Consider the following 144,179-nt stretch of genomic DNA (forward strand, 5'->3'; position numbering starts at 1 on the left):
GAGGTGAAGGAAAGCACCAGTTGGTGATGATCCCCATGTGAAAATGGTTCTGTAACTAAAAACCTCTTGTTACCCTGCCTCAGTTTTCCAGAACAGTCTACACTGCGAGGCCTTCAGGGGAGCAGCTGGAGAGCCAAACAGAAATGCTCTGTTTCAGGTTTAGCTCCAGCTTCATTTTTTTATATGACTACATTGATTTCATTCATGTATTCACTCACTGATTGCTGATGGATAAACGGGTAGCTGAACTGAATCAAAGACTTAGCCAGTATTTGCAACTTCATCCATCTGCACAGAGAGATTACTCTGTTCTTCCCTCATTAATGGTCCCACAGCTGTTTGGGTGTTTGTGTTTGTGTGTATTTGAACAGCCACCTCTGGTGAGCAGAAGCCAAGGCCACAAAACACTAAACAGCTTCACAGGGTTGCAGATAATTACCATGACAACATCCACAGCTTGAGAGGAGAAACAAGATGGACTGGCTGGAGTAGAAACACTGCAATGTCACAGAAATCTATCAAATGAGGCAGTTCTTCCCACAGGATATGGGCTATTAGTGTGGTCAATATTTGTTTAATGAGGAACAGTTGTAACAATTAAGCATTAATTGCCACACCATAGTTGTCTACATTGATGCCCACATTGTTGAGTAGATTGTGAGTGGACTTCACCTGCTGTTTAGTGTCAGAGTTGATTCCTGTCAAAACGCAGCTACCCATTATTTAAAACAAGCAGCGGTGAATTAGTATGTATATGAGGATTCGTATCCTGTCAGCATCAGAAAAGTGTGTAGATGCTTGTCTATAGTGCTAACTTGATGTTGCACTGTTGTTCTGAGCAAAGCAAACCATAGACATCACTTCAGCAAACACTCCTGAAATAAAAGACGTGTTTGTCTACTGTTCCCCTGCAGTAGAAATCCTTGTCGAATACACTATGGTATGCTAAATATTTGATGGCCATATACAGGTGTATGCAGCAAAGGGCTATTTGCAGCAAGCAAGGCTGGCTTTGATTCAAATTCTGCAAAGTGCATTTGTGCTATATATTAGGTGCAATAGATCAGGAATTTTATTAGTGTTATTCTTAAAAATGTTACTAAGCATGTGTATGCCTACAGTTCATATGCTAAATCTAAAAATACTGAAAAAGTCCTGCTGAATCCTTGCTTTTTAACTCTCACAGACCGGCTCAGGGAACGTGACAAGAGATGGGTCCACGTAAAGGTTGTACTAAAATTATACAAACAATTTATTATAACCAAAGGTCACACAAATAAACATTGGGCAGTCGAAATCAGCAAAATTAGCCCTGAGACTAGAACAAAAATCAGACTTCAACGTTATACTTTGTTAGCATGCAGGTCGCACCAACATCAGCCATAACAAAAAAAAAAAAAATTCTGCAAGATGGCTGAGATGTTACGTACAGCTCTCATTTTGGATTTGTGATATTCCAATTTCCTTTGGCATATCTGGCACTCGACTTTTTGGTAATCATCTTTTCAAATTTGGAAGATATTCCAGACACTTTTCCAACATCTTGCTCGCTCAGTTGTAACTTGTAAGCCTGTCACATGGTCAAGTCTCATTGTCCCAGTGTCAGTGCTGGTAACGTTAGATGAGAGCTGTGATGCAAAAAACTATCACTAAGATTAAATGTCCTTGTTTGAGAATAACTAATGATAATTAATGTTGATGCATAATGAATAATTTGGATTACTATTTCTAACTTAATGGGCTAGTGGGGATTTTTGTGATAAACCATATATATTATAATAATGATTTAAAAAGCGCAGCATTCGAATACTGAATTGGACGTTGATTACCATGGCAACAGTAGAAGTTTCAAAGTTTCAAGGCATTCGGGTCAGCCCTGCTTAGAATGCAGATTTGGTTTTTGCAGGACCACAGGAAAGTGAGGAGCACAGAAAAGTGAAGCCTATGGTGAGTGTGAAGTGAAGCCGGCTACCAAATACACACAAAACTGTTTTTGTAGGCCCATGTTTTCCGCCACACTATCTCCTAGTGAGATAAACCACTTCAGCCCACAAGGGGGAAGCGAGGCTCCAACAAACTCAAATGTGGCTATACTCACCCAAAGGATATGCATAATAAATCTTAAATGAGTTTGCAAACCAATCTAGTTAGGGACAAATACTGCTTCATTCCAACATGCACCAAAACTAACTCCAAAAAACGGAGTAACCAGTCTAAACAACAGTACAAAAAAAACCTTATGTGATACTCCAAATATCTTAACTACAATGCTAATCTACCAAAGGGACTTTAATACACACTTCCTAAAAGCACCAAAACCCAATTTAGCATTAACAAACCATAATGGTCACAAACTAAAATGGTCAGTAGCACCAACTATCCAATTTACGACTGAACAGGCCTCCATTTGTCACACTAAGGCTAGATGTACCCTTACCGAGTGGGTCTGGTGATCCCAGACAAGACCCAATTTGTCACAGACTGGCTCAGGGAATGTGGCAAGAAGGGAGTCCAAGTAAAGGTTATACTAAAAAAAAAACAATTTTATCATGACCAAAGGTAACACAGATAAACAATGGGGTTTGGAAATCAGCAAGAGTAGCCATGAAAGCAGCGTATGGTTGAGTGGCATGTGTGCTGTGGAGGTGTTGTATGTGCAGAAGCAAAAGATCATGTCTAAGTGGATGTCAGCAGTTGGAGGGGTGTCACATTATATACACTGAGAAGTAGTTCCCAGTCTAAAATTATGTACTTTATTATAAACTGATGGTGCTGATATAACGTATCTGTGCAGCCAAATTAACTCACTTGTCAGTTCCATAGGTCAGTTTGTACTAACAGTGCTGCCCTTTTGTTTTAACACAGAGCCAAGCAGCACACTGGAAACAAATGCCACCCTGCTGCGATAGACTATTGAAAATGGCATTTAGAGAGAGACTCTTGATACAGCATCCATTTCTTCATGTTATTATGGTTGTATCGCTACAGGGCCAGATGTTCTACTCAACAGAGCTGAAGCAATACTAAGAATAAACCCAATAACCTTAGTGCTTCATGGTATTACAGTACACAGACATATTAGGAGGGCAGCATTTGAAATCATGCAGCGTGGCTCACATTACATGCGATGATCAATAGAAGCATTTCTTATCTGTAATCACAGCCAGAATTTGACCTAGCCATGACACATGAATATTATGCAGATCAGTCCATATCAGTATCACCTGAAGGTCAATCACTCTCAAAGGCTATGCCTCTTTTTGTAAAGGCTTAAAAACAACCCTTGTGGTCTCTTTATGAAATTAAATATTTTGATTATGTATTATGTTGTATGGCTGTAGCTTTGAAGGTTCATCTTAACTTCAGTATACAAAGTCAATGACATACAACCATGTGGTTTTACACATTAACAGAAAATTAATCTACCTTTTTGATTGTGTAGATAAATAACAGTGTTTAGTTGAATTTTGAAAACTGAAAAAAGTGGCAGTTAGAATAAAGTTATTTGGAATAACCCTCGAAGGGTTACTCCATTAATGTGGTATATTATTTCCTTTGGGGCTGCAACAATTAGTCAAATAGAGGAAACTTAATCTGCAACTATTTTGTTTTTAAAGTCAAAATGTCAATCATTTGTCAGATGTGAGAATTTTTGCTGCTTTTCTCGGTCTTAGATTGTAGTAAATTAAATATTTTGGTGTTTGGACTGTTACCCGGACAAAACAAGACATTTGATGACATTACCTTGTGCTGTAGTATATTATGATAGGTATTTTTCAATGTTTTTTCATGGTTCATAGACCAAAAAATTAATTGAATAATTGAGAAAATAATTACACAGATGATCAGTAATGAAAATAATCGGTAGCTCTAGCCCCAATTTCCACCAGGTAAGGGGAGTCACAAGAGATAGATTTTTAAAAAGACTAGTCAAAACTGAACCAGCAAGAGGCCTGAGATATCCTGAGTTTTAATCCTAGTATGGGTCAAGCTCCAAAAGCTCTGGATCCCACAATTTCCGCTATGCAACTGGATATTGTTTGCGTCCTACAGGCTCACTACATTCAAACCCAACACCTACAAATGTAACAGAGACTTTCTGTTCAAATTTGATGATATCATCAGGGTTGCTTTTTCTGACTGACGAAATCTCCTTCCAGAGCCGCAGACAGACATTACACATCAATCATGTTTATAATCGGAGGATCCATTAAATTGTTTTGTCTGATTAAATTGTTTGTTTTTTCTGCAGCTCCCTATGTGGAGGCTTTATATTACACCCCTTATTAATGTAAGAGCAGTAGACCTTAGCCAGCAAACATGAACATGCTTCCACTGGTGACTGTATGGAGGAGCTTACAACTGTACACATCACGCTCACAGACTTTACAACTGCTGCTTTCTCCAGATTCTATCAGGTTTAAGTCTAATGCAGACTGGATTAGCCTTTGTCCTTCATATGACCTAACCACAAACACTCCATTATGGCTTGAGGCCATAAAACCCAGAGGGACCAAAGTTCAGTACATAAAGCACCTCTGATCCAGTGCAATTCCCTTAACTGAACTTTTCCAGCATAGCTCTGATTACCGGGGTATGTCAGAAAGCCATTAGGGTCAAGTAGCCGTTCTATACAGTGAGCTTTTTGTGTGTTTCACATTCTGTCTAGTTTGCAATGTCAATCACCATGGCTTTCTCTAGAAAAACCTGAAAGTGAACTAAGGGAAAATGGAGGTAAAATGGATTATTATTCTATGATATAACATGTACTAAATAGCAGGGTAAGCTTAAGAGCACGGTTTAATAATGCAGGTTAGCAAAATTAAAAAACAAAGCGAGCAGCAGTGGTTTTCCATGACCTTTGCTGTTGCTGGCCTGCCGTTTAGCTATCCACAGGGGATTGTGGGTGAAGCAGCAAGAGATGGTGGGAGGTGTCTTTCAGGCTTGCACCATTCTGCACAGGAAAAGGCAGACATATATAGACAAAGACAAAGACAAGGAGACCTATAGAAGTTAGGACACAGACGGAGAGACAGAGAAAGACTGAAAAAGACACAGGCAGAATGCTGGCTTATAGAAAAAGCAGCTTTTTGGTTTATGCAAATCACACCTAAATACGTATCATATTCACCTAAAAATATCATTGTTCTATCCACTGCACCAATACCAAACTCAGATTTGAGGAGCCTGTTATTTAAAAAGATTCATAAAGGTCATATCTCTTACAAACAAATAATCATCAGCAGGAAAATAGGACTAAATATAGCATAGTGAGGCTATGTGACCCCAACAACCTAATTCTTTCTCTGCCAAGTTATAGAACCCACTTCTTTGTCCCTCCACCTGTCACACCCCAGCACCTCAGGGGTCACCCTCAAAAATAAAGCACCATAGCCAAAGGATAAGGCAAATACCTCAGGAACTCAGCACCACATCACTCCATCAATCATCATTCTCCTCATCCACGGCATGCCTTCCGGCCAACTCAGTGCCCTGCCCCCTGACCTGTGCCATAAACAGGTGTAATGACGCTCTGTAGGAGCACAACTGTGAACATGGCCCACCAAGGCTGAGAGCATGATGACAGCTTAGCGACCAATCAATGCCTTAAATAAATCTTGGTCTGCACTACAAAAACTGACCACAACCTTGGGTTTGACGACTTGAATCGATGGTGGACGTTACCAAGAGGGCTGAGTTTTACAGCAGGCCAGAGGGACCATGTGAGCTGATAAGACTGCTGTAATTATTCTTCTGATCTTGGGAGAGTGACAGGAAAAGACAAAGCATGCTGTAAAAATCACAGCTTCGTGGGGTCACAAGTATTGTTTTATCAAAATGTTCCTATTTTCTTTGCTTTTCCCTTTTGTCCCAGTTTGGAATGACTAATTCCCCCTGCACTGCAGTGTCCTTGTCCTACTATTAAATCCAACTGTTAGGCCTGGGTGAGGTGTATACTGCCAAGTGTCTTCTGTGATACATATGGACACACATTTGATTACTCAATGGGGTCCCATCCGAAAAATACTGCCAACTGTGTTTGAAAGGGTGCCTGGCCAAGCTAGAAACTACTCTGCTGTGAATTTAACCTCTACCAGAGTGGGTGAGAGGTTTCACCCCTGTGCCACTGAGGCCTCTTAAAATATTATTTAAAAATATATTTTTTTAATTTACTGTATACAACATCCTTTAAAAAGGATGTTATACAAAAACATCTCCCTTAAGTCTTCCAGATGATGTACAGCTGGGATATTCTTCGACTTGCCCATTTGGTCCACTGCTATATGTCAATCTCCATCAGAGACGCATAAATAGAGAGAAGATGGATATGATCATCCTTCTAGTCCTCAACTGCATACATGATCACACACTCAATATGTATTTTTCACGGTCTACTTCACAGATTAGAGAGCTTTGTGCTGATATGTGTGTGTTAGCTCTGAACACCAAGAACTGGATTCATAAATAGAGGCAAACATGGCTGCATTAGGAACAAGTTACATATTTTGTAAACCCTTGAATATTCTTGTTCTCCTGCTTACAAGCTATGTGTTAAAAATGAAAAAAAAACAAAAAAACATTGCAGTGTATTTTAGGGTGGTATCTTCAGAGGGGTTCTGTGTAATATTCAAATGTGACTTTCCAGAAATAGCTTGTCGTCAGCTCCATCCAGTTTAAGCTCTCATTGATGAATAATTCAGAGAAATATTTACAGGTGAAAATGAGCTCATCCACATACTCCTCCAGTGCCCCATCAGAGGTGACAAATAGGCTAAAAAAAAATACCACACCATACATAGTCATATAACTAACAACTATACTTGACATCAAACACAAGCACTCATACACTACATGCGCTACATCACACATGCTGGTGATACACAGAGAGAGAGGGCCACTTCAGTCCCCCGTTTACAGACACACAGGCTGTGCGTTACCATACTTAGAATATACATAGGCTAGCCTATAGCCTATGTTATGACCTAGATGGGAGAAAGGGGGGCAGGGAGAAGACTTAAACACTTTTCTCTGTCTGCTGTCTCAGTAGAAGTGCAAGGCCCTCCCTCTCTGACACATTTAGTCACTTAATAGGGCCTTGTTGGTGTGTTTGTGTGTGAGAGAAAGAGAGAGAGAGAGAGAGAGAGACACGTTAATCCTACCTCCCCTGCCCACAGCACTATGACCACCCCAGCAACCACACAAGGCTCAGGCAGAGAGCATGCTCATTGAAGTCAATTGCCCAACACGTGAGCCTGTGATATGGCAAAATGCAGGGCTTCATGGGAAATTGCCCCGCTGCATTCAAGTTTTAATAAAGTGGGCTGAGCGGGACAGGTTTTTGGGTAGAGAAGATGAGAATTGTCATACCATGTAAAGGCACAGTCTTCTGGAACAACTTCTGCTTTGCAAGGTTAAATTGACCAGTTTGATCTTAAGTGGACTGACTAACTGGGCTAGTCTGATCTGGTCTAATCTGGGCCAGATTGTTCTGGGTCTGTCTGTTGACTGTCCCCTGCTCAGCTCTGCCAGTCTGTATCCAGAGGGCCTGTTATTTTGGGAGCTCAGTGGAGAAGAGATGACAACATCATGGACTGCCTAAGCTGCTTACATTTCCTCAAGCACTCCCAGTGCACCCTGGGATCTATTCCCTTGTTTTGCTACTGTCACTGTTGCTCCATACGCATCGACTGCGTGTGAACAGGCATTTTATTGCATTTGCACATGCAAAGCATTCAAATCTAATCTACACAGGCGCACATACAATATGAAAAACATGTCCTATTTGGGCAACGGTTATATGAAGTGGCGTCAGCATGTGACTACCTGATGAATGTGTGCAGATCAAGCAGAAAGCAAAACGTGGACAAATCAGTGAAGCTTGAAGATGAGATAATCCCACAAGACCATAGAGAGGGGTGGGATGGGGTGACACAGCGGTGAAGTGCTGGAAGCATGAGTGTCTGTGTGTGCCTGTGTGTTTGTGTGTGTGTGAGAAGGGGGGTTACAGGTAACAGAGACAAGTCTCTGATTAATGAGAGCCCAAATTTATCTGTTCTTCTTTTCTAAGTACATAGGCAGGGAGTGGATATCCAGCATTGAAATAGAATTGCAGACTTTTTATAATTGGAAAAAAAGCTAATTAATCACATAGCTTTTTGTGTTTCTCTTCATGCATTATTTGGATGTTCAACTTCTACTGCATTTTAACATTAATTTTAATGGGTTATGCTATTTTTTTTGTTCATCCATGTTGGCCACAGTAATACTGACTCTAACCGCCTAGTTCTTCAACATGTTGCAAATAATGCTGTAGCTGCTTTTGTTCATGTAAAACAGATCACCTCATGTTCACTTAAGGGTTCTTTCCCTGCTCTTGTGCCAAATGTGCCTCCTAAATTATCACTCAGGAAAACACTACTAATAAATGACAAGTAGACTAATGTATAGTTTCATAACTTCCTGGTAGAATCAACGGCCACTGATGGTTCACAATAATAATCATCCATAATCTCCAATCATTAGGATGCCTCCTACCTCATTTCTCTTAATTCCAGGATTTATAGGTACAGTGTGTGTAAAGCAAGCCATTGGAAAGGAATACATAAAAATGTGATGTTTGAAATTGAGGTCAAGAACAATGCCATGATGCCAGAACTGGACAATGCCATTGGAAACACTATTTCAAAAGGGAAAGAAATGTTGACACAAGAGAAACACTACCCAACTATATACAGTATGTAGTGAACGTAAAAGCTTTCCATAACCTGGGCATAGGCTGAGTCACTACTGTGTTATATGAAATGACAAACATTAGCAAATTGAATGTTATTTACATGAAATGTTCCTGATTACCTTCAACGTACTGCTACTGTAGACATTTTTCATTAGTTTCTACAATACATGATATGCTACGCAGAGTGGAGGTAAGAGGTCGACAGGGTTCATGGCGTGAACTGTCAGCACAATCCTGTTTGATGATGTGAGCTGATACTTTAACAGCAGGCCTAATGTGTGCGCGCCAAGCGCAGTCGTACAACCAGCCCCAAGGAAAGAGGCACAGACAAGAAAACTAAAACTTCTGGCCCAGGTTATCACAAGCTCTTTGGCCAGCTGAGCAACATAAAATTTGACAACATGAAATCTAAGTGTCACTGAGGGAGCACGAGGAGGAGCTGAGCGCTGTGTTTTTCTGAGTCCGATTTTAAGAGAGTAAGTTGGAGTGGAAGTGACAGAAGGGAAATTGGACAGCCAGAAAGATTTCAACCTTTTCTAAAATGGGAGTACTAATATGATGATAGAAGTAGCTTGGAGTGATGAAAAAGAAGTAGGTGGCGTCAGGAGAAAGGAACGGCGAGGACAAAAAGTCTAGACGAGTTTTCTGCGGGTTATAGACATGGACTTGTTACTGAAGCATTCTTTCTCTGTCAATGGACCATCATTGGAATACACTTGAATGAGGAACTAACCTCTTACTTCCGATGCACATTTGCCAATAGTGCAAGTCTTGCTGTAGTTCTGTGCAGCTCCCAAGTGCTTTGTAAATGTGTGTAACCCTCAATCACCGTGCTAATGCTGTAAAAGAGGATGTATTCTTTTTTTTCTTTTTTTTTATCTTGCCCGGCTACACAAGGGTTAAATTTGAGGGGAGACAGACAGTGAGATCAGTCGCAGGTTATCTGTCCAGACATTCATCAGCGTGCCAACCGCTGCTGGCTCAGACAGGGTCCTACAGCACAGCACATTTCAAAGTAGGAGAGACAGAGAGAAGCAAGAGAAAAACCCTCCAGCCAGAGGAGTCACATGAAGTATCCTTGCAAGACCACATGCATGGGCCTCTGCCACGCAAACTGTGGTCATACACACATTAGCAGTCACGCAGTTCGCACAGCGGTGTTAAGTGAATGGGTGCTACTCGCATGGGAAAATTTCTTCATTACTGTAGAAAAAAATGCTGCCTGCCTTTTTGTTTTATTTCGGTTTTCCGACATGTTCTTTTATAGCTTTGTCTGTTTAAAGTTTACTATCTTAGAAGGGCAGGTCAACTTAGATTTAGTGATCACTTTTAGCACATTCAATCCCGGATACATTTCATTCAAGATGAAGGTGCAAGTGGAATATTTTGTGCAATCGCTGAAATGATAATTATTTTGAATGACTTCAAACATATCCCACTGAACTGTTTTGACTGACATCTTTAGTAGTGATCCGCGAGATGATGGTGTGCCTCCAGAATATGAAAATGAGAATGGGCACAGGCTTTGACTTCATTCACGCTACAATATTCATGCTCATACACATGCAAACCTCTGCATGCAAATGTACATGTATACCCTCGCGAACAAATGTGCATACAATACGCATGCAGACGTAGACAGAGTTTCCTCATATGACTATAGACTCAATCGTACATGCACACGCTCACACTTTGTTTCTAGTAATGTCTTCGGAATAAACTAAAATTACCTGACTGCTCTCCCTCCATGTCGTGTATTAGATGACATGAGGGGGGAAAGGGCCCTTCAGCAGCCCAACACTGCCCAGACACACCAGATGGGAAAGCCATTAGGTCTATACTAGCTCACACAAGCCCTGCCTCTGACAGTTTGCTTTCACACAGTCTGAAGTATGAGTTTTAATACTGATCCTTCAAAATAAAAGCTGGGACCTCACTTTCCACTGCTGTTATAGCCTGACTCAACACATGCGGACAGCAGGGATAAGCCGCCTGTTGGCTGACAAATTTCTTTCTGCTCTTCCTTCCATTTCTTGTCATATTTAACATCACTGACACAGTTAATGGCAAGCACTCAAGCTAACAATTTGTATGCTGATAACAAAAACTGACAAAAATGGCAGATAGACCATGTGCAAAGTGACGTAACCTAATACATTGTGATAACTGTTTCAGGAATTTCAAACTACCAAGCATTTTTTACACCTATCATTAGTAGAATAATAGTGGTTTATGCCAGACCTTTGGCAGTATAAAAATAGTCTTTAATTACCAGCATGTGACTGGTGCCTCAAAACGTTTCTTCAGCCAAAACCCTTTCACATTTGAGAATCAATCACTAATTCCGAGCAGGCTTTGAAATGTTTGTTGTTTCAAGGTATGTATGTAGTTTCTCTTTTTTGAAAAACTGTGGCTGTGGTCGGCCTGAATTCAGCTGAGTAGATTCCAAATTTGACAATTTTAGGGTAGAAAACACTAGAAAAATTCCACAGAAACTTGTTAAATAGCTTTTGCTCCATAATTCACTTTTCCTTTGTGGATCTGTATGCTCAGTATGTACAATCACTGTTTTCCCAAATTATGAGTAAATAAACTGCTTTAGTGTCGCTTTACTGGCCTACGCAAACCCCACCATTGTTAAGCCATATTTTGGCAAATTTATTAGTCTTTGCAACATACTGAGCATACAGATGGATAATGAAGAAGTGGATTATGCTGCAAGGGTGTTATGAGAGGTTCTACGAACATTTAATGATCTTTTGATAATTTTTGCACTTTGAGACTTGCTGCCATTGGAATGCATTCTAATAGACATGAATCCAAGCTTGCAAGTTGCTGTTCTTGAAGAGGTACACTACTCATTTTTTAAAGGCAATTTTCAAGAGCATGAGTGTTCAATAGTCAAAAGAAAGACTTTGAGTGGAGTATCACTTATACTTATGTATACATAGACTTTTTCTTACTTGTAATTGTATAATTCTAAGGAATAAGACTCCAATATGCAACAGCATAGCTCTTTTCTCCTTAAACTTCAGTGCTTCTCAACTGAAACTGTGTTGTTTAAAAACCTCCATAAGAACTTTCAGAGCACCCACACAACTGCCTGTTAACAAGCCGAAACTGGCACAATTCAGTGACGTGACAGCCTCAGCACTGCCTGTTAGAAAATCTGCCACCATCGGGTCATTTTTCTTCCATTTTTCCGCTTTCATCTCCCCTTCAGTCAGCAGGCAGGGTGCCGTGACACAACTTCTCATTAGTAAGCAGCAGTGGGCAGGCGGAGATCGCTTTGCAAAGACAAACAACTTAATTAGTGGCGGCACAGCTCTAGTAAGTTCAGCTCAAAATAGTTTGGAAAAGCGGATGAGAAACATAACATCACCAGCACTGTAATTATGTCTAGGCTACATTTGGATTTCACATTTAAAGGGGAGGGCACAATTATTGTGGCTGAGGTGTACTGAAGATTTTTACTGTGTTTTTGGTATTCTCCTGGATGTGGTGTCAACAAGCCAAGAAGTGATGCAACTGTTTTTATTGTAATAACAGGATGTTCATAAGCTTTCAAAAATACGACATTTATCTGAGCATGTACGCCGATCAGCCACAAGATTAAAACCGGTAACTGGTTGTAATGTGGTGGCTGATCGGCTGATACACACAGACAACCCTCATCTGTAGGTTGCTTCTGCGAACAATGATCTGCTTTACAATGTGAATCTGAGGAACTCAGTAGATGTATGCACCTGCAATGACAACTCATATCTGCCTCTGTGTGTGTGTGTGTGTGTGTCTTTGTCTGTGTCTGTGTCTGTGTCTGTGTCTGTTTTTGCGTCTGTGAGCGAGTGAGAGTGGGTGTACTTTATTATATGTGTTCACGCTCAGACAGTAAGAAGCGAATAGAGCAACGCACTGTGCTTCCTGTACACTACCAGCTTTTTTTTATCTGTTTCAAAAACACAGAGATGACTGAGTAAAAACACTTATTTTCCCCTACACACCTGCACACACATGCAGACATATACCCAGCCTGCCAGGGTTTTCAGTTTTATTCAAAGCAGGATGCGCAGCGCAGGAGCACAATCATCAAATCCGCGATGAGCTGGGGATATATTAACCTGTTTTTATCATTCCACTGTCTCTGCACTGTGCGTTGTAGATCGCTAGAGTCAGATTTACACAGGGAGAATTTTCTCCTTCATTCATTCAATTTGTGCTCACGATCTGCCGGTAATTAGAGCCTGATTATTAAGGTAGTGGCTAGTTACCCAATCAGGGACTGGGACTTCCTTCTAACACACACTTCACTGGGGAAAAAATATTTATTACTCATAAATTGCATGACAGTTGATGCAATAGGAGCCAAGAAATAAACATTTAAAACAATGTAATGGACTTGCATAATAATTCACAAGACAAAATCCATATACTGTACTATTGTAACTACAGAAATGCATAGCACTCATAATGTGAGTTTTTAAGTTAAATTCACATTAATGTCCATTTCAGCTACAGCCTGAGTTTAGACATCCCTTAAAATCAAGCATTGTCATTTTTAAATGAAGTACACGATGAACTTTAAATACTGACAAAATTCCATAAGCTTTCATCTGCTTTTAAAGTAATGTGGTGCTATTAAGTTTAATGTAAACCTGCTGAGCCAGTAGCCTGTCGCAGCGATTAGCGTGTTGGTTTGGATTCCAGCACGGGTCAGGTCACTTGCAGCAGCAGGTTTAGTGGTTATCGCAGAGTAGGCAGCTTGGTTAGCCCGCAGGGCAGACGGAACCCAGCTACTTCCAAATGTATGCTAGTGTGTGTGTGTGTGTGTGTGTGTGTGTGTGTGTGTGTGTGTGTATGGGTGCGTGTGTGTCGTATGGGTGCGTGTGTGTCTGTATACACTGTATGGGTGGGTGGGTATTACTGTGCTGCCGTGGCCAAGACAGGATGGAGACCCAGAGCCAATGCAAGAGACCGGTAGACCAACTCACATTGAGGCTAAGCAGCCATCTGTCCCTCAGAGCTTTTCAGCATAGAGTGCTAAGCACCTGACCACCCACACAAACACATAGACACCACACATACTATACACAATTCCCCAACACATTTAACTCAAGGATAATGTGTAGAGTAGTATGTTGTAAGCATCATGCTTAAGCACTTCCTGAATCCCCAGAATTGGTCCCTGCACTGTTTCCTACTTAGCATTCCTCGGAATACTCGAATGGATGAATGAATGAAAAAAATTAATGGATAAATTTGATGCTCATATTTTTGTATTTTTGTATTTTCTACTTGGCAATCCACTAAGCATCTGCTTTGCTGATGTATTACAGCCATGTTCATCTACACCAAAACAGTATGGTTTGCATTGTCGGTTTATGGATAGAAGATGGAACTGTTTTTTCTCTTTCTTCTCTTCAAGATGAAACAAGAAGGCAAAGAAACTACGAAATGAATAAAGTTGAACAACCCGACAGACAAAAATAATATTTTCAATTCTTCTTCACTTTCCTGTGTCTCACAGATAAGGAGCCATGCAAGTGCTTTTTTTTTTTTTTTTAAATGGGTGTGATGACTGATTTTAGAGCAAGTGTGAGAACTGCCTCCACACACTGTTAACAACACATTCTGTTCATCCCACCAAAAATGCCCACAGGCTCCACATACAGTTTCTTAGCAAAAACACTAACGTACACAATAAAACTGTTGCAGCAATATGGATGTTTCGAAGTAAAGACATATAGATTTGTATTTTTTGGAAGAGTTTTTAACTCAGCCCTAGGTGTCAAGAACCATTTTGAATGATCAGACGTGTAGCTTTTACAGGTATGTGCATGTTTTCGGTGGTGTTATGAGCATGAAGGCATAAACTATGTTATAATTATCTGGAAATGTGTGAGTGTCTACAAATCTTTCCCTTTCCTAAATTATTCATGCTCATGTAACCTTTAAATGTAACACATTCATGCAGCGTGAATGTATCGCATTTAAAGTGGATGAAACCAGATGTGGGTAGATTTGTACACAAAGACTACTGGGCAGCAGAGCAGACAGCACAGCATCCCTCCTCGGTTCTTTCTGCCAAGGGTCATTCCATACCAACTCACCTAGGACCTCCCAGTTCATGTCATGGATTTTCTTGAAAACAGTTTAGTGAAAACTTCTGTCCCAAGTCATGTAATGGGGACTTGCAAAATCCTATAGTTCTACTCCAAATACTTTTTTAGTTATGTATTTTTGAAGTTTGGTCCTCGGAGCTAAATTTCATCATTTCTGTGATTCTTTGTAATATTATTCTCAGCCTCACCAGTCGCTTATTTTTTACCGGATTGGGTTGAAATTTGTACTTTTTGTAAATTTGTACTTCGCTCAAATACACACACATTATTTCAAAATTTCAAACTTTTCTGTACTAACTTCTTTCATCATCAACTTCAATAGTTCCTTGTCTGTTCCCAACTCAGCCAAACTTGAAAGATCAACTTTTCCATTAGTGTAGGCTGTCTTATGACAGTTGGCTTCTTCTTCTAGGCTTTTTCCAATAGAGCAGGGCTCCATGATCTCACTGTCACATTAAACTGCTTAATAATGAAATGAATTATGATGGCACTCTTTTATATAATTCTGTTATATATGATATGTAGAGTAGAGCTATAGCGCTTTGCAACATGCCACGAATTTAACTGAGGTATTTACATTAGGGCTGTAGTCAACTGAAGAAAATCTTGGTCGACTAAAATCGTACCTACTCTTCTACCGCAGTGAAAAAAAAAAAATGTTATCTGCATGTTATCTCTAGATTAACTAAATAGGCTACATTGCATTGAGTGCAATCTACCTGATGGCCTTAATAGCCTCAATGAATTATAAATAAACATAAAAAGCTAGCATTTGCAGCATATTCAATCATTTTAACCTAATTATTTTGTACTGAAATGATGACAGCCTCAGAGCTGACCAGCGGGCACCTGCCCATATTCATATGAGTACTGAAAACAGAGCAACAGTATACCAACCTGTGATCCCAGCACAAGAACTATTGCAGTATTTACACTCAAAGCATCAAGTGTTGATATGCCATGCTGGTTGTTGTGCTGTGATATGCCAACTGCTATTGCCAAGTTGACGCTCAACTTTTTGGTCATCTGTTTTAACAAAATGCAGCCACACCGACAACGACTTTGACTTGGTGTCAGTTAGTTTGGAGCCAACTCTGAGTAAACGTTCATAAATTTTAAATAAGTTAAACAGAGCAGTCTACTTGTGAAAACGGCGGTGAGAAGTTTTGGGAGAAGAGAGAGGCAGCATACAAGGGGCAAACACTCGTACATTGGGGCACCTGCAGAGGAGCAGATCTTGTGAGGCCTAACTGGTTCTTCAATGGCTCCGTCTTTTGCAGAGATAGAACCACATATTATTGATTAAGCTAACAATTATTTTTCCAAATAACTGATAATTCAATCTAAAAAATGTATATAAGTAAAGAAAAAGCGCATCAATTTCCCAAAGTCCAGGGTGACAAATTCTGTCATTTGTTAAGTGAGAACCAGCAAAAGTCTGGCATTTTTGCCTGATTTAATTTATAATGTTAAATTCATATGTGCAAGGCACTATCACAATACACCAACATGAAAGGGAAAAAAATAAATCAAATCTGGGCTATGAACAAACACCAGATGCCTTCCATTCTGATCTACAGAGTACAACCAAATACAGAGAGAGCCCTGCAAAATCCTGAGATAACACTGGCAAACAAGACTGAAAACAAATGAACACAAACACTCACTCACACATATAGACAATTATACACACAGACCATCATGTGAAAACAAGAGCCATCTCAGCCTCTGCTGGTTGGGGTTTGCGGCATATTTCCTTCCTTGTCAGATTTTTTCTAAAGGTTGCTGTGATGCGAAGGTCTTTGTGTAATGAATAGTGCAACAAAGATTTAAAAAAGAAAAAGAGCTATAAGAACGCGTCTGTTGTGTAAAGCCAGGGAAAACAAGTGACCGCATGACTGCATTTACACCAAATGCAGGGACATGGCATAAAGATCAGAAAGACAAGGACTGGCTTCTCACAAGTGTAGAGTATTAGGCAGTACTTTATTTAGACCTGGTGTACTGAAACTCATCTGCTCTTTTGAAATGACGTAGACTACTTTCTGAATCAAACTGGAATCAGAAATGAAATGCCTATGATTACTATCGAAGGTATTAGTCAAGGAACCACAGTAAGGGAAAGAAAGAAAGAAGCAATTCAACATTGTCCCTGTCGTAATCTTCCATTGTAACCTTTAAGCAAAGCTGAAGCATTTAGTCGTTATTGCATGTAACCTTTTCATGTCGCCTACAGCACTGTTCGTCTTCTTTATGGGTGCCAGTTCTGCTGTTATGGATTACCGTTAGATCACTGACTGCCATCTCTCTCTCTCTCTCACTCCCTCTAACACTCCCTCTCTTTGTCCCTTTGCTTCTCTCTCCATCTCTTTATCTTCCTCTCTCTGTACTGCAGTGTAGGCAGAGACTTGTCTCCTCTAATTACACTGAAAATGATGTGATCATTCACCATAGAGAATCTCTGATGACATCTGACACAACAAAAAAGAAAAGTTTGTGAGGCAGGAATCGGAATCACACTGCAGTCCAGCTAAAGGTCTCCTGACACGGAGGTTGACTTAAGGTTTGTGGAATTACAACACTTCTGTATGTTTTCAGCCATTTTCAACCACTCCTAAAATATCAAGTATTATGCAAACACAGCTTGTAAAGATGTGGTTCTGTGAGGCAGAACCAGGTATCAGAGATGTGTGGAGACGAATGCTTATGTTAACACTTAGCATAGCTAATATTAGGATGTTTATTGTTCTGATTCTGTATTAAGGCTTTTATACTTGTGCAATTTTAGTGCGATATTTACTTATTTTTTTTCATCCTGGTTCATGTTGGATCAACCAATCAGTCTGCATGACGCTCAGATTTGAGAGGCGTAATCTCTGGCTAGCCATAACACCCTTCTCTGCATAAATCTGCAGAGAAGTTTGTGTATTTTTGCAGAAGCATAATTCTAGTCTTAGTCCGGTCAAATCAGAAAATCTAAAAATGAGGAAATGCAAGCTGCAGCTAAACAAGATCTCTGCTGTTCGCTGGAGGACACATTTTACGTCATTTGGTGGACGATAGAAAGAGATTTTGGCAGCAAGTTCTGGAGACAAAGACCATGGGTATTTTTAAGTCCTTCCTGCATCAAAACCATAGGATTAAAGTTGAAAATCTCAGTCCCTTTATGTTACAGTTTTGTTCTCTGGTCAAGGATCCTCCCTTATTTCTACATCATTTACGTAATAAACTGATGTTTAGTTTCATAACATAGACAACTGGCCAAACAAGACATGTCATCAAATGGAAATACTGTATCTAGTGCTGTATCCATGTAGATGCTATATCTGGTTGACAGTATTGTATATGAACATGTAATTGCTTTCTATAAACCTAAAACGTAAAGGATGAAATACTCATTTCATACTGATAACAGCATCAATAGATCAGAATGCAGTGCTGCTACAAGACATTTCTTTTTTTTCTTTCTCTTCTTTTCCTTTTGCTTGTAGGATGCCATCACTATGACTATTGCGTTTGGTTTCTCCACACACATATTGTATATACAGTGGCTGAAATCTTGTTTCCAGCCAGTCTAGGGAAAGTATAAAATGTGAGAAAAGTGAACGGAAATGGGTTAAAAAAAAAATTGCACCACTTGATCAGATAAAATGCAGTATTTTTTTGAACAGCATACTGTCTACAGTCTACTTAAAGTTGTAAGATCTTGTAAGCAACTATTTTTGTGCTGAGTGCTTCGCGTCATACATAGCAGGTTTCAAATATACACCAGCGTGCACCAAAACATACAAACACCAAACCACAAATAAGTTTGTGTAATGTTCCCACCACATGTTCACAATGCCCACCCCTAACACACACACACACACCTCCAACCCTCCTACCAACACCACCCAGAGGAACGCTCATTTACTGCTGCCTTCCCACCCTTTATTTTCTAATCAAGTGCGTTTTCTCCGTACGAGCTCTCTCTCTCAGGCCCAGAGCGTATGTTTGTGTGTGTGCATGTGTGACAGCGTTTGCAGCGCTGTAGCCACCAGCGCATCAATAGCGCGTGTTAGGAAGGCACCTTGGTATCCGCCCCCCCATGAATGACGACTCCCACGCTTATTGGGGCTTTGTTGCCGTGGCAGCGTCTCATTATGTAAATGATGTCTCCCTGATGAGAAGGAGGCAGGCACAGCCGTGATGTTCACTGCTCCAGACTGTGTAAAATTGTCTTCAGGGACCAGTGAAGGATCGCTGCTATATTTAGCAGTCATCTTAACAATGTCTTTGTTCCCCATTCTTTCTCACATCCTTGAAACAGAAGGCCCATTCACATTTAGTACTTGCTTCATCATTTTCACACAGTGAGTACTAATATATCACTGAAATTAACACACAAATGCATACAAAAGCAAACACCCACATTTCATTTGAAAGTTTGCAATTTACGAATTCAGGGTTTCATTAACGTGATTTTAACCGTCCACCATTTTATCTGAAATGCCTTTATCTTCTCCTCCCTGTTTGATATTTCAGTCCGAATGTATTACCTTTCCATTCTCTCTTCTCATCAAAGTGGAATAAATGAGCTTTCTCTGTGGAATGGTACTAATGGCTTTCTGCTATACATCATCTTTCATATTCAGGCACAAGAGAGGCCAATACTAAGTGGCCCCGGTCATTCCAGACATTAAATATGGCCCACAGACATGAATCTATACAGTACGTATATCACTTTAAATTAAGTGCAGTTATTTCTCTTGTGCCCTTCTCAGTATCTATGTGTTAGTCATAAAAGTCTTTCAGCTGTCTGAAAATGTTAGTGATTGTGTCCATCCTCATTAGAGACCTTATCCACACCATTATTTAGGTTTTGTTAACCCCTCCTCCCGTCAGTCAAGACACCTGGAAGCTCGAACAAAAATGTTATTGCCAATCAATCAAGTCAATCAAGACCTTATCTAATGTCGCTGCAAAATGTTTACTGCAAGTGTCTTTCAGTTGGATATTCCTGCAAATGTTCCCGCCTCACGGTTGTATGCTTCCAACAACCAGTCAAGCTGTAGTTTACGTCCATGTCTGTCCAGACTCATGTAATATATATGTAGTGAAGACTCTGAGGACATTTAATAAAGGAATTAAGTATATTTTATCAGAAATAGTGGATGAATTCTTGAGTCATGGCCAAAAACGTGTTTCGTGAGGTCACACTGACCTTGACCTTTGACCACCAAAATCTATTCAGTTCATCCTTGAGTTCAAGTGAACGTTTGTGCCAAATTTGAATGAATTCCCTCAAGGCGTTTATGAGATACTGCATTTACGAGTATGGGACGGACGGACATATAGACGGACGGATGTATGGACGGAAAGACGGTAAATTTAATACCTCCAGCCAAAGCTGTCGCTGATTTGGAGGCATAAAAAGTATGAACACCACACTACCCCCTCCATTTGCACTGAAGGATTCAGTTGCAATTAATCAGTGAGAAGCAAATTCGTTCAACACACACACACATTTCTAATACAAAATAGTTGCATATGAGTGTAATTTACAGGTGAGGCTGCAATGGCTACCAAAGTGCAGGTGTCCAAAAAGTGCTGCTACTGGGTCCAAGAGATTCCAGTTTTTATATAACACTATATGTCTGAAACTGAACATGCTTTAAGAAAATACTGTTTGCATCATAGCTTTCCTTTAATGATTTCCTATAATATTTTGTACTGTGTCCCATTGTGTTTTATATAATACCCATGGAGACAGGATTTGGACAGATTCTCTTTTTATCTGCAACACATACAAAATAGTAATATTCAGATGCAGTTTTCAGCCAAGACCAGCAATTTAGAGACACGGTGCACCAGCACAATGTCATTAAAATAAATGCAAAACAACCATATCTTTAAACCCCAACCTGCTCTGCTCACTCCTCACTGTCAGCATGGATTATCATTAACTGAAACGGCTGGCTGCCACGTGTTCATGTTGCCACACACTTCACTCACACACAACGCTGTGCATTAAGGAACAGTTCCCAGGGTTTTAGAGAAGCACAGCTGGGGACACACAATGGTTTAGGCTTCATAAAGCCATTGCTCAGCCTGATGGACTGGTGGATATTTCCCCAATCCACAAGTCCATAAGGTCAGCTCAAGACTCCCCTGCTGCTTTCCACACCAATGTTTCTTCTCATAGGCACTGAGTGCTGCTGAAGTGGAAAACTGATGCAGCCTGAAGTGAGGCCCTGTTTGTAACTTGCTTGTGAAATGAGCTGCAGGATTGGAGAAGAGCAAGAAGCTGGTAATCATGTTAACTATTCTCTGCATGTGTACAGAGGAGATGGTGGTCTGCTGTTCTGGTGTCTTCCTGTTGAATCCTCACCACTGAGACTACAGCCTTGCTCATAGTTAGGAAACTGAGAATCAATAATCTGCATTCTGCTCAAACCAAAAGAAGCAATCATTTGCCCTAGCCATCAGGGCTACAGGGGCCTGCTGGCCAGTTAGACACTGCCTCCCAGGCTTGCTCTATTCCAGCCTGTAGCTCCTGTTTATTACCAATGGTCCAGCCTTATCGCCTCCCTTTCTTACCTCGCATTAATCCCCTTTATAATTTTCACCAACTTTAATTAGTTCATGTCCAGAGCAACTATTAATCCTGGGCATGATTTAAAACGTAGAATCCAGCAGGCCATAAAATCTTTGAACACTACATGATTTTGAGACCCTGACTCCACTGTCACTCTGACCAGAAACCACCCCTCTCTTCAATCTTTAGCACACTAATTCTACTAGAGGCTATTCCAATCTCTCTACACCCTGTGCAGGTTGTCTTGGATGATGACAGCAACTCGTGGCTTCTATGGTAACCTTGGGACAGTGTAATTGCTTCTGTGACCTCTTTGTGCCCTCAAAACCTACAACAGCTTTCAAGAGTGTCATACACGGTCTGTTATAGTGGTATTTACAATAAAATCTATTTTTAAAAAAACTTTAAAAAAAAATAACTATTAAGACTGAAAACTACAGTGCACTGACCCCGAAGTATAAAGTCTTGGTTTCACTTTTATGTGTTTGCAGTATGTTGTGCAAAAATATAGAATTCTGGTCTGAGGCAAACATGATGAAATTTCCTTGAAGGACTTGCTACAGTTGGAAGCACACGTGCCTCCGCAAAAATATACGCTTGAAGTTTTTAAAACCTTATTCTGAGATAAATGAAGAAGACATCTGTGATATTCAGCTCCGGCAGAAGTACCGGTGACACATACTGTACACAATCTGCAAGTGAGCTCAGGGTGGTGCGAAGGCTTACAGACAAATGAGTCACTGCTGCCACATGCTCAGCTGAACAGATGAGCTCCTTCCTTCATCTTCATCAACAGCATTTGATCTGCGGCGAGCCCATTAGCACCCAGAGTTGGATTGTCACACGCCTGGCGAAGGTGTATATGGGGATGGATTGATTCTGTTTGCCATTTCTTCATAATGAGTGTAAAAGAAAAAGAAGCTATACCATGCCATTAAGGTCTGCTCTCTTCAGAGCAGCAGTAGACAGCAGACCAGATAAAGATACATCAGCTGAACCATTTTCTGCTGATGTCATCTTTGTTCAATTTAGCAGATAATAAGCCATTGGAAAAAATTTATGATGTCCTCCACAATCCTCGTCCTATTAAGGCTGTGCACTAAGAAGAAGACTGCTATCCTTGACTTGGCTGCTTGTAGGTCCCATATAGCTGATGTCTTATGTCTTATGTGCCATTGTTTTAAATATGCAGTGAAAACTACGGCCATCCCACTCTGAAATATTTCAGTTTTCTGGCCCTGTGGAGAGACATCATTTATTGTTATCAGGGCAGTCTGACACACATAACCACAATTACGGGGGATTATCTTTAGATGGGATTAACTACTGTAGCATTGAGTGCATTTCTGAAAGTAAAATTGCAGTAATCCAAAATCCACAGGTAGTAGATAATCCCACACCTATTCGTCAGAGTTCTGATCCGTACCATTATTTTGATGAAAGAATTCGGGTATGGAAATTAGATTATTATCATGAGCCATGTTCAGCATCAGCGGACCAACAGACAAAACTGAAGCAGGCCATAGAAAGAAAATGAGAAAGAAAGTGATTTTATTACAGCACTAATTCATTATTTGGCTCCAGTAATGTCCAGTTAATTGTTTAACACTATACTTCAAACCAACTCGATGGGAAAATAAAAAATACTGTTCATCTTGTAAAAATGAAATACTCTGGCTTGTCCCTAGCTGCTAAAATGTAACCCATACACAAACAATTGGTGGTTTGTGAGATTCAAGTAACACAGAAATACATCTGCTACTGTGTCTGTGTATTCCAGTGTTTGGGAAACAGCAGTGAGCTTCAGCAGAGAGCCAGATATTTTAACATTCATGGCCATTTTGTTAATTAGGATTAAAACCCTTTAGTCCCTCCGAGTGACAATATATAGAGAGGAAGCCAAATGACGCGACCAACTTAATGTCTACCAAGAGTATTACCACATCAAGAAATGACAAGGAAAAAAAAGATGACTGAGAAGAACACAGGAAAACAGAAAGACTGAGAGGATGAATACAAAAAAAAGCTACGCAGGAATACCAGTGACATGTTTTCACTTGGTGCTGTAGCCTCACAAATTACAAGTGGAGGCAGGCATGTTGCAATAGGAGCTCAGAGGACAGCTCGCAAAGCCATTCACCTTAGAAGACATGCAGCTCTGTGGATTACCAGCAGCAAGCTGACTAATGCACCAGAACAGCCAGGTATTTAGAGATTTTAGGGGCAGAACACTTCTGGCAGTGATTACGTAAGAGAGAGCGTGATTCCATTTCAAAGTCAAAAGAAATTAATAGGATGAAAAATGTGTTTTGCCTGGACTTGTTGCAGATATATTTCACCACTAATTGATAAATAACTAACCACTTCAAACTTGGGAACAACCAACTCCAATTCCAGGGTTGGCATACGTAAAAGAACACAACATTGTTCTCAAAAAAACAAATCGCACAGATCACCACAGACTGGAAACCAGAAGTCAGTCACAGGGCAACCTGTGTCACTCAGAAACCCAAGCTGACAGAGGAATTGAGGAGACGGGCTCTCATCATTACCAAAGAGCCGTCAGCGCGCAAGTCAGCAATGGAGAGTGGCAGATCCGAGGTGAGCCAGTTTCCTCCAGGCACTGTGGCCAGATCTGCGTCAGTACCGGGAAAGCATCTGACAGGGAACAACTCCACCATCCTGACACCACAAATACTTACAGCTGAACGTGTCCTCACAAAATGCACTGTTTACATTTGCCAAACTGTTTTTGCTGTTTTGGATATATTGTAGGAATTATAGAAATTAAACTTTTTTTTTTTTTTTTAACTCTCTTTTACTTTTCCGAGAAAAGAACCTGTTTTGACTGAGAGAGAATAGGTCAAATTTTAATTTGTGCTTCCATCTTTAAAGGATGGTTACTTGAACACGTCAACAAAGCCGCTCTGACAAGTGTGCCGTCTGAAAAGGTCAGTTTAGATTGTACAGTCTCTAAGAAGGATAGAAATGAAAAGAGCCTGAACTGAATTTTGTATTAGTATCTCAGAGAAAAAAAAATGATTTTAAGCTGACCCTGTCATCAGCAGAAAATCCTGTGAGCTTGCTGGGTTCAAGATTTATTTGGAATCATTTTCCAAACCCTGGGATTAGAATTTGAGGACCCCCAAATGAAAATCTCCCGCACCACCAGCTGAGCTTGCACACACCAATTTGACTGAATGTGAAGCCGTACACAAACTGAGGCATGCAGAGCTGATAGACAGCTGATCACAGCAAAAAAAACAGAGACGTAGTAACTCTGCACTTGTGCGTGTATCTTTCAAACAGTGACAGATGATTGACTTCATCTAATATGATGTCATAATGATTAAACAATGGCCAGATCCTCCCTTGACTACACTAATTCAAAGGGGCTTCTCAGAGAGCCAGCCATTAGATTGAAATATTTCAATGACACTGTAGACAGCGTTTGGTTTTGCCAATGAGATTAGAGCAGGTGTCGGCGTTGAGGAGCGCAGAGCTGCCTGCATTGTAATTAATGAGGCAGCGCCAAACTCCTCTCTGGGTATCCATTGATTCAGTTCTGTGGCTGGCCCCGCGCTGAATTAACCTGCCTGCGAATATGCACGACTTATGCTTTCTGCTCCACTCGGGCCTTCGGTTTGAGGGCGGACACGGATCCGCTGGCTGACGCTCACAGCCCAAGAGGGGAGTCTGTCAAGGCACGGCACTGAGATGTAGTCTGAGGAGAGTGACAGAAGTGCAGTCCAAGTTCTTTGCCCAACTGCACGTGGGATTTATAATCAAGTAAAATGTCCAGGAAACAGTGATCATAAAACTATACATGTTGGCTTTCTTGAACCGAAAATGTAAAATGTGATGGAGGCTATTAGATTGGATTGTGTAACTGTCATGAGGCCAAATGGACATGTCTGCAAAACTGATGGACAATACATCAATGCAGCACTGTTGATGGGTATAAACAGTTCATCAAGTTCATCTAGCAGAGTTCTCAGGCTCTGGAAAGTTGTAAAGTTAAGAGTGTGTGTACGTCATGCTTTGACACATCACTGTGTCTGGACAGCTACTGTTCACAAGGACAGGAGGAAACTAACACAACGTGATTCACTGGTGTTGATACTGGAGCTCCAATACACACCACCTCCTTCAACCCCACCACGTCTCTGTCTCTCTCTCTTGCCACAAAGCCACTGAGCCACAAAACAGATTACTGTAACAAAACTCATACTTGCCGGCCACAGGAAAATACCGTAACATGAATTGACAAAAAGTGACTTTGTCACTGAGCTGCACAGTTTCACTGGCAGGTCAGTTTTTGATATGATTACACCTAGGACAACCACAGAGAAAATATATTAATTCAATATAATTTTATTTGGAGGGAAGTGACTCCTGAGGGGGGTTTCCTTCCATCCATCCAATTTCTATTCTGCTTCTCACTATCAGCTTTTTCTAATGAACACTACATTGTTGTGTCAAACTGTGTTTTCAGTGGTTTCTAAACCTATAATGCAATTTCCAAAATATACTGTAGTTATGGATTATGTTGAATCAATAATAGGCTTTAGTTGGCTGAACTTGATATGGGGTAACTGAAACTGAAAGCCTAACTAACAAGTAGACATAAAGCTAATGTAATAATGTTTACATACATTCCTATGTAATTTTTGCAGCCTGGTAAATTGGGAGACATAACTGAGACACTCTGGAAAGAGAGTCCAAAAAAGTATTTTCAAAATGATGAGGGTAGATGAGAGGAAATGGGGATATGACTTCCATTCTGAAAAAGCAGGGCAGTCAGGAGCTTCCTTGGCCAGCATCTTGCAGAAAAAAAAAAAAAGCTGTGGAGATGGCAGTAGGTTGCAGCTTTAATGGACTGTTTCCCTGAAATAATTTGTGGGACAGGTGGTTGCCAACGTTGGCAGGGCCAGTACTGATATTCCCTGTGCAATTCCCTGCTCTTGTGCCATTCAAGTCTCTGGTGGAGGACAGCTGGCACGTAGTGAACCTCTCAGTGGTGCAGATACTGAACTGCAGTTTTTTGTTTTTTGTTTCCCCCCCCCCCCTAAAATTGGAAGGCAGCAGAGCCATGCCATCTTTTGGCTTTGGGCTGTGCATCGATAAAACTAGGCCGCGCTTTGTTGAGCGTTCTTGGTTAAGGTGAAGATGTTTTTTGTCTCATCCGAGAGTTTCTGAGATGGTGCTGCCCTAGAGCTTAAATGAGTCAGCCATTCACACATGCCATTGATTTCCAGAGGGAGATGAGAGGGAGAGCTGCTGCGCAGGTTAATCTAGAAATCAATTCTTTTGAGCATATCTTGCTCAGTGCATTGTCAGCAAAACAGGCCGGGCTAGTACCTCTATCCTGGGGTGTTTGGTCTTATTTTAGCTTCCTAAGTTAGTTGTTATTGGTGGTGTTTTTGTTGTTTGTTTGTTTTTTTTTAATTATTTGTCATTCACCATGTACAAAAACATTAATCACACACAAAGAAGAGATGCTCTTTGGCAACTAACTCTTCAGTCCCTGGGCAGGTAGACTTTAAAATAAATTAACTTTCAAATGGTCAGGACGGACGAGACAAAAATAACTGTTATGATCTAAAATTGAAAAGTTTGATGGAGAAGTTCATGCATCATTGTTAACGTAAAAAAGGAAAATAACTAAAATAAAACATAGGCCTATTGTTTAATCTTAGCCTAAAATTAAGTTAAAAAAATGTGACTAAAACAAACTCATATACACTACATAGTTGATATTAATATTATTATTATTATTATTAATGACTAATTATTGTAGGTTTTGTATTTTTTTTCCGAGACTGTTGGTTTGAAATTTTTTTTTTTTACTTTTACTTCATATGTATTTTCACTGATTGTGAGCTCCCAGTGCAGTCACCTACGATAAGGTCAAATATTCTTATCTCCCTGGTTCATTATCCGTTAGTAACTGGCCTCGGAGCTGCTTGCAATTCTGGGCGACAGTGACTTGCATGACCCAGTCGTAAATGAGACACATGTAAGGAACAACTAAAGAGAAGTTTCTGCACACACGGGCTATGCTCTATGTTTAGTGGAGGGGACTACGGTGCCCTCGTCACTGCCTGTACCACAGCAGGCCGCCTCATCACCTGTAGCGGCGCTGCCAAATTTAAGCCAGTTATCCGCACTGATTTGTCTTGCGCACCTTGAACAGAGCCGGAACCCCACAACGAGGAGATCCAATCGACCCGCCATACTGTAAATAAAGAGGACGGCTGCAGGGGGCAAAGGGGCCAGAGTTTAAATGCAGGTGGTTGTCATCTCACAGTCAGGAAGCTCGTGTTTGTACACTGACCGTAAAAGATATCTTTAGGCAATAGAGAGTCACGAGTCCTGATTCCAATAAACCCCCCGCGGAGGCAACAGAATAAGGTTTTCGAGGGTGAAATCGTTGCCTGTAGGCGTGGAAACAAATTTTCAGACGCAATAAAACTGCATCATTGTCAAACACTACATGATTTTTTTATTTTTCTATTCATTTTTTTTATATATATATAAATTTTTAATAGAAAAACCGAGCACCAAAACAAAAGTGCAGTAATGTGTGTGCCGGTGCGTAAAGTATCGTGCACATCCCCGTTGCAGATGGAGCGGCTACAGTGATTAGTACCGCCAGGTTTCTCTGGCAACCCTGTCTCCGCTCTGTCTCCATGGCGATGGATAGGCAGTTTACTTCCTTTTTTTTTTTTTTTTTTTTTTTTGAGCGAGAGAGAGAGAGAGAGATAAAGGGCCCGAATTTTACGCCATAGGGGGTCACGAGCTCCGGGTACAAGACCGTAAAGGCTCCGCGCGTCACGACTGTACAGATGTGGCGTGAACGTGCGGGCTCAGTATGCGGATGAGGTGCGAGCGAGAAACACAAAGGGGCATTTCAACAGGAAGCCAGTGAGGCATTAGGATATCGCTGCCGTCGTTCCAGCCTTATTATCTTTACTTTTCACTTAAAAATCATTTGTGTGCTAAATCTGTGTGACAGCAGCCCACGGGTCTGCAACGGGATTCTCCGTCGCTTTGTCTCGTTGTCTCCGCTTTTGACGATCACCAAGTCAATGCAAGTGAAGCATGTGATCTCAAACCCACAGATCGTGCAGCACATAGGCCTACAGTGGCAACTGCTCCGATCTCAGACAGCAATATCCACATGCACCGCGCTGGGAACGGCCCGCCGTCCAGGGGCTGCTATTGTTTCCGGTCCTAACCTCAAGGGGTGATTCGGGCACCATGCGGGGACTGAATGGGTGCGCGGTCGCGCTAAAACCTGTGGTTTTTTAGGGGTACAGCAGTTTGCACAAGGTAAGGCTCGCCTCTTACCCTTGGAAGCATCCTTGTCTTCTTTAGGCTTCGCCACTTTTCCGCTCATAGATCCCAGTTTGGATGTGTAATTCCCGATTTAGATAAGAATCGAAATCCCTTTAATTGCCGAATGTCCTCAATGAAATCCGTACCGCAGGTTCCAGGTGCTGAGATAAGGGCTCTGTGAAGAGAGAAACACTCATCAAAATTGCATTTTCCTTTCATAACACAACAGCAGCGTTTTGGTGCGAGAGCGGGGCTACATAACGAGACAATGGACCGTGGGAGCTACTCGGGGTGCAAGGTGTCTATCAGCTGGAGATCAGTGAAAACATCCAACTATTGATGCTCTGTAAAAAAAAAAAAAAAAAAAACACTGACATCCCACGCGACAAAGAGCCCATACGACTCCAATAAACACCAAGACTCAGCCTATAGTGCCTGTCTGTCTTTGCACAGCCTCCCCAGTGTTTTAAAACCACGCTTGAACCTACCTTATCTCCTCCACGCTTTCTGCTACATCAATGCACATTGATGGAAGGAAACGCTCCCACCACGAATCCTGTTACGTTGCATACAAAAATCACGACCTGCTCTACTGTGACAAAAGAGAGGAGCGAAAAGCTGCGAAATGGAGCGAAGGGTTTTCTCTTCCAGTCCCCCCCCCCCCCCCCCTCCGAGGTTCTCAGTCAACGTTGAGAAGAAAAAAAAAATAAAAAGTGAAAACAGAGAAACGTCCTATCTACAAACAGACCCCGGGAGAAATGCCATCCAGTGTAGCCTCTGCGACCAGGTTTTTCTCGTCTGTACTGACGATCTCTGCTCCCCTGAACGCTCGGCGGGCAGAATCAACAGGACGCGCGACGTGAGAGCGCTCCCCCCGGCTGCGGCGCCGACTCACACCGCGGACGTTCGTCGCTCGACCTCGGTGCCGCTGGCGAGACGAAGACGCGCCGCTCCATCCACAAATGCAGTCCGCGCGCGCGATCTGCGTTTTTTTTTGCCGATGCGGGTGGGGAATTAAAGCGGGGGGCTGTGCCGCATGGTGCACACCATCTTGCCGCTGCTCTCATTCACTTCCCTTCCCCCGGAGCCACGCGTTACCCCATCCACGTACAGTCCCCCCCCCCCCTACATGATCTGAGGTTTTATCTTTTGTATTAGAAAAAGAAATATTTCACTTAAGCCGGTCATAATCTCAATATGTCCAGCCTGTAGCAATCATGCGCTGCCCAGTAAGTTCATCAGGTACTTGCTGCGTAGGGCACGCATAAAACTACCAGTGTTACGTAAAACGAGACAATTCAAAGCAGAGCAACTGGCGGAATTTGAGAACTCGGTTCAGCTTGGATGTTTCCCCCCAAGTCTCTGTTCTTTTTGGCTTAGTGCGCACTTGGTGCTGACAAGTTGTCGGGCAACGACAGTGTGGGAAAGTAGATGGGGTTTAAATTGCAACATCCATCTAACAATGAGTTCCCCTCATTTTTCACGCCGCCACGTTTAAAGAGAGAACGAGACAGTAGAAACTGAAGTGCTGAATTTAGTTATCCCCATCATTTTTGTTTTTAGATCATTTCGTTTATGAAAAAAAAAAAAAAGCCAGGACCATATGTTTCTAAAACATTAAGAGAGGGTCAAGTCAGTGTGTTATGGAGAGCAGCACATCAGATCCTCCTGCAACAGCCAGTTATCTTCCTTTGTCTCCGGCCCACTCTTTAAAGCGTGGGTTCAGCCAAATTACAAGAATAAAACATCTACTTACTCTTCACTTTCTTACTCACCCATGTAAAATGTTTTGGTTTTGTTTGCCTGGGTTTTTCATTACTGCTGTCACGCCAGTACAAGGAGGAGGCGAATTGAATTCTTATTTGTGAGCAGTGAAGTTCAACAGAAATATGCTGTTTTGTTTTGTTTTTTTTGCAGAAACCAAGCGCCGGCTACTCTGAAATATTCCCCGTCCACACTGTGAACAGTTTTCATCAGAAACTACTTCCCACCAAAGAAATAGTCTGTGTGAAATTTCGCAACACTTTCTGCAGATTATCTAGAGCAACGCAGTGCCAAAGCAAAGTTTTGTAATAAACGAAACAGGCAAGATGTGTCCCATCATGAGGCCTCACCCTGGAGAAATGCCATCCATCATGACAGTTTTATTAGTGTTACCGCTGACATTGACATCTCTATTGACTAATAAAGAAAGCTATGCTTTGCAGTGCACTGGTGTCCCGAAATGTGCTTGATTTTAAAGCCTTAAGCATGTGTGGTCCTTACCTTTAACTTCTGTAAAGGTGAAGCCTAAAAGTCACACCTCCTCCTTCGTTCGGACTCACATTAAACCATCCGCTTCGAAATGGCGACTGAGCCACGCTGAAATTCAAAAAAATCCAATCCAAATCCAAATTGTTTTCTCGCCTCTTAATCCACTTTTAAGGTCACTGGTGCTTTTATAATGATGAGGATTATTTTTATCAGCTTTCGCTCAGAAGTCCCAGTCCAATCCTAGTCCGATCTTTGCAGGGCTCTATGTCACATCTCTTGGCCTTGCAGGTCTGTTAGTCCTCAGTGGCAGCAGAGGAAAAAGATCTGCGGGGTTGAGGGTTACAAGATCTATACGGTTGCTATTTTTAGAAGAAACTGGACCCCTTTCAAACTTTCTTCACATGCTCAAATCTTCATGAGACGTTTAAGGAACACTGTGACCTGTTTAGCCTGTTTCAACGAGTGGCTCTGCCTCAAATGGTCAAATCATTGAATTTTTAAATCAGCATTTACTCTGTGTTAAGTCCTATTATTTCTTTCTCTAGTTATTAAGACAAATAGAGCTTCAGTTGAGCTAAATCAAAATGCCAACAGGCTTTTAAATATATAACCAATAGGAGTGAGGACAATTAATAAAACATGTTTTATTGTGATGATTTGTGACTCTTTCTGTCATGAGCCACGCTGTGCACAGTGCGCTCCATTATTAACACTGCTGACTGAATGCATAAAATTTTCTAATTAAATCTTTACTAAGAATCCGGGATTTTAAAATGAACAACCTTAAAAGCACACACAGACTGGTTTACTACCTGTTAAAAGTCAGCAACATTGTATATGATATTTTACAGAATGTGTGTATATACATATATATATATATATATATGGTTCCAAACTCTTACAGTTTAGAACTATTCCTGTTAGTTTTTCTGCTTGTCCCAGTGGTAATTTCCATTATTCTTACATAAAGACAGTTAAGTCATTGTCCATGTGCCTTTTCATCGCTATAAAATATTTAATTAAAGCCCATCTACTACTTTCAGTCCCCTTCCTTTAGAGTTCTTAGCTCATTGTTGGGAGGAAACGTATTGATTCACTCCTATTTCTTAAATCATGAGGACTGACAGCTCATTAGCATTCACTGGAACTGGGAGGGTGCGTGGTTATTATTTATGATGGTGGCTTTCTTAGCACCAGACCAGAATCGAGAAGACTGGGAATCAATCGGAGCTGACCACTCAGTAGCTGAGGGGTCAAGGAGGTGACACTGGGAGGAGGGGGGCTGGTTGTTAATGACTGGATGTTTTCGTTAGAGATGCGGTCACTCATTTAGCATACCAAAACTAGCATTATCACACATACACAAACACACACAACACTTGCAAATCATAAACACGACACATGCATTAAATGAGCACTGAGCCTTATCGCAAGGAAAATTTGATTTAAAAATTAGTGACGTCTCTTTACCATTACGTATGAAAACCTTTTGTTGAATGGTCTCAAAGGGTAAAAGGGTTTTTACAGTATGTTTAGTGAAACCTTGTCGAAAACATTTACCTAGGTTTAACCCATCTACATTTTCCTAATCTTAAATCAGTTATCCTAAATTTAACCATAACATTTTTATATATAAACCAAACTTTTACCCCAAAAACTGCGCCAGCTTAACTAAGCATGGGGGCAGCGGTTTTGTTATGTTTTTTCACAGATTGATATTTGTGGTATTATTACCACAACGTTTCACGGTATACAGTGTGTACATACCATAATTAATAGCGATGAAAATATGTACCACACATCCGTCAGTGGTGTATATACTGTTGAAATCATGCACCGACTGAGTAAAGCTTCCAGAGTTGATGAAGAAGCAGTAAGGGAATGGATGGTTGTGTGGTGCAGTCAGGATGTATTTTAAATTACACACACATGTCCGAAAATGTAATAACGCTTTTTAAAGTAGCATTTAAGTGTTTTGAAGTAACTGAGATGTTTAGTGGAGTAATATCTATAGTAATATATGACCCTTCATAAGGTCCTCCTTACCATACCTAGTTACAGTTGTACATGGAGTGTGGAGATGGGGTAGTGTTCTGACTCAACACCCGGGCATGTCCATGTACTTTGGGAATGAGGTATAAGGAGCGAGGGTTAGAGAGAGTGTAAATGTCAGTGGGTTGTGTTCCCACTGTGTCCATGGCCTGTGGCCCCCTTCGACCTTTCCGACAGGGCATAAAACTGCACAGTGCTGCATTCGCCTCCAGCCTGTTTAAAGATCCCATATTGCAAGACTTACAATTATATCTGCACCGTTTATGTGTGTCGATTGAAAACACTTCTGTAACGGTGCTACACAAAAACGCTCTGATTGGCTAAGGACAGATCAACTCACAAGGCGGCCTGGGATCAGATATGGCGGAAGGCTACGGTAAACATGGCTGCGGGATTTGTAAAACTTTACCATTTTGAGCTTGAATCAGATTCAGATCATTCGGGAACAAAGGACCAGGAATAAAGTTGTAGAAGAGGGCAGCAGGACTGTTCAGAGTGGTAAGCTGCGTGGGTTTTTATTTTAGTATGTAACGTTTTAAATAACAACAGTTTGTCAGCTAGATGAGTGGACAGCTAGCATGGCCACCTAGGCTGCCTCCAGTAGTCAGAAATTGCAAAAATATTTGAAATCATGGAGATCAAGCCTCAACAGTGAATTGTTTCCAATTAGATTAAATTCGTTTTTTTCCCCTGCTTCTGCCCTGCAGCCTGGTTGGTACAGCACGAACAAACCCCTGACTCACACGCTCACCTCCGATGTCACATCACAGGCCAGTGCCGCAGAATAACCCTGAAACACTGTTGTTTGTCTGCTGATTGCAGGATTCCTGCCAGAAAATGCACCATCACCTTAAGCTCACGCTACCCCACACATGTGTAGCCACCTCAGCAAACGGATCTGTTCTAGTTCTTGTGGTTTGTCATGTATAACTGTTTCCCATGGTAAATTTAAGGCAAACACATAAACCTAGCAAGCTCAGCTGTTGCAGCTCCAAGATTTGTAAACCATTAACTGATAAGTACCTCTTGATTAGAACTGAATATCATATTGTGTTATTTGCCAGTGTCCTGCGCTAGGTAGCGTGATGTTTTATTAATGTTTTATGAAATATTTATTAATATGTTGTTTAGAGAGGCAAGTTAGGTAATGATTTTATGATTCCCATTCCGAGCCACTTGTTCATGTACATAAAGCTGATCATTCTTTTACTGCACAAATCCATTTAAGCATAAAGATTTACACTGGTTTACATGGAAATGTATTCTTAAAGATACACACCAGTTATTATTGTTGCATGCATGAGCAACCTAACATCTGCAAATTTCCTCCCAACTCACTGTTCATGCGTTGAAAATCAACGGGACCATTGAGTGGTAATGTGTCTGAGATTTTGCTAAAAGAAAACTGTTAAGATCCCAGCATTCATAAAGCTTCATGACGCTTTTCCTGCCGTCCGGGGCTGCAGTATACTACAGTATGCCGCTGTAGATTGTTCGCAAGAGGCAGTTGAAAGCGTGGGAGGATTGTAGTTACATTTGTGCTCTTAGGTGGGTTAATTATTATTTCCATGAGTGTTATTTAAGCTAATAAGATGATGGAGACGTGGTATTCCAAGGAAAAACAAATCACTCAAGGCAGCACAGTGGCATTTGGTGAAGAGAGTGCATGTTCACTCTTTGTTTGCATGGGTATCCTCTGGGCACAGTGGTCTCTCCCAACATTTGTAAATCATGCAGTTTCCGCAAATTTTAGGCTCTAAACTGCCCAGATATGTATGGAAGACTAAGCATGGCGTACTTCAAAATGATTAATTATATTTGGATGTGTTTTAGGTATTTTTACTAAGGAGTGTCAGTCAACCACTTATTTCTCTTAGGTTCATCATAGATTGATCATTTTTGCTAGTATTCCATGAAGAGTACGAAGATCAGTGTGAGCAAAGAGAATGAATTGGAAGAATGGAAAAATGATGTTGAATGAATGAATAAATGATCATAGAACTGCAAAGGTTGCAAGAAGCTCCTGTTTTGATCTATGTCAGTTTTACTCACTACACATTTCTTTAATCAGATACTTCTTTCAAAAGAAATTATAGAGCCTATAATTTAGATGTTTCTCATGAGCTTTTGAGAGTTACAGCCCAGTTCTTTTGTTTAAAGTGTGTATGCATCATGGCAGTCAGATCGAAATCAATTTCCAATCACACTGATATCAGCCGCTCACCCCATCTGCTCACCGAGCTGATTTATAAATCCAGTGCATAGGATGACGGAGCAACACTGGACCAAAAGCGAAGGAGCTGCTTGATATGTGACTCGGCTGGACTGAAAATCACCCAAGGTGATATTTGCGGAGGAGCCAGTATGGGTGCTACAAGGGTTCAGTCGCAAAGATCATTCTCTGGGACCAGCAGTGAGGTGTAGGGGGGTGATTAATGCTCCAGTATTGTGCAGCAGGGTTAAGTCATCTGCCTCTGATTGTAGGTGTGAGCTTGACTCGAGCTCTGAGTGTGGCTGATAAGGCAATTAGGCAATCAGTTACAGGGACAATGAAGAACGTGGATACAAGCTGGAGGTCAAGGAGTGTTTGTAGGATTTGTGTCTGTATCTTGTGCAGTACAGATGGAATTTATTACAAACAATCCTCTGTTTCGCGCTCAAAATGTGCCAGAAGTTACATTAATCATTGCATCTTGCGACATTCACTCTCATCAGAGAATTGCGGGTCTACTGATTGTAGATTAACTGGGTAAATAGCAGGCTTACTTGGTTAATATGGGCATGAAAACGGTAAAAAAGAGATTTGATTTGCTTGAACATATTTGGGGAATTGTTGCTGTAGGGAGAAAAAGATGCAGTGTAATGCAAGAGAGGTCCGTGTCATATGTGCTAGGCCACAAGCACAGCAATATAACTATATATTCACGTGTTGTCATCCTAAATGAATACAAAGAATAGTGGCAGAGCAGCAATTTCAGGATAACAAAAGCCAAGGACTGGAAGGCCATACAAGTGGTTTTGCATTTGTGTGTTTATGTGTGTGTCCATAGGCTCACACATAAAAGTGATTGATTTCATCTAACACTACTCAAAGGACTGTTGCACCTGCTCATTTATCCCTGAGCGCCACAGAGCTCAGGCACTCTGACCTCAGTTTCAAAGGTCAGAATGGGGTCAGGAAGTTATTTCAAAACTATAGAGGTCAGGGTCGAAAGGTGTGACACACTGTCGTATTTCTGTCACATCTTCCTATAACACGCCGCATAATTGACTTGGCTGCTCCCAAGATTGCATTTTTGTATCGCTCATGTCACAGAGTAAGGGTATATTTCAGCTGCGGGACAGATGATCTACATGCATTTGGTGCAGCTGACACTGTCATTTACCACTGGTGATGAAGGCTTCATCAGTCCAATGGAAGGTGAGTTGTTAGCACCTGAAGAAGGTTTTACTATGTGAAGAGTGCAAAGTTGGAATTGATTTATTATTATGGAAAATTCATTTGACCCATTTCCACCTCATTGGCTCTGTCCAATGTAGCTCTTTGCAAACCCATTTTTGACATTCAGCAAGAAAACAGTGAGCTTCACGGGCACTTTCTGACCAGGAGGGATGGGAGCTCCACTTTTCATTAACGGTGGCTGAACAACCCTGAGCCGGCAGCGTCTGTCAGCTCGGCTGCATCACGGCTCACAGAACCAGGAGTGGATTTGAGCTCTCATTTCTTAGGAACTCACAATAGCGCTGTATTTCTGGGTCACTCTTGGCAAGCGTAAGCACAGCTAAGTACATCTACTCATGCAAACCGAGGCACCAGATTGTTTTTCTTAATTCATCTTCATTTGTCCCAAACCTGTGTGTGTAGTGACTTTAAAGAAAACAGTTTTGTTTTTTTGAAAAATAAACATGCACCCATAAATGATGCATTCACAAATTTAGCTAAACCTATGAACTAATTAGACAAGCATTACTGGGTCACTGACCCACTTAGCTTTACCTAGTTTAATAAGTTTAATATGGAATCCATACCCAAGAGGGGAAATACTGTATTAGTGCATTTTCCTTGCATTTTGAACTTGAATTGACTTGAAATTAGAGACTTTTGTTAATCCATGAAGCAATTTCTCCCTATATTCCAGTAAAGGAGTTCTGAGGTCTTCCACCTTATAAAGAAAGTGATCATAATCAAGTCATTATGATAAATCTACAAAATATGAAATTTTACATGCCAAAAATCTTTATATAATGTTTGGATCTGCTGCAACTACTGCCATTTCCACTATTTCCACCATAACTGCAAGTGCATCATTGGTTTAAAGATCCTTTCTTTTTCACGTTTTACTGGCAGGACTTCATTTGACTTAAGACATTTCATTTAAGACTACTGGACTGTGACTGGTGTTGTGAGCCCGTAAATCCAAACACTACCTCTCCATCTTCAGCAAAATATCAAGCCAATTGTTAAAATGTCAAGAGTGTTTGGCTTGGTAGGGATGCATGTGGGCAAGCAGGGGAATGAGTGTGAAACGTCAGGCTTTCAAATTACAAAAATGACTGTACTAATTAACGGAGCGTGCCTCTCTCAAATATCACATTAATGTCAATGGCTTTATCCAGGGGAGGGGTTGGTGGAGGGGGCTAGTGCTTTGAGGCCTGCAGTGCTTCTTTTTACAGCTCACATCATAGGAGCTCCCCGTGGATATTACTGTACAAGCTCACAGGACTGAAGGGTAGTGAGAAACGCCCAGTAACATAAGTCTGGTTTCAGTCTTTGAGTGTCAAACATCCTATTTCAATTATTTACAAGTGCATTATAACTGCCTGCCCAATGACTAATTTATTACTAAAAATAACCATAAAAGCCCATAATAATGACAGTGTCAACTGTAGCATCAGTACAAACACTAGAAACAGCGGGAAACTCCTGTCCTGGTTGGTTTTGTCACCACGGTGAGGTTGCCAGGCAACCTCCAGCAGATTATCCCTGATAAAACCTCATATTTTCACTTTTTACACTTGGGTTTATGTACTGGTTTATTAGTGATCTTTAGTGGTTGTGGTTGGTGGATTGTTTTACCCGTCAATAATGCCAGGCTAGATGTTTCCCCCCAGTCTTTATGTTGAGCTAAGTTCACAGGCTCCTGGCTTTCGCTTCATCGATAACAGACAGACATGAGATTGGCATTGATTGATATTGATCTTCGCATCTAAATTTCGGAAAGAAAGCAAACAAACATATTTCCGAAAATAGCGAACGATTCATTGGAACATACTGTGTTCTCTGTGAGTTTGCGGCGATTTCACTTGCACATCCTCATTATTTCTTTTTCCAAAGTTTTGTTTTTCCACACTGAGTGAACATAATTACACCATCGCATCTTAATCTCTATTTACTACCATTGGTGAGTAAAAGGCTGTTGTTTTCCTGTGTCTGACATTAAAGAGTTTTTTGTTTTTTTTCTCAGTAGGATTTCACATAAAATAACCAGTTCCTTTGTCTCTACCTGATGAGATATTGTGTTCACCTTAGAAACTCAAATAACATGAGATGAATCAAGTGTGTAATGCTGCTTGTTCAGCCTTTTGCCTTCAGTAATCTATCAGCCCCTCCTCTTTGTCAGACTGGCAGCAGGTTGATTATCCAAAACTGGCTCAGAGGAAGAAAGGTGATCACAAACAAACCTAGATGGCTGAGTGCATGTATGGTATGTCACCAAGGTTATATACACATAGCTTAGCTTTATCCTCTTTGCTTGCATCTGTACATAAATATGCCCACACATGAGAATATTAACATTTACATGTTACAGCCTAGAGAAGCCGTGAGCTCTCTTAAATCCCACCATAAAAACTGGAAGGCATGGCTGATCTAATTAAACAGAAGTCCTTCCCCGTTGCCCCAAGATCTTTTCATCATCAACATTGCATCATTCAAATGTCAGAGTGTACAAACTCACCAACATTTTCCTTTTGTAGACATAATGTTTCCCATTCTGTTGTCACTTAAAATCCAAAGAATAATCCAGCCAGGGATAATGCAGACCACAGACAACAAAGTAGCCGTCTTTGTAGTGAGTGCCAGGGAGCTGCTGCCAAAACACGTTGAGAGTCTGATGAGTATAGATGTTGGGTCCCTCTGGGAAAAAGTTTAGCTGCTAAGGTTACAGACAGCCCAGACACAACACGCCCTGACAGCCACAGTCAGCGTCTGGATGGAAAATCTGCTTTTTTATGCCTGCCATTTTTTCAGCCTATCATAATTCAAATTACAGACCTTTTACAGCATTGAAAAACATTAAGATGTTGTAACTAACTACAAGAAGTTAGATTTAGTGGTTTACTGGTGCTATTTTGCAAATTAAAAGGTCTGCTCATCTACTTGAAAATTATCGTAAGTTTGATTTTTTTAATTGTGGTAATGAGGAAATGCTTTTGTTTAGATCCAGATCGTTGATTGTGCCTTTAAATATCACAAGAATTCAGTTTCTACTCTGTTTTTGTCATTCATATCATACTGCCCTTGTTTGAGATTTACAAACATTCTGGTTCACACTGACAGGGGAAGGTTTTACCACGGCAATGCATAAGCCCTCTGCAAGTGACACCGTGTATCTGGTAAAAGACTGAGCACTGGACTGCCTGATCTCCCCCAGAGCCCAGGAGATACTATGCCGTAACAATCAATAGTACTGAGCAAGCATCGGAGTTTTTATTATCAGCGAGGCCCTGACTCGATCCCCCACTGTAGTGACTAATCTAATTGGAGCCGACACAGGCTCCCCAGCTGTGTGGCGCTGCCAAAGGAAGAGAGAAGACAGAGATGTCAGGGAGATCTTCATAAATCAATAGTCAGTCACAGACAATTTTACTTCCCTCTATCCATCCATGCATCCACACTTTCCATCTAACACAGTTTTGTTAGCGGTCTCAGCTCACAACTCACCACCTCAGCACTAATAGAAGGAGCCATTGTGAGTATTTTCTCCCGTACATACTGTAGTAAGCCCACTATCCACTCCACTATTAAACTAGGCGTAGAGACTGTGTGGAAAGTATGCCATTGTGGTTACCATGCCCAGAGCCTCCCCACGAGGCTGAGCGACAGACTTACATCTACAAATATGACTTAAAGACGGCAGTGCAGAGTGTACCTGCTGTAATGTTCTGGATTAAAGTTGGAATACCTCAAATACACTCTGTTGCATCAGGCATCAGAAGTCTTTTTTGGTCACCAGACAAATCGTAATATCGTGAGTGAACATACTATAATTGCTTTACTGTGATATTCATCCTGGCTGGAAAAGATCGAAAAGCTCTTGTATTGAACAGACAGTGTTGATAATTCAAGTATGAATTATTCAGCCTTTGAACGATTCAATGAAATATAAATGCCTCCGGTCAATAGTTGCCAAGACTTGAGAAGACTTTGGACTCCCTCTGGGGGGATTTCAGAGCCAGTGACGGGATGCATCTTATATGCCAGACCACAAAATGACACCAGAGTTAAATCTTCGTCTGGCACGCTGAATCAGCACAAGCTTCGCATCACCCTTGGCCACTGCATCATCGACTTGGGTATTGATGGATTGTTTTGAACAATTTTGAAAGGGTGTGGGGACATGAGATTAAAAAAACATCATACATTTGCAAAAGCAACCACAAGTTGAAAATCTCTTCAGTTCCAATGACATGCATGCCGGACGTTTTTTTTTTTCCTTTCGTAATGATTCAAAACACTGGATGTAAGACACACTGTATGTTATATCTACAGATGAAGCATACCCTGTCATAAACAAACAAAAAAATGAAACTAAACATGTTTAAAAACAAATTGTAACTTAATTCCTTTCTTTAGTCTCAGCTCAAGGTTTGAATCCATGAAATGAATATATTGCCCAATCCGTTGTATCTATTTCAGTCCCCTACCATTAGAGATGAACCAAAATCAATTTATTGAATGGAATAAAATATTATTAAGGTATATATGGCAAAGTAAAAAACCTTGGGTTTGTCTCAAAACTTTGCAGATAGCCAAAGAGAAGGACCTGCCTTCTCTTAGAGATTATTATGACGCAGCACAGATGAAAGCAATGATATGCTGGTGCAACCCATCGGATACTGGTCAATGAAGGGAAAATACCTTCGATCCCCATACAGGAAATCTTAGGTGATTACAACCTACAAAGTTACATGAATATTATTGATAACCCGTGGGTGAAATGGAATATTAAAGTATGGAAAACTATAGATATTACAATTTCTAAATGGTGGGCATATGACTCAGACTTCACACCAAATAAATTGGATACCAGATTTAAGGAGTGGACAGCTAAATCAATAACCATTCTATGTAGTATTTTGAAAGACGGAACACTGCTCAGTTTTGAAACGCTTAAAGAGACACACTTATTAGAAAAACAAGACTCTCATCGGTATCTGTAGATGCGACATTATGTTAATATGGAGGTGAAAAATGTAACCGAGGCAAGTCCGTGTCTGATAGAACTATTTCAAAAAGCATATAAGCCAGATTGTGTTAGTAGAATGCATGCAAGTATAAGGGTCTCTCGAATGTTAAAACACTTTCAACTTCATACATTAAAACAAAGTGGGAGAAGAAAGGAGGGATAATTATATCTGAGGAAGAATGGACAACAATGGGCATCAATGGAAGTGTACCAGCTCACAGAACTGTAGGCAGTTTGCTTGGAAAAACCTGATAAGGCATTTTATTTTATTTTTATTATATTTTTTATTATATTTTTTTTATTATATTTTATATTTTATTTATTTTTTATGCTATGCTACTACTACCTGTTTGCCCTGTTAAGAAAAGAAAAAAAAAAAATAAATAATATTTATATATTTTCTTCATTATCAATTTAAGAGGATTCAAGACAGGATTCAAGACATTTTAGATTTTTTTTTTTAAGTGCTCAATAAGAAAGAATAAAAATATGTTTTGTTTTGTATTCAACCTCAAATGAAAAAGAAAAAAAGTAATAAATATTTAAAAACTTTTGGGTGAATGGTAAAAAAAAACAATAAAAAAGAATGGTGCATGCAGAGATGATATTTTTTTGTTGTTTAAATGAAAAAAATTATTTACAAAAAAAGAGAAATAGAATATAATTTGTCAAACACAAATTGACAAAACAAATCACACTGGAAAAAATGGGTTGACTACGTAACGCCCCATAGGCCTAATCTTATTTTCACCAATCAATGATTATGTTGTAAAGATCATTCTCTGCTTGTTCATCGTTTTTCCCTTTGTTCGTTTGGTTTTTTTTTTTGCATTGTAGATGACATCTGTCCTATTAACCAGATGTGATTACTGGTTGCTTGCTAATGTGTTATCCAGTTTAGTTTACTGAATGCAAAACATACTTAAAAAATTAGTTTAAAAAAAAAAACTTGAATGAACTTTATCCCAATCACACACAACATACTGTGCATATCCCCTCATAAACAGTTTGTTACTTCAGCTGCTTCTAGTGGATAGTTGATGGGGGTTTTTTTTTTCATATATGGTCATTTTTTTTAAGCTTAGATTTGGTTTTACAGTTCTGTAGGTAATTCAAGCTTTCACAGACGGTCACAGGGTTCTTCTCTACTGCAATGATAAATAATGGAATACATGATCCTATTAACAGTCTCTTATTACTGTCTTATTGTGTTATGTTGAATGTCTGAGGTGTATGTGCCCCATCTTGTGGTGAAAAGTCCAAAGTGCATCTCATCAACTAACTCATGCGCTTTGTAGGGACCTAGGTAAAGAAGAGGAAACAACAAGTCGGATTTTTCATGAAAATTATGGCCCCACTGACTCTAAAAGTTGATTTAGGTTTATGTCATTCCACGATTACATGATAGGAACAATTCAAGCCCATTTCAAAGTGTCAAGATAGCTGCACAGATTACAATAATTTACTGAGAAGAAAACCACAGCTTAAAAAGACAACTGTAATGTCCACCGCCAAAGAGGACATATTCAGAAACAAACAAAACCAAAAAATTACATGTACTTTTTACACAGAGTGTGGATTTAAAGAAAGAAAAATAGAGAAATATATAGAAATATCACATTTTGTGCAGTGCCTATAGTTACCTAAATGTGTTGAACTTGCCTCTTGTAGAGATATTAAAATACAAATCATAAAAAATACATCAAAAAACAGATAAATAAATAATCATGGCTACTTTTATAATGAAGTAAATAGCTTCTGGGGCAGAGCACTGGGCAAACTATTCTGAGTGTGACACTCAGTTGGGACCAGGGGTGAAAGTAAGGGCATAAGTTGTCTTAGTAACAGACGGGCTTTTAGTAAGCCCTCTTTTGCTAGCCCCGTTCATGGAACAGAAAACCAGGATTTCCCTAAATTTGGGTTTAACTGGTCTGGTTAACTAGTTAATCATCAGTTCTGATATTCTGTACTGTTTGTTAAAATACAAATAAACATACCAGTGTCTCTTTTTGTGTGTGGATTTTGACACAGTGGCTTTTTCAGATGGAGCCAGGATGTTTTTTTCCTGAACAAACACGCAGCTAAGTGTGTGTTCATGTGCAAACAGAGTTTTGTACTTTGGAGTGATGGTCCAGTGTGTTTCTGTCGAGAACATTACAGCAGTTTGGAATGGAGCTGGTTTCTCTGTCTTTGCTGTCTTTCTTGCTTTGGGGCTTTCAGCTGGACCCTGGAGGTATTATGAGATTATTTATCGTGCTCATAAATAATTTCTCTCCAACTTGAGGTTTATTTTAGTTGCGCAGTCTTACTTACAAAGTGTTGTAAGTGCATGTGACACGTGGAGGATCGTCCTTTTTTATTTAGTTTATTGATATACAAAAAAATATCTCTAAACTTTATATACTTGCTGTTGTGACCTATGAGACGAAGACAGTTACTCAAACATGGACTCTGCGATTATATTTTCCTTTAACTCACTCTAGCCCCAGCTCCAGCCTCAGGCCCGGTGTTTCTCTCAGGTCAGGCAGCCGACAGCGTTCTTCGGAGGCACAAACGCCATAACACAGGGTTGTTTGAGGAGCTGCTGGAAGGCAACTTGGAGAGAGAGTGTATTAAGGAAGTCTGTGACTTGGAAGAGGCCAGGGAGTTCTTTGAGAATGATGAAGAGACAGTACGTGTCTGTTCATTTTTTTTGTTATTATTTAACACATACTGTTATTTTTATCGGCTTCATTCATCAGAGACTTTACTCTGTATTTAGATGGAGTTCTGGGCAGGATATGTAGGTAAGACGGTGTTTAATGATTGCTTTCTATCAACACAGAAAATGACAGAAATGTTGTCTCTACTTCTCTACTTAATATGTGTGTCTTTGCCATAGTTTTGTGTCTGACCATTTAGAATATGACCATGTGTGCTTGCTTCCAGAGGACTCATCTTGAAATACAGACCTGTATTTGTCAATACAAAGATGTTTCTCTTTCTCCTATCGTGTAAACCTTTTTCTGCGAAAACTGCTGTATAAGAATACTATGCAAAATGAAGACAATAGATGACTGTGTGCTGAGGAACTGTGTCTGGATCCCTCAGATGGCAATCAGTGTAAGCCAAATCCCTGTCAGAACCAGGGGTCATGTGAAGACCATCGTGGCTCCTACACCTGCAAATGTCCGTCTGGCTTCACTGGGAGGAACTGTGAGATTGGTAAGTCACAGTCCTGTGGCTGGATTTAAAAATGTGATCAAAAGAAATTAGATATTTATGCTACATGATACAATTTCTTGATAATATGAGATCAGATCCAATCGGATCTCAGTCTCAAAGGATAAAGATTCTATTTTTTCTTCCCGTTTCTAAATTAAATCAGTCGCTTGCATCCAGCTTCAGTCTGGTTTTAGGTTCCAGAATTAGATTTGTCTGTTTGGAAATTCTATAAACAGCAGCCAAAGCGCCCTCTCTGTGCGTGGTGACTGCATTTACCTGAATCACACTTATCTGACAATGCAGCAGATGCCTTACAGAACAAAAGAGGTTTGCAAACAGAAGGTTTTATGTGGCAATGACATGTCATTGTGCAGGTATATAAGTCATAAGAAGATGACTTTGAATCGTTTCTGTCTTTTCTGCTCAGTTATAGAAAAAAGATGTGACATGAACAATGGAGACTGTATGCACTTCTGTGAGTCACTGGGAACCTTTGGAGCAAAATGTTCCTGTGCGACAGGATACAGGCTGATGGAGGACGGGGTCAACTGTGAATCAGAAGGTATTAACATTTTCTTAATGAATGCTATGCTAAATATTGTAATAATGACTCTTAATAATACAACATGACTCCCCTTTTTCTCACATTATCAGCTGAATTCCCGTGTGGCAGAACTGCTCTGACAGCAATAAGTACAGTATCCAGAAGGTCTCTGCTCGGCCATGAGAATGCAAGCCTGCAGAACACAACCTCACTGACCAACGTTACCACCACTAACTCCCCTCCCTCAACTCCTGCCAGTATCGAAGCGTCTGTTCCAGCCACAACTCATTCTGCAGAAAACGTGTCTCGAAAGAAACTGCCCCTGTGGGTGTACAGTGACGCTGAGGTCCCCATTGAGGAACCGCTTCGTCCCCGTAAACGCATCGTAGGGGGCGCGGTGGTCATTCCGGGAGAGATCCCATGGCAGGTATGGTATGGAAGCAGAAGTATTAATGTATGCTAGGCTCTGTTACAGGGGAAACATGGGGGAAAAGAAACAGCAGTTGTATTATGTTCAAGCTTGGTAGCTATTCACAGCTCTTTTCTCCCCCTTGTATTCAGGTGGCCTTGATACTACGTACCGGTGGTCAGTTATTCTGTGGGGGCTCCATTCTAAGCGAAAGGTGGGTTATCACTGCTGCTCACTGCCTGGTGCAGGTACAAGGCTCCTTCTTCGTCAGAGTGGGTAAGAGTCACTGCCACTGGCTAATTTAACCTCTGCTGAACCATGATGAAGTAGCTCTGTGTAAAATAGATCTTAAACAATTAGTTAATTCATTAGTCAACTATTTATAATGAACCTTCTTTTTCTTTTTTTTTAACAATTTTATAGCATTTTATAGACCAAATGATGATGATCAATTTATCAATAAAAAACAACTAGCGGATGAATCGACAATAAAACGTAATCATTATTGGAGCCCGTGTCTTAAGTTTTGTGTGTTAAAGTCCTTGAACTAGTTCTTGATTTTGTGTCATTAATTACACTTCCAAGGGGAAACGTATTTTGCCATCTGGTTTGGGACATCCGCTGCATGTGTTTTATTGTAGAATAAATCTATACAGGGAATCAGTTATTTCTGTATCTAATACCTGCAGGAGAGCATAACATCTACATCAACGAGGGCACAGAGCAGGATCATGACGTGTTGGAGCAGCACCTACACCCACGCTACAACACCAGTATAAGCCTGTACAACCATGATATTGCCCTGGTGTACCTCAAAACCCCCATCACCTTCTCCACAACAGTGCGACCCATCTGCATAGGGCCCAGGACATTCACTGAGGCCCTACTGAAGGGCTCCTCCCCGGCTACAGTCAGCGGCTGGGGCCGTACACGCTTCCTTGGATCCACGGCTAACACGCTGCAGAAGGTCGAGGTTCCCCTCGTAGATCGGACAGAGTGTAAGCAAAGCACCAGTGCCAGGATCACTCCTGTCATGTTTTGTGCTGGATATGATACCGAGGCCAAAGATGCCTGTCAGGGGGACAGTGGAGGCCCTCACGCAAACCGCATTCATGACACATGGTTCCTGACTGGCATTGTAAGCTGGGGGGAAGAATGCGCAAAGGATGGGAAATATGGTGTGTACAGCCGGGTGTCCCTTTACTACCACTGGATAAACCATGTTATGGGATTAACTAAACACAGGCTGGCTTTCGACATGGAAGATCCTGACCCTTAAATTTAAAGATTATAAATTTAAAAATACAACAGGTTTACTAATGTGTTGTATGTAAAATAAAAACAGTGACATTTAAAAGACACTCAACACTGACTTGGCTGAGCAGTGCAGCTTCTGGATGCCATTGTACTGAAAGTGTGTGTGTGTGTTTATACAACCAAGTTGGATATCTACCAGACAGATGTGTGAAAAAAAAAAAAATACAATTGAATCAATTGACATTGATTGAATGACTAATTCCACCGTGCCAATTAACTACAGAAGCAGTCTAAATTATGAAGACTGCGCAGGTTAAAAATTATATATGAGTAGGACTAAAAAGTTAATGTCATGATTTTGTATTTCTTTTATACTGTATTAAACTAACAATATTAAATGGAAAACTCCAACTTCATGTCATATCTACAAAAACACTGCGTATAGTTACAGCAAAACACAACACTCCCATCTGCTGGTAAATAAATGTTTTACAAATAGAAGTATTCAATAACAGAGAAAGAAAAGGGATCTTTGAAATCCAGACTTCAAAGTATATGTGACTAAAAACTAAAAAAAAAGAGAAAAGTCTGCACAATTTTATAATAGAAGGTGGATACAGAAATAATAGATTAATTCAGGGTTTGCAACAAAGAGTAGCCTTAGATTTCAGCCAAACTTTTCATCATGATAAAACGCACAAGTATTGAATTATTTCAGTAACCAAAACAAAACAATTATTTCAATAGTTAATTTTTAATTGATTATTTAATACAGAACTGAAGCTGTACAAAAAGAAGCCAGTGTAGAACAGTGACTGTCAACAATACAAACCTGCTCATTGTGCAGTTGCCATGCATTTTCATTGTAAGGAAAACATTCAGCAACAAGTTTAGGCTACTTGGCTCATCAGGATACGTAATATTTCAAGCATTTCGAACAATTTTTTTGTTTTGTTTTGTTTTCCAACCTGAAAATATGTGCAAAATGTGCAGCATTTTGGACTGAAGTAAAAGAAAATCATCAAATTTTGTCATATAAGCTAAAAGGCAAAAATAAAGGGGGTGTTTTTGTGCAGTCAAGCATAGCTCCTGTAAATGCATGGAGACGTAATTTCATTTGCGGCTGCACAGATACCTCACAATATGAAGGAACGACATGACAGCAAAATAAATAAATTAACAACATAGGAAATGTGTAGTGCGAAGCGGCCCCTGCTGCTTTCCAGACTCATTTCCATTTCAAACACAGCGTATCAAAGGCAGCCCTCCGACTGGGCCCTCGATTTGATGTGGTAAATTCATATAAGTCTGCAATCAATATTTAATTAAGCGTTCGACACAGAGGGTGTATTTCATGTTGGCTGTATGATCCCTTTTAATGTAGAACCCGAGATTAACTGAGCTGTAATGGTGAGGAGGAAACAATCTGCCTCCGCGATGCAGGGGCACACAGAGCATAATCTGTCCCTGTCTCTCTCTCTCTCTCTCTCTCTGCTTCTCCTAATCTGCCTCGCTCCCTTCTCTACGCAGTGACTGACATTCGGCTCCCAAAAGATCCTCAGGAGAATGACAGTGTTTTGTGTACTGTGGTACGCACCTCGGATTTGTTTACGCGCACACACCGAGGAATACATTGCCATCAATCTCCATCATGTCCACCTGTGTCTTACATTACGATCACTGACATGTCAACTGCTGCCCGCGTGCAGGGGGTATGTCTCCGCTGCCTCCCTATCACATCATTCAAGCATAAAAGAAAGGAAATAACAGCATGAATAAGGGGAAATACACAGTAAGAGAGGTGAAGCAGCAAGCAAAGAACACATTCAGTAGACCATAGGGGGCTCTTTTTTGTCTCTGTTGTCCATCCACCTCATTAAAGTGCCTGTTGGATATGTGAGGTCAGGTTAAAGCAAGAAGAGTATTTGATTTTGCAAACAGTACATACAAGAGACAGGAATAAAAAAGGCATTATGGCATGGCACATTTTGGTATTTTAACTTCCAAGAATGTAAAGAAGAGTTTTGCCTTATGGAATGAAATATAAGAAAAATACACTGAAGTAGTTCAATGGAAAATGTCTGCTAACTACACAAAGATGAAACACTGAGGTACAATAAATGTTAGAAATGATACAGTATATGTACAAAAGTCTCTGCTTTAAGAAATGTTTCAGGTAAATCCCGGGTAAGCATCCATCCTGCACACACTGAGACAAACAGGAACGCACACACACATACACACACACTTGGAAAACTGTAATCTCAAGTTTTAGCTGGAATGAAGAAGGGTTGAAAAATGTCCACGGTTTGAGAAATAACCCACTCCTGCAGCAGCAACCTCACATTTTGACTGTATGTGTTTTGCAGATGGAGCGCCAGAAGGACAACATACTCATCACCAATCAGAAGAGAGAAAGACCCATCAGGCTCAAGGGATTGGCTATTGATTGTCCAAGAGGGCTGAACAGTTCCCGTGCTTTTGCAGTGGTGCCACTGCAAACCTTCACTATCAGAAAACACTGGCCCAGGAGATTGTCAATCAAAACCTGGAGGAAAATCACGTCTGTAGATTCCCACTTTTTTTTTTCTTTCTTTTTAATGAGTAAACTGTGCTGAAGAAAGCAGATGACACCAGGGAGTGAGGAGTGGGTGGCTGATAGTGCATCACTTATGAGACAGCTATGGCTCAGTCTGTTCCTTCTGTCTGTTCATCATCCACGGGTAAATATTAGACTCACGTTCTGTGCTTTCTTCTCTACGGGGAGCTGAGCTTTCTCGCCTTCAGGTTCCCTGGATCTACAAGAAAATATAGAGACTTTTAAAAAAGAAAATCAAAGTCAAGAAGTACTACAGCTCAACATTACGGTATATTGTTATCTCAGAAGCCCATGTCTTTTCTTTACCCCCTAGTCTGGAGGAGTGTCCTCGGCTGCTGTCTCCTATAATCAGCTGCAGGCTGGCAGCTGCTACGAAGCCCTCTTGTCGCCGACTCAAATTTTTCACCAGCCTGGAGGATGGGAGGATGAAAAGTGAGGAAAGGGTAGAGAGTGGGATAAACAAGGGGAGAAATTAGATAAATACGCTTTGGTACCAGGTTGGAATAGATTAATTAAAAACACAAGAGGAACACACTTTACATTTGCTTTTACATTTTTGGCAATAAGCTTAGTGAGGGGTTTGGTATGCGACAATTGTCATACTTTGTCTTTCCTACTATCTGAACTTGAACCCTTTCACATATAGGACAGTTTGGGTAAACACTCATCACCATGGCAAACTATCTTACCTCAAATTGTGTGTGTTGATAGGCTGAAAACTCACCAGCGTCCATTGCTGTCTTCACACTGCAGTTGGATGACGTCTCCACATTTGATGGTGATGATGTCTGGTCCATTTTGAAGACAATCGGCCAAAGCCCTGTATCTGCCTGGAGACTAACACAGAAGGAAAACTGTCAAGCACAAAGCAAGTAAAGATTCATTTATATAGTGCAGACTTATTTATAAAGCTGTTTTGAAAGAAAAAGTTACAAAGTGCATAATAAGAAGGCACAATTAAGCACAAAATATCAAAGAGGAACAATGTTGTGGCACAAGAGCCACAAGAATTAAAGAATTAAAACAAAACAAAAAAGAATAAAAACATCAGTTCAGAAAAAGTGAGGGGATTTAAGTGTCTTCTGAAATGTCCTCAGCTGAGGCAAGAGTAAAGAATGACTATAATCTATGTGCAGAGGTTTCATAGTATGTATGGAAAACTTCAGACAGAAATCAAATGTGACGCCTAAATTCTTTTGAAAATTGTATGATACATAACAGCCTCTAAATCAAACGTGAAGAGAGATTGTTTTGGAAATTGCTGTTTCCAAGGTGAAGAGAGGACTTTTAAGTCCATGACTCTAAAGTGCTCAGAAAAACGGTAATTTCAAAATCTACACTTCCATGACAACTCCATCTGCTGAGGAAGATCGTTTGATCTGATCCAAATCTCCAGAACAGCTGCTAAACGGATCTTGGGATGACACTGATTTGTCAGCTGTCAGTCTTAGTGCATAGTTAGATACGAAACGTTCAAATTCTGCTTCTGGCTTCGCGGCCACTAATTTATCCTCTGTCAAGAGCTTTTATTGCAGGGCTAAAGTATAGTTACTGTATGGCAGTTTTCAATAAAAGTCGATTGTCCTGTACAGGGAATATTCAGTAATTCTATGTCATTTTTACTTGATTAATTGGACATAGATAGAAAGATCTAAAAACGCTGGAAGGGTCTTACTGTTTATCATTGGATGTATTTTACTGTATGTAATTTAACTGTATTCAGTCTCACCAGTTGCACCATAACCCTCTCCTCTGTGTCAGATGGGTGGAAAGCGTCCCGACCTCCAGGCCACTCCTCCAGACCCTCGCAGATGTCTACCGAGTGATGAGCTCCCGGCCAACCTGGGACACAGACATTACTCTGGCCGTTAACAGGTACTGACGAACGCATTCTTCAGAACACTACACCTTAAAGGCACCATGTAGATACTTAGTAACTATGTCGACATTATATTGACCCCTTTGTCACTTACTGGGAAATTAACAAGAAGGTAGAATCAAAAGCTAATCTCAGTAGCTGGACCTTTTCCCCCCACATTCCTCGCTGTAAAGGGTTCTTCAGGTCAAAGTACATCTGAACTGCTGAGGGGGGAGAAGTCAAATATCTACATCAGTTCAGGATTACGAAGAAAAGCAGCAACAGTGTGCAAAGCATATATGATTTGCATCAATTCCCATAACATTTTCTGTGATTTAGTTACTAAGTATCTACTTGATTATGGCATAAATGTGTGTTGAAGAGATTTACTCACTCCTGCGGTTCTGCTTGTGTTTAGGGGAGTGAGGCTGGGGGTCTGGACTGCTCCTCCCCGACTCTGTGTCCTCTGAGCTCACTGATGCCCTCTGCTGCTTGCTACACAAACAAACAAACAAAAAACACGTCACCAAAAACTGTGCAGAGTCAGCAGATGCACTCAGGATAGATGTTATCCTCAGCCACACAATCTAGGGTCAGCTCTCACTTCCTGAATCGGATCCATGTCTACAAGAGGAGGGAACAGTACAGCTGGCCCCAGATCAGTGCCAAGGAACAACTCTGTCCTGTTGTTTCCCAGATACCGATGACCATGGTACGAGCCATTCAGGGACCAGCCAGACAGCGGGACAGAACACAGAGCAGCCGTGTGCAAGCTTCTCTGTAAAAGGTGGAAACTAAGACTCATAGACCACTGACTGACACATTGTTCACACAATGTTCGCATGTGTCAACAAAAGGGAAGATCTGGTCTCCATTTATCAAGATCCAACTTTTGGTCATTCTGTTACTACATCCTGAGTAATAATCTTTCTTGAAAGCAAATTCTACAGTAGCTTGATCAGATCTCAAAAAACGAGCCCCATATTAAAAAGCAGCTTTCATGAGGAAATTATGAAAATTCATGAAATGAAGCCAAAACTCTTTGGTTTTTGTTTGCCCTTTGCAATACATGCAAAATAGCAAATTTGAGATGGAGAGCTAAGAGAGGTTGCCTGATACCATGTTGGAAATACCATGGAAGAGCTGCTGAGACACAGGCCTCTCAATGTGACAAGAGAGTGTGGGGGTCAGTTATGAACCAGAATGAGGTTTTAAAAAGGGTTGCAGGTGCAGATTAATATGCAAATTTTTGGTCCCCAAGCTGAACCAGGTGGGTCATGCCAGGGCGAGGCGAGCCAGGCCGAGTTTACCACTGAGCGTTAGGGCAGGTCAGTGGCGCTGGGGGCGGTGGCGGGGGCGTGGCCGGGGCCGTTGCCGGGGGCTTCGGGGACGGGGGCTTCGGGAACGAAGGCAGAGAAACACATCAGCCGACAGCGAGACAAAGTCCAGCCCCGGCAGACAGCCCCTGGGAACACCTCTGGACGGCCGCATGCCCCTGCAGGTGGGGGATGGGAGGAACGGGGATAGGCAACCAGACAGCAGTGGACAGAGTGGGGCCTGCCCCTATCCTCACACAGTACTACACACACACACACACACACACACACACACACACACACACACACACACACAAACACACACACACACACACACACACACACACACACACACACAGCTTTCTCCCACGGCAACGTGAGCTGATATCATCACATTCACTCAAGCTGTGATCAAACATGAAAACTCAGGAAATGCAGATAGTAGTGCTGTAACTGAATGTGTGCGTTTTGCATATGCCTGTTTTGTTTGTATGTTTGTGCGACTATAGCCTAAAGTCATGCGGTTAGCACACTACTATCAATACTGTATCTACAACTCTAGGCACTGACCTCTCAGAGAGTGGTGGAGAAAGCTGCATGCGTTCAACCATTTGGCCATGTTGACATGCTTCATCTGTGAGAAGAAGAAGAACGAGGTATTGTAAGGGGATATAAAGATCGGTTATATTTTCTGGTCAGCATTCGTTTGATTCTAAGTTGAAGATTAACCTCAATTTTGAGCATGTACTGTGTGTCCTGTTTTTGAGAACAGTATATGGTGAAGAGAATCTAAGCACAAAGGTCCATTCACAAGTTTAAGAGCATTTGACCACATCTCAAGTTCCCTGAGGGAAGTGAAAAGCAGAAAAGCAGTTCAAAGTTCTTGTTACTAAGTGGACCTTTGTGCTTAGACTCCTTATTAATTTTATGTTTTTACAGACCTCTAAGCAGCTTCTGCTGGTTAGTTAAGATTCTGCGCAGCTCATTGAGCCATGCCATCTTCACTTCCACTGTAGGAGCCTGAGAGACAACAGAAACATTGCAACAGGCTAAACAAGATGGTCAGTGAATCACAACATTCTGTTAATACTTCTATCATATCCACAATGTTACAATATCTTCTGTTAGGCCTGTATTTGCTGTTATAACGATACTGTTTGGTCTGAAAAATGTCAGCTTGTTCTTTAATGCTGATCACAATTTCCCAGATCCCTTGGTGATATTATGATATAAAATGTCTTGTTCTGTTCAACCAAGAGTTCAAAACCTAAAAGTAATCAGCTTAGTGCGAAGAAGACTATGAAAACCAGCAAAAATTTACATTTTAGAGGGTGGAACCTTCTTTCTTTGCCATTTCTGCTTAAAAAATTAGGTAAAAGAATAAACGATATTCAAAGTTGTTGTCAATTAATTTTCTGATGATTGACTCGTTAATTTATCAACTAATTGTTGCGGCTCTAGTTGACAGGGTTTAAAACTACAAGTACAAGTACAGAAGGTGCAGCATTGTTAGTCAGCTACTGGCATTCAACTTTTTTAGACTCCTTACCTGAACCACGTACACTTCCTCCCTGCCACTGTACCAGATCTCGAACTTTTTCACATCTCCCTTGACGTTCTCTGTGATCCCCACAGCAGTCATCTGCCAAGAGACATACACTGCTTACACTGACACACACACATTAAGCATTAAGACAGCAGCTCAAACAGCACGTCATACATCAGACTTACATCATGTAACACATCTGTCCTGTCAGAACGTTCACACTCACAGACACACCTCCGTTGTGTGACTGCTTCCTCCCCACATCTTCAATAATAAATCAAGAGCAGCAGCAGCAGCTGGTCGTGTGACACCAGCTGTGAGACCCTCCTCACATCAACACAAACAACAAAAGAAGTCTTGCAGGAATACGCCAGGTTCCGTGGCCAGCTTGGCAACTTACACGTGTCAAAAGATAACAACACTGACACCAATATCAACTATTTGTTGCCAGTAGATCATTCACTTCATTACCTAGTGCTAAAACCTAAGTATAGATCATGTTACTCATAGTGACAGAGAACAAGGGATTGTATATGATTAACTTTAACAATATATTAAAGCATATGTTGTTTTAAGTTCTTACTATTGCGGTAACTCATTTTTATGGAAGCATGTCAGGTAGGGAAACATCTTCAGTATTTATCGATAGCATTGTGTTTTTTAAGTCTACATAGGCTGTGTTTAAAATTACTTCCTTGTAAATTCATTCATTTTCACTACATAATAAATACCCAATAGTTTACTCTACACTGAGCAGTAAATTGGGTTTTTGGACACTTAAATAATGATCCTTTTGACAGGGGTAGTGTTGCATAACTGTAATCTACACATCTATCAAATGCAGAGCATTCCACTTTAAAGCATTTAACCAGAGTACTGTTTAGTGAATGCCATGGACACTACGTAGTGCATGCATTTTACACTAGGCATTCTGATACTCAAATAAAATGGAAGAAAGTAAACACAGATTGCTTAGTAGCAAATAAAGATTGGTTTCAGTAACTGCAAAAATTTCCCATTGTTAACCACATTCTTATGTAGCCAAAACAAGTCTGAGATCATTTAGATGATAGACTTTTACACACAAAAGTAGTCTGTAGACAATCACTGCTATATTTACAGTTACTTAGAATTTTCTTTGGAGCTGCCACAAGATGTCATTTTCTCACACTTGAGACACCGCTAGTCACTCCCTGTCACTCACCCAAATGTGCATTACTGTATGCTTATGTAGCAGCTCGGAGTACTAGAATAAGTGATCCACTCGGAGCATGTGTTTAATTTTGATCTTCATGGTCATAACGTATTTTACTCGTGGGCCAAAAAAACTGGCGTATTCCTCTAAAACGCACACAAACAAAGACACAGGCCAACCTTTAGACAGTGCTTGAAGCTGTACGAGGGGGTCTTGTCGCAGCCGTCTCCATGCTCCTCCCTCCGCTTGCAGAGGAGCAGAGCTCTCTCGTACAAGAAGAGGTGTCTCTGCATTGGCTTGAAGCGAGTCAGCTCCTTCATGCGTGTGGGACCTTTCTTATGGCTGATCCACACACTGAACGAGCCCTGCATCAACACACGGCCCAGCTCGCAAATGTCACCCTGCATATAATGGAAGGAGGTATTTATGTGCAAGCCTTCTTTGTAAATATATTCTCTGTAAGATGTTATGTTATAGCACATTTATCCCAGATTTATTAAAGTTAATGAATACAGATTTGGTTCACCTCATATCCTGTGATGGCTATCTGATGCATGGAGTCATTGACTGATTTGAGCAGGTCCAGCATGGCCGTGAGTGCCCCCTGCAGTTCAGAAGTCCCCTCACAATCTGTACTATATTTTAGCAGCTCCTGAGAACACACACATTCATACAAAAGACACAAAAGAACAGCCATGTAGGAAAGGACACACAAATTCATGCAACAATGCACATAAATACACTGGATAAAAAAGTGCACTCTAGTGGTAAGAACCTATAATGAACTTGGCTGACCTGACAGAAGAATGAAGTATTAGAGAAATACTGCAACGCTGTATTTTGCTTTAAAATGTCTCTGGCCACTGGGCCCATTTGCTGTTGTTTATTTCTATCTCTTGTTTCAATATATCTGTCTACAAGATCTGCTGCTGACTGACTTCCAAGCATCAGGCCCACTATCAGTGAGTAAATCATATCACCTCATGTCAAAAAATCTGAACTATGCATTTAAAGCCAGTCTCGCAGAAAATATAAACTAGCCTTCACATACATAGCGTAGGTGATCAACTCTGTGTATTGGTGTGACAGAACGTCGCTCTCTGTCTAACCTTAAGCAGCAGCTGGTATTTCGTGAGGCGTTGGATCGGTTTCAACAGGTAGGAATCCAGGCCCAGTTTGTGCTCCAGCCTTTTTTGACATTCCTTGGCAAGGAAGAGAGGTTAAACCAAAATGAATTTAATGTTTGATGATTGATCACAGCTTTTTTAACTGTAATTTGAAAGCCTGTTTGTTCCGACTCAGTGGTTTTAATCCATTAAGAACTGCAGAACTACAAACCAATATTCAAATATTTACAGTACTTGAAATATTGTAAACATATCTCGGATGACACCAAACAAATCAAACAAATTCAACTGCTGATGGAAAGTGAAATCATGGCAAAACTGACCTGAAAGAAGGCACAGTCTGAGAATTGTCTCCACAGCGCCTCAGAGCGTGGCTTATTCTGACAGTAGCATTCATACATTTGGAAACTCTCTTTCTGGAGGAGACAGAAAAGAGAGATTTGTTTGAAAAACAGGAAAATGAGTGATATACAAATGATCAAAATATACAGAAGCTACACAACATTTATCATCTCACCCGCTCCAGAAAACAAGCTCCCACACCCTCAGGAGCCTCCAGGCATCCTTCAAGGTCCTGAAGGAAGACCCTGGATTCCCAGAAAGGTCAAAGGCCAAGAATTACATTTCAAAAGCTACAAATCAACCTCATCGCATAAAGCTGTATATATTTGGGGTTTTGCTACAGAACCCACTGTGGCTATCACTTAATTACTTTCAGTAACAGACAGCTATTGACAGCTCGAATGGTGACAGAAGGGGTGGACACAACACAAAAAACTCCAATGTGCATATTGTACATGTTGAAAACGGATACTGTCTAAGCTGTCAACAGACAGGTTTTTTTCTAGATGTATGAGGAGACTTATAAGCATTGGTGGTAACCTTTTTTTAAATCCCGTTCAAGGACAATAACAACTTTGCTGTTGCTTATTTTATTATTTTGCTTATTTTTCTTATTTTGAAATGTTAATTTAGTTCTTAACTTGTACTTTTCTTGCACATCATCAACAACAGTAGAAGTATCAATAAAATTCGACATAACTATCTATTTCTGTGTGAAAGTGTGCGATGGTCAATCTTTTGCATGCATTATCTTACATGCTCCTCTTTGTATGTAAAAATACGTCTACAGTATGCGTGATGTGAGTCATTAATCGCTTGCCTGCTGTGAAAATTGTAGATCTCAGGCATGTTTCCAAAGAGGATGTCTCTCTTGCTGCGCAGGATTGGTGGCAGAAGCCCCGACAGAGCGGGCTTGTCCATCTCAGCCCTGTAACCCTACATTATTAAATCACAGCAACACATTTAACGAAGTATATTGTTTATGTATATTTAATAAATGATGTAATAGGAGGTATAATTTAACCAAAAAACATCAACGTACAACACACAGAGTACATAAACAAGGCAAGATTTATGTTTATTTTTGCGTTACATAGTAAAAAGAAAAAAAGTGTGTTTTTGCACCAGCAGCACCGACAGCAGCTCCTCCACATAGATTCTTTCGGTCTCTATGAGTTCCCTCATCACATGGCTGTGACACAAACACACACATACAAAGAAGTAGACAGAGAGAGAGAGAGCCAGAGGGCATCATTACCAGTAAAAAAAGAGAATCACAGAGTAAAGAACATAAAGAGCAGTACTGCGGACAGTCAGATGGGTGGACGGATGCCTCCTCCTCACCGCTTCAAGAGATCTGGGCTTTCCTCTCCATCCAGACTGTATGACACACAGCTCCGGCTCTCCTGGTAGTCATGAATCACCTCTATCTGAACACACCACAGATGGACAACACTGACTCTTCCATTTGGATTTAGAGAAAATATTATTATACTGAACAAATTATTGGACCAAATGGGAAAAGTTAGACAAGATAGTTATGAGATAAACATTTCCACATTTTGGGGGTTCGGCGAATCTGTGATAGTGGAAGGAAATAAACACATAAAGCAAAAAACAAAATCAATTTTTTTGGTTTTTCCTTACTTTTCTAGGGTTGGGGCTCTTTCGGGATCCTCTCTTCCCAGGCAGAGAGAGGTCGAATGTGAACTTTAAACCATCGACTGTGAAAACCAGATTATAAACAGCAGCAGCTTATCAAAGAATATGAGTGTAATTCACATACAGTATATTTCCATATGGTCTGATGAGGCATAGTGAGGAGATAGGGAATTTAAGCACCCATACTAAATCAATCACAATTATTTTTTTTACGACCATGTGCACAGTGTGCACACGATAGCCTCAAAGGGATTTTCTTGCCCTGCCTATGACCTTTTTTTAAAATTCCACAGTAATTTAAAAAAACATAAATCGGTGATAATGGATATTTGAGGTAATCAATGATAATAGGCCGCCTCCTCTAAAGGTTCAGCCTGGAACCAGTATGTACAGATCTAAAGCAGCGTTTAGCACAGCTGTCACTGTCCTTTTGATCCCAGCAGCCAAATCCTTCCATGATAGTCCAAGCTCAGACTGTTGTGTCTTTGCATGTGCCAGGTTACAGTCATCAGTGGTATGCATACATGTTTGTGCATGCACATGTGCCTGTGCATGCATGTACCCAATCAGATAAATTAAAGCTAACCACTTTTTCCTTCATCTCTTCTTTTAAATAGCTGGTGTTCAGAGTATTGCGGCAGCCTCAGAGGGGTTAATAATCACTCTCTCTGATTGTTATTACTCTCATTACTATGGCTTCCTACCATGGAGAACAAAGCTTTAAAGACATGAATGACATAGAAAAAAGCATATGTATCCTTTCACTTTCATACACTCACTGGATGGAGCCACATGATGTCACACAGTAGATTCAAATAAAAGTCACCAGATTACACATACAGTATTAATTGGGTATACTGTATATGGCTAGCTTTGTGCAACCTCCCATGAAACACAGAGGGAGATGAAAGGTTCTTTAATGTATATGAGCCACATATGGCTCTGTAGCAGCTATCCTGACTAATAGAGCAGTCAGGTATATCCCAGAGGACTGATTATACCATCTACCCTTGTTCCAGCTTGTTTGTAGAGGTGGCCTGCTAACCCCAGAGCCCGTACAGGAACACCTTAGGCCTGCTCTGTGGGACCCTGTGATGTGTTAATTTCAGCATGGTGCCTAAAGGAAAGATGCAAGGGAGAGAGGGATTGGTGCCACTTGGATGAGACCCCATACTGGGCCTGGGAAACAGGGGAAGGTGGGTAGGGAGTTAATTTGTGAAAAGGCCACTGTATATGCTGCAAACCAGGGCAGCTAACTAAAGACAAAAGCTGTTTAATAAGCTGATGAACAAAGTGACAAAATAGCCTTTTCAACAATGATTCTTTCTTTTGGATAAGATTATGTATGCTTGCGTTTCTGTACTGTACCATGCTTGGGGGAGAAGAGCGGGGACTTGGAGCGGGGTGGGTTTTCAGACCTGGGGGCCACCAGTTGGACCGGTCGGACATGTTTATCGGCCAGCTTCCTCAGACAAGCCTGTCGGTTCTGGATCATCTGCTGCACTGCCGCATGCTTCTCAAATGTTTTCCCAATCTGGGCCTAACACAGAGACAAAAAGCCATGGGGAGAGAGAAAGGATGTAGTCGTAGGACATTGGGTTTTGATGTTAAGTCCAGTAATATTACTGATGTCGTGGAGCAAACAAAAACGGACATGATGGCAACAAGGTCATACTATATACTTGATATTTGTAGTTCTATTACCATAAAGAATCATAGTTGTGGCATCTGACCTGCAGATGAGGTGTGATGACAGCCTCATATTCAATGGCCAAGATGTCAGGTCCTGAGCTCAGCAAGGATGGCGCCCCCTCCAGAAACTTCCCAATATCCCTTAAGGCAACCAGGGCCCCCTCCTTAGACTGGAACTTTTCTACCAGCTGATTGGCCAGCAGATACGCTCCATCATCACACCAAGTTTGGGCCTGTGGGTAGAGAGCACATGTGTATCACTATAAATATGTATGCGTGTCCAGATGTGTGTGTAATTAGATGCACATGTCTCAGTACCTGTCCAAGACAAAGCAGCAGCTGGTGTTTGTGCAGAAGACGAGAGTGTTTGGTCTTGAGAGCAGCATTGAGTGTATCACAGTAGTGGCGCAGCTCGTTGCAGCGCTGCATAATGAGAGCCATGGCGTAGTGGTGACTGGCTGATAGCTGGTGTCCATGAAGGATGATGATCTGAGCACGAGCCACCACCTCCTGATAGAGCCAACAAAGAAACACAAAAAGGACGGCGTGAGTTTCATTACAAACGCAGTTAATAAGTGCCATTATTTACAGACCTTGACAGCCTGATTGAGAAACACTGACCTGTGCGTTAGATTCCAGACCGTCCAGCCTTTTGAGTGCCTGTTCTGTTTCAGCCAGCGTGTCTACAGATATAGACAGCTCCCTCTCCTGAGCCATCAGATGATCTAGACACAGCTCCAGCTAAACAGAAAAAAAACACTATCAGATACACACAGACTAACAAGAAAACCTGGTGGCTCATAGAGGCTAAGGTGGTCATTACAACCCACATTAAAACTTGAACCTGGGGATTTCACAAGCCAAAAGACAGTATATCTCACGAAGTGCCCAAAATTAAAAGATGTTATCCTCTGGCCAGTATGGAAATAGGGGCGTGCATGCAGAAATAAACACATAAAACATTTATACATGTGCGCATGACAAGTACATGGAATTCTTACCTCCTGAAAGCTTTGTTCATATCTGACCAACTGCAGGTACTGATGGAGTTTCAGATGATGCTTCTCAAAGAAGCCATCAAAGGCCAACTCCATGTCTCTGAGCTGGGCGAGAAGCCTAATAACAGAGGGTATTAGTATTTGAGGTTTACAATTAATTAACAAGAATATAAATTTAAGAATTTTTTTTTCAACCAAAGAAGGTGGCCACTTCTGTGGTATATTGTAATTGTACTTTAAAATACCTTTTTTTTTTTAGCAACTAATCTCAGTAATGTGAGATAAAAGGCTGCTTGAAGATGTCTTACCTCTGTACTGTCTCCCAGTCCAGCTTCACATCCCACTGGGATTCATCTTCCTTCCCAGAGGTCTCCAGGCTGGAGAGAAGATGACGACCCTCCTTTGACACTGACCTGATTGCATCCTGTCAAACAGAGGACTAATTTACATCATAAATGAACACTGTTCAAAACAGTACATCATAAAACACTACTAGATCTTTTTTTCAAAAAAACAGAAGATTAACATCATTGTGGTACTTTTAATAAATGCATCAAATATGAAAACATTTGGAACCTTACCTTGAGTTTCCTGTACTTGTCAGTTTGAGATTCAAGAAGATACTCAATGGCCTTCCCCTTTACGGGCAGCTCTGTCTCTGCCAGCTCGGTACCAAAGCCCTGTAGCATCTGTGCAATGTCTTTGACTGTTACAGCAAAACTTTCAATAGCCTGTAGTGGAAGTACAAAACAAAGAAATGCCGTAATACTGGTGCTTCTACGTCTAATATATGTAACCGTGGTGAAGAGACCATTTGTGGGGTGAAACAAGGGGAAAAAACCTGCAGCTTAATGTCTTTAGGATACAGAGCTTAGTTAATGTTCATATATGCAGAATTTCTAGCAGCAGCTTTATCAAACTGGTAAAAATATTTTTTTAAAAATTACTGGCTCAGTCATGGGGGTGAGCCTCAGAAAATAAAAGAAAGTAACAGGGAGATGATGAAGGATGATGAAGTTTAATTTCTGGTCCCAATAAGTTTCAGAATTGATTTGTAGCGTACCGTTCGTAAAACAATCCAGTCACTATGACAATAGTCCAAAGTGCCTCCAAACTCTGACGTCAGCTGGTTCTCACTAATATAGCGCAGCAGGTCTGTGACAGAGCTCAGCATCACCACCTAAAGTTGCAGACAAAATCTGAGAGCTCACAAGGAATACGTTGTATTTAGCAGCAAATGTATTTGTGAGTGGTATGATTAATCTTGTCTTAAATTCTACGTATACAGTTTCCCTGGTGCTTATAAGATGCAGTGATTTTCTTTTTAAAGCCAAAACTGTTTAGCAAGTTTCTTTAATATACTGGAGGATAAATTAACCTATTAGCTTATCTAAATTCTATTATTTCATTAATTTCATTTCTTTATCTATAAAGGGAATGAATATCTTTATCACATTTCTGTAAATGTGCCAGTGTTAGCCAGTTCTTCGGCAAGGTGTTCTAAAATGTTACATGAAATAAATGGTCCTTAGAGCCATATGACATGTAAAAGAGGTTGTTCGTTACACCTAAGTTATGACTGGAAATGGCACAACAAATATCAGAATTTCATTGTTGATACTCAAAAAATAAAGTACTAAGATCGCCACAAACATTAGAAATATTTTAACACATTGCCCAGTATTTTTATAGTTGTGTCAATAGTTAAAACTTAATTCTACATGTGTTCTTGGCTGTGTACACTACAGAACATTTTACTCGTGGAGATCAGGATTGTGACAAGAACGAGGCGCACCATGTTGTGATGTGGGAAATGTTTGGTAACTGAGGAGGAGCTGCCTTACTGGCATCTTGAGCATGAAGTCCTCTTGGCTGAAGCGAAAGCCAATGTCCGTAACAGTGCGGTGGAAGAAGCTGGTGGGTCGGAGCACCAAGACCAGGTGGAGGTTCCCAGGAAAGGAAGCCTTGAAGAGGGCAAAGATGTTGACTGTCGCATTAATGATGTTGCATATGGAGGATGATTCGGTTTAAAACAAAAATTTTGGATTTAATCTCACTGTGGTGCAGCAAACACATAGCTTCTCCAACATCTGCACATTCACACAGCAGTGCAACACAGACCTAACTGCTGTATGCATACTGGCACAGGAGGAGATGAGAGCTGAGAAAAAGGCATTAACAAGCTGTCATCCTCCGCATCTGACGGGAGAGACTTCAGGTCTCCCCTTCACTGTCACTCAAGCCTAATGGATTCAAGGCTCTCTACACCGTTTACATACATCATATACTGCATTTCATCGTCAGGTCGCTTGAGGTCATTGCGTGGAATTCCTGCTCAGTTTTTGCATTAGACTCAAGACACACAGGCTGCATTACAACAGCCTGTCGAGATGTGATTTGATTGCAGCTGTAAGTACGCACTGTGGCAGCAGACAATAAGGACCTAGATAAATAAAGTAAGTACATTTATTTTTTTACATTGTATTCATTCCCAAGGGGACTAGCACGCTTACATCATGCAGGTATAATTAATGCAAAAGGTTGCTCTGCAGCAAGATTCGTAAGGTATATACCACATTGCCTCCTGCAGTATGTATTCAACCATTACTTCTGATACCAGCAATGCATTCGCATGTGACGCAACTTCTGACATTCACTGCCCTGGCTGGAGCGCAGAGGTCGAGTAATCAAGCTTCTAGTTTCGCGGATAAACATGCATTGGGAAGCCACCCGTCAGCCTGATTAGGTTTCGTTCGGGCTTCGGGCACAGCCAGCTGCATGACTAAGCACCGCAGTGCTGAACTCGCCGGCAGCAACGGCCGGTTCCACTGCCGCATTCCCCCTGCCCGCCCCCAAAAAAACTTCACCCTCAACTCCTTAGACGGCGAGCGGAACTAATCAGCGGCTCGTTACCGGACTCCTCCGGATCTTCGGCACTCTCCGCCGGTAGAAGCAATCGGCCATGGTGTTGGAAGTCATAGCGGCTCAGTGTTAGGTTTTCCCGCCTGTCCACCGAACATCGGTGCCGAGGCTAGGGTGCGCCGCTGCCCACCGGCTGCCCGACCACGGCCGCAGCTCTGCTGCTGCCTGCTGCTGCTGCCGCCGCCGCCGCCGCCTGCTGCCTCTCGGACGGAGGGTGGCAGCGCTGACTGCAATGTTTCCCTCCCTCCCTCCCTCCCGCCTTCCTCCTCATCCGTCCTGCTCTCCTCAGCACCGCGCGTCACCACACGGTTTTTGCTTACTCATACATTTGCAGCAACGTGCAACGGGGCGTTCAGTGCAAACAGAGTGTTTAGGCCACTCTTTAAACTATGCACCATTTGGATGTATCCAAAGTATCCGTCCAGCCGAAACCGCTTTAGAATGATCCAGAAACAGTAATCCCTTTATTTGGTGGGTGCTGTCCGGGAATCGCTCAGGTTTTCAGCACCACGGACAGTAACTTATTAATAAAACAATAGCCTGTAAGCAGAGTCACGTAGCTCGCAGGCGATGGTGCACATTCTCGCTGCACGTGTTCTCTAAACGGTCTCGTAGCAATATTGATCAGATGCAAACGTCCTTGATGAAAAGAAATATGAAACTCACTGCTATCCTGGCAAGTGCAGTTTTGATAGAGGCCCATGTATCCAGTCGACGGTCTAAAATGATGATGAATTTGACTCCGGGTTGCCTCGTTCTGCAAAAAAAAAAAAATAGGCAATTGTATATAGCGGTAATGTCATTCAGTGCAATCATCAAGAATGTGCTGATTTAAAGCTATCGGACAAAAAGAATGAGAAAAGGATGGCAAGTCAAGAGCAGGTGTATTGGTCAAATCATGCCTAGCTTGAAATTCATATCATTTATAAGTGTTTTACAACTAGATACAGTAGTTCTTTATCATCTTAAACTCACTGCAATGACACGTGAGGGGAAAAAGCCCTGGAATGATCTAATTTAAACTCTCCTAATCTCTTGGGAGAGTGAGGTTTGGAGATAGAGGGCATGAGTAGGACATTTGACATGGTCAGCTAAGGAGCAGTGACGGCCAGCTGTGCTCAGAATACAAGTGCGGGGTTTTTTTGGTGCACTGCAGAAAGTGAGAGGGAGAGACTCAGACAGGAACAGATGAAGTAGGACACACCGAGGGATGAGAGTGAGGTACGTAAAGACTTTGGCCAAGGCTTCCTCTGGGATGTCGCTGAAAGCTGAGCATTCAGGGAGGGTGATGATGACACTGGAGTCTTCCCCACGGCCCCCTGGGAATAACAGATATAAAGCAGTCACACAAGATCACACCCAGATGTGCTTATTAGAAAAACAAAAAATGTGACAGTTGCTTTGAAGATATCAACTGGGTGGCAGGATGAGAATGGGACGGATAAAAATTAGACAAAAAAGTAGATCATATTTTAGAAATTATAAAACAACAAGGCCTCACCCGACAGAAATGCCACCTGTTTCTCTATGTATCCTCCCACCTCCTTCATGCTCACAGGGACAGTCACCTCTGGAAGAGGATACACACATTTTTACAACTAAGGTTTGAAGGAGGTAATATGCATTGCAGAACAGTATAAACAACAACATATTTAAATTAAAGGATCGGTTGGTGCAGAATTATGTTTAAACATGGATGTTGCTGTCGTTACATTGCCTCAAAATTTGGTAATAGGCCTTTTATTTAAATGTTAACTATTTGATATCATAAACTACTGAATTTGCATTGAAATCAGGCTCTTCTCTCAATGTTTTGTTTATTTTTTCTTTGTTTTTACTTATCAATCGTTAAATATTTATTCAATGGTGGCAGCCTGTAAAGCCCGCAAGACCCACAGTATAAAAATTCCTTTTCCATATTTTTTTTATTGATTGTGTAAATGACATTTCCAGCACAGCAAAACCAGTGAATCCTTTTTCATTAAAGGTTTGACGTGAAACTGACCGATTTTAAAGATAGTAACACGCACAAAATATCACCTATCAACTTTAATCCAAAAATAGATTTGACAGCATACTGAAACTTTGCCAGTGTGTGCCTATTTTGAACTTACTGTTACTGTTACATTATGAACTATTACTGCACGTGTTCCATGATGATGATCAGTGGACAGCTGTAAATGCTGCCATGCTGCTGTCACCTATGTAAGTCCTGCATCTGGCGCAAGTAAGAAAATGACATCATTAAAACGCATCAGCTCATTTACTATACAGCATCTGAATTGTTGTTGGCACAGTGTTGAGTTTACTGGCAGATGGCCCACCAATCTCATGCTTGGTGTTATTAGTGTTTCATGAGCCAATAAATGCATGCAGTCTCTTATAGAGCAGTCAGTGAAGTTCAAAAGAGGCTTATATCTGTCCTTTGGTGAACCAGGAATCCTTCAGCTAGATGGGTAGATTGCAGACACACTGACTTGTGCATCATGTCGAGACTGTTTACATTTGCTCACGTTACATTTACAGTAAATTTAACGCACTTACTGGATGATCTTATCCAGAGCAAGGGACACTGTTAGGCTTGATGGGCATATTTGTTGATGTTAAGTTAGAGTGGAAATGTCTCTCTAATACAAGCTCATATACTACATCATGAAATGCAGTGAGACATAGAGTATACATTTCCAGCTTTTTCTCGAAACAAGAATTAACAATTGACAAAGGAACAAAAGTTACAAACATTATTGAGGCAAAGACTTGTTAAAACCATACTAAACTACATGTCTCTCCCCCTGTTCAGCGGTTTACGCAACAGATTAACAGGGCAGTAAATTTTCATCGTTTCCTCATCCATAATGGATACAGACATTTAATATGAATTGGAGCAGAAAAAATAGAAAAACACAGTCAGAAAAAGATGATGGAAAGCAAAAGAAAGAGAGGAAGCGCAAAGGAGGTTATTTTCCATTAACCGGCTGCGGTAATAGTGTCTGTCAGGTTGTCAGGGAACAAATAATGAGCTCTACTGGTATCTGCTAAATATTTGATGTGTGTCTGTAACAGAGAGGAGCTGAGCCAAGCTGGGGTCATAGCAGAACCAGAGGCTGGGCTGTCTAGATGCAGAGTAACGTTACCGTCACACTGGAAGAGTTTTATAACCATTTATACCCCCGGCCACAAGACACTCGGGAGGATGGGACGAGTCTTAAATGAATGGATGTAATCTCACGTTAATGTACGTTTTCCATATAAAACATTGTGTGAGCTAGTGAGATGCAGAACAGAGTATGATTCTTGGGGTTATGCTCAAGATTCAAATCGTCTAAATAAGAAGCCAAGAACATCTAAAACAAATTACTGGAGCAGTTGTGACTGCACTGAAGTTGATGTTAAAAAACAAACAAAGGATACACAAGCACTGACACACACTACACTCCTCTACTGTACTTGATCAAAAGAAGGTCAGACTGTGCTGTAAACAGGCATTATTTATAAACTTTACAGTTTTTGAAGGTATACTCCCTCTACTCTGCCTGACTAGCAGCTCATCCATGGTTGAATGCATGTGAAAACACTGCCAAATGAAGTTCTGCATACTCCATCAATCATGCCTTTTGCCTGATAATACAGAGCTAAAGAAAAATAAAGGAAATAATTAAAGGATAAAATAAGTCAGCATCTCAACCAGGGCAGTTAACTCTGAGCTCATTTTTGAATTCCTGCCATGTGATTGTACTGTATGTACCTTTAAGTTGTATTTTAACCTTAAATTGAAGTATAATAACTAATTCTATCATATAGTCTTTTAACAGTTAAAGTTAAAGCCTGTCGAAAAGGTATATCATGATTAATGTTTTCAAATATCAGAATCACAGTGTGGTTTTTCATCAGTGTTATTTTGCTTGTTTAGGACATGCAGTGTCCCTTCGAGCTTGCGTCGTGACCTGTCAAGGTAACATGCAGGATAGTGTGGACGGACAAAAGTCAAATAACCTCTGTCTGCTCTTCTGTTTTCACACACAGAGAAAGAGCAATATTTGCCAGCGTGAATGGAATCTGCGATTTACTGCCAAACAAACAGATTCGGACTCAAACCAATCCTTTAAATCTACAAAGCTGAAGGTAGGAAGCTTATCTCTGTTGTCCAAACAGTTATAAACATCTACACTGATTTCATTAGATACAGGACCTACAAAAAGCATTAACCCCCCTGTACTTTTTAATGTTTTATGCTTTTACAACATCAAATCACAGCAGATTTTATTAGGCTCTGATAAGCCTTCTGTGTGACAGTGAAAACAAACTTCTATTTAGGGATGTCTTAAGAGTAATAGGGGTGTATATAGATTTTACAGGCACCATACGATGTCAATATTATTAAGCTGGCAAAACATTAAACCCAAACACGTTAATGCTGTTAGAACACGACTTTTGCCTGAATATTAACGAACGTGTCCCATGCAGAAAAACAGTGATGGGTCTTTTCAAAGCAAATTAAATACTATCATTTTCTATATGTTCTGACCAATTGAAGGTATAGCGCCACACCTGACTCACACAGTACAATCTTAACGAATCACAGAGAATAACAGCAAAAAAGAGGCTGGTTTTTACTGAAGAGAGTGCACATACCCAGCATGGATGTTATATTCCGTCTGATTTGGTAGAGACTCAGAAAGCGGACAAATGTAATCCTTTGCAGAGCAAGAAATCTCCTCTTACAAATACAAACATGTTCATAGTACACAGAGGCCTAGCCTCACACTGCTTTTAGGTCATGAGATATTTTGCTAAACAAAGCTTTCAGTGATGAGGGGATTAGACCTGTGGGTGGCTGCATTCGGATAGAAAAGGGTAGAAGGAAATTGCAGATTTCACTGGCTGGGTATGTGGAAACTAGAGCTTGGTGGTAAACCCTGAACAACAGTCTCACAAGGCTTTGACACTGTGGGCCCAATGGCTTTAATGTTCAGACTCCTGAGCACCTATAACCAGCACCGTTTGGTCTGATATTGGTATTCGGTTAGCAGACATTTGTCACACTGTAATTGTATTTATGTTATGGGCTAGTTTTTGGAATGACATTTTTACACATAATCAACATATTTTGTGCTGTAGAACGAGGAACATTTTACTTGTGTGATATCGACCATACTGCTGTCAAGAGAGAAATGTAATTTTCTAAGGAAATTTAAAAGTGCTTGTTTATACTAAAATTGTAGGTGCAAACATTATACACAGGTTAAAGTGTTTTAAAATGTTAACAGTTTGGCCCAACGAAGTGCGAGACGTGAAGTTTAAATTGAAGCACTTGAAGCAATTGAAGTATCACTTGAAGTTGAATCACTGAAAGGTTTTTAAAGGCCAGATGACCTCTAAGCATTGAAAGGAACTGAAGTAGCATTTCTGGAGGCATTTGAAATTTCAATTTCACATTTAAGCCCCTGTAGGCAGTAGAATTATCAGTTTGTATGTAAATGTAAATGTCAGTTTAAGCCATGAAAGAAATTGAGAAGTGAGTTAATACATAAGCAATGAAAGTAGTTAAACTGTCAGTTAAGGTGTAAGAGACAAAAGCAGTTGAACTGCCATTTGGGGAGTAAGCGAATTTTAAAATTTCAATTGAAGCTGAAGTGCTAGATATAGTTGAATCTTGTGCACTGTGAATAGCTGAAGTGTCAGTTGAAGAGTACTGACTGCTGTGGAAATAACAGTTGGAGTGTAGTTGAAGTGGCAGTGGACGGAGGACAATTCTGCCTGTGCCGTGCTATGGGCTGTTAGGCTCTGTCGTATTTAGTCATTCATCATGATTCATACGGCTTTCTTTCTCATAATCTTATTAGACTGGGTATTATCTACAACATCTGCTGTGAAAAATGCAGAGAAAGTCATATTTGTTCATGGTATATTGTACTGTTACACAGACTTAACTAATAAGCAGGACGACACCAGACAGAAGATTTAGACTGTATGGGAGTACAGTCTTCTGTTGGGTGTTGTCTAACAACACATTCACGAGGCCCTGTGTCATGAGTATTGTGTAAATTGTACCTTTCCTTTGAAATCCTTACATTCTTTAAATGAACTAAAGAAGGCTCACCCACTCATGGAAAGTATTTTGTATCAGGATTGATTTAATACAATTTTGAGAAGGATATTGTGCAGGTGGAGAACAGAGAGGGAACGAGGTGAGCTATGTAAAGGATAATGTATCATTACCCATGGAGTAAATGATGAATCTGTGGTTGCTGGTTCATACAGCATTGGGGTTTTTTTTAATGCTCACCACTGCATCCCTTATAAACAGATTAGGACAAACCTAGAGTGCAAGGCCCATATTTTTAAAAAAAAAGAAAAGAAAAAAAAAAACTTGGTATAAATTGTGGCCTTTTCCCTGCTGTCTCTGTTAGCTCCACACCCAGGTACAGCCCAGGTACAATGAACTCATGGGAGACATAAAGAGGCAAAGATCTTTAAATTAAACAATAAGTCAAGGCTGCCAAGATCCAAGAGTAAATCACATTAGCCTCTGGAGGAAGCTGCCCCATGGAGCTGACAGTCACATCAGGAGCTATTTCTGTCATGATGGACGGAAATAGCTCCTGATGTGTGACTTGCCTTCATTTCTATTTCTTCTGCCATTTCCAAGACACAGTTTCAGAATGATGAGGGTAATATTATTTTTGATGCTTTTCAAAATCGTTGCATCAGTCTTTTGGAAAATTATTTTATGTTAATGATAGTGTATGAAAAAGACCATAACACTTTCCCTTTTCTGTGCTAAATTCATTTGCTATTTTAAGATAAAAAGTGTTGACAGTTTATTAGCTTCGTAATTCGAAGCATGACACAACATACTCTGAATAGTGAAAGCTGCATTATGTACTTTCGGAGTATCTTGTTTTTCTTCCTAATGAGTTAGTTGACATCAACAGTATGCATTTTCTTCAATCACTGTCCCACAGTGATAAACAACCTACAGTCTAGAGATATTCAGGCTACAAATAATTACTATGGATAAATATCTATCCATCTGTGATGGCTTGAAATAGCTGACATAATTCCTGCAATGGCCCACAGTTGTAGCATAGCAGCAGGAACTGGCACATCAATAATACTGACTAGCCAAAAATATAGAGTGCAGTTCTCCGGTGACCTCATGTAATGGTTTTCAGAAGTTAAAAATGAAAATCCATGTAATGTAAATCCAACTGAATGGACTTCTGCTACAGTAAATTTCACTTTGTTGGACTGTGCTGAGAAGAGCAATGTGAAATGTAGTAATGGAAAATGGTTTTCAAAGCAGATACAGCATTATATCCAAAAGCATGAGAGTTGCTGCCAGAGGTTAAATGAGGACTGTCAGCATCATGTGTACTCACGCTGCAGAATGCTCTCAAGCTGGGAGCCAGCCTGCAGAAGGCAGTGGTAGCTCTCCATCTCCTCCTTGGACTCTTTCTCCAGCTCTCTCCCCTCCTGCAGTGAGGCTGGGCCCATTCCCCTCGACTCCGATACAGGATCAGGCAAGGAATACTGACGCTGTCGTGGGAGGTATTGACAATAGTCCAGGCCTCACATCGTCTTCAGAGTCCTATAGTCCTCCATAGTGTCTGCATATAGAGGTTGGGTGCTACAACAGGGAAAATTAGGCCCACTTGCCTCTGCGGGTCACAAGATCCAGATGGGACAGTTCCAAGGCTGCTGCTGGGACTTCCTGACCTTGAGCTGCATAGAGAGCCTCCACACTGAACAGCACAGCTACACCAGAAGACCTGTCTACATAAGAAGAAAACAGTGGTCTGCTGTCCTGTTGTTGCCCAAACTGGGTGTGACGTGCTTTTCCCCTCAGACACACTAGTGCCGATAGACTGTCCCTCTCTCGGCAGCAGTCAGCTACTCCAAAACAAAAAGGGCTCCATCTGGCCACTGCTGTCTGTATCTCTCTCTTGCCCCTCCCCTCTCTGTCTCTCTGAGCTTTAATGCGTCAGCTATGCACTGAGCAAGGCTCAAGAGTCTACCCCTGACACACGGCCAACTCCCTCCCAAGTTTTCCTATCGCTTCACACTCCTCCATGCTCCCTTTTGCTGTTTTCTATGCCATCAGTATAACGCTGACGGTACTAAAGTAGGCTGGATTGTTAGGTTGTCTGGCTGCCATGTTGATTACCCCACTTTCTCCAGCTTTACTTTAATATAGATGCACACACATTGGAGAATAGATCCCTTGTAAAAAGAAGGGATCTAGAATGAGAATCTACCACACCCTCTGCGAACAACTTCGGGGCCATGTGAAGCACAGCCTTTAATACACAACAATGTCATTCAGACAGAACAAATATGAAAGAGTGTCATTGTGTACATACCGATACACAGAGCCTCTCTCAACTCCCCACTGCCCACCCCACAACTACTCTCAATGGATCAGTACTAATTAACAGTAGAGACTAGAGCTTAGAAATATTATATAAATGTATGTAAACCTCCTATATACAGTGACTCACAGTACTTGATGTTTTCTTGATGTGAGGCCACACATGGAGCAGTGAGAGAGCAACAGTACTCCGTCCTGATAGGCAGCCACTCAGCTGATCCAGCTTAGCCTCTCAGCCATCTCATTACTGCACAGCATCTGCTTAGTGTGGTCAAATGCACACAAACACACATACACACACACACACACACAGACACACACACAGACACACACACACACACACAGACTCCAAACCGCCCACGCAAACTCATATCCTCACATCAGACTGAGCCTGCTGACATAGCTGTTGGTGTAACAAAGCACTTTAAGACATTGCTTTATCTTCAAAACATTCTGCTTTATTACAGAAAATCTTCAGGTTTCGAATATACTAGTTTCAAAGAGGTACATTCAGCTTGGAGGTTTGGAGTGTTCAGGCTGGAGACCCAAAGGGCTGGAGGTGGCGAGGTGTCCCTGCTGTATGACGCCGGGCTGCTGAGGTGCCTGAAGGTGTCCACCTCTGCCCCTTACAGACAGGGACAGCGTCCATAACCACAGAGCCTCTCGTGCTTTTTTTTTGGACATTTTGATTTTCTTACAAAAGTGGCTGGAAAAATGTTGCATTAAAAATACAATCCATTCTTTTATACTTTTCATTAGACAGGCAAAACATTAGATTAGAAGAAAATAGCATCTTTGATGTTACTTAAAGGTTTTTCATTTAACAAAGCAGGCAGCCCCTCTCAATGTGTCCCTCTTACATCCAGTATCTCCGGCACAGTGCAGTCTGGCATGTCACAGAGCAAAGGACAGCCTCCTCAGCAATGCTAACACCAGAAAAACAGACTTGCTTAGTAGAAAATTTATGCTGAAATGCATTTTAATTTTTTCAGTTGTTAAGAACAAATAAGCATTAATAATAATAAGCATTAATTTAAAACTGCACTTGGTGTTATGACTGTTTGTGTCATTCTGCAGATGAACTGTATCAGATATGTCAGGCTACAGTCATTGGGATGAAATACAAGGCCAGTACTAAAATTTATAGTACTGGAGTTACTGTTTGAGCAGAGATGAGTGAAGTAGTGAATGTGACTTTGATCACCTGGCAAAAGGAGTGATATTAGTTCAGAGGTTGATTTTGGGATGTTGGGAGTGTGTTTGTGGGGGGCTGCCTGTCTTTGTATATATGACAAAGACTATCTAATGGGATTGGCACAGGCTCACATTTGGGCTGGAGTAACACACGCTAACTCAACTGGCACAAAGCTGAACACTCTCCACATTAAAAAAGATTTATGTAATAAAAATATAACATTTGTGAGTAAAATTACACTTAAAAATAAATATGCCAAATAGAAGATACATGTTTGTGGCAGAAAACAGTTCCAAAACAGTATCTTAAAAGTGTTTGAAATAATGGTATATTTAAATGGAATGTATGAAGCACTACACACAAAGAAGGTAATGAGGCATGGAGCCTCACAGTAGCATTAACTATGTTGACTCTGCAGGTCTGGAGTTGGTTCTCTTTACACTCCAACATCAGCCTGACTGAGACAAATTATGCAAACTAGATAATGGGTAATGAACATAAATACCTCATTTAGGTTGTCGTGCATGTGTGCATTAATGTATACAATGTGTGCGGTTAGTCTTTGTGTAACGGTCTCACCTATCAGACATGTGCGTGTGTAAGCTCAGGCATATATTCATGTGCCTTAGTGACCATCTAGGCAATGAAAAAATCTTTCTTAATAGTGTAGGAAATTACTAACTCAACTACATCCACAAGGTTCAAGTAATCCTGATTCTCATTCACAGGCATTTCCGGCTTTTCTTATCCAGTACAGTTGCATGTACTTATGTAATATACGCATACACACACCACTCAGGTCACACTAGTGTGGACAGAATCCGATCGGATAACGTTCATCTTTTTGGCTTTGAGCAGGTGCTGTCATACATCTCTAAGCTATATACAACACATATATTAATTTTCTCATCTTAATTGGACTCTCTTAAATTATCTCTGAGGTTGGAAGACTTAGGTAATGCTCCAGGCAATGTTTCATTGCCAGAACATGCTTAATATCTCTAATCTATCTCTCAATCTTGCATACGCGCACACACACTTTTTGGATTGAGTGGTAATATGGTCTCCATTAACTCCTCTTATACTTTAGTATGCAATGGAGACTGTAGATTCACTATTGGAAACAAATAATCACATAATCATCTATAAACCAGAAACCATTTTTGAGGATGCGTATATTTTCTAAAACATATGATAACCATGTTATGATAAAGAATAACTGTTGGAAAGCATAACAATTGTAAAGAACAATAACCTTTTTAAGTGTAACCGTTGAGAATAGGATCATAATGTCTTAATAAAAAGGTTGCAGAATACAGTGACAGTGGAGTAAATCGTTCTTTTGAGCCTTCTTTCATGCAGGTGAACCATTCTTGGAGTGGATATAACAACTGCTTGTTAAAACACAGCAGTTGGATAGAGCTACTGACAAGGCAGCCGTGTTTGCATTCATTTGTAAGCCAGTATTTTATAAAAAAAAAAAAAAAAAAATCAAAGAAAGGAAACTCATGCCTGTCATCTGAGTAGATATTTTAAAAATAATGCAGGGCACTGCTCTGCAGGCATGCGTGGGGTTTAGGAGCTGTTGGGCTTGGGCAGAGAAGAACGGAGTATAACACAAAAGTCAAAAGACTGCTAAACCCCATTTCATCCCTCCCCCCCAGGCAGCACATCTCTTTTTCTTCTGATTTTTTTCATGCTCTTCTTCTCCTCCTCCTCCTCCTCCTCTTCTTCTCCGATCAGCTCTGACCCAACTAGCACAGGATCCTGAATGTGGCTGATGCCACTGTTGTTTTGAGTCCTTGCTGCCTTTTATTCACGCTCCTTCAGGTGCTTGTAGGATAGTGGTGTTACAGCTGCAATCTGGAAAAGTGAAAAGCAGACAGATTTTACTTCAATGTTTTCATTATGAGCTTGTGCCAACATGGAATCACCAAGAATCATCAAAGAAGCAGTGACTGGCCACATAGCACCATACATCACTAATCCATACTAATTATACCTTTTCCCGCCACCAGAGAGAAGCAGAAATTAGTAAAGGAAATACTCCCAATTTCATCCACGTCTAATGATCTGTTGAAGCTCAGCAGGGACATTGAACAGAACGTTAGGTTAAGTTTGTCTCTTTTTGGTTTACCTGGATGCTTGTAGGAGGCCACCCTCTGACAGCTACAGGGAGGATAGAAATGCAGGTTAAATGAGGAAAACTGCTGCTGCAAAAAATGTCGGGGCTATTGTTAAGCAACAGGTATCGGTGACCCTGGTCAACAGTGACGGGAAGACATTGTGAATGACATTCAGACCTACCTACAGGGGTTGGACCAAAACACAAAACACAAAAGACATTTTCTGATAAAAACTGTGAAAATGATCTGGACCTAGTGAAGTATTTCATAATTTCAGTATATATATTTCACATTTTGTTTGAATTTATTCAGATTATTTATTACATAATATTTCTTTTATATTGAACACTTTGTCCCATATTTAACTGCTTCAATTTTCAAAATATTTTATATTGGTGTTTCCATTTATTTTGTTGTCTAGCCCCTATAGGTAATGCAACTGCATTCGGTCTGAGGTTAGGGAAGCATCACATCATGCAGTGAGCCAAGCTCAGCACTCACAAATGCATACATCATTTGCCACGAAAGTAAGCAGACAACAACCACCAACAGGTTTGGATGTGCACACAGGACGAAACGACCGTGAGAAAACCACCATGATACAAACAGTACATAAATGTCAGGCTGTGGAAGTTATAAACACAGACCAGCTCTGTTGATTCAAACTGTCAGATAAGCAAACCCAAGCAAACTGACACCGACACCACACACTCAGACATTTCTAGTCCAAAAATTAGATGGCCTGAAATCAAACACAATCAAAATTGGTTTTTTAAAAGCACATGCAGGAGATAATGTAAGCTGGGCTTCAAATGGAGGCTGAAAGGAGCTTGTGTCTGTAAAAAAATGTTTAAATTTGCAACATTAGGCCTAGAGATGCAGTCACATTATTAAAAAAAATAATAATAAAAACACACACTATTTGACCATTTTAACCAAAAATGTTGACATGAAACTTGAGTGACATGTAAAAGGTGCGTCTCTTCAGCCAGCCAAAAGCAGCTTGCACAACACACAGGAACACACTGGGTCTTGCTGGATGTGATCTGTATGCCATTATGTCTTTGATTCTCTTGTTAAAACTCAGAGTTAGGGACCAGAGCTGCTGGAGAGGTTGTTGGGGGTAACGAGTCTTTGATTGGCTTAAATGGCCTGATGGTGGGCTGGTACCTGCTTAAATGACAGTATTGGACTCATCTGAAAACGTTCTCATGAGCAGGGGCCTGGCTGAAGACCGGGGAGACTGGAGGCCTCCCACGCTCGACTGAATCGGCTTCTTCTAGAAGGGTGAGGCAAGAGACACCAATGATATCACTACGCTAACAAACACATAGACACTTCGCCTCTCTCGCTCCACTTGTACTCTCTCTCGCACACGAACATACATAGGGAATAAACATATACACACACACACAAAGACTTCAAAACTGGTCAGGTGGATAATGAAATTAAGTCCAGATTAATACAGGGCTAGTATCTTTTTGCAAATTTCGCAAAAGAATGTACGATATTACACGCACGCAAACAGACAAAATGCAGTGGCCCGCAGGGATTGTGGTGAGGATCCAGGATGAGGTTGTTGACTTGAGCCTCATGCAAGTAAGTCTTGGTGTTTTGACGTGCTGCATTCACCTGACTGGACATGCGGAGGCAGCAGGCATTGGAGCAGCACAGGCAGCTGGGAGGAGACACTGACTGAAACAACTTGACAGACAAGGATGGAAGACTGACTGCACGTTTTCAGCATGGACACCTGGTCCTACTCCACACTGCTTGCAGAGTTGGGTACACACCGCCCCAATGACCAACACTTCTCCCAATACAATAAACATACAGTATATCTAAAGAAAAGCACTCAAGTCAAGGTTTAAACATGGGGCCCTCCAAAAATGGCATTTCTGAGGTAATAATCTCTAATCTGAATTATTTGACCTAATCCATCCGACCAAGTGAGGACTGTAAAAAACTACAGAACACAGCCCGAGTTACTTTAGAGGGTAAGGTAGGAGTCTAACATTGGGAGAGGAAGGACACAACAGGTAGGAAACAAGCAAGACTGGCAGACACAGATACTCTGCAGGAAGAGTCTTAAGTATAAGAGCTGACAGAAAGAAAAAGAGACCTCAGTCACTCCAAGAGAAGCTGTGAGTGCTAGCGGTCTGCGACAACATGAAGATAGTAGATGTCCTCGAGGAAGGAAGGCGATGTTTCATCTTTAGGAGGCAGGTCCAGTGAGGAAGAAGGAAAGAAATGAGAGGGTGAGACAGAGTAAGAGGAAAGTGTTAAAATGCTAAAGCGAGAGAGAGAGTACAAGTTAGGAAAACAAAGTCGGAAATGAGTTACTTTCCCCAAATAACACGAGTCTAGACACAATTTTAAGTCTCGCTTGAAACACACGCATACCACTAAACATTTCCAACTGCTTGGAAACACATTTACTTCATTGGGAGCGAATTGTAATGACAAAATATGTCAGAGAAATGTCTGTCCCTCAAAAAAAATAAGAATAAAACAAAATTTAAAAAACGCTAGGATATTAACGGCCTGAACTTAAGATGCAGTGAAAAAAAAAAAATCCAAGTTCTAACCCTGTGTTATCTTGGTATATGCCAAACATATGTCATTTTTGAGTGTTTAAATATCAAAATCCATCTCTTTTCACTTCCTTTAAAACATTAAAATATTTTTGATGACTCATCTTATCATCTTGTTATAACATTTGACTGTGAGCTCACATGTCACAGAGTCCTTTCATGAGTCAGAGGTGTGTGCTGTCAGCTGTCAAAAACCGTTTACTTTTCAAAAGATTGTGGTTGAAGTTGAATTCATTCATTTCTCCTTTGACCTCCTGCTCTAACAGCCCAGGTGAGGCAGCTGGGAGTTGAGACCAGCAGTCCTCTACAGTGAAGCATCACTCCGTAGATACAAAGGCAAGCCCACTTTAGCGTGATCCAATCACTTTTGAGGGATTTGATTCAAATCCCTCTCACAATTCTATCCCACCCCTGTATTTCGCTTCATTTGGAAATACATCAAGGATGGGCTCCATTAATAACAACCAAACCCTTGAGAAAACAAACAGTTAAATAGTCACACAAAATAAATGGCAGTAGACAAAGAGAGAGAGAGAGAGAGAGAGACAGAGTGAGAGAGTGAGAGAGAGAGCAAGTGAAGGAAAGTGCAAATGTGTGTGTGAAGGCCTGTCTCAACTCTACCTGTCGGGCGTGGGGGCCGCGAGGCTTGCGGAACACCACAAGCAGGATCTCTGGCATTAGGCTGAGTATGATGAGCAAGATGATGACAAGCCAGGCTGACACCGAGCTCAGCATGTTGGCAAACACAAAGTACAAACGCTGCTGCCTCAGGAAAGGCCTGCAGGATAGAGAACACTTTGGTTTACACTGGCTGCAAGAGCCACAGGGGTTGCATTGAAATGAAAAATAACAGGTCTGTTAACTGTTTTCTAACCATATTATTCCTCCCCAGAAGAAACTGAAAAACACGTAGAAAGCCAGGGATCCCCAGATTACAAAGTGGTTGATCCACGTCCAGTGCCTTGTGTCCAGAGCAAGCTAGAACAGCAGACAAAAATCACAAATGCACATGTCAAATATCCAACATACCTTACCAATGTCGCTGCTCTGAAGGATAAAACATCGTCTCCAAACTCTCATGTGAAATGGCTGCCCTAATGATACATCATTTCATAAGATGAGATAAATGAACAATAAGGGAGTGGTTTACCTTTAGTGTGACAGTAAAGACAAGGACAGTGAAGACAACTGTTCCATAGGACCAGTTCCCAAAAACCTGGATTTAAGTAAGACAAATGAGCAGATGTACTTATGAGACAATGCTTATTCAAGTAATTTAATAGCAAACCCATTTAGAAGGCGAATTAAATCAGAGGACAAACCTGGCCGTTGTCCTGCAACGCTGGGTTACTGAACAGATACCGAACACCAAAGAAGAAGAGCAATCCATGGAAGACTCCCAGTAACGTCCAGTAGAGGAATGGTCCCCACCGTAACATGGCATTCTTAGCAATCGCTCTAAAGAAAATCATGAAAGAGAAAGATGAACAAACTCATTGTTTTATGTCTCTTTGCAAAGAATCTCAATGGTGAAGCATAAAATATTTGAGGGAGGAATATGAACCACTCTCCCTAAACCAAACTAGAATTACCACCTCCCGGGTTATATGCCTCCACCAACAAGTAAAGTTGAAATTTACATGCATGTCTTTCCAGACTCATATATGTAATGAAGACTTTGAAGTTATTTAACAAAAGGTATTTGATTTGACTTTGTTAAGTTTAGTTGTTCTTGATCTGCTGTATGTCTTCCGCATTAGTGTGTAAATTGTGAGTCAAGTTCCTTGTATGTGATCACACTCTTGGCCAATAAAGGTGATTTTGATAGAACACAAAGTTGTAGCCATGACACTACACAAGGCTTCAAATATGGATGTTGCTGAAAAGAAGCCACAAATTCTAAAACGTGGATGCTTCACACACATCTTGAACCCGGCAGCACAGAAGATCTATCCAATCACCACAGTTTCAAGGTGGGCACCCAAGATCAATGTCATCCAATTCAGTATCTGAAAAAATGGTCACAATCTGTCCTTCTGTTCCTGAGTTATGGCATTGAATAATGACCAGAAAAGTGTATTTGCAGAACATTATGATGTCACAGTGAAGTCGACCTTTGACCTTTTGGATATAAAATGTTATCGCTTAATAATTTTATCCTATTAGACATTTGTTTGAAATGTTGTCTTAATTAGCATATGAATTCTTGAGTTATGGCCAGAAACGTGTTATGTGAGGTCACAGTGACCTTAACTTTTGACCACCAAATTCAAATCAGTTCATCCTTGAGTCCTAGTGAACGTTTGCATCAAATTCAAAGAAATTCCCTCAAGGCATTCCTGAGATATTGTGCTCACCAGAATGGGACGGACGGACAGACGGACAACCCAAAAACATAATGCCTCTGGCCATTGCTGTCGCTGGCGTGGAGGCATAAAAACTTGAAAATAATCTCGTGCTTTCAAGGTTTGGTCTCATGGATGAAGTCTTAAGCTGCTTCAGCACATAGTTTAAGGTAACTGTGAACTGTGGTCGATTTCAGTGGGTTTCTACATTCAAGGGCATATATATGGTCAAAAGTGACAGCAATACAATTGAAAATATAAATGGTGGACAACAAAGTAAATGCCTAATTATAGTATAGTATAATATAAAAATCAAATAGCTAATGTGGGGCAGGGCCACCTATTTCTTCGGTGTGTTAAAGAAGCAGAAATGCCAAACTAAATTTCGGCTTTAGCAGAGAGGCTGTGTAACTTTTCAGTAAATTTCATATATTGTATTGTGAATAATAATCTATGGGCAAAAAGTAAGAAGACATGGCTCAGCCTACACCTTTTCGGTCATTGCTATAATATCTTTATGACTTTATTTTGTGAATGTGCAAGTACTTGGGTGCATTTCTGTTTTCCTTATTTTTGTTATTATTTCTTTCAACTTAAAAGACTAAAATACAGATTGAAAGATTTACTTGAAGGAAGCAACTTAACAAGCACATCTACATCTACCACGAAGTGTACTGCAGATAAGTTAAGGTTCCCAGGTCTACCTGTAGAGGGTAGCATTGTCCAGCAGAACCTCAATGCAGATGTGCTGCTCCAAGAGGCTGTAAGCCAGGATGGGCATAGAGGTGAAGCAGATGTTGTACATCGTCAGATAGGCTGCGTCATACAGGGGCTGGGGATAATGGGAGCAGGAGGGGGGAGTGAAGGAGGAGGAGGATGGATGGGGCAACCAGGGGTTAATATTATGGAGAGGACAAAACTCATACACGCCATCATACTTACACACACAGTGTGTCATATAGACAAGCTTATATACATCTTTCATGCACTTATGAAAGATCTAAGCTGGGGACCATGTGGCATGAGGGTGAATCAAATATTCACCCTCAACTTTTACAAACAGACATACCAAAATAATACTCAACTATCTTAAAAAAGGATGATCTCTGTGTTCACTAATGCTCTAATAAGTGGATGTTTTCTATGTCAGCAGCAGTTTTTACATGAAGATAGTACCATAAAATCTGTACGGGTTTTATAAAAATAAACACATCATTGTGCTCCAATTTCTATCCTAACAGTGTGACTACATACATGAAGGGCATACGTACATGCCACCATTGTAACATAATGTCCACCTACAATGTATCATGGTTGCAAAACATGACATATGTCTGTTTTATGTCAACACTGCTGTGTAGTCTAAGTCAGTATATAAACATATCAGTCAGAGCTCAAACATCCCAGGGGTAATTAGGGAGGGGCAATCTGAGGGGCAGAGTCTGGCATTCAGGAGGACCAGGACATATGGATTCAAGGGACACTGCCTCCTTTCATGTTCAGAACATCTTTGAACCTCAAAGGGCCTTAGGACATACTCACTTGCTGGGAATAGCCACAGAAGAACTGGTACAAAAACTGAGGTAAAATGAAGCAAAGGTTCTGCGGGGAAAACAGAGAACACGCTCACACGGATGGATAAAAAAAAAAAATCAAAAAAAAAAAAAATCAAAGCACATCAAATGCATTATTAAGTTCCCATGTGCTTATACTGTAGGTACAAAAATGAAAAACATTAACCTGAGTTCAAACTAAAAATCTGTTTAACTTGTTAAGAAGACTGATCCTGTCAAATCTGTCTCTTCACCACATAATCCTCAAATCAAGTGTGTGGGTTTGTTTTGGAAATGCAAGCTTTGCTGAAAACCCAAAACAAGTTCTTAGCCTAAAGACTGATAAAAAGCTAATGTGACTGAAGCATCTGTTCCTCCTACCTTGTAAAAGAAATACTGCACCAAGTGTGCAATGCGAACATAGTAGAGATGCCCATGAGCCAGCAAAAGTTTCTTGAGGTGTTTGAGTTTGGGGATGGCATAATCACTGTTCCTCACCGCCTGGCGACCCTCTTTACCCTTAATACCTGAAACACCAAGACCAAATAATTACACATTGCCTTTTCCAAAATGTTACCTTTTGCCTCCATTTGGAAATAATTAGAAATCTGTTAGTCACTTCAGCAGTAGTTTTCTTACCAATGCCTACATGAGCTTCCAAAATCATGCTGACATCATTGGCACCATCTCCAATGGAAAGAGTTATTGGGCTGCCTTTAGAGTTCTTCACCATTTTGACTATCTATAGATGGAGCAAGAAAGAGGGGCAACATTTTTAATAATCTGAAACCAAGTGTTCACTTTAAAAACATCATTTCAGTTCTTTAGTGAATAAATATTTGACACTTTTTAACTGATTGTTCTGACCTGTGCCTTTTGTAGAGGAGCCATGCGGCAGCAGAGCACAGTTGTGCAGTTTTGACAAATCTGCAGGAACAGGTTCTTGTAGCAAATAGAGTTGGATTCAGAGGAGGAGTTGAGCACCATTGACAGAGTGGCTCCATCTATAATAAAACCATAGTCTTGGTTTGCTGAAGACCAGCTCCTACAAGAGAGAAGAGAAGTGGGCTCAGGTTTAGTCATCAATAAGATTTAGTTAGCTTGGTTTAGTTTGGTTAAATAAGAGCAAATCACAACATCTAAGTACCAACCTGGTGACGCCTGCTTTAACTGGTGGTGAATCCTGCACAGCTTTCTTATGATATTCAATCAAAAGGTCATGCAGTCGTTCCTCACGCCTCCTCATTCCATCCTCCAGAGTGCGCACTGTTAGCTCCAACAGCTCTGTACTTCTCTGGAACAATCTACATGCATAACAGGTGGACTTTGCCGTCTCCATCTTGTCCCCTGTTAGGACCCAAACCTTAATACCTGCCCCCTGGAGAGCCTCCATGGTCTCTGCTGCCTCCTCTTGAAGCCTGGGGGATAAGAACATTAAAGAGAGACACGTGGAAGGTTGTTACACTACTTCTAAGACACAAAACCTGAACAAGGCTGTCGCTTTTCTACTGCAACTGTAACTTAAACGAGGATGAGACTGTCTTCTCTCAGACGGTGTCAGAGTGGGCTGTGGGATATGTGGTCCTAATTGTGAAACACACACATCTCTTCATCACAGTTTCATTTGTTTATACTAAACGTACCATGACTGAGGTGACACTAAGAGAGCAATAGTATATTAAAGGGGGTGTCTTTTGATATCCATATCCTTTTACTCAAATAATTTGAGAACACAATAATCACACTTTGATGAAAATTAATTTATTATAAACATGTCAGATGAAGTGCCTTGATGTATGCTGATGCAATAAGCTGTTTCATCAATTTTGTGGTAGTTAATGCACTTTCTGATTTCAACAGTACATAAAACAATACCTGCTTCCTGTTTATAAGTTTTTAAATCTTGGATTTAGGGGGGAAAAGGGGGTACTCTTGGGTACTCTTGGCGGTCACCAAACAACTCACTTCAAATTAGATAGGCAATGTCATACTGGACAAAACACTATCAGGAAGCTGGTGACATGTAACAAAGGGCATGAAGCAGGAAAAGGATGCAGAGGGCCTTCTACTGTAAAACAGATGCAGGAAGTGATGAGGTTGCATAAACAATACATAAATAATTCAATGGAAGTATGGATTCATTACAGCAACTGAACAAAGAGGTGACATACCTGTCTAAACAGTGACAAATCTATTTTAAGAATAGTTAGTCAAAATGGGAAGTTTATGACATGCTGATTATAGCTGGCTTCTGCAAACTTTTGGTCTCTATTATTAATTTTAGGAGTATTCGGAGATTTCTTTATGTATGAGGACTTCACTACCTAAAATTCTTGGCATGGATCTTTAATGAGAGGCTGGGGAGAGGAAAGACAACAGCAACATGCAAGATAACCAAATGAGAGACATTTGACAACTTTAAACATCAGCACATTCATCTGTGAGAGCTGTACGGTTACCGTATGTTATGTGAACACCCACCGATCTTCTACAGCAGTAGCTCCTATTAAACTCATCCCAGTCTCCAATTGGTTATAAACAGCCATGAGCTTCTCTTCTCTGTCCTGCAGAGCCAGTCTAGCTTCCTTCAATCCTTCATCTGCCTGGGCGTACTCCTCTGCACTCAGATATTTGTAGGCCACACACAGTGTCCGGTAGCCCTCCTGAACAGTGAAACCCACATTAACAATAAAAAATTGTAAAAATTAAAAAAAAATCTGTCGCAAAATCATTGTAATCTTAATATAAAATTTCTAATTTGACCCTAAGGTCATACAGTACATAATTTAAAACTGTAATTTAAATTTGGAGAGGCAATGTTCTTATGTCACCCACGGTTGCATTACGTTCCACATGCATGCGTATCCTTTCGACCTCTTCCTGCCTGACACGGGGAAAGATAGAAGAGTCTGCTCCCTTACAGAAGAGGAGTGTATCACCTATAGACAAAAAACACACAGCGTGGTGAGGGCTGATGGCCAGCGCTAAATCACAGTTCACGCAATAAGCCTGAAAGTAATCTCAAGCTCACCTGATTTGGATCTCACTATTACACTCATTCGCCTTCTCACTGGGTCAAAGTTCAACACGTGAAGGAGTTCATACCTTTGGAAATTACAAAATGTAAATAAAATAGAGCTGTAGTGCACATGTAATTGGAAAAATATGACTAAAAAAAAAAAAAACTTTGTCTATGTAATTATAGACTTACATTTCAACATCATTGTTCCTGTTGAGAATTTTCATGGTTTTACTTTCAAGACCCAGAAATGTGAAGCCATACCTGCAGATGGGGACAAATCATCATAAATATGCCACTTTTATACTCATGTGCTCTATGAATGAATGCAGTAATGACATGTATACCTACAATGCATTCAGAAAGTTTTCAGACATTTTGTTATGTTGCAGCCTTAAGCTAAAATCATTTAAATTCATTTTTTCACCCATCAGTCTACACTCAGTACCCCAAAATGGCAAAGTGAAAACAGAATTTTAGAAATTTTTACAAATGTATTAAAAAAGAAAAACTGAAATATCACACTAACATAAGTATTCAGATCCTTTACTCATAACTTAATTGAAACAACTTTTGCGAGGATCACAGCCTCAAGTCTTCTTGGGTATGATGTGACAAGCTTTGCACGGCTGGATTTGGAGATTTTCTGCCATTCTTCTCTGCAGATCCTCTCAAGCTCTGTCAGGTTGGATGGGGACTGTCAGTGGACAGCCATTTTCAGGTCTCTCTAAAGATGTTCAATCGGGTTCAACTCAGGGCTCCAGCTGGGCCACTCAAGGACATTCACAGAGTTGTCCCTAAGCCAGTCCGGTGTTGTCTTGGCCGTGTGCTTAGGGGTCATTGTCCTATTGAAAGGTGTATCTTCAGCCTAGTCTGAGGTCCTGAGTGCCCTGGACCAGGCTTTCATTAAGGATTTCTCTGTACTTTGCTCTGTTCAGCTTTCCCTCAACCCTGACAAGCCTCCCAGTCCCTGCCACTGAAGAACACCCCCAAAGCATGATGCTGCCACCACCATGCTTTACCATAGGGATGGCACAGGGCAGGTGATGAGGGGTGTCTGGTTTCCTCCAGACATGATGCTTAGAATTAAGGTCAAAAAGTTCAATCTTGGTTTCATCAAACCAGAGATTCTTGTTTCTAAAAGAGTCCTTTGGGTGTTTTTTTTGCAAACTCCAAGCAAGCTTTTAATGTGTCTTTCATGGAGGAGAGGCTTCTGTCTGGCCACTCTGCTATGAAGCCCAGATTGATGAAGTGCTGCAGTGATGGTTGTCCTTCTGGAAGCTTCTCCCATCTCCACACAAGATATCTGGAGCTCAGCTGAGTATAACCATTGTGTTCTTAATCACTTCTCTTACCAAGGCCCTTCTCCCCCAATTGCTCAGTTTGGCTGAGCAGCCAGCTCTAGGAAGAGTCCTGGTTGTTCAAAACTTCTTCCACTGAAGAATTCTGGAGGCCCCTGCGCTCTTGGGAACCTTCAATACAGTATACATTTTTCTGTAGCTTTTGCCTGATCTGTGCCTCGACACAATCCTATCTCTGAGCTCTGCAGGTAGTTCCTTTGACCTCATGGCTTGGTTTTTCTCCTATATGCACTATATGTCACCCGTGAGACCTTATATAGTCAGGTGTGTGCCTTTCAAAATCATGTCCAGTCAATTGAATTTAAGACAGGTGGTCTCTAATCAAGGTGTAGAAACAAATCTCAAGGATGACCATAAGAAATGGGAGGCACCCAAGCTAAATTTCAAGCGTCATAGCAAAGGTTCTGAGTACTTAGGGGTATTAAATGTAGACTGATGAGTGAAAATTTTAATTTAAATGATGTTAGCATAAGGCTGCAACATAACAAAATGTGTAAAAAGTGATGGGGTCTGAATACTCTCTGAATGCACTGTATCTAGGATTTTCAAAATACATTCTGTGATAATCCTATTCAACCAACATGCTTGTTCTCTGAACAACTGTTACAATGTCATTTCAACTCACTATGTCATAACAGCCCATCTCTTACCTCATGGCACCCTTGACCAGAGCAATCTCATCAGGTGAGGAGGCTATAAAGCCTCTCTGCTCCTGCAGTGGATGGAGCCCCTCTCCATCCACCCCTAAGCAATCCACCTGGTCTGTCTGTCCGTCCCCTAGGCCTTGACCCTGCTCTGTAGACTCCTTCACCTGGACTGTGTGGCACAGACACAGGGCACGCAGAAATAGTTCTTCCTTCTCCTAACAACACAACATGAACTTGCTTAATACAGTAAAATAACATACAGTACATGCTGTTAAAATAAATGTATAAATAAATTTAACTTATAACTATATTCCTTAAAAATAAATTCAAAGCCACACATGGAGTGGTATACAGTAGCTAAAGCTTAGATAAAGTCTTGGATTTACAACCATTTGAATAAAATAACTTCTTATCAACATTCATGTTGAAGTGCAACAGTCTGTAAAGTGTTATAAGGTGATCATGTCAAGAGCACATAGCCACTTTGCTCCCCCTCCATGTTGAGTGCATATGTTGACATGTCAAGGAGACTGCATGTGGGTGACCTATGAAGGGTCTTTCTGAGCAGCGAGCTATGTAATGACCATATGTTGCTGCCTGTGTGACTTTTACAACAGATGGAGGGAGAGCACAACACCCACCCTGCCAGCTTTCTGCTGTAGTTTGTTCACAGGTCCATCTGTGACACAGAATCCGTCCAACTCTGAGGTGGCGTCGCGGTACTTGTACTGGAAGCCGTCAATGCAGCACTCGATGAACTCCATGTTATTCTGAGTGAGAGTGCCTGTCTTGTCTGTGAAGACATACTCCACCTGCAGGCAATGTAATAAAAAGACATGACAGACTCCTCCAACCGCATTAAAATTCAGTTGCCCGTTTAACAGGTTCCAACAATAAGATTATGCAATTATTCCCAGAGAGAATTACAGTGCATTAATCAGTTTAACGAAGCATCAACTGTAACTGAAGCAATCATCTTGCAGGCCAAGTGTGACTAATCCATGGCAGCAATGTCTGAGTTAGAAATGCCATTAAAAAAAAATTAAAAAAAAAAAAAAAAACAGGAAAAGTCGGGACAGCACAGAGAATCTGGTGTTTTTCCTGTAATCTTACTTTGTTTTTTTTAACAAAGAAAAGTATTAAAATGAAAAAAACAAAAAACGCTTTTTTTCATTAATTAAGGAAAGTCCATTATTTTTGTAGCTTTAAATGCTGCCTTTGTATGTATTAGATTTGAGTTATATACGTGCAAAAATATTTTTCCTCACATCTTAAATGATGGCATTTTTGCAGGTATGACATACAGTAGTAGTGTTCTCTCTACACGCTTAGTAGGTGTTTTAAGATTTTCCAAAGTCAGAATTTGACAGTGCTTGTTGTTGTTCTATAAATTACACCTGTACAATATTTAAGAACACAGTACAGAAAAAGGTGTATATTTAAGACATTTTTGGTAAAATCATCAGGGTTATTTTCTAGAGCCACAGAAGACATTATACAATGGTTTCCACAGACTAAAGAACGGTGATGTGCCCCTTTAAGAACTTTCCTGTTCCAGGACATTTTGTTCTATTTTGACATTATTCATTTTATTGACTGGAAATATCAATTATAAGAATTACAGGTTTTTAAAAACTCATGGGAATGCTGAGTTTACACAAAGCAATTCCCTAATGACACAAATTTCTGCCATTTAAATGTTGTTTCATTTAAATTTTTCCATCTGTCTGACCTGTCCCAGCTCCTCGTTGAGATCTGAGGTGTTGACCAATGCACCCTCCTTGATTTCAGGGTCAAAGAAGTCCTTGTCCCATGTGATGAAAAAGGATCCCAAAAACTTTTGCATCTCAACCGTCACGTACATGGACACCGGAATGATGAAGTTGAAGAGCACCATGAAGGACAGGAAGTCAGTGAACATCTTTAGATACTGTGGGAAAAAGGAGAACACAGGCATATATTTAAACATAAAAGTTATAATTTGTGTCACGCCTCCGAGGATTCAGCAGGTCTGAGCACACTGATTCATTACTCAATAATCTAGTGTTTATCAAAACAAGGCTAGGGCTTGGAAAATGCTTTAATACGATGGATGGAGCTGTTCCCCCAGAAGTTACAACTACAAGCCACCAGAGGGTAAGTATTAACCATATTATACACATGATAATATACTGGTGCAATGCTAGAAAGAACCATTAGCTATTCTTCTCACAGCAGGGGTAATCCCATGAAGCTCTAGACGTGTATTACTCCACTTATTTCACTTCCAATTCCTAAAATCTTAGTCGGTGATATATGGTACTGGAAAAAATAAGGATAAGAAGATTAAAATAAAATAATAAAATAATAACATTTTTTACTGTGTATTCTATACTTGCACTTGGTTTGTGCTGGTGTGGTGCCTATCAGACACTTAACTCAAAGTTCCTTTTTTTGACACAAGGACAGTCAGGTTGATAATGTGTACTCACCAGATTGGTGTCCTTCTCTCTCTGGGTTTTCTCGTTGTACCAAGGCTCATCCTGTCCGGGCTTGCTCTGCCATACATACTTAAGTGTGGTGCATACTAGGGCCTTGCTCACCAGTATGCAAAGGTATACGAGAAGGAAGGCATTGATAGACCTGAAAATATTAGAAATCAAATTGATGTGTACCAAAACTATGCCTCAAATTTTAAATTGTTTACACCCTTTCTTCTAAACTTACTTCTCCACAGCAGAGCGTTTCTGAGACTTGCCCTGGTAGTTGAGAGCCATCTTTGTCTCCATGCCAGTGTAAACTGCAACACCTTGAGAAAGAAAGAGTGAAGAACAAGAAGAGGAATTACTTAGATTTTTAGTTACTGAGCCATCTGCATTAATATAAATTGCTGTAATAAAGTCAGTATCATTTGACTCACCACAGATTTTCTGAGTGTTCTTTAAAGTTGCGCCTTTCAGCAGTAGGTTTTCGGGGCCCAAAGACCTGCACAATCACATCAGTAAATCAAACAGTTTAGTTGTACAGGATCTGTGCAACTCAAACACGGTCCTATTCTCTAAATGGAAACCTGGCAGGCAAGCTGGCATCCACTCTAAAATGCGCAGTGACAATACACTGTGTGACTGCAGTCTGGGCTTACACCAGTCCCAGTGTTCTTGAGAAGGACACTGGCATTTGTTTATATGGCCATTACAAAGCAGTAAATGATAAATGCCTGTGGGAGTGCTTTGGAAGCAATGGCTGAAGCCATGCCAGCCTGTTTTAATTTTAATGCTTGTCTGCAATGAAGGATCAATGGAATGATGATTTGTTGGTGATGCAAAGGGGGGAAAAAATGAGTTTTTAAGCAATTGTTTTGATTTTGTTCTCACTTAAAGTGGGCTGAGATGGTTGTGCATGAGTGCGCTCACCTCACTGCAGGCTCCTGATTATTTTTGTAGATGTGCATGCGGCCAACAAACCTGGAATAAAATTGTGTAAGCACTCAGAAAATGAAGTAATGTGTAAAAAGTACATGACATTTGTTTTGCATATTATTCAATCTGTTAAAACTAGAGTTGATTTGAACTTGAGGTATAAAAGAGTTAATTTACTTCACAAGACTGTAAATAGTCATTGACCTAAAATCAGGTGCAGAGGTTTGGGAGCCAGCTAATTACCAGTGTTTAGCCCGCAGCACACTGTAAGTTTTACTGAGTCTGAGTAGTACGCATTTGGCCCCATGGCTTACTTAGTACATCTCAAACACCATTCTGATGTTCAGCTAAATGACAATATTCCAACTCCTTGCCCCAAGGGGGAGCCAAAGGCTGTCTGTCTAAGGCGAGATTTCTATATGTGAATAAGAATCAACTGTGCTGGGAAGACCAAAGATAACTTGAGATACCAGGCTGTCTTTCACCATTCCTAATATGAAACCAACCAAAATATAAGTACACAGTGGCTTGCCAACACCTCTCCACTTAACAATTTACAAGTTAATATTACAGTCATTTGGGACTATTTCGACTGGCATTGAGTTAATCCATTTCCCAACAAACCATAGGCAACGTAGTCTAGTAGTGTAAATCTGTTGGGGCCACATGATGAGTACCTACTTGTAAAGGTCAGGCTGTGGCTGTTCACACTCAATGGTGGTGTTGAGAGATTCCAGATCCCTCTCTGTGTCTGGCACTGTGTAATGTGTCTGAACAAGGGAAAGAGGCAGAGAGAGCCAGAGTGTGAGCTCTGAGTGTGAACTGACTTAAGTCACGTGATTGTTTTAGCTTTCCCCTACCTCTCGCACACAGACATTATATAAAATGAGAAGACAAAAGATTCCCAAATACTGTGACTCACACTTGAGCACAAAAAGGCACCAAGACATTGTTCTTTGGAAACAGGCGAGAGAAACTAGAAGAACTTTAGTTTTTATGGATTAAAATTCCTATTAATCATGCAATAAGTGTTGAAAAAACCCAACTATAAATTAATGCTCCTGTATACCTTCCCTTCTCATAATCCTAATCCTGATAAGGGTCATATTTATATAAACATTAAGTACAACTATAACTGATATAGTTTAATGGAAACAAGTTCTAAGTTTATTCTTCCAACAACCTAACCATTCATTTATGACAGCAGAGTGGTCCATCTTACTTTATGGTTGGACTCTCCATCCAGACTTGCTGTGGTAACAAAGCATGTGCCGTCATCACGGCTAGACTGCAGCAGTATCAAATCACAGGGAAAGGTCTGATCTTCCTGCACCTCCACAACATCGCCAACCTGATCAAAGAAACACAACCAAACACCACTTGTTAATACTTTTCACAGCTGGCTTCTTCTTTTTGCTCTGGTTTGGTCTGCCAACTAACGACAAAAAAAAATCTGGCCCTCTTTGGTAGCTAAATGATTACTTAAGCTGTAGTTCCTTTAGTAATAGGAGGTATCTTACAGTAACCTGTATGAGCCGCTGTGTTGAAAGCAGCTGTCCAGAGTTTTATACAGAACAAGACTGTTGTCGTTTTGAAAGCTGGATGTTGATTCTCAGTGGTGTCAGCAGCACTAGTAGCCCTTTAGCACAGCCAGAAGTCATTTGGTTCACTTTAAATATTGAAAAATATTGTTTAATGCATGTTCAACAGCCATAAATCTATGAAAATACTGTTACCTTGAGCAAACAGATAAGAATGCATTGAAGAAATAACGTGCACACAACACCCTGGATACATTAATTACCCTCACAACTATGTTTGAACATCTTATCGGTTAAATTGACAGAGCATGTTCTCCCCTTTACATCTATTCCAAACTTAGTCATGCCAAGCTGCCAACAGCTTCTCTCTAGCCATTTCTCTAAGGAATTATGTATTCCAGTGGATCTAAGCTAAGATGTGGCTGCTGAAAGGTACCTTGATTTTCTCACTCTCCTTCTGTATCCTCCGGCCGTCCTCTAGCACTGTCACTGGGTACTTATTTACCTCATTGTCAGCCTTGTGCCTTAGCCAGTCCTCATAGCCCTACGGCATCATAGCAAAATTAGAATTGCGTTAATTGCTTATTACAACAAAAGGTTTAACATTTTTGACGTTTGTGGTATGGGATATTGAAAGCTAACACAGTCCGTACACAAGTCCATACACACACACAGTAGAGGATTGACAGGAGCTCTACCAATAACAAGGGAAGAATAAGACATAGAAATGGCTTTGCATACAAAATAACCTTTAAATTTAGTATTTCATCATTATGTGAAAAAGACTGCATGCAGCAGCAGAATTTGATGGTTTTGGTCCAGCAGTGCATTGGAACAGTATACTATGAAATAATACTGAGTCAGGTAAAAAAAAAAGAAAATTCCTGGGGCTGCAGCAGCATAACGCACAAAGCCTAGTGTAGATTCCATAAGTACTTAAAGATAGTGATGGAGATAGAGGAGATGGTGCAGAGATGCAGAGGGCAGAGAGGGAAACCAGAGTGTGTGCCAAGTTGGGGCTCGAGCCAGAAAGCGGGATTACTGGGAAAGGTGACAGGAGGAGAGAGAAAGTCTGTTTGAGTGATGCAGAGAAATGATGCCAGGTGGATGAAAGGGGGGAGAGAAGAAGGGAGGCATTCCACGGATGGTCAGTTGAACTATACAGTTCACTTCAGCCTGAATAATAGGGTCAGGCAGACCGCCTTGGATGTCCCACTTCAAAGCCTGGCTGAAGGCGGTCCGGCACTATCAGTGCGCCTCATATATTTTCAGAAGGAAGTCCACCCGCTATTGTACATTTCAAAGCCCCAGCAATGGCCTAACTTAAAAGCCAACCCTAAAACAATACATCTAAAGCTGGGACATGGCAGCACCAGAGTCAAAGAAACAGACACTCCCCTTGATAATTTGTATCTCTGTAATAGACTTGCTCTCTCTCACTCTCTCTGCATTTGCTCACACTCCCAGGGAGCCCATTTTGTCTTCTCCTCAATCAGAATTCACCAGCAGAGCACATTAATACAAAACCCAAGAAAGCATTAGTCACGTACTTTATACAAAAATCACAGCAAGGGAGTTATGAAGTCAGGGGGACCTATTATGTTATATTGAGAGGGCGGAAGGATATAATTCAATGAGAGACAATATGAGGAAATGAGGACAGGGCAACAGAAATAACAATACAATTTCTATTATCAACACTCATCAGCCTCATTAGGCGCTGTCTTACCTGCTTGATAGCCGTTACTGTGATCACAAAAAATAAGGGTAGGCCACTGGTGACTGGGCTGGTGGGAGTGTCCACTATCACCTATTGAGGAAAAAAAAAAAAAGTTCATAGAAATATGTCATGACAAAGTCTTACTGCAGGACATGTGCTTCTGTGGTTACAGGGAGGAATGTGTGGTAATGGTTTAGAAGATGGGGCAGCCCTCTAAATGCAGGGTGTAGTCTGTTTCTGTGAGGCATTTCTACTATTCCCCAAATTTTTTCATCAGTGGGAATCACAGGATTACATTTCGAAAGGATGGGGGGCGCTTCTGGACAGAACTTTAAATCAACTGGGCCAGGGACAGAGTATCTAACCTGCAGGCATGCCAACACTTCTGTTTATCTGCCAAGGCATGGGAGAGGGCCAACACAAAGATTTGTTGGCCTCACCTTACCTGCGTGAACTGTGCGTGAAGGAATCTAGAAGTACAGAATACGGGTGTATGTGTTGCATTTTTTTATGTATGTGTGTAATAAGAATGGATTGTGGGACCAGTGATCAGGTAATCCCAAACAGTTTAGGAGCAGCACCTGACCAAGGTTCCCAGCTAAAACCCCAGCACACAAATGGCCCTGTGTGTTTGTGTATTTCTTAAAACCATAATAAGATGTATTTAATCTGGCATTTCTGATCCTGTAGAATGCAGGCTGGTCTGCCCCTGAGCCAGAGTGTGTAATACATCTCTCACAGACAAAACACATCCAGGCTCGTTGGTATTCTGACCGGGAGCACCACAAGCTGCCAGATAGACATCAGCTCAAGTAAGAGCAGAAGGTGTGTTTTGAAGCATTCTCCGGTGTTTTTGTCACCTGTGCTCGGACTGAGAATGAAATAGACCCACTGCTCCCTCAGTAATTGCAGACAAACATGTACACACAGCCACTTTCTGTGTACATAAAAACACCTACTCTCACTCTCTCTCGCGCACACACGCAAACACACACACACACACACACACACACACACACGCACACACACACACAAACACACACACACACACACACAGAAGGTACAAGGGAAGTAAGCTGCTAGCCAACCATGGTTTACTGTGATTAAAATTAACTGGAGGATAAATCAATTACAAGGCAGAGATGGACTAGTGCACATCGACTATTTGGAAGAGTGCAGATTCTGAGGACAGTCTGTATTACTACTTGTAGTAGTTAAAGATTCCATGACACAGAAGTGAAAGTAATAGAAGATCCAGCAGTGACAGTACTCAACGCATTGAAAGAGCAGTGTGTGTATATGAGGATGGTATATGGGGCTGTGTGTTAAACACTCATTACACCTGGCACACTTCTATAGGGGGTGTAGCTAGTGGATCATTGAATGCCTCTTGAGAAAAGTTCAGTTTACCCTGGTCACAGGAGCTCTTCACTGTTGGGCATGACCAGATCTTCAAAGCAGAATACTCTCCTAAGAACAGATGTGGTGAATGTTGCAGGAAGGTGATGGAGCCCTTTATTTTTGCCGATAATAAGTTGATAGTTCACAATTCCCATGTGCGAGATTGTGAGATGTATAAGTGAACTGAAATTTGTCTAATCACAGAAAGAAAAATAGTACCCACGGGAAGGACTGTGGGCAGCATGTCCCTCTGATACAGCAGCCAGATGGCCAAACTTGACAAAGGGTGACCACAGCACAGAGAGAATGCTTCACAATGCCAACTTTCAGCCTAAATGTTGTTTGATTTTGATATATCTTTGGTTCTTCTATGAGAATTTTGATGGGAACTGTACAATACTGGACTATAAAAGAGACCATTTATGGTGGTGTCTTTTTTGGTATCTTTTCATCTACAGTAATTCTAAAAAACACTTTCTTTCATCTCACACGACAATACATTGTGAAATAACAATAGACTTGATGCACACACACACACACGCAAACACACACACACACACACACGCAACCACACACACACACACACACACACACACACACGCAAACACACACACACACACACACACACACACACACAGACACACGCAAACGCAAACGCACACGCAAACACACACGCAAACACACACACACGCAAACACACACACACACACACACACACACACACACACACACACACACACACACACACACACACACACACACACACACAGAAGGTACAAGGGAAGTAAGCTGCTAGCCTACCCAAGGTTTACTGTGATTAAAATTAACTGGAGGATAAATCAATTACAAGGCAGAGATGGACTAGTGCACATCGACTATTTGGAAGAGTGCAGATTCTGAGGACAGTCTGCATTACTACTTGTAGTAGTTAAAGATTCCATGACACAGAAGTGAAAGTAATAGAAGATCCAGCGGTGACAGTACTCAACGCATTGAAAGAGCAGTGTGTGTATATGAGGATGGTATATGGGGCTGTGTGTTAAACACTCATTACACCTGGCACACTTCTATAGGGGGTGTAGCTAGTGGATCATTGAATGCCTCTTGAGAAAAGTTCAGTTTACCCTGGTCACAGGAGCTCTTCACTGTTGGGCATGACCAGATCTTCAAAGCAGAATACTCTCCTAAGAACAGATGTGGTGAATGTTGCAGGAAGGTGATGGAGCCCTTTATTTTTGCCGATAATAAGTTGATAGTTCACAATTCCCATGTGCGAGATTGTGAGATGTATAAGTGAAATGAAATTTGTCTAATCACAGAAAGAAAAATAGTACCCACGGGAAGGACTGTGGGCAGCATGTCCCTCTGATGCAGCCGCCAGATGGCCAAACTTGACAAAGGGTGACCACAGCACAGAGAGAATGCTTCACAATGCCAACTTTCAGCCTAAATGTTGTTTGATTTTGATATATCTTTGGTTCTTCTATGAGAATTTTGATGGGAACTGTACAATACTGGACTATAAAAAGAGACCATTTATGGTGGTGTCTTTTTTTGGTATCTTTTCATCTACAGTAATTCTAAAAAAACACTTTCTTTCATCTCACACGACAATACATTGTGAAATAACAATAGACTTGATGCACACACACATAATTGTATCAAGGATAGCCATCATTTTGGGAAAAGGGTGAGGGTTATAACTGCCATTTAATGTGTCAATAGTATCATTGTTGGAATACTGCAACAGCAAACTACTAAGAAAACTAAGACCTACAGAAAAACCTTCAGCTACCCTACTTCTGCTAAACAACACACAATTCTCCCATAGCTCGTCTTTCCCAGTTTATCTGTACTGATTCACAACAATCACCACCAAACCAAATACCTTTCCTCCTCTGCACCAAATGAAAGCCAAAAAAAAAAATAAAAAATCTCAGCAGTAGGAGTGAACTATGTGCTGCTACTGATGTTCTGGTGTGATATCAGAGCAGCAGAGTGGAGCAGCACAAGGCCCTTCATCTGAGCCGGGAAGTGTGTCAGAGTAAACGACAGACAGCAGGTCACCAGAATCCCAGAGCAGCGCTGTGGGCCCCTGCCTCTACCTAACCCTTCACTAGTCCTTTCCCTCTCTCCTTTTTTTTTATCTTGCTCTCTCATCACTGTTTCTCTTACTCTCTCACAACGCTCTATTCCCATTCTATCAAATTCAAGCAAAGGCATGCAGGGCTATTTTTAGGACAGTGGAGCTTTTTTATCAGCCTGTCTCTATTTGTGGCAAGCAGAAATACAGACGGCTTCCTGGATGCTGACGTCAGCAGTGCAGCGCTGCAGAGAGATGGAGGGAATGTGAGAGAGAAGGGGAGAAAGAAAGACAGAAAGAACGAGATCGAATGACAAAGAGGGAGACCAAAGGAGGGTAGGACAGAGTGCAAGGATGCATGACATTTGTCATGTTGGTAGAGTATTTGCATGAAGCCTCTCAGGGGAAGTGAGGAGGTTTATTTCTGTATGTGAGATGCGACGAATGCACACAGAGTCTGTGTACCTGTTTCTCTCTCATCTTCTCTCTCTGATATAATAGCAGTCTGCACGGGAGAAACTGAGTGGGTAGGATAAGGAGCCCCTCAAGAGAGACTGGATTAGTGGAGACATGCCAACCACGCTGCAGCTTGGGTAAACACCATCAGCAAACCCAGGACACCCACTGAGTCATACATCACATGCAAAAGCGCATACACATACAGCACATACAGTGTTTTCATACACAAACCATCATTCTACACTGCACACATCCCACACTAATAATCCTTGGGCGTACAGGCAGCAATAGGCAGTTAGTGTGAGTGATGAAAAGACACTTGGTGGTTCACTCCCACGGAAGTGTACTGCATTAGCACACAACTGTTCAACATCCAGCACTTAAATCCATTATTTTAGGATAATATAGAATTAATCCAGACAAAATGGAAAATAAAGCCTGGAGTGTCAACTTTAAATACAGGTGAAACGAGGGCCAAGGGAAAAAGAAACACTGTATTTGATCTGCTATTGACTTGAGAATGATGGAATTACTTTGTGGCAGCTGAACACAGCATTTCTCAATTTAGTACATTGCTGCACTTCTGGGAGCAGTCACTCTGTGAGCTCATTCAGTCAGTATGCGACTAGAGAAAGCAAATCCCTCCTGAACAGGCCCGACACCAGCACCTGTTTACACTAGAGGGCTGTTTGTTCCCATAGTTTAGGTTACTGCTAAAAAGACAGAGGCTAGTTTCCACCTCCATGGATCAGAAAAAGGGACAGAGAAAGAAAGGGATGATGGAAGCGCAATAGCAGATGCACGCAACAAATCTTTTCTTTTTTGTTCTCTGCTCCAATCATCAACTGCAGGAACCGAGATGGGAGAGGAGAGGAGAGGAGAGGAGAGGTCACTTAAGAGCACAGAGCAGGGGAATAAGGATGCCAGTCAATGCATTTTAGTCAGCGCAAGCTAACAGTTTCCACTTATGGGGATAGGGCAGCATACACAACACAATCTGACAATGACAGATACACAAAGAGAATTTTAAGATCACCATTAAAGACCCACAAAAATCTGCTAGGGTAGTCTTTTCAGAAAATAACAGAAGCATTATATTAAAGATGATATACAAATAAAACCCTATTTTATTTTGCACACATTCTTTTGCAATTGCCAAAAATTACATAGTTATATAGTTATTTTTGGGTGAGTGAACATTAAAATAATAACCTCAAATGCAAATTTATCCTGTCAACCTTGCAAACGTAATTCTTGAAAAAATCCTTATAGGCATCTAAAATAAAAATAAAATCTACACTCTTAGCCCAGGTGCAAATAGCCCATAAAAAATACACATTAATTGTCTTACACATGATCTAACAAGGTTGGAAGATGTGAATTTCCAACAACTCGCTTACAAATTAAAAATGGACACCTACATATAAAAATAGAAATTTGTAACAATGTACTTATTAAATTCAAATGTACAAGTCTGGACACAAGCTAGATTGGATTCATGTATGCTAGAACCTAATCTTGAAACAAATTGATTACATCTTTTGTCAGAGTACAGCTGGACTCTCTCAGGGCAACTGAAATGTGTTTTTACAAAACTCAGTCTCCAAATTAGCTTATGAAAATGGCCTCCTTCTGCCCTTTGCTTTGTTACTCTTTCAGGGGCACAAGTTATGAATACATGAATATATATGTGTAAATATGTATTTGTCTTTTTTTTATATATAGATACCTTTTATAAGTTTTTTCAGTTGATTCACCTATACCGTACCGTATGCATACCTTGGCATCATTTCCTGCTTCAACACATTTTTCTTATATTGCCACATAAGACAGCAGACTTGCAAAATGTTAAACAATCAACGGGACTTCAGTAAAGCACTATATCCTGTTCTTAAGAAAACTACACACACACACACACACACACACACACACACACACACACACACACACACACACACACACACACATATACACCCACACATAGACCCACACGCACACACAGTTCTTACCTGCACCAGGAAGATGATAAGGAAGTAGAAATTGGCAATTCTTCTAAACTGTTCAAACAGGTTCTTTGGTAGAAAGTTCCAAACGGTATACTGTGGGGGGCCGGGGAGAAAAATGTACATGTAAGTCACAGAAACAGGTATTAGACTTTGACTGCTGTTTGTTGCGCTTTGATGTATAATTTTCCTGCAAAATTTCTACATTCAGACCTCATGTTCTTCAGATGAACTTAGGGAGGTTAAAGAAAGGCATGGCAAGGGGAGAGAGATTAGAGGCATTCAATATTCACAGACTCTTGCCTATGTGTATTCTGTCTGAGCTAGGTAATGGCAAGAGAAAAGGCAGGGAGTCTCTGTTCTTTGTACTGCCTAGGGAGACGGCCCTTGGGGGACCACAGGTATTCTATTGATTCAGATTAGTGATTTATCTCCTTAATTCGGCTACCCTTGAATGCAGAGCCAATTAACTTATCAGGATGGTGTTTTCTGTGTGTTTTGATCTTCTTTAGGTTGCTGTGACTGCTGATATTTTCAGGGCTGAAGCAACACTTTTATCTGCTTAAATCCCGGGGAGAAGGCTCAACAATGCCCTGCTAGTAACTTTGTGCCACAAAACAGAGTACCTGGTTGAAAAAAACAAATGCATACAAACTGTATGCACACACGCAGATTCACACAGATACAGCAATAAGGCACTGTTTATGAAGGGGAATGTCTGCAATGGGAGAGCTTTGAAATGCAGAGGCAGCAGAATGGCCCATGTCATTTTGCCGGAGAGAAAAGAGAGGAAAAGTAATGAGAAAAAAGCAGCAATGAGGGCAACTGAGTGTGGTGGTGCAGTAACATCAAGAGCAAGAGAGGAGAGGCGGAGATTGGTCATTGCAGAGTGCAAAAGCAACAGGATGATGGAGAGCAGAGGCATGGAGGAGCATAAATACTACAGTCGAGGTAATTAAAGACTGTTTACCCTAACATACAGGCAGGAGCCAATTGATTAGCCCATCCTCACTGGGACCCTCTGCACCAATATAAATCCTACTGCCATCTTACTCTCACACCGCTTCTTTCTCCTCATCACTTTCACCCTTGACATCCAGAAGCCAGCCAGCCAGCCAGCACCTGCCCGAGGGAGCTGCTGACACAGGGCCGAGGGGTGAGATTTAGGCATGGGAGGGAGTTACGGCCTATCAGATCCCAGGGGGAAAAGACCTGATTGCCCACCCGGCCAGTACATTAATAGCACCCATGTATTTCACTGCCGCAGTCAGTTGTCCCCTGACAGATAAATAATCGCTTCCCATTGGGAGAGCGAATACAAGCATGCCGTGTGGCAGTGGGAGGAGGAATACAGAAAGGAAGACCCAGGAATGCTCAAGACTGTTCAAAGGTGCATTTGGCACAAGTGTTACACAAGGGAAGAAAAATGCCTTAATGCAACTGAAACTCAATACGCAGAGGAGCTTAGAAACAAACAGACATATAAGAATTTCATCTTGGTATATGGCCAGACCTGAGCCCTGGCGTGTGCATGTGAGTGCGCTTCTTACCTTGGAGGACACAATCCTGTTATCACAGAACTTCGGTGGGATGATAGCCTCACTGGTGGAGCCAGACCGATGACCAACATAGATAGTCCTACTGTCAGCTCTTCTCTCATCACCGCCAAGCTAGAGGAGGAAGCAGTAGAGGGGTGTTGAGATGGTAAGAGATAAAGATTAAGAGTGAAAGTAAAGAGAAGAAATATTAGTATTTCTGTGTATATCCTTTCCACTTACACAGAGATTAGACACTGAACCCACCCAGTCAAATCTAAAGAAAATAAGATATGCATCATACAAGAAGAGAGAATTACCTGAAGGTAAGCCAAAATCTGAACCACCATCGGAATCATGGGGGATGTAGAATCAATCAATGAAAACAAAAGATGTTTTATGTTATGTTTTATCGTGCATTGTTATTTCAGATGCAGCAAATACTCAGTCATCACAGAGGGTTTTTTGTGACCATAAAAAAAATTCCAGTCTTACAAAGCCTAAATTCCAGTCGGAGGTCAAGAATTAAAAGATTAGATTTTCTACTATGGTGCAGAAAATTAAAAAGACTTGAAAAGCATTCTAATGAAAAACTGTTGAGCACAAGCCAATAATTCAGAGAGGGGACAAAGAAAAGTATGACAAGGGTCAATAGGCCAAAATGGTGATTGTGCGGGGACTATAACTTCATTTCTTCTCTCCCAGGTGGTCACTCGTCAATTATAAACTAGAAATAAATGTGGGCAGCCAGGAGAAAACAGATTTACGGGTTGAGCTACCTTGTCGTGATGCAGATGGCAGGGTGATATGTACACACATGCGGGCAAACACACAAGAGACTTCAACAATAGGCACACTGGACTCCACTCAATATGAGGTGGCCCGAGCATTCCTCTTCCATAAAAGGTAGATAGGGTGAATCACAAATGGAAGCTAGTTCTTTGTCATAACTTTATAGGAGCTCTCCTTAGGTTAATCTCAAAAACAATATGAGACGACCAATGTGACAACCCAAAAAAGGAACTGAGGAGAGCCAGAGAACAAGTCTAAGAGATTTATTGTTTTCTTTTTAAATTTAAAAAGTTTCCCGCACTGTGTGGAACTGACTGGGTTCATTCTTCTGTGTGTGAAGTAACCTGAGACTGTAACTACACATCACTGCTCAACTATAAATGGAGACATTCATAGATTAACATTCTTTTTAGGCTTGTGAAATGTTTAATTATATTTTTCTACAAAAAGGTTAAGCAGCTTTACAATAACAGTGGCTAAGAAATGGGATTTAATGTTGATTGGTGCTATCTGGCTGTTACACAGTCGGTTTTATAACGTCAGTATCAATGCCAATACTGACCTAGTATATTAGATTAGTGCAACAGTACCATGATGATTCAGTGTCACTAAAGAGTAGTGTCTTGTCTTGAGAAGGCGAAGTGTAGCCTAGAAAACTTGGCCTGAGAAAACGCTGTTCTCTCAGTGACTTAAATTTCTTTCCTGACATCCCACACACAAGGAATCCCAAGGCTTGGGGTGGACAACCACAAGGGTGGAGGATCACGATAGCAACAAAGCAAGTATTCTGGATCAGCCAGAGGTACTACCTCCATATTTGCTTCCTGCCCCTCTTCTTTTTTATCCTCAAGCATGTTCCTCAGCTCAACATGGATAAAGACTATTCCAACCTCGTTCAAGGGTAAACTAACTGATCGATCGATAAATATTCTTAAGATATTACAGTGATAAGCTGTTGACAAGCTGACGAGAGATCTACCATCTGGTGTTAACTGTGTCTTTAAAAAGACCAAATTTAATCAGATTTTTTGTTTAGGCTTTTTGCTCACCCGCTCTCTCTTTTCTTATTTTCACTTTTAGCTATCTCAACTTTCAACCAAAGAGAAAATTGGTGAATACTCATTTGTAGAGTGGTAGAGAGAGAACACACATGAAAATTTTATATTTTTTTGACAAACTTGTCTTCCCCAAAACAAACTGCATCTAGTAATGTGCTATCCTGTGATGGTTACTCTTATTCCAGTTTAACCCCCTTGTTCAAGCGTCAAGGTTAAATTACGCTCAGAAAATGGGACGTGGCTTTCTGTGAAACATCCCAGTCACTGTGAGGTATTTTAAACCAGTGTAACCTGAAATTTTTTTTCCATCAGCAAGCTCATGCACACTGCACCGAAGGCATCCAAACTACTTTCGGTGGACACTGGGCACAAGCACACCGCATTTGTTCCATCATACATTGTGCTACATCAGTATATACATTAGTTTGGTCCACTGTCCAAATGTTTATTGTTCTGTTTTTTGAGGTTTATGAGATTAATTTAAGCGTGAAAAGTTACCCAAATTACCATTAAACTACTCATTCTTTTCTCATCTGACAGTCAAAAACATTATCTAAGTGAGGACCCTACCCACCAGTTCTTAAATATAGTTGTGTTTTCAACTCAAGTACAAGTTGTGAGGTTATTACTTTGTCTGTAACTCATTAAGCTTATGCAGACAGGAGATCTGCTTTATCTAATATAAAGGCCAGCAACATGATGGTTGAGGGGGCAGATTACCATAAACATCTGATCCTGGACAAGCACCAGGGAACGTGTGCATTACAGCCACCTGGACATCAGACTGCGCAAAGTCTGTTGCTGACAAGAGCTTGGATCAAAGAATAGCCTCAAACACTTGGAATCCTAATTTATGCATGTGGGGACAAAAACACAGACTACGTAACTCCAGTTCATGCAATAGTTTGCTTCTAGTTAATGGTCAAATAACACAAAATAAAGGCCAAATTCCTTGCTTAAATTTCTGAAATATTTACCATCATCTTTCCGGTCCAGACTAGACAAGGGAGCCAAAAGGCTTACATAATGCTCCTTTATGCATGAGCAGCCATGCTCACACCTCAGGATGGCTGTCAAATATACCATCCCCTACCCGCTCGGCACACACTGACACTCCTTCAGCACAACCGGACGGACCTGGCTGCCAGAGGATGAAGATAGAGAGAGAAAGAGAGTGGGAGGATGACAGAGTGTGAGAGAAAGGAAGCAAAACAGGATTCAAGGACACAAACACATCCAGGTTTTTCTATTTCAAACAACAACTAGCCCCCAGGAGGAGCAGTAAGCCAAGAACACCCCAATGGACTACCATTGTTCATTCATTTGAATGCAGTGTTTCTGGAAGTAATTCTTCCTCTTTGTACTTGCCATTTACAATGTAATAGCAGCATTCCAGATAAACAATACTGCAAACAACTAATATAACATTAGGAAACAATGTAAGACCAGAAAAAGCAATTATGTACAAAGGGCTGCACAGACAAAACATAAAATGCAAGTAAGGAAGAATTTACAAACCAAATTAGCTTTGAGTCAAAGGCCCTGCGAAGTGCTCTGGCTTGTACTTCAGAGTTATAGGTTAGACAGTCAACAGTATTGGTTGGCTGGCTTCAACTAGCCAATTCACCTGTGTCCATCTCCATGCTAATGCAGAGTTTCAAGGTTACAGGCCTATCAAATAAACAAACAGCAGTTTTCATGTAGGCTAAGCCAACACTGTTGCTCAAAAGTCATACAACTAACTACATAAGGAAGGTCTTGGTCTCAGTCATGATTCTCAAAAAGAAATGTTGACACCTACACACATATAATTAATGCTGAAAATTAGATTCTATGTAAAATGAGGAAGTAGTCCATCCTCTGGGTACCTAAAGATAAGAAAATAACTACTCAATGGCCATTGATTTAATGGCAGATTCACTGTAAAATATGAGGGGTCGGACCACAGGGCCCACTTCATTTTTGAGCAGTTACATAATCGCAATGCTCATCTCCAAAATAGTGAGCTAAAGGCCCTGCAAACATAGCCTTTCAATGCCAAAGATGTTAGCAAGTTAAGCAAAAGTGGCCAAGAAGTTCAGTATGTCAATACCAAAGTAGATTCATCCTTGATGTAAAAGCATCAGCTTCAAAACCTGGATGGAGATCAATAAAGCAAACATCAAATGCTCAATTGAGCTGAGATTTAAATGCTCAGTCAGAAATAAATGGTGCATTAGAAAATTGAGTGTGCCTGAAACTTTACATTAAATTATGCTATAAATTAAATTATGCACACATTGTGAAATGAGCACAAACTGGGACTAGGGGGGGAAAGGTGCTCCACTGAGAGCAGGGAGAATATAAGACTGCATTCAGCCACTGCCAAACTCCCAATGATGACTTGGGTCTGATGACACTGCGTCCTGTCACACCATTTCACTATTCAGTAAGTATCCCGCTTTGTCACAATCTGCATGCTGTTGTTTGAACAAACATACTGGGTAACCACAAAATTACAAGGCCCTGTAGAATGTAGTACAATCCATCAAAACAGTCATCTTCTGGCCATGCAACCTTTGTGAAAGTTTTTAAATTGTAATTTTACATAATTTTTAAATGTAATTGACACTGTATCAGAGAGGTGTTGATTCAACTCTGTGTTGTTCTATGTTGATATGGACTGAATTATAATTCCTCTATATATGTAAATGTGGTGGACAAACAACTAGTATGAGTATAAAAAATTCAGCATTTTTTGTAATGTAAAATTTATTGCAGGACAAATGCATTCAATATGCATCACGTCAGTTAACTTCTATTGTTTCATCCTCTTACAGCGAACCATAAGGTGAGAAACTGTCTTTCTTGGAGAGATGGTGCATCATCTCAGCCTGGAAATTTGTCAGCACCTCTAATGCAAGTAAGCTGGTCTGGGGCACTTCTTCAGATGAGTGGGTAAGCACATCACTTCAACCACAGTGTAACCCAACATGTCAAACATAATATTAGTTAACTTGCCTGCGGGCAATAACAGCATGGTGGAAGTTAGGTGAATGCAATAAAAACTAGGACTGCATCTAATAATTATTTTCATGATAAATTATTCTGCTGCTTGTTTTCTTGATTATTCTTTTAATTGTTTAGTTTAAAATTCTATGTCTATGTTAATAATTAGTTAGCTGTTGTTCAAGTAATCATTAAATCAACAATTGTTTCAGCTATAAAAATAACACAACCAAATCAATACTAAGTAAGACGTGGTGGTATGAAAGAAAACCTGTTGTAGTGAGACTCTTTTTAGGATAACCTACATTACTCAATAATTCATGCCACCCGTACAAATACTGTTTTTATTTTTGAAGTCCCGTGAGTTTTAAACCCCTTTCGGGTTAGTCATATAATGTATCATCATACAGGTTACACCAATATGCGAATCACTCAACAGCAAATCTAGTTTCCTTTGATACAGTCATTTTTCATTGAGTTAAACATTTTTACGTTTATGGCCTTTTAGTCTGTCAAAGAGCACAGTGAGTAGTTCTGGCTCTCAGGACGGCTCTGGACAGCAAAGTGTGATCTGATGCTTGCATCTTTGGTTGTTAAGCTTGGTGTTTATCTCCAGAAAAGGCATGTTTGGTGTCAGGCAAGTTAGTCTGACAACCATCTCTAAGCAAACAAAAAGTAAAGATTACGCTATAATTTGTAGGAGAAAAACACTAGGTCAAAACCTAGTATATGGTGAGGCCGTGTACAGTTAATGTACGAAATTGAAGACATGGTTGAAAACTGTTGTTGAACCGCTGTAATCAACTACTTTCAATGGAAAGTAGCTAAAGCCTGCTGGAAGAGTCGCTAAATGTCTCTACATGATGTAATACGCTATTTAGCATGACATCATTGTGTCATCTTTGCATTCTGCCCAGTGTCAGTGCCAGTTTCAGTCCTTGATCTGTTTGCTTCTCTCCTACTTTCTGTGCTCACATATACAGTAATCTAATACAGCTGAATTCCCAATAAAGCTGTTCTCATTTTTCTGTTTCTGTTGTCAGACAACTGAAAAATATGAAATAGTGACTGAAATGCAGCCCATTAAGACTACATGTTAACCTGCAGTCACTTCCAAGCCATTTCCAAGCTGCTGCTCTGCACTGCTAAAATCCTGATTTTAGAAACGCGACAAAGTCTGCAAAATCATCATACACATAAGTTAAAATTAACGATTGTGCTGTGATTGCAGCTATATCCACTTGTTAAATGGTCACTCAGAGCAAAAGTTAGAAGCTAGAAGCTCATCTGCTACATGCTGCTACCGTGTGGTCAATTGAATAAGAAACATAAAGAGGCGTTCCTGCACAAGGTCAGGCTTTCCCTCCCAACCTTGCACTTGTGGGGTAATTCTCTCGCGCTTGTGGGGTGGCAACTCTCATCTACAGAAAGCAGCTAAAGTTTGTCAAAAAGTCGCTACATTTGTCACTAGTTGTTTTTTTGAAAAAACTCACCGAAGTAGTCTGAAAGGTTGGTAAATCTACCGACAAAGACAGTCAGTTGGCAACACTGCCTTTAAATGCCTGCCTAATGATGTACTAGAAACTATTTTTGCCAATTAATTTTGAAAGAGCAACGGGCAATGGGGAAACTACAACATTCGGCCACCTGGCCAATAGTGTAACTTCATCCCTCAGACACGCAGCATTCGGCTGACCAATGGTGTAACTTCATCACTCAATCACTCAATCAGTCAGTCAGTCAGTCAGTCAGTCACTCACTCAGTGATAGACATTTATACACGTTTATAGGGCTGGTCCTGCTGACATTGGCACAGCCAGTATTATTTACCCTGACTCAAATAGATTTTGTGGTCCAACAAAATCAATGCCCTAACTCTTTCTTACAAAAGTGCTCAGGCAAATTTAAAAAAAGTAACCCCAAAAGAATACAGTGGGTTAAGCTTTGTTCTGGTTAGTCTGCTGTTGTGGTTTTGTAACTCCAGTACCAAGGACAAAAACACCAAGCTCATTCAGTACAGAAAAAAATCCACTTAGAAAATCTACTTAAAACACACTTAATGAGTTTTGGGGGAGCTATGCAAAGAAGAGAGAGCACTGGGGACCTTGTACTTCTTCATGTCCTGCACGTGTACTAATAACACTCCGCAATACACTTAGAACGACAGATATGTTGTTAAGTCCATGTTCCCATTTGACCTTAGTATCCATTTCATGTAAGCTGCATAAAGTCTAATTTCTCATTCACTAGTACATAAGAAGAGTGAACAGTGTGGGAATGGCTTTGTCCTTTATCATATTCGAATACTTCACAATATCTGCTCCAACTGCCTCTTATCTAACCTATCAGGTTTTATGATGTTGCTCTCAGTTTAAGTGGATTCTTTACAGGTCAACCTTTTTTGCCATTTAGTGCAGTACCTATTAGCAGTTTTTCCTAATATCACATAAGAAAGAAACCATAAGAGGAAAGCCCTAAGCAAAGATTTATGACATTTAAGTAAATACAGGCCTAAACATCAAGTGGCATTCTGAGTGTAATGGAATGAATAAATGCCAGAGCAAATGCCTAACCTCCAGTAAACAGTTTCAAGAAATGTGGATGTCAACAGTAAAAACTGCCTAATAGCAACATAAAGTAGCAACATAAAGTTGCTATTATGACTGACTGAACAGAGTTGAGTAATGAATGTTTGAATGCAAGGCGATAGTTGCACGCATTGAGTCAATGTTGTTAGTTACTGCAGTACTCTATCAGGCACTCACCTCTCTTTCATTCTCCCTCTCTCCTTCTTGTCGGCCCACTTGCCTGTCCTCTTCCAGCATGATCACTCTGTCCCACTAATTGTAACTCTCTCAGTTCTGATTACACATCCAAGTGCTCATTGCCTAGGCTGCAGAGATTTTACAGAGGCTATAATATCTTTTGAAGAAAATATAGCACAACGACACATTAACATCAAACCAAAATTAAAAGTTTTTCAGTACAATTACTTTCAGAAGCTTTCTTATCTTTGTTGCATTTCCTTGCAACAAATTAGTTCTTAATAAAGCTATTTCACATGGGCTAATTTTCCTAATTCCAGCACAAAGAGTCTTTGTCATATATAAGTGTAATGAATATTCGAAAACCGAATTTAGTCTAATTTAAAGAGCTTGTTTCATATAGTAGGTCAATATTGTCTCACAGGAAAAAATTGTTAAACATTTCATACCATTTTTATACTTCATCTTTAGATTAGAGTGACACTTTTTGAGATTTTCTCTTCCAGCCTTCTTTAGTGTTCCTTCTATATATTTAAATATCTAAGAAATATAATGAACGGATCACTGTACATCATCATCAGCACATCTTAAAAATCATTTTTGGGTTTGGTGGTTACATAATTTGTCCACACCTTTGATCACAGATTTTTGAGATGAGAACAAATGTTCTTTGGTATAATCTGAAGAAGTGGTCTTCATGTTGGGTTCATAAATGCAATGTAGCTAGTTCCTAAATTACCCACTTTTTTATTACCACTGAATTAAGCTCACTTATCAAATATATTAAAAATAAATGAGAATTTATTTAATGTATCTTCCCAGTGGGGATGAAAATTAAAAAAAAAAAAATAGTATACAACTAATATGAATACCATTTTGGACTGGTAAGAGGAATTGCAACGCTTACTGTTAACATTGCTGTTACGAAAGTACCTTATCGCTTCAGTTTATATGTGCTGAATCACAGCTTAAAAGAGAATTGATTAACATTAATATTCATTAACAATGGTATTACACAAAAGGCTGCAAAATCGAGGAAAAGCAGAGTCGTTACTACATAGTGAAACTATAATAGGAGTTACCTCCATCATGGATTCACCGACACTTGGCCTATGGCATAGTCTACAGACTTCATATCAGAGGCTACTCTCTCCTCTGTCCGCTGTTTGCACACAGTGATGAATAGCCCCACAGAGTGATAACAGTCTAACTTGAACTGAGGGCTGAGCCTAAGGAGCTGTTGTGGATAGGCAAAGGCTCATTGTTCTACTAGCATCCCTGCAGCTGTACAAGACATAAGAGCGTACTGTACCATTGGCTGGTACTGAGCTGGCCTACATTACACTGGGTCCCTCGACAATGGGGAGGAGGGGAAACTCATCTAGACCTCACAGTGGGAGCTGCTTCCTCAATCACTTGGCCGCTTCAAAAAGCCACAGACACGTGCTAACTACTTTTTGGAAGGCCTACGGCCGACTAACAACTTTTGAGATGGCTAATGTCTAAAAATTGACAATGACACTTTATGACTAGGTAACAAGTGGGCATAAGATGAAAGGACTTCCCGTAAACTAAAGAATGAACAGCTCACAGGTTTCTGTTAATATGAACAGAAACTATAGAAATCTTTAGTGGGAAACCTGTGGGCACCGTGAAGAGTCTACCTTAGCTATTGTTTGAAACCAGAGAAGATGATTAAAAAAATGTTGTGTGACACAAAAAAAGGCTGTGTGTGTTACAGCAGGAAATGTCTAAGCAACTGACTCAATGCTGACAGGGATCTGTGGTCATTCACATATCTGAGACACGCTGTTCCTCAAAACACAGCGTTACAAAGACTAAACAGAAGACATGTAAGTAGCCTGAACTTCACAAAACAATTCTAAGATTCTAAGAAGTTTTACATTCACCAGGCAAGTTATATTTTTACTGGTTTGTAGTCTTAAGGCCTTCAATTACTGAGGCTTTGCTTTTGTTCTTAAAATTACAAGGTACTCCTCCTACTCCAGCTTGAACTTTGTCCCGGTAGCCACCATCCTCTAGACAAATTAGCTCCATAAATCCGGAAGAGAACGACAAAAGTGCTTTATTTTCTAAGGTTCTTATAGAGAAACCCCGACAATTTGTGTTTTAAAACCGAGAAGAGTGAGCACATTTCGAGCCTTAGCCTAGTCACACTATAATCTATAATTAAAGAGAATTTAAAGTGGTGTAGCCATAAATGGAGTATGGTTTTTCCAGCCAAGTGCACATATCCTCTATACTCTGTTTTTGCACGCGTGTGTGACAAATCACCACATTCAGCTACTTAGATGAATGTGTTCGATCCAGCTGCTTGTTCTATGTGGCATATGCGTAACTTAACTAAACTGCACAACACTACAATTGTTTTCATTCCCCCCACCATGTCAGGCAGAGAGCCATGCAATACCAACAAAAGGCCTTTACAATACACCCTAATGCTGACAAGCTTTAAAAATCTCCATATCAGCCACAGCCCCACTGATTACATTATCTTTAATAATGTACCAAGCTACACTGGCTGTAATTGCTATTCAATTAATTATCCTTAGACACTGCATAGGAGAGCAACAAGACTAATGACAAAAATCAATGTGGCTCTTTCCATCCTCTGCTCAAAGAGCATGTTTGATTTGAGTATGGGTTTTCTCACCAAGCATTTCCTCCCACTGAACTGTGACCACATTAAAAAGACTCATTTTTCTCCCAGTGACTGAGCAATACCGCCTGCTGCCTAGCTAGGATTTTGCTGTGGAGGTAATCATTGTAGGCTGTTGCTTAAACTAGGTGTTCATGTAAGCATGTGTGGGTGGGGGCGTGTTTTTATGTCTTTTGGTGCTCATTAAATCCTCACATGGACTTTGCTATTCCTCCTCTTTGTGTCAGCGAGTACCCTATCGTTTCAGGTGACAATGAAAAACGGGGATGACGAAACCTCACAGATGCTGCTTTTCTCTTCTCTTCCCTCCCTCCGTGCTCAGACACAGAGTGAGACACATATTAAAAAAAAAAAAAACACCCCCCCCACCCCACCCCACACACATACATCTCAGCATTCTCTTCACATCTCACTGCGAATCCTCTGAGTTATGCTAGAGCTGGAGCATGGAAGAGAAAATATCTGGATGAGCCTTTATACATATATGGATGACAAGGATGCATTTTGAGTGCCACAAGGATACGTTGGTCAGGAAAGGGAAGAGCAATGTGAGGAGAATTCAAAATAAATGAGGAAACCTGAATTATTTAGAGGTACAAACTGAGAATTCAACATAGCTTTTAAAAGGAAGTGGAAAATTGCCACAAAAAGCCATCCTTGGTCCCCTTGTATCCAACCTGAACCGCCCACTCCAATGTTAACCACTATAGGAAGCCTGAAAGAGCACATCCATTAGGAGATGAAGAGGTACAAGAGGCTACAGGTCCAACCCCGGGTTTCACTCCAGTTTCCTGGGTTTGAGTCACGCAGGACTTTCCGGTCCCCACCACTATATTTCATCACCCTACAATCCCACAGCCAGGCGTTTATTCTTTCACACTGCTTACTTCACCTCACTAAATATATATTTACGGTCCTGCTGTGTGTTGCAGATGAGCTCCTTTGGCTGGGTTGCCATTACTGGTCATAGTGCAGGAGACCAAACAGAGGGATGAAAAAAGAGAGAGAAATCAGCGTAAGCAATTCTGTTCAGCCAGTTCACTGTGCAAGACTAATGGTGGCAAAACTGAGCACAGCTCTAATCAATACACATCTCTCGTAATCAAAATGGGCCTGATAAATCAAATGGCCCTAAAAGCCTTGTATGGTGTGTGGCCTTCAGATGCACTCTTATCCTAACTGCTCACCCAAGAGTGACAACTCTGTTTGAGGACTCTTGTATCTGATCAGTTAATAAAAGCCACAAATGTGTTTCCAACAGGTGCCATTAACTGGTCACAGACATGAGTATATAAAAGAAAGACTGACCTGAATGCCATATACAAGAGATAGGGTAGATAAACCATAATAAAGTAATGTTAAAAAGTATGAGGTACATTTAACATTACTGGGTGCTTATAATGCTGCATACTACACTCACTGCCCCAATACTTGCAGGTCAGATGGAAGTACTGTAATGAAAGCAGCAGGTAAAAAAATATCCTCTTTTATTGCGGAACAAAACATTGGCTTCCCCTTGGAAGATTGATACCAGATAAAGTCTCTAAAAATAAATTTGACCCTGTTTGTTTACGTCAAAATATGTTTGCACAAAATTACCTTAAAGTGCAGAGGTGTGTGGTCTGTGTGCAAGTCAACTTTGCCTGCATTTGGTTGTACTGGTGAGTGCATGCAGGTTTAAACAGGTTTGTGTGTATATACTTCCATGGATGCCCGTAGCTGACCTGAGAAACAAGTTTGTAGAGCCCTGGGGTTTCCAAATGCATTTGACATGTGATCCTTCAAACCCCTCACACATAACAACTTTTCCTGCAAGGTAAGAGCCTTTTTAGCAGTGCTTGGGTCACAGTCAAGTAGAGACAGATCTGAGTCTGGCAGGCCTCAGTGCATCCGCCTGAAACAGGATGCACAGACATAAGAGAGATGAAGTGGAGGGCAGAAAGGTGAAGGGGAAGCCCCACTGAGAAAGAGGAGGACCCAACTGGTGCCACACCTCGAGCAGAGGCATAAAATATTTTAGACTTCACTAACTAGGCCTTAAAACACAACTGAATAACCACGACAGAGAGTAACATGGGGAACCCCCACTTCCTCTGAATAAGATCTACCCTTCCAAAGGCGTAGTTCAAAACTATACAAGGCCAAGGCCAAGAAAAGCAAAACTCATAGCATCAAAGATGTTCTGTTATGGAAATGTCTCATGACCTCAGTAGAGTGCTAAAGAATCAGAATCAAAAACACAGAAAAAACCTGTAGGCTAGAATCCATGCACCATTCAATTAGAGCACACTTTCATATGATATTTTCAAATTTTACCGAGACAAATCACATTACAATATTTAAGCATTTTAAAGCTTGTACCTATACAACCCCAAGAGACTGCGATTAAAATGCAATCCGACTTCTTGGCATATGATAAATAAAAACCATCCTTGACATGTTATATTTCACACAAGAAACGTGGATTGGAATTTTTTTTTTTAAACTTGTCAGTCATATTAGTGCTAAAGTAATTATTATTTTCTAGGGCTGCTAGAAACTAACAGTTATTTACATCATCAATTAATATGCCAATTATTTTGTCAATTAATCATTTTGTAAGTAAATTATCCAAAAATAAGCTCCAAGACTTTACTATCCAAAATGTTTACTATCGCAAAAGACAAAAAGGCAGCAAATCCTCCCACTGTTTGGTATTTTTGCCTAAAAAAATATTTTAAAAAGGACTTAAATTATTGGCTGGTTATGAAAATACATATACTAATTATTTTATTAACTAATTAATTCATTAAATGACTAATTGTTTGAGCACTAAGCTCCATTATCATATAATCCAAACACAAAGCAACTCTGTTTGTGCCAGTGTGACCATTTACTTCCTTTCTGCACAGGGTAAGAGCACCTGTCGAGCTTCCATCTTCTAACTGGGTTGTGCAGGACTGGACCACTTTACAGGACCTTGGATGTACTTCACTGCTAAGCAGATGGAGTATTTGCTACAGTTCTACGACAAAGTCAAAATATAAAACGGAAACTTTGCATGTGAGATTACAAGTGAGCGAGTGGGTAAGGGTCCCACTGGTTACCATTGTGCAAAAAAAAGATACTGAGGTGCTGCCTGGGCGATGGTGTTTTAATGTGTCGGTACTGTTCTCCTTGCAGTCAAGGCAGGGGTTCCCACAATGAATACTATCACATGTCCGCCAGGCTCCACCTCTCACAGATCACACCGCTGCCTTCAAGGACTTGAACGAACATCAAAGGCGCCTGTGTGATTTTGCATTCCTGTCAGAGCATTACAACCTCTGGAGACCCCCACCCCCACCCCCGATGAAAAGCCCAGCCCCAGTCATTCCCACAGCCATCTTTAATTTTTCCCAAAGACACACTCAGGGTTTAGTGGCACAGTGCATCATGGTGGGAGAGTCAAGTTAGACGCATGAAGCCTCCTCAGTGCCTTTTGGTATGAGCAGTCACAACCCCCCCCCCTTTCTTTCTCTCTCCCTCTTCATGATGCACATGTAGCTCCCATGGGCAAGGGGAGGGTTGTGTGAAGCAGAAGGCAGAATGCCTGAGCAAGAGATAACGGCACCGTGTGCATCGGTGATAGTGCGGCTGGCTGCTCCGCGCAAATTTTTATTTACAGCTCACACTAAGGAGAAATTACAGCTGCAATCCTCTCCAGAAGCAGGAAAATCAGCTGACCTGGCAACACTTGGAGAAAGACCAGGAAGAGGGTCAGGCACTATAAGTATTATATCGCTTCTCCTTATTCACTGTCGGTATCTATACTGCTCAGATAGCCTGTGGGGGATTGAACACACTGGCGACAACAGGTTACTGGTGCATAGGAGGACGATAGAGCGGCAGTAAAGGTGGTTTAGCATTTATAAACCTGGCCTTGAGGATCATTACTCCACATTCAACTAGCTCACTCATGAGTGATTAATGTATGAAGGGCAATGAAACCAATGGATAAACTTTAAAAGGGTAAGTATTAAATTGACCAGTCGTGAAAAATGATGTCAAAGCAGTTCCTGTTGGCAAATTACCAATTTCTTATACTGGTCAAATCCAGTGGGAGGGTATACAGTAACATTTGAGGATAAAGCAAGGGCAACACAGTCTGAGACTGCTCCTATGCACCCTAATGAGGATTGCAACTGATAATATTTTCATTGGCAATTAATCTGGTGATCGTTATTCCCTTTAATTGATTAATTCCTTAGTCTAGTCTATGAAAAATGCCCTTCACAAGTTCTGAGAGCCCAAGGTGATGTCTTCAAATGTCTAATTTTATCCAGGCAGCGGTCCAAGACCTTGAGACATTGATTTTAAAAGATTAAAAAAATACCGAGAAGCAGCGAATCCTTAACTATAATGTTGCATAAATTGGTACCCCAGGGAAAAGCAGCCGACAACTCTGGAGACAGGTGATTATTTTTTTTTCTTTTTTCTTTTGGGTATGTATATACAGGTGGCACGCTGTGTTCACTGTCCAGTTTGTTAGAGAAGGTGAGTTTACGTGGTGGAGAGCAAGCATGTAATGCAACATCCCCTTGCTCGTTGGCGTCTAGCTAACATCAGCTCGCATCTGTCGTGACTTCCTGGCTGGAAAGAACTTACCTAGTTAGCAACTAGCTAACTGACTGACCAACAAGAGCCGTGAAGTGAGACAACAGCTGTTTGGTGTTGCCAGGCAGTGTGAGGTGACAGTTTGTCGCGAGGCACCGAGTTTTATCACGCAATTACAGCGAAAATTACTAGAGAAAATAACTGGAAAATGCCAGCCTACAGTCTTTAAGAGTGGAATCACAGCAGTTAAAAAACGCTAGCAAGAGTAGCTGGATGCCATAAGCTAACAGTGTGTGTGTGTGTGGTGTTGATGCCAGGCACACATACCAAACGGTTCAGTCTTCTCCGTAGCATCTTCCCGGTTACCTTCTTTGATTTCGCAATACTGATGAACTCTTCAGATTCAACAGACGCCTCCAGGCTCTGCTACAGCTTCTCTGGGGAATGACTTTTACATGTATGTTAGTTAACCTGCTAGCTCCTTAGCTATCTATTCTCTACTCTAACGTTAGTTCTAGCTATATGAAATGCCGCAGCGACGCTACATCGTTTCCATTTCGTTTGATTTCGGTATCTTCGCACCATTCGCATTCTCTCCCCGCTGAATATTTTTCCGCGTTGCGGTGTACTAGTGGCGCTTCCCTTTGCTCAAGGCTGAAACAGTCCCAGACATTTCGCTCTGCGCCCTGTTGCTGAGACTCGCGCTATTCATTTGTCGCTCTCAAGTCTGCCTAACCCCGCTGACTCGGAAACTGCGCGCCGACACGCTGAAAAACTTACTTCTCGTCTCAGTCCCTGCCCACAGGTCCCCCTTCACCTCACTGTCAAAAAAAATTTTCACTCCGGCAACCAGCATAGACCCACAGACGTTCCCACATCCACAAGCTCCACCCGGCGAAGGTGCGGCGACTGTCGCTCACGATGTATTGTGGGTAATGTGGTCCGACTCTGAACTACAGTCTTTCCTATTTTCCTGCAGGTTCCATAGAAGAGGGGAGCATGACAGAGGTGGCAAGTTTGTGAGTGCACTTCAAGGATTATCGAGCATTGAATAGAAGCCTCATATACGTTTCTTCTCTGGGTAGACGATGCAGAGGGGAATTACTAGATTGACAGCCCACCCCGTATAGTAGAACGATGGATAATAAGCTTTAGCTGGATGTTATACAAATATCTCTACACAACCCTAAGATGCAGCTGTTGTGGAAAAATATCCAACATGCAATCATTTATAAATAACATATTTAAACGTATTTCTAACAATGAAGCCAGTACACAGTATACTTACTATACATCACCCTGTAGCCTAAATTATATAACTACTAGTATAATTATTCCTCAATATCAATAATATTTTCCAGGAGATTTGCAAGTCCATTTAGAGTTTTCAACACTGATCTTACCTTTGCCGTCAGAAATCATCTTTATTATACTAATAAGTGGTGCTTCATCATGCACTTTTTTTTTTTTTTTTTAGAAAATCCTCCTGCACGTATGCTAATGTGAAGTGGATATGTCTACATATTTTTTCCAGGCCTTGAAGGAGGTGCTCTGAAAACTGGTGAACATTGTCTTAGAAATAATAAATGTGATCATGACTGCCTTGATTTTAAATGATTTGCTCCTGATTGGCTAACATCACCAGCTGCAGTGTTAAAATTAAAATATTAAAGAGGGTGAAATAATTTGTTCATGTAAATAAGTTTTGAGACATTGATTAAATTTAATTTAGATTATCCTGATTTATGATTTATGACATCAAATGTCCCATCAGCTCTTATTTTGTTAACACCCGATCAGCCAACAGGGACGTGCCCCGGAACTTTAACTACTTTCTACCTCACTGGTCTAAGGTCGAAAAAAGCTTTGTGCCAACCCATGTGTAACTTGGTAGAACTATTAACACAGCAAAAATGATGTGATATGATCTTTTTGTTTTGGCAGTAATCCTTGACAGGTTGAAGGGAAGGCATGGGGCAGGAAAATGAGGCAGGCTAAATAATTGTTTCTGGCTCAGTGAAGAAATAAAAAGGCAAAGTTTTGGAAATATTAAATCCAGCGATGCAAGACTGCAGATCCCTTAACTTGCTCATCAAAAGTCAAATTTGAAGTCTCACTTTTTACCACTGGCTTTATATTGGCAGAAAGTATAACCTGAAGTTTGAGAGACTGAAAAGTTTGAGTTATGGTTTTGGATTAATGTGGTTTATAGATAAATACGTCTCTATAACGGTTTAAACTACCAGTCTCACCAGGTTTAATGTGCAGATTTGGTGAAAATGTATTTTTCTGGGGCAAAGTTAAGACATAGAAATGCAGAATATGCTGAATGTGCAAGGTGCAAGGAATGTGAAAGAGCTATGTCCCTAACATCGGAAGTTAACAATTTCTCACTACTTGCTGTGTGTCATCAAAGGCCACACTGAGATATGTAAGGAATAAAGATGCATACATTCTTAAAGATCTAGATGCAAAATAAGATGCAAAAGTCATCTGCTACTAGAAGAATGTTTGGTCACATTGGTCACCTCATGAACTACATGGGAAATTTAATGAATGCTATTTTGATTCATGAATTATATCATGTGGATTTCAGCTACTCTCACTGAAAACTTGAATAAAAGGCTCATGCCTGAACTTTTAGACACAAACGCAAAACATGCAATGTGAGAAAACCAAACAGTACTCAAGCTACATGCTGTGGGCTATGGAAAACGGGGGTCAAAAATGGAAATCTGATTCTCTTGTGGTACATATAAGCTAATGTGAATGTTTTTCTATGTCATTGCCATGAATCACCTTAGCAGCTATTTGCATGTGGCACCAGGTTTGCATTTTTTTCCTCAGTGACTTCCTTGCTGGAAAAGAAATAGGTTTATTTTAAAAACAGAAACAAGCGGAGGATTAGGGTGCAGCGGATAAAAATGCCTATAGTTGTACATAACTTTCACATATTATTCACACAGCACAGTTTTTTTGGTATCTATCTATGTCTGTGTGAATTAATGTCCTGAACAACAAAAGCATTAACACTGGATGATCACATAGTCTAGGTGGTTTTTGTTTTATTTTCAGTGGATACTTTTACTGGTCAACCCTAAAATTAAAAGTATTATAAGCAGGCAAATCATAATCAAAACTCCCCCTCAGTAGAAGTACTTTTAGAAGTTAGTATTTTTACATAGACTGTACAGTAGAGAATCAACAGCTAAAATTTGGTTTAGTAGCTCTGAGCAATGTCTAACTTGTTCCAAAAGGTATTGTTTGCAGTTTTTTACCTGAGAGCTATAAAATCCTTTTTATGTTGTCAAAGTTAAGATTTCCCAGTATCAGTACTTTTTCAGGCCCATCCTGTTTGCACTATGTGGTTTAACTATGTGTTTCATTTACTGCCGGCGTAAATGTGTACATTTTGATTGGAACCGCTTATCTGGCTCAAATGTTTTCAAGTGCATTCAAATATATAGTATGTTGCTTGGCGGTTCGGGGTATATCACACCCTTGTCTTCTTTCTTTTTTTGCTGCCACAAACTCAGAGTACATACTGATGTAACACAATTCAAATTTCTTAAAATATACAATGGAGTTCCAGATACTGCCATTAAACCTGTTGCAAGAAAAAGGGGGAAAAAGCAAAAGAGCTTCGCTCGCTATAACCCGGCATGCTGCTTTAAATTTTCAACTGTTCTGCCAAAATTGGCTTGAACTCTGGCCGTATCCTAGCCAAAGCACCCATGGCAATGTATTTAGTCACAGTATTATCAATGTGTACATATTGTATTGACATAAGCTACTGTGCTCACATACTCACTCACAATCTGCAGATTCGTCACAAGTCTTATATATACCACTCTGTCACACCGTCTTGACTTGCTTTCAAAATGCAAAAAAATCATGGCAATTTCAGAGAATTTGAACAAGTCAATCAATGTTTGTCCTCTACCATTTTATTTCAGAATAAGGGATAAATATGTTTTTATAATGTCAATATTATATTTAGACTATTAAAAGCAACAAAAGTACCAAAGGCAGTTAGAGAAATTTCGATGTATGCCTAAAGAGGAAGTATCGGCCACATCACACCATTGTCATTAAACAGATACACAATTGTAGTTGGGACTCTATCTCCACCATGTGGCTCAATGAAGAAATGTTTCATTTTACAGTATCTGACTACATGTTGAATCTTGAGAATCACTGTCTCGTTGCCCTGATCACATACAGGAAGGTCAAAACACTGAGTCAGCTGCAGTGTCACTAAGAGGACCTGATTTCAAGCAGGTTATGGTCCTTTGTGGAAATCTATAGCCTTAACATAAATATGCTATACAAACTGTTGGCTCATTATTACATTAACAAATTTCTAGAGCTTTCAAACTGGCTGAATTGGTACAGTATACTAACCCAGACTTAGACTTCCTTTATTGCAGTATTGTCCAACTTGAAACAATCTCACGACAAGCAGTTGATCTTATCACACAATCTTCTGCAGTATCTCCATGTACTCCCTTGCATGACATGATCAAAAGATCCAGAACAGCTACCGACTAGACTGTGTGTTGAGATTATTTTGTCCGCTGCTGTTTCCGAGGTCAACAGTGGACTTTCAAATCTCAAACGAACTCCAGGCTCAAAAGAAAAGTACATCAATTGTATGTCATCGAGCAGGGTGTCCCTCCAGCTCAGTGAAATTGTTTCCTTTGCCAGAGGGACTGGTTTTTTCTGTGAAACTGTATCTCATGAAGTAGCACAGAGTAAAAGAATGAGAGTAAAACTTGAAACTGTTACAGAGTCACAAAACTGCCGGGCTGATTCCAACGAGAGGGGGAAAAAAGACCAATTTTCACATTGGGTGCAATCGGAAGGATAAAGAATATTTTAGAGAATTAATATCCATACATAGACGAAACATAAAGCAGTGTAATATTTCCACCACCTGGCCGCCTACTTTCATTTTCTACCGCATGCATATCAGTGGTGCAGACATTCAACCAACAGTAGCAACTGGTTCTTGTAATTCAGTGCGCGTCCACATGGTGGCAGCCCAGTAACATCAATGGACGTCACAAACTTGTTGCGCTGAGGGAAGAAAATTAGAGCAAAGCTGCAGAGCTGATCGCAGTTTGTCACAAGTTAAACTTTTATAAAGTTCATTGTTGTCGTCTCGTCATCTCGCATTTTGGTTTCGTTTCTTGAGGACTTAACTATCGCAACTGTAAGTGCCGTTCAAGACTGAAACTGAAGAATGTTACTCGTCTGCACCATATCAAAGCATCTAGGCAGGCTGGTCCTTTAAAGGTGGTGTCTGGTAACATTTTAGTATTCTAATTTTTAAGTCAATGCACAGTCCGAGAACAGCAAGAGACACCGCGTGTTCATGCACATTAAAGAAGGACAAATAAAGATCAAGCCAAGTGTAGAGATGTATGTCCCGGTGTATTTCAGCACAGCGAGTAAAACTCAATGGATAATAAGCTGTGGGGATAGTGAGAATAATATTTATTTGTTAGTTAGTGATTATTTTCTCTTTTTCCTCGATTAAAACCGATTAATTTAATACAACAAAAAATATTTCAGAAACACTTAACATTCATTGGGTAATAATAAGTAATTTAATCATGTTGAGGATTTTTTTTTAACCTTGCCAGTTAAAATAATCTATCAATTAATAAAAATCAATTAAATCAGTCAGTTGTAACTGATATCAAGATAGCAATGCAGGTTCTATGTTCTAGTCCTGAGTGAAGTGTACAGTAGCTGCTGAATTTATTGGGTATTTCTTTACTGGTTCTGCCCCCGTGTGTCTCCTTCGTAGTTCTGAATTTAAACTGACAGCCCCTGTAGAGGAGTTGGGAGACTTCCCCAGCCATCTGTCTTAGAGCAGCCCCCCTCCAGCACCCCCTCCCCTCCCTCCACGCATCCCTCATTCCCACACTGGGCCTTTGTCAGCAGTTCCTGTTCCTGGACTAGGCGTGGCGTGCGCAGAGGCTGGGGCGACCGTGGGTGCTTTCAGAGGCACCTGCAGATGGGACAAAGGGCCAAGGGTGCTGGGGCTGAAGACAGATTGATGCTTTGTACGCTAGGGCTGGAGAGAGCGAGAGAGGGAGAGAGAGCCAGTGAGAGAGGGAGAGAGAGAGAGGGTGGTGGGGGATAGTTAGCTGAGAAGTTTTCAGGGAGAGGATTTTCGGGGAAACGGGTGGGTTGGGGGTGAAGGGGGAGGTCTGTCACTCCAGTCTGTGTGAGTCCAAGCTTTGGAGGACCCGGAGAGATTGACAGCTTTTGTGGACTGAATCTCTGCACAATGGTTGTGCTTTAATGGGCAGTAAAGCTAGAGTAGAGCTTTGGGGAAGGTTTGGAAGGGGAGGTGGTGCTTAGTAGTGGTTGCGATGGTGGCGGTGCGAGGAGGCTAAGGGATGGGGGGCCAAAGGCTTTACTGCTTTGCTTGGTGGGGACCAATTCATGGGTATTCAGTCCAAGGCTCGTTATTCACTGAATGCATCCAGTGGAGGAATGCAGCAGCATCAATTAGAATGTGTTAGCAGATAGCAATGCAGGGAAGAAAAACCTTTCTCTCCCTTTTGCTCACAGGACAACACAGTCCCACTATAGGAGGTGTCAGAGCCACAATGCCTTTTTTGTGGGTCTCTCTCCATTACATTACCAGTGCAATATGTAAGGTGGGGACTCTTTTGATTTAAATTAAGTGGAAAAAACACTAAATCCTATTTTTATTCAGCAGGGATAATGGTGTTATACTCTATAAAGGTCTTTAACTACTTATCTGTGGCTTAAAATCTTCCCCAGCTCCCTTTTCACTCCACCTCAGTGTCTTACTCTCATTGGGGGCATTATATTTATTCAATGGTGGAGGGTCAAAGACAGACTGTTGAACAGAGTTGCTTGTAGCCTTAACTGCCGCATCACTTCTAATTGTGTATCAGTGGGTCAGTGGTTTGTTGTGTTGTCCCCCTGTAAGAAAGGAAGAGCGGATATGAATTTAAACAGTATCTTGTGCGGCATTGTTTGGAGTGGGCTCAGGCCACCACTTCAGACTCAGAGGGCCTTTTAGAAAAAGTTTTTTTCTATAACTTTCAAGACGGTGATATAAAGAAAGAGGAAAGAGGGGAAAACACTTTGATGGTGATCACATGTCGGGGCTGACACACCATTCTTTTTTTTGAATGTGGAGGGGTCAGCCGTACATGCCCTTCGAACTAATTAGGCTGCGCTTAATTGAATGCTCTTTCAAGTTGCACACAGTAAACACATTCCGTATTTGAAAACAATCAGCCATGTCCCTTAGTTTGTTTTGTTTTGTTTTGCTTTGCTTTGCTTTGCTTTTTTTCCCACTGAAACATTCCTACAAAATTTTTTTCAAATCATGGCACTTGTTATAAATTTAGAAAACAGGCTTCAGGGGGCAAAAAAGGTTATTCTGCACTGACTAACTTGAACAAACTGATTTTTAAGTTTTTCTTCCATGCACTCAGCATCCATTTTGTCTCCAATTTCCTTGCTTTTAACACAAGATGATACAGATGTGTGCTGAAATGGAATCGGGAATTTTTGTTCTCCTTAGGTTTAATGAGAACTAACTGGCAGGAACCTCTTGTAGAAAGGTGTAGATTTCAATACGAGCAATTATGCTTCATTTGAAGCCAAATGAGTCAAATTTGCATCCTCTGAAAAGGGAACCAGGGCTAAACTGTATGAAAAGTGCAGTAAATTGGGGCAAACATCGCAATGTGCAGAAATGCATCTCCGCTGTAATTGTGTAATTGTAGAAGAGCTCTAAATGCACAGCCCAATTAAATTTGCTTCTTCTGAAAGGCAAAGAATTGGCAGGTTATTATGCAGGAAAGTATCTGCAGGTTTAAATAGCTGCCTCCTTCATGGGTGGGGATGGAGGGTGGGATCATTTGGAGCAAAATGGAATATCTGATCAAATATGGACAGATGTCTTCATACATGTGGAGCGGCTGTGAATTGGATTGGAAGAGGCAAGATAGACGGATGGCCTCCTCTAAGAGATAGAGCTTCCTGCCCTGAGTACTGAGGGGGCACAAGAGGAAGAGGGTGAGAGAGGAGGAAGGTTAGGCTCTCAGTGGGGGGAGAGATTTGCCTGAAACACCAGTTGATGGGTTTCTCCCACAAAGGGTGGAGTGACGCAGTCTGCACTGCTGCAGAACAGCCTGGTCTCTGTCTGGATTAGGCCCTGCAGCACACAAAGGAGAGCTCAAGTAAACGGTTCATGAATGTTGATTAATTGATGCCATTTTTTGCAGTGTGCCATGGAGATTTAGAGGGTAGGGGTGCGTGAGGGAGGTTGTGTGTAAGCAGGGAGAACTGTAATCTAAGGCTGGAAATGTGTTTTTGTGAGGTTATTTTTCAGATATGCAAATCTTAAATGGTTTCTATAGATCACAAGCTGACACAAGTTTGATTCATAACTGCTGCGGAGATTCCTTGATCTCTCTGACTTCAAGAAGCACAACAGTTTGCCGGTAAAAAGAGCTCAATCAAGCTGGCACACTGTGACTATCTTTGGTCTCTGTGTGCTTTGACTCCCGATGGTGTTGTCAGATGTGCCCAGCTGGCACAGCGAGCAGCTCAGGTGGCAGAGGCAGCGAGGAGGTTCCCACGATGGGGTTTTGGGGTACAGGTGTCCTGGGAGAATGAGGGTGGCCCGGTGCAAGGAGGGGCGAATCACTGGCCCATAGCCCACCTCAATGGAGGGATCCCAGGGGCCAACTCAATAGCCTGGGTTCCACTTGATGGAGAGAGAAAGGAGCGTTTCAGCCGCTGCCCAGCAGGAAAGATCTGGTTGTGGGAGACCTCTTTCAGGACTCACTGTTTGTCTGAAGGCTGTCACAGCAGATGAGTACTCAGCAAACAGCGTGAACAAGGATTTGAACCAGAAAACCAACAGAGCCTTGACAATATTGTGATTGGGCCTTGTCTCTTTAGAGGGGGCTGAAAGCCGAATTGAGAGCGGTAACAAGTGCACATTCAGAGCAGGACGGGGATGCCTTTGGGTTGTGTTTTATGGTTTTGACGCTTGTATGTGGTGGATAAAGCAAAATCATGTTAATCTCCCTTTTCTCTCATCTAACAGCAGAATGGGAGTGAACCTGTGGCACTTTAATGGTCTAACCAAAGTCTTAGAAAGTCATTGTTCAGTCTTGTAAAGTCAAAAGTGAATGAGACCTCTGTGGTCTCTGAACCAAAGCAGAAGACAAGTTGAAGCATTCTTTAAAATGTAAATATAAGCACTCCAACAAACAGTTACACTGCGTTTATTTATATTATTTTCGACTTTCCTTGAATGCTCTGCCTGTTATCAAAGGACTCTATTAATAAGCCTGCTGTAGACACCATAGATGCTACTTGTTACTTACTGTTGATACTTACTGTTCTGCAGCTTTCCAGCATCTTTCAGTGTTCCTGCTGCACCTGATATTGTAATGTAAGATGCACAGCGCCTCTGTGACAGACTACAGAGTACCTGTAAACTTTGTTTAGTTTAGGTTATAATAAAACCTCCGTATCTGCTTCGGAATATATCTTCTTCACCTGCCATACACATATGCATGCATGCACATATCTACACAGGACATCTATACAGTCAAGCCGGCTTGCTCGCTGATTTACATGCATGCTCACTTATGCACTTTAACTCACACAGACACACACTCAACTTTGCATTGTCGCCTGGTTTCCGCCTAGCAAAGAATTAGAAGGAAAGGGTTAGCAGCTCATTTCTGTGAAGAACAGGAGAGGAGAGGGGGAACCTTACTAATACCACACACATGCTGCTGTAAATATACTTTGTGTTCATATAGTATTTAAAATAATAATGATACAATTAAGTATCACTAGCGCCTTTCCTATTTATTACGTGGCTCAAATTCTGCTTTGTTAATTTAGACCAGTGTGTTTTGACACCAACCGGTCCACTAATATCTATCTAAGAGCCACTGACAACAAACGGAATGAATAGTGGGAATCAGTGAAATCAGATTACACATAAAACAAACTGATTATATGCTTCAGTTTTGTTTCCTCTCTGACTTTGTATACATTTATCGACCTATTTATCCATTTGATGGTGAGTGAGAGGGGCATACAAAGAGCAATGTTGTCTTTTGGAGGAGTTGGGCTAACTTTGAAGGTTTCTGAAGAGAGAGGCTTGTGATGGAATGGGCCGGGAAGGAGTGTGACTTCTCCATTGAGAGTGGAGGGGCACGCTGGATTAGCTTGATTTGCCTGTGAATGGGCGCTTTCCATTATTCTTGTTAGGGAGCTGTCACATCGAATTGAGAAAGTGAAAACCTCCTTTTATCAACCTTTTCCAAGTGAAACTGAACAGGCAATCAATAACTGAATTCAGGCCCAGGGGAAAGTCAAGCAGAATGATATGGGGCTGTTATAAACGGGGTATTTGTCAAATTGCTAATGGGAAAAACCGGATAACTGATGTAATTTTGGCTCCACATGCTGTTGAGTTTAACAGAAAACTGAAAATAAAGAAATGAAGTCATAGCAGCACAAATGAAATGTTAAGTGACTGTTAAAAAAAGACTGTTAAGTACTAGTAATAAAATGGTAATTATAATAGTATTACTACAATACAACAACACTACTAGTATTACAACTGCCACGACTAATAATACTAATCATAATATGTAATAATAATTTTAAGAAGATTTATATTCATGGGGAAAAAAACAAGTGCTACAAAATATTTACTTCAACAGATCAATAAACAAAGCATTACATTTTTTTCTGTAAGAAAACTGAAACAAAAAAAAAAATTAAAACCTTGGAGAAACCCTCAAGAAATACAGCAAATCACGAAAGCATTATTTTCCCAAATCTAAACCAAAAGTCAAGACTTTGACAAGACTTTGATAAGAGTTTATTTGTTTTAAGTCATTTTACCTTCAAGTATGTATAAGTATAATTATTGCTTAGATGTTACAACAAAATGCATTCTACTTGAGAATATATTTGTCACATTATGATAATGATATTTGTGCAGTGAGTTCAATATAATCCAACCACTGTTACAAAACCAAACAAACCGGGAGTGGCTCACTTTTTTATTATACGAATGACACCATATTGTTTTGGAGTTTCATTATATTGACCTTATTGTGCCATTGTGCTTGTTCTGACACCATGATAATGCCTGAATACAGAGGGAATTATGCTCTGTATAAATAGATCCCATAGTCAAGGATCGCTTCAATTATCCCTCTACACATTGACAACATGAACAGAATAAAAACTAAAGCCTTAGTCCAAGCTGGTCTCAAGGCGCTCTTCAAACATTGTTTTGGCCATTGTTAGAGGGGCAGAGGAACATCATCAGCATCAATGGCACTAGAGAAAAGAGATACATTCATCTGATACATGAACCTCTTTCGTATAATCAAATTATTAATTGAGAAAAAAGCTAAAGAAAAGTAAATAAAAACTGTATTTATGGGTACTTGTAAACTACATTGGGATCATGTTTTTACTTTATATCTACTAACTACAAGTCTGTTTGTATAGCCTCTTCAATATATATTTCTTATATTTTAATCCTGCTGAATATTCCTCTCTAAGTATATTTTTTAGTGTTTACAGTGATTCTCTATCATATTAAATTGCACAAATTATTATGGCAAAGGGCTTCCTGCACATTCAAACCATTAATCAACAAATTTTCTCATATTGCTGCTCCCAATTTTATACGCTGGATGGAGAAAATGAATCGGATCATTTGGCCTCATCAATCAATTTGGTAATTGATGTCTTAATCATTATACAGTTAATTGAGCACCCTGATTGTTGCCTGTCATTGTTCAAAGTACTCAAATACATCGACCAGCAACCAGCCTGTGGCGGTTTCAGGAAATTACAGCAAAACGCATGACTTGTGTTGTCAGAAACTTTTCTTATAGTAATATCAAATTTCTCAATATTTTCAAATCATTATAAAGCTTTTTCTTTTCTACGTATAATATGTTGCTGCTATTTTGAAACGGTAAGTCAAAAATAATGGTGTAGTGATTTTGTTGAGTGCTCTATTCCTGCCAATAAGGTAATGTGAGGTTTTCATCAGCGTAATTGTCATCCATCCATCTTCTGTGCACAGTGAGTTGATAACAGCCTATGAAAAATGACTCATGGCTATAATGAGTGTCTCACCTCTTAGTGGTAACAGAGTTCACAGCCCTCCGTGGAACAGCAATTTCCCATTAATTCCACTCCACTGTCTTTTCTACACCTCATATACCCTTTTACATTCACATTTTCACATAACAGATCCTTCTTTCTCAGCGCAACCAGTCCGCGCATTAGCTAATCACTAAAGGCCCCAGGCCAGGCGACTGAGGCTGCAGAGGCCACAGGCTCTCATATTGACAGACTCTGATCCCTTCTAGCAGGGGATAGGTGTAGGATAGCAGTTAGGGGGGGGGGGGGGGGGTCTGTGGGAGGAAGAGTTCTTAATTGAGTTACAGAATACTTTAATTATGACTGTTTGAGCCACCGAGGGGGAAAAAAAACATCCAGTTCCAACCCCAGAGTGCAGCTGCGAGGCAATTATCATCAAGCACCCCTGCATCTGTGTACAAACAATCCCACAGCTGCTGGCATTGACACTGTATATGCAGAGGAGAGCAGAGAAAGCCCAGGTCGACCCTTGGGCTTTAGTAACGCCTATAAGACCATGACCTATTCATCTGGGAGGTATTTGTGACACCTACAAACACAGAATCTGTTTACCATTTCAAATGAGCTCTCACACACTGTGGTAAACAGCTCTTTGTTAATGTAGAACGCTGAAGAAATGTTTGTATCATTATGCAAAATGAGAAAAACAGAAATGATTAGCTGCCCACTGAAGCACATGTCTAAAGTGGAAATTCTCACTTGCCCTAAATATTCTATTCACACAAGTTTAATTTGTGTGAAGAAAATAAGTTACCAGAGAAGAACGTACAGTATAATCCGCATATAGGTACAAAAGCTTTTAACGCCTTCCTGCTTCTTCTTCTCTGACAGTTTCCCCCCTTTTTTTTTTCTTAGCTTTAAGGTTGGAAACACAATCTTATTCCACACCATTTGACAGTATCAAGTGTTCAGTATCATCTTGTTCTTCATTGAGGCTATATGTTGTTTATACACATGTAATAATATTAAGTATACATTCACATGCATGCACATGCTTCAGGATTTAGTTTTTTTCAACTCAATCTTTGCAAACATATTTAAATATATTTAATCATAGCTAGTGTTGAGTGTTTGCAATCAGTGGGCATATATGTGTTTCAGCGGGGTGAATGTGTGTGACCGAAAATGTGCGTGGGCTAGTGAGAGTGAGTGAGTGGACCCATTTGTGAGAGCAGCGGGACTGAGAGGGCCACTGTGGGATAGAGGGGAGATGGAGGATGACTTTATGACACTGAGGGGACAGGATCAGGGGCAGGAACAGAGAGGGCCCGGCGGAGGTGGAGGTGGTGTGGGGAGAGGGGCAGCCCTAGCTGTCAGCTCTGAGGGGCTGCTGGAAGACTCAGCGGGAGCCCAGCTTGGCCCCCGGGATGCCTTGTCACCACGGCGAGGCCCTGGAATGCACCGACACACAATGAGCTCCTGGGGCTCAGAGGGCACTCCGATTTGATAACCACATTAAAGTCCCAGCAACATCTGTTGGGGTGATGGAGCAAGGCCTACTGGCAGACTTTAACCCCCCGAAACTGGGATCATTAACCCTCCGCCCTGTGAGAGAAGGGGGACAACAGCCCTCTATTTGTCAGCCGCCCAGCACAGGACTGCAGGGGCTAATATTTTACTGAAAACAGCGTGAGAAGAGAAGAGGCCCTGGGCACCATGGAGAGCGCTCCTTCACACTTTACACACGCATTAGCAGGAAAGTATAGCTTGTTTTACTTCACGGAAAACTTAAAAAATAACATTTGCATAGCCTCTAAAGTACAGGCTTTCTAAGAATGTTTCTGATTTACATGATATCTATCAAGCAGCTGGACTTGTCTCAGTTACTTTAGTTTGCATTATGCGCAGAATTCAGAATGGAAACATTAAAACTAATCTTGTTGTCATTCGCTGCAATGATTGCAAAACATCTTAGCAAATACCAAATAAATAGAAAGGACAGATGGACGTCATCTTAATGTCATATGTAACACATTAACATCCACATAGATGTGTGGGTATTATTTTCTCTCCTCTGATTTGTTAATGTGTGGTTAGACGCGAGAGGGCAAAGCTGATCGAGGACCGAGAAATAACAGGTGCTCTGTCACAAAGACACGTCTCAGGCTCCAGGATCCTCTGGTGCTCCGTGGGTCAGTGCCAAGCCTCATCCACCTCCACAGGTTTCAAAGCGAAGGCCACCTCTCTGTAATGAATAATTAAGAAAACAAAAGGCCCTTGGGAGGGGGGGGGTGGAGAAGGAGGGGAAGCTGTGGAGAGCCTAATGCAACTAGGCCAGATGCAGCGAGGAGAGCGGAGGTTTTTGCCCCTGTGCTTCATAGAAAACATCATCCTAAATGTATTCCCTGGAGATGAGGGGCTGCAGGAGGTGCCCCCAATGCACAGGGTCCTCAAGTGCCTCCACACAAGTAATCCCTTTCACTGCAGCTCATTACATGGGCAATTAAGTGCTGGGGTGGAGGAGCAGGGTGGGGTGGGGAGGACGATGGCGAAGTACGTGTGTGTAAGTGTATGGGGGGGGGGGGTGGTAACAGAGGCTCATCATTGGGTTTTAAGGATCAAAACCCCCACCAATCCAATTCTCCCTCACCCAGCTTCGCCCTCGCTTGCTGAGCCACCTCCTCCCCACTCCTTCACCTGGGCTGGGTCTCTGTGGACACCTGCCTCTCCTAATGAAGATCCATGGCTTCATTTCCATTTCTGGAGTCATATCAGAGACTGCCAAGCACAAAACAGGCCTGTTTCCTCAGAGGCCTGGAGAGCCGGATAGAATGACACGGCTAAGTGCTCTGGCAGAGCAGGGCAGCTGCAGAGCCTGAAAATGGGATTTGCTTGGGGGTTCTGAAGTGGGGGGCTCGGATGGAGAGGACCTGATGTTTGGATTGGCCACAATGGCAGCCGTGTGCTACCTCAGCAGCTCCTCGGCACTAATGAGGCTTTCTGCGGAGATGGAAGAGGAGAGGAGAGGGCATGAAGGAGATGGAGAAGAGGAGAACAGACGAGGAGTGTACCACTACACACCTACCTCACACACCACTCTCACCTCCTCTGCTGATAACAGCTACACTAACTCTTGAAGACACACAACGAAGGTCTATAGCACACAGAGAACACACACATACTCACTCTCTCATACACATGCACTGGTGTCAAGACTCACATTACCATCTTTGGGTTACTTGATAATTCCACCTTACATTTAACAAACCTATATTTACAGAATAAAACAGCTGATTTGCTCCATGGCAGTTTAGGCTTGTGTCCTGCATGTACTGTAAAAATTTTCTAGTACATAGTGATAACTCAAGTATTTTAAAACAGTTGAAGATAGGTGTTTATTTCTTTTTACTCATTTAATACCTACAATACAAAAAAATGTGAAAACGAGGATAACCTATATATTTTCAAATCCTGTAACAAACAGTTCAGTAATCGCAGAATCTCAAAAAGACTTTCCCAGATCCATATTTTTATGATATCATAAAATATCATAGATCAATACCAGCCCTGAGCTCTCCCAACACAAGCCTGTTATCCCCTGTGCAGGGAGCACGTGTGTGTCTTTCAATACAGTGGTTGAGGCTGTGCTTGTTAACATGTTCTAGCTCACTGACCCCTCTCAGCACCCCGGGGGAGGGCCTCAGAGCTGAGCAAGGTGAGGAAGAGGAAGAGGAAGAGAGAAGGAAAACAAACAAAGTGAAAACCTCAGCCATATCACACCTGCCTGCTCCAGTGACACACCTGAGAGAAGAAGGTACTACAGGTACTACGACTCATTTTATTCGTCAACAAACAAACTTGGAAAACATTTCAGTCAATACTAGGCCACGCAGCTGGGACAATACTGGCCATACGTTAACAGGAGAAATAAATATTTTGCTTATTTGCAGAAAAAAATAAATGTAGAGTTTGAATGGCAACAATAACAGATGAAGTGAGACAAAACATCCACTAGAGGCAGATGAAAGCAGCAATGAGTCACATTCAACACAAAGTTTTATTCCAGTCAGTTTCAGCACATAGGGTCTGATAAAGCAAATGGTAAAAGCAAAATAGTCAGACTTAAATGGAATCCCGAGTAGTCATGAGATGTGAGGGAAGTCCAAATATATCTGGCACAAGACCTTAAATGAAGAACGTGTCTTCTGTTGCAAGCATATGAGAAACAAAGCAGGTCATAGCATGAGGCATAAAGATGACCTGTTTGTGTGCATGTGTAGGGGTGGAGCCTGGAGGGAGGAGGGGGTTAGGTGAGGATTGTGTGTGGTGTCATTTTGCGGGCCCCTCTCCACTCACCTGGAACAGAGCACTTCCCCTCCCTGAGTCTTATCAGTTCTCAGAGGAAATACCTGCTGCAGGTAAACACGACCCTTCGACCCTTCAGCCATCCACTCTGCCCCACTCTCAGCTGCCCCTGTCCCTATCCCGGAGCCTGTCTCGGTCTAAATCCAAGGATTAGCTCGACTGCAGCCCTTAACACCCAGCTCCAACTCTCAGACCCGAGTCTGCATGTAGAGGTCTTCTGACAACCCCCTGGCCCCTGCCCCAACCACCTTCGATGTTGTTCTTCATGCACCAGTGAGGAAACCTTTCTCCCCTCCCAGCCCCTCCTCCTCCTCCATCCCTCTGTCTCGAATTTAATCTTATCTACATATCACCAGGTGTAACCAAATATCCCTCTTATCAACCAAGGTGTCTTCAGCTCTGTTTTCCGTTGTCACAGTAGTGATTTATTCAGGGGGTAACTGAATATAAATAATATGTCATATATCACGAGAATTGTGCGGTATTTGCGATGGAAGTTAGCTTCATTAGAGTATGAGAAATATGATGAATTCTCAAAGTGATCACATTAAAGAATGATTGTAATTAAAATGGAGATGTAGTCTACTTTTAATGACTTTGGAGTGTAATTAATTCTTCTACAGTATCTATAACAGAGTTTCTAATAAATGTGGGGGTGGTGATTTATTTTTAATTACTTCCTTAAGAATTTTGAATTAAGAGTTTTTCTATGAAATATGACATAGCCAGTGATCATAGTGGAGCACATGCCACACCCTGTTCATTTTATAAATGACACATGTGCATGAACATGCTTGGGAAACCATGTGAGTACAGACAAATAAATATACATACTGTACATACCCTTTGCAGACATAGTTGTCTGACTGGGTAGAGGATGTAAGTAAAACCTTTATATAGTCGCATGTTGATAAAAAATGGTAATAAGAATTTCCGAATATGGCTCAAGACAACTTTCCTTTTCTTACACGCTAAAATAAATGGGAATATATCGCAACAAAGAGTGGACGTTTCAGCTGCGTGTGTTTGAACTTTTTCCCCCTGTCCTGCTGTGGTATTGCTAGGAAGACGAGGAGGAAGGTGGGGGCGAGGCACTGCTGATACTCCCAGAAAGGGGACCGTCTCTCATGGGACAGCTGGCCCTGTTATAAGGGAGCAAAATTCCCACAATTCCCTGTCTGCCTCCAGGACAGAGGGCCAGACCACAGGGCACTGACAACCCAGACCACCCCCCCTCCGACATCGTCCACCTCCCCACTACTACCTCCACAGGGTCAGGGTTGCTCTCTCACCCCTGGGCCACCTACATCTCCCCCTCTCGCAGTCACCCCGCCCCTCCTCCACTGTCACCTGAGCCACGCAGGTAAATGCTTGACTTTATTTGATGGAGGCAGTTTCCCACAGAGACAGTGATGTACGCAGGGCCAGAGGCCCCTCCTCTCGTCCTCCCGCTGTCGGAGTCTGGAGCTGCAGTGGCGATTTTGTGCTGATAACCTCCTTGGCGCACCCCGTCTTGGCTGGAGCGAGGGAAACTGGAGAGGACAAGACATCCTGTGTGACGCACCTGAGTGTACGCCTCATCAGGCTGAGACAAAGACGGCTCCCTTCTGAAAGCAGCCCATTAAGACATCTAAACACATCAAAATCACATACTTAGTGATTAGTGAATGTGGTGACTGTGTAATGAATTGGTATATACAGTATTTTGTGTGCGCATCTGTGCATGTGCAGATATCTGGTTCATCAATTTATCATCTTATGCAAAAGAGATTTAGCATAAGTAAAGTATGTTTACTGCTGGCACACAACTCAAGTACACATTAGGGGAGGTCAAAGTGTGCTCTAATAGAGTAAACCACACCTTAGTTAACAAAAAATTATGTTTTTGTTCTTTAACAACGACAGGCCCTCCCTCTATCTCCTCCTCTCTCCTCCCCATTATTAGCAGATTGCACTACATTGGAGATAAGCAGGACAATGGCCGGGGTGAAGGCCTGGATCACAGTTGTTTCTTATCTCTCACCTCATCTGCGGCCTGTGGTGTCTCTGTCAGAGGATGTTGTTAAACCAAGTCAAACACTCAAACATCCTGTGGCATCACCCTGCCTGTATAGCCCACAGCCCCCCGCACACATACACACCTCTCCTTTATGGCAGTTCACACTTGGCTGGGGCCTGACCACTGTGGATGGTTCACGGGCCCAGGGAAGCTGTTGGCTGAGGTGAGGAGATCCCGGATTTCTTTTGGGAGACTTGAAATATGGGAGACTCCTACTCACATCAAGGTAGACCGAGCCTAAATACTGATTACATAAAAGCCAGAGGATCATTTTCACGATGAAATGAGTGAAAACAAAGTGTAAACAAAAAGCAAGTTTGCAATGTCACTGTGATTGTTGAAGCCTCTGAATGGGCCAAATTCAAAAAACCCAATTAATTAACTGGAAAATTTAAAATGAATACTCTCATTATAGTGTAAAAATTACCAGCAAAATTGAGTGTAAAATTTTGGATCAGCTTTCATCAGCACTGGCCCTCAAAATGCTTACACGATTGCAGTCTCACACACACACACACACACACACACATCTCCTCTGTGAAGGGAGGAAGCCCCAGTGCAGGCAGGTTAATATCAGGAGCACTTGACAACAATGGTGTGTTATGAGGTGCTGCAGCGGTAATAAGGTCTTTGTTGGAACTTTAGAGCACAGCCACATCACATCATTACTCATCCTGGGAGACCAGTTGCCAGTCGGCATGGCAACCGGGACTTGGCTGAGGCCAGAAGCAAGACCAGAATCTCAATGCCCGGAGAGGGAACACACACACAAAGAATGTTTTAGTGGAAGGAAAAAGTTTAGAAGTGGCCACAGTGACCCCAGACCACAGCCTCCGAGATGGGATAGATTTGATCTGAAACCCAACAAATTAAGAGAAAACAACGCCTTTACAGGAAAGTCTACCCTAATGTGAGACGTGTCAAGTTAATCCCTCACTGAATTGCACATTAAATGACACAGCATGTTTGAATCTCAATAGAACGTTTACATTGATTTTCACATCACATTTTATAACATTTTTTTCCCCTTGAAATAAACTTCCGATTAGTTCAGATAAACCAGACTGAGTGGATTATCCAGTCAAACAGGAAATGGATTCAATTCAGTCCTCTTACTTTTGCACCCATGTTGAGTGTGTGAATGGACAGATTAGTAGTGGACATCGCAGTCAGTGGAGGTATGCACCGGTGCGAGAGTTTTACCCTGCAGGTTGTTGGGTGTGTTGGGTCAGTGTAGAGCGGTCAGCAGCTGCTGCCTGGCCTAGGTCCCACAGTTCCCAGGCTGGGGGGATTGACAGGCCAGTAATAAAATCAGGCGCCCTGGTTGGGCTGTGTGCGGCCCATTGTTCCCCCAGCAAGGCCCGCGGCTGCTGTTTACTTTCTCCCATATGCATTATTCAACGGCACAGGAGCTCCCAGAGAAAGGGGCCCCATTCAGGGATCCTCTTGCCCTTGTTTTGTTTTGCTAATTTTCAATTAAAATAAACCATCTCTCGCCAGTGCCATGGCTGGGTGGGGAAAGAGAGAGGGACACTGTCCCTGCCATTTGGACTGTCTGAGGAGATTACACCAAATTTATAAATGGGAATAAAGTGGGATGTATCATTTATACTGTCAGTGATATGTTTTTCTATGGTAGGATTTAAATAGAGACAATGAAAGGGGTTGCCGTTTCAGTTGAGAGCATACGCTGGCCTCTTATTCATGTTACTGTTGTTGAATGTGTCCCCCAGCGTGACCTCTTTTTTTTTTTAAAGCGGATTAGATATGTAAACAAAAATCAAATATTTTTAGACTCATTTTCAATCAGTCAACAAGTGTGCTTTTGTTCTACTGGAGCACATTGTGAATTTCACCCTTGAGGTTGCAACAGGAGGATTCCCATATGGTAAGGGAAAGTGTGAACTAATCACAAAGACAATGACTTTTCAATAATGACTCCCAGAGGTCATTAAATATAGCCAGCCAGGGCAGCCTGGACTAATCAATAAGTCCAGTGATAGCTCTCTTTTTTCAGTCGCCTCTTCTTTCACACAGGAGGGGGCTGAGCCAACCTTGTGGAGTCCGGGGACAGATGCAGTGACAGTGGGGAACTAGCAGTTCTAGCAGAGTTAAAGATTCACCACACATCTGTCACTTCAGCTGGGGCGGCAGCTCATAGTCTGCCCCCGCTGACAGCCTGCCTGCCTGCCTGCCTGCCTGCCTGCCTGACGCCATGCCTACCTGTGGCTGTGGTTTAGTCTGTTACTAAGCTTTACCATCTGCCCCTCCTTTGGGGTCTCTGTTTGCCTGATTCCCTACACGTCCCTCTAATTCCTTGCCTTAACCTTTCCCATTGTATTTCAATTTTCTCATTCTGTAAACCCCCAGTAACGCCCATACAAAACAAACACAAACCCCTGATATCTGAAATCCTCCTCTAAAATTACCTCTTAAAAAAAAAATCTGGAAAGCAGTCCTAATTGGCTGGCTCCCAAAGCTCTCTCGCTACCTGTCAAATGCTGATAATTACAGAGTTTAGCAGTAACCTGTTGTGGCCTGTTTTGGGCCAAACAGCAGCCAACATTCATTGAGCAAAATCATTTACGACATACCACATATACAGTACATGTATGTCATCACTAACACTATCAGCTGAGGATCTGCTTCTTTCTGAAAAGAGGAAATGGCTTCTCTCTGGCAGCAGACCCACGCTAGCCCGTTAGTGCCTGGTGAGTGGGGACGTGAATGTGGAGGGCCTCTTGGCTTGGCTGGACACAGTCTGTTCCCCCACTGGGTGCAGGTGAGCTCTCAATGCAGCCCTCAGCACCTGCCCTCTTTGTTCCCTTGTTGATGGCTTTATGGCATGAAGGGGATCTGTCTGGCTCTCGTAAAGCCAGCGGCGCGAGGCCTAGTAAAAGCCACACTGCTGCCAGGGCATTGTGCGGGGCCCCCATGGCTCCCAGAGTGACCCCAACAGCCAGTTAGAGAGCCTTCTTTAGTGCCCACTACAACTGACACGCAAGCTTAGCATAGCATACACTCAAATGGGCTTTTACATTAACACAAACAAACACATTAAAAGTATGCACGCACGTGTGCGAGTGTACATACATGGAGACATAAAGAGGGGTCCCCAGAGCCGTGTAATGATCACTCCTCCTAGTGTGCAAAACAATAACAACAGTTTTTTTACTGCTTAATTCTTAATTCTCTTCACATCGCTGTGCTGTACTTTGGAAAACATTCAAAATCAACAGAAATAGGTCCTGTAGCTTCTACCTGTGGACAAAGATCTGGTTTTAAAGGCAAACAAAAAATAAAAATGATAACAATAATTAGTGCTGGAAAGTAACTAAGTACATTTACTTAAGTGCTAAACTGAAGCGCAGTTTTGAGGCACTTATACTTTAGTGTATAGAGTGTTTCTATTTTATGCTTCTTAATACTTCTACTCCACTAAACTCCATAATTGTTTTCTTATATATGTAGTACAGTTCCTTTGCAGATTAACGTTTAACAAATAACAATCATCTTTTAAAAAACTGATATTTTTATATATTAAATTACCATGTAAAGTAAGTAGAATAAGCTCAACCTTGATCAGCTACAGCACTAAAATGCCGCTTAGATGTTAAGGGAGTGCTAATAATGAAACAATAATATTATACACTATACATTCTGTATAAAAATGTAACTGAATGAAAGGAACCATTTTCAATTGTGAGTATTTTTACCACTGACATTTACTTATTTTTAGTTGGATAAGATTTTGAATTCAGGACTTTTACTTGCAAAGGAGTGGGTTGTTTTTTTTTTTTTTGCCTTTGTACTATTTCTAGTTTTACTTAAGTTAGAAAAAGATAAAGATCTGAGGACTTCCTTTTCAACATTTGTGTGTAATAATGCCAGTTTATGATGACAGTATAGTGTCAAGTAACTGTGGCTCTGAATCTGTGGCACTACTCATTATTGTAGAGCTACATCATTTAATTCTACACAATAAGATTTTATGGTTATATTGATAAAACTTAAATTTAAACACAAGTAGTATCTTTGCGTATTAAGCCCTTGTATAACAATATTAATCCAAAGATACTTTAGCAAGTACTATTAAAGTGTAAGGTCACATTATGTGTCCGAGAGGGTTGAAACCTTCACATCAGTTAAAAGGGACAAACACTGAGTCCTCAATGGCCGTGGGAGGTCAATGATTACACAGAAATAAGCCCTACATTAATGTTTAATTTATATGATTTTCCTGGATATGAAATCTTACTGATAAGCTCAAGCAAATTAAGTGGCTGAAAGGAGGGCCATAAGCAGGTTGGTATTTGAGATCGGGTCTTTGAGTGGGAGCATCTTAGAAACCAATTACCAGACAAGAAATAGATCATTATTTTTTCTTAGAGGATTGGGTTGTGGGGATGTGGGGGGGCAAAGGTGGTGGCTTAAAAGGAAGGGAGGGTTATCTAGATTGAGGAGGGAGGGCACAATAAAGACATAATCATCTACCCTCAACTTTTCCTATCCAACTTTCAGATTTTAATTTGCCGTCTGTGAAGTGGTACCTAATTTACTTTCGCCTCATCCCTTCAATGCACTATTGTTGCCGCTGCTGAGATTCGGAGCTTCCTCTCTTAGCTCACCTCGGCGTGAAATTGGTTTAATGAAGCTGAAAGGTATGGGGCTCTCACAACACTGTGGATTCCAGTGACACTGCTTGATCCACCCACCGCTCCTCTCGGTCCCCCCAACCTCTCACCCCAAACCCAACTCCCTGCGCACTCGCATTACGGTGACAATTTATAACGCACCCCACAAAAGATGCCCATATCACACATTACATCAGTGCATATTACTGTCCCTTTGAGAGTGCCGACTCTCAGGCAAACGCTGGAAGAAAAAAAAAAAGTGACTTGCTGATCAGTTTGAGTGTATGGCACGCATGAGGCACTTCAAATTATCAGCCAATACCAGTATTAAAACGGATCAGATACTTGGCTGGTAAGTGTGATTGTTTCGTAAGAGAATGAAAGAAAAAGAAGTGAGGTAAATATGAAAAGAAAAGAGAGATATGAAGAGACGAAACTAATCAGAGAGTAACCTTGCCTGTTTTTCCCACCTCTTCCAATCTGACCCTGTGAAAGGTGTTCTCCTGTTACCTGTCCTACTGGGTGTGGTTTCTAATGGGAATGGGAAGGAAGTCCTGTGGGATTATTGTGTGTGTGCACGTTACATTAATATGATCCCCTTAAGTCATATCGTTTACTTCTTCTCGTCCCCTTTTAGGACAATCAAATGGAAATGCATCCGTAACCGAATATTCCAGCCTGTACCACTCATTTCTGGTCTGAGGCCTAGGGGGGAAAAAAACGGCCGAAAGAGGAAAAGCAAGTAGGTTACGTGGTGGCATGGAAACAACAGGATATGTGACGTTTCCTATTGTGCTGGCTTCCCATGCCAGAGGTGAGGAGGAAGTATGTTGAGCAGCTGTTTTGTTAAAGGAAATGTTCAAAATTTGTGTGTGTCTTAAACAGTTTGGTGCCTATGTGAACACTGAAACAGGTTTTGCTTGCTTTAATAATTCAATCCTTCACACAATTTCACTGTAAACGATTTGGGACAAAATCTACAATCTGTAGACAAAAGTAACACAAGTTTACAGAGAGCTAATATAAGGCTTCAGCAGTCTGAGTAAGCTTTCCAAAGTTACAGTCTTTTTTGTACAAAATTCCCTTTTTGTGTCTCTATCCCTTACTTGATTTGATTAACTCACACCCCAACCCCTTACACTGAATGCCCATTAGAGAGGGATCTCTTAATGGCCACTATGAGCAGGAGGAATGATTACAGCATGCAAAATCTGTTGCAGCGTTCCTATCGGCACCTGACTATTGTTTTCAGACAAACTAGAATAGCCGTGAACCTATCCTGTAATGCAGAGAGACAGACAGGGAGTTTGACATTCAGAGGGAAAGAGAGAGGGCTGGAGAAAGAAAGAAAGAAAGAGGGAAAGAAAGACAGAAAGAATGAAATAGCAGAGGAAGAGCAGGTTCAGAAACCTTGAGCGAAAGTGCACAGCCTAAGAAGACCTGGGAAGGGACAGGTCTGACTCACAAAGGTTTCTTTGCACTGTAATGATACGGACATTATGCTGAACTTTGGCTGCCATAACTCAGAAAGAACGACCACTTTCACTGCTGTGGAGCTCTGGCCAGCAGTACGCACGGCTGTTTGTCTTTCAAATGCCATTGTGGGTGAGGCCACTAGTGTATGCACAAAGTGCCTGTTACAACTTTCCATTCACTGTGGGATTGTGAAACTAACAAAGGAATGTCAATTTACTGTCCTATGATTTTGTGCAATTTCAAATGTCCAACCATTATCTTGTCAAAATTGGCAAATGTGTCTTTGTTGTTTCCTGTGATTTCATAGTCTCTGAGGCCAGTTTAGTGATATTACAAGAGTGGTTATGTATATACAGTATGTAGCTCTCTCTCTCACACACACAGAGTTGTGCTAAACTGTTGTATTTAGCTTCTTCCTGAGCTAAAAACCTGATCTGCCGTGGATGCAGACCGAGAAGATTTCAGCTGAACAGAGCCATGGGAATGCTATCTTTTACAAGTAATTACTCAATTATCAGTAAACACTGTCGCCGGAGACACAATGCCATAGAGGGAATCACACAGACCGCTGAATGACCAACTTCAACACCACAACAACATGCATTAACAAAGAGGACAGCCACATGAAGGAAAAAGGCATTACACCCGTTTGTCAGTATATTCTTGTTGCCTGAAAGAAGATGTGAAGTGTACACTAAAATAAAACAGTGCATGTGATTTTGGCTTGACTTATTAATTCCTTTGTAGCAATAAAACCGATGTCTCAAGTTCTGGTTCATACTAAACTACTCTGCGCGCATCTAACTTCAAATGATACCAATAAAACAAGACATGTCTCTCTTATTAAATATTAAATACATTACACAGACAAACATCATCATCAAAACATCATCAAATCACCTCCCAGGTCGGCTTTTGAAAGTACTGCTTTTTACCACTAGTGGGAGCTGGCAAACAGATGACATGAGGTTCCACGGATCCCCTGCAGGCCCCAGCCCTGAAAAAGTTCTTGTTTGAACAATATTGGGAACCAACAGTGATTTTATAGGTTTGTTCAAAAACACAGGTTAAGACACAGACAGCTAGGTAGATAAATAGGCAGATGAGTTTGCAGGGCCTGGGTGTTAGGTTACACTCATGTAGGCTGAAAGGATGAGCGGGCCAAGAGCCCTTTCAAGAGTCTGTAAACATTTAGTCAGAATTAACAGAGTGGGTAAGATGTGACACTTGCCCTGAGATACTGAGCTGTGACAGAACTGACTGAGAGGAGTACATCCATCAGATAATGACGTTTTTACCTCTCAGGTTTTCTTTCTTCTTATTTTAGGTTGTGGTTTTTGAAAAGGTTAGTCAGCAGGCAGCTTCTTTTCCCCCCAGAGCATGAAACCACACACACTTAAACACATAACCCAGGATCGAAACCCCATATGGCGTTACCTGCCTATGGTCTGTGGTCATACACCTGGCCTTAAGCCACATCCCACAGTCATTCCCTGCGGTCCCTACACACTCCCCACACAGGTTAACACACACTCAGTAAAACACTCTCCTCCTCTGAAGCAGCCCTGCAGGCCTTCTAAATCTCTCCTGAGACAACCTACCGTGAGGTAATGAGGAATTAGAGGGGAGGAAAGAGGTCTCCTGAAGATTTACTGGATTTAACTCCTGTTACTGTCACCCAGGAAGAGCTACAGGCCTGTGGCTATCAATAACAACAACAACCACCTCCTAACCAACACAACACCACCTCACAACTCCGGGGAGATTTGTAAAAGGGGGGGGCGGGGGGTAGTGGACACGCCACTCATGTTTAAGGAAAGCAGCCTCAAATCTTAATTTGTAAGTCTGTCATACACACTAACCCCTCAATGGTCTATTAAAAGCTCATAGGACAGAGATCAGTTTTTTCTATCTGAGTTGTTGGCAAATCAACAACCCACTATAGCTCCTATGTCACACATGTATTTATTAATCTCTTAAAATATTTCCAAATACCAACATAGAGGGTAGTTCATTTTTTAATCCTGTAAATTCTGGATATTGATTATGGCCTTGTCCGTATACCCAAATTCGACGTAAAATTTAAAAAAATGAATGTTTCCTTTTTTTTTCTAATCCGAATGAGCAAAAAATAAGAAAATATATAATATTATCATATTCTTTATGCTTGTTTGTTTTGGGCAAATGAAAATAAAAGGACGGTAGATATTCTAAGTATTATACATACATTAGTATGCGATTGTTCCCTTAGGCCAATGTGGGCAGGGCACTCAAAGGGCTGGAATTAAAAAGCATAAGAAAATGCATACTAATACAATGCAACAGAAAAAAATCACAAAAACAGAAGAAAAAAAAAATGAAAACAGCATTTTTAGAATCGTGGCATTGGTATGTCGTGGTTTACCTCTAAATGTAATATGGTTGAATTTTAAAGTACAGCAGTGAGGGCATTCAGCATGACAGAGCCTGTGTGACAAACTTCTGTGGCCACTCCTCGTTCCAGTTTGCCTCTCCCAGCAAGGAGCAGGTAAATACTCTGAGGTTAGATTGATCTCTTAGTGAGCCTTAATTTACTTCTAACTATCTTATCCCCTCTTCCCTATTATTTTTTTTTTTTAATAATACACATGCATGATTCTCCTGATTCCCTTCACTTCCTCAATAAGGTGCATTCAGCATCTTACCAAGACTTTGTCGGTAAGAAATTTTCCATAATGGTTACGTGGAAGTCAAAAACTTCATGTTGTGATACGCAAACAACACATTTAGTAACAGCGCAGGAACATAAAAAGTAAGAGTGGGTGTTTTAGATCAGTATTGCAACTGTATGATGAGCAAAAAGGACCCAGACTGGATACTGATATAATCATGAGATAAAAAGATAAGCAATGTCTCTGATTTAAAGTTAAGAGACTGATATTGGTAAGTCAAACAACCTAAAATAACTACAAAAGAATCTTCTGATGTAACATTTATAATGCTTTTGTGGTTACAAACTACATACTGTACTACCACAGACGTCACCATCACATGCACACAGAATTTGACTCATTCAG

At 41.0% G+C, this 144,179-nt stretch overlaps 3 protein-coding genes across 10 annotated transcripts; 1 reads left to right on the forward strand and 2 right to left on the reverse strand.

Moving 5' to 3' along the window:
* Window positions 1-43,676: 43,676 nt before the first annotated feature.
* f9a (coagulation factor IXa) lies at window positions 43,677-49,603 on the forward strand. The gene is made up of 10 exons (XM_040119554.1): window positions 43,677-43,777; window positions 44,028-44,215; window positions 44,306-44,330; window positions 44,635-44,748; window positions 45,176-45,310; window positions 45,403-45,719; window positions 45,854-45,977; window positions 46,391-46,879; window positions 48,489-48,670; window positions 49,328-49,603. The coding sequence occupies exons 1-10, from the start codon at window positions 43,714-43,716 to the stop codon at window positions 49,574-49,576; spliced, it is 1,887 nt and encodes a 628-aa protein (XP_039975488.1). The 5' UTR covers window positions 43,677-43,713; the 3' UTR covers window positions 49,577-49,603.
* A 47-nt stretch (window positions 49,604-49,650) lies between these two features.
* mcf2a (MCF.2 cell line derived transforming sequence a) lies at window positions 49,651-72,742 on the reverse strand. Of its 5 annotated transcripts, none has more exons than XM_040119551.1 (30): window positions 71,598-72,105; window positions 65,717-65,785; window positions 65,420-65,534; window positions 64,882-64,972; window positions 63,138-63,257; window positions 62,357-62,473; window positions 61,875-62,024; window positions 61,602-61,717; window positions 61,297-61,411; window positions 60,917-61,036; window positions 60,614-60,805; window positions 60,337-60,528; window positions 59,972-60,143; window positions 58,589-58,665; window positions 58,286-58,371; window positions 58,067-58,133; window positions 57,762-57,877; window positions 57,117-57,186; window positions 56,923-57,015; window positions 56,582-56,674; window positions 55,999-56,124; window positions 55,652-55,873; window positions 54,281-54,373; window positions 53,673-53,751; window positions 53,302-53,365; window positions 51,810-51,910; window positions 51,287-51,399; window positions 50,282-50,394; window positions 49,864-49,967; window positions 49,651-49,756 (listed from the first exon to the last, which is right to left on the reverse strand). In XM_040119551.1, the coding sequence occupies exons 1-30, from the start codon at window positions 71,710-71,712 to the stop codon at window positions 49,716-49,718; spliced, it is 3,342 nt and encodes a 1,113-aa protein (XP_039975485.1). In that variant the 5' UTR covers window positions 71,713-72,105; the 3' UTR covers window positions 49,651-49,715. The 5 variants fall into 5 exon arrangements, with proteins under 5 accessions (XP_039975485.1, XP_039975484.1, XP_039975483.1 ...); XM_040119550.1 differs by lacking the exon at window positions 49,651-49,756 and adding an exon at window positions 72,717-72,742 and having other exon boundaries at window positions 49,808-49,967; window positions 71,598-71,991; XM_040119549.1 differs by lacking the exon at window positions 49,651-49,756 and having other exon boundaries at window positions 49,808-49,967.
* A 280-nt stretch (window positions 72,743-73,022) lies between these two features.
* Window positions 73,023-117,311, reverse strand: atp11c (ATPase phospholipid transporting 11C). 4 transcript variants are annotated; one of them, XM_040119707.1, is made up of 32 exons: window positions 117,205-117,311; window positions 116,752-116,872; window positions 101,582-101,701; window positions 100,038-100,127; window positions 94,095-94,175; window positions 92,802-92,909; window positions 92,047-92,175; window positions 91,506-91,594; window positions 90,819-90,869; window positions 90,326-90,390; window positions 90,133-90,214; window positions 89,898-90,048; window positions 89,159-89,356; window positions 88,068-88,238; window positions 87,430-87,641; window positions 85,611-85,682; window positions 85,431-85,504; window positions 85,235-85,338; window positions 84,881-85,062; window positions 83,551-83,817; window positions 83,267-83,444; window positions 83,039-83,141; window positions 82,781-82,926; window positions 82,389-82,448; window positions 81,551-81,678; window positions 79,824-79,959; window positions 79,652-79,717; window positions 79,376-79,479; window positions 79,123-79,279; window positions 77,078-77,186; window positions 75,919-75,950; window positions 73,023-75,644 (listed from the first exon to the last, which is right to left on the reverse strand). In XM_040119707.1, the coding sequence occupies exons 2-30, from the start codon at window positions 116,776-116,778 to the stop codon at window positions 77,082-77,084; spliced, it is 3,456 nt and encodes a 1,151-aa protein (XP_039975641.1). In that variant the 5' UTR covers window positions 116,779-116,872; window positions 117,205-117,311; the 3' UTR covers window positions 73,023-75,644; window positions 75,919-75,950; window positions 77,078-77,081. The 4 variants fall into 4 exon arrangements, with proteins under 4 accessions (XP_039975641.1, XP_039975642.1, XP_039975645.1 ...); XM_040119708.1 differs by having other exon boundaries at window positions 77,078-77,183; window positions 116,752-117,311; XM_040119711.1 differs by lacking the exon at window positions 77,078-77,186 and having other exon boundaries at window positions 116,752-117,311.
* Window positions 117,312-144,179: the final 26,868 nt, after the last annotated feature.

The sequence above is a fragment of the Xiphias gladius genome, chromosome 23 (assembly GCF_016859285.1).
Source record: "Xiphias gladius isolate SHS-SW01 ecotype Sanya breed wild chromosome 23, ASM1685928v1, whole genome shotgun sequence".
Classification (NCBI taxonomy): Eukaryota; Metazoa; Chordata; class Actinopteri; order Istiophoriformes; family Xiphiidae; genus Xiphias; species Xiphias gladius.

What these genes read in the sequence shown, in the direction of transcription:
- f9a (XM_040119554.1), top strand. Translation starts at nt 43,714, where the DNA reads ATGGAGCTGGTTTCTCTGTCTTTGCTGTCTTTCTTGCTTTGGGGCTTT. An exon ending in CTTTCAGCTGGACCCTGGAG is followed by an intron (nt 43,778 to 44,027) that starts GTATTATGAGAT and finishes AACTCACTCTAG; the next exon opens with CCCCAGCTCCAGCCTCAGGC. An exon ending in GGTCAACTGTGAATCAGAAG is followed by an intron (nt 45,311 to 45,402) that starts GTATTAACATTT and finishes TCACATTATCAG; the next exon opens with CTGAATTCCCGTGTGGCAGA.
- mcf2a (XM_040119550.1), bottom strand. Translation starts at nt 71,712, where the DNA reads ATGGGCCCAGCCTCACTGCAGGAGGGGAGAGAGCTGGAGAAAGAGTCC. An exon ending in TAGCCATCACAGGATATGAG is followed by an intron (nt 55,874 to 55,998) that starts GTGAACCAAATC and finishes CATTATATGCAG; the next exon opens with GGTGACATTTGCGAGCTGGG. An exon ending in TCTCCACCACTCTCTGAGAG is followed by an intron (nt 51,911 to 53,301) that starts GTCAGTGCCTAG and finishes TTGTTTGTGTAG; the next exon opens with CAAGCAGCAGAGGGCATCAG.
- atp11c (XM_040119707.1), bottom strand. Translation starts at nt 116,778, where the DNA reads ATGCTACGGAGAAGACTGAACCGTTTG. An exon ending in AAACGCTCTGCTGTGGAGAA is followed by an intron (nt 90,049 to 90,132) that starts GTAAGTTTAGAA and finishes TAATATTTTCAG; the next exon opens with GTCTATCAATGCCTTCCTTC. An exon ending in ATGTGGAACGTAATGCAACC is followed by an intron (nt 85,063 to 85,234) that starts GTGGGTGACATA and finishes TTCACTGTTCAG; the next exon opens with GAGGGCTACCGGACACTGTG.